The 144,179-nt window shown below is 38.8% G+C and overlaps 4 protein-coding genes and 1 long non-coding RNA gene across 9 annotated transcripts in view; 3 read left to right on the top strand and 2 right to left on the bottom strand.

Moving 5' to 3' along the window:
• The window catches only part of det1 (DET1 partner of COP1 E3 ubiquitin ligase), a 17,191-nt gene extending 3,246 nt beyond the window's left edge, over window positions 1–13,945 (bottom strand). Inside the window, exons 1-7 of one of the 2 annotated variants that reach the window (XM_088418405.1) lie at window positions 13,739–13,945; window positions 7,075–7,413; window positions 3,974–4,240; window positions 3,651–3,863; window positions 2,681–2,904; window positions 791–920; window positions 204–394 (exon numbers count right to left, since the gene is read on the bottom strand). In XM_088418405.1, coding sequence (XP_088274531.1) covers window positions 204–394; window positions 791–920; window positions 2,681–2,904; window positions 3,651–3,863; window positions 3,974–4,240; window positions 7,075–7,323 — 1,274 coding nt within the window. In that variant the 5' untranslated portion in view covers window positions 7,324–7,413; window positions 13,739–13,945. Of the gene's footprint in view, window positions 1–203; window positions 395–790; window positions 921–2,680; window positions 2,905–3,650; window positions 3,864–3,973; window positions 4,241–7,074; window positions 7,414–13,738 lie in introns of those variants that run through there. The other variant, XM_088418406.1, reaches the window with a different exon arrangement.
• A 24,627-nt stretch (window positions 13,946–38,572) lies between these two features.
• Window positions 38,573–41,698, top strand: LOC148421953 (uncharacterized). The gene is made up of 3 exons (XR_015865927.1): window positions 38,573–38,637; window positions 38,816–38,886; window positions 41,328–41,698. It is a non-coding gene; the product is annotated as an uncharacterized LOC148421953 (long non-coding RNA).
• Window positions 41,699–69,713: 28,015 nt separating this feature from the next.
• Window positions 69,714–102,033, bottom strand: ranbp10 (RAN binding protein 10). Its single transcript, XM_088417879.1, has 15 exons — window positions 101,714–102,033; window positions 93,744–93,855; window positions 91,910–91,962; window positions 81,112–81,279; window positions 80,896–80,918; window positions 80,351–80,535; window positions 79,981–80,093; window positions 76,314–76,422; window positions 76,095–76,243; window positions 75,810–76,026; window positions 74,231–74,370; window positions 73,852–74,003; window positions 72,454–72,565; window positions 72,101–72,242; window positions 69,714–71,841 (listed from the first exon to the last, which is right to left on the bottom strand). The coding sequence occupies exons 1-14, from the start codon at window positions 101,910–101,912 to the stop codon at window positions 72,112–72,114; spliced, it is 1,863 nt and encodes a 620-aa protein (XP_088274005.1). The 5' UTR covers window positions 101,913–102,033; the 3' UTR covers window positions 69,714–71,841; window positions 72,101–72,111.
• A 635-nt stretch (window positions 102,034–102,668) lies between these two features.
• On the top strand, window positions 102,669–112,827 carry nutf2 (nuclear transport factor 2). Of its 3 annotated transcripts, XM_088417932.1 has the most exons (7): window positions 102,669–102,757; window positions 103,511–103,626; window positions 103,758–103,835; window positions 109,577–109,686; window positions 109,942–110,013; window positions 110,710–110,808; window positions 112,103–112,827. In XM_088417932.1, the coding sequence occupies exons 4-7, from the start codon at window positions 109,588–109,590 to the stop codon at window positions 112,214–112,216; spliced, it is 384 nt and encodes a 127-aa protein (XP_088274058.1). In that variant the 5' UTR covers window positions 102,669–102,757; window positions 103,511–103,626; window positions 103,758–103,835; window positions 109,577–109,587; the 3' UTR covers window positions 112,217–112,827. The 3 variants fall into 3 exon arrangements, with proteins under 3 accessions (XP_088274058.1, XP_088274057.1, XP_088274059.1); XM_088417931.1 differs by lacking the exons at window positions 102,669–102,757; window positions 103,511–103,626; window positions 103,758–103,835 and adding an exon at window positions 104,441–104,537; XM_088417933.1 differs by lacking the exons at window positions 102,669–102,757; window positions 103,511–103,626; window positions 103,758–103,835 and adding an exon at window positions 104,690–104,840.
• Window positions 112,828–115,687: 2,860 nt separating this feature from the next.
• Window positions 115,688–143,434, top strand: edc4 (enhancer of mRNA decapping 4). Of its 2 annotated transcripts, none has more exons than XM_088417819.1 (30): window positions 115,688–115,881; window positions 117,246–117,402; window positions 117,520–117,631; window positions 120,475–120,574; window positions 121,060–121,246; window positions 121,580–121,727; window positions 121,820–121,924; window positions 123,314–123,426; window positions 123,542–123,625; window positions 123,726–123,821; window positions 124,127–124,226; window positions 125,617–125,797; window positions 125,946–126,012; window positions 126,318–126,406; window positions 126,576–126,742; window positions 127,179–127,249; window positions 127,683–127,797; window positions 127,891–128,186; window positions 129,349–129,573; window positions 132,027–132,125; window positions 132,208–132,351; window positions 132,448–132,484; window positions 134,961–135,108; window positions 135,610–135,762; window positions 137,595–137,710; window positions 137,799–137,964; window positions 139,858–140,044; window positions 140,386–140,605; window positions 140,997–141,160; window positions 142,492–143,434. In XM_088417819.1, the coding sequence occupies exons 1-30, from the start codon at window positions 115,794–115,796 to the stop codon at window positions 142,673–142,675; spliced, it is 4,119 nt and encodes a 1,372-aa protein (XP_088273945.1). In that variant the 5' UTR covers window positions 115,688–115,793; the 3' UTR covers window positions 142,676–143,434. The 2 variants fall into 2 exon arrangements, with proteins under 2 accessions (XP_088273945.1, XP_088273944.1); XM_088417818.1 differs by having other exon boundaries at window positions 126,555–126,742.
• Window positions 143,435–144,179: the final 745 nt, after the last annotated feature.

The raw sequence follows: 144,179 nt of genomic DNA, 5'->3' as shown, positions 1-144,179 counted from the left end.
AGTCAAAGAGCACATTAAAAAAATAAATAAATAAAAATAAAATAAATAAATAAATAAATAAATAAATATAGTAAATAGTAAAGATTCATATATATATATATATATATATATATATATATATATATATATATATATATATATATATGAATCTTTACTATCTTTACGGTAACGTAAGCAATGCGGTCCCCCTTCTTATACAGTACCTTCTTTGGACTTGTCGAGCGTAGTTATTGGAGGAAGCGGAACAAGGGAACTGGACAGCTTGGCTGTGCAGTGTGGCGTTTCTGAACAGGTCACAGAAATTCTCAAACAGCTCCAGGAGCTTATTGGAGGTGTTTTCAAAGACAGCCAGCACCTCCGTCGACACCATGTTGTACACGACAAAGAAAGACGGCTGCCGCAGAAAGAAGAAGTATTATGAGACATTCAAGGAAGAAGAAAATGGGAAATATTTACTGTAAAAAATTATTATTTAAAAATTGTTATTTAGGAACGCCAAGACGTAGCAGTATGCTTATAAATTCTTGTGTATGTTTTGTAAAAGAATGAAATAGTACACAGAAATAGTGTAATTAGATTCTTCTGTTGATATCCTGATTGAATCACAGGACTGAACCAAGTCTACAGAAGAAGCAGTCCTTGGAGATGAAAAAAGAATCCTTTTCATACAGCACAGCCAACAAAAGGCATGAGCCAATAGGAAAAACCCAACAAAGAGTGCAGTGTGTGTGTGTGTGTGTGTGTGTGTGTGTGTGTGTGTGTGTGTGTGTATCTACGCATGTGAGTGTACCTGTGAGGGATCTGTGACCCTGAGCGTAACCACATCTTCACTTGTGTATTTAATAAAGAGATGATGCTCATCCAGCAGCTGCATCTTCCACATCCGCAGTCTCCTCAGCTGATCAAAAAACTGGAAAAATCTGCCAGAAACATTCAAAATGTTATGAAAGAGAACAGCAGAGAAATTGGCGAGAAAAAATATGAAGTATAACCTATCTGTCAAGAATACATTATAAACCACACAGAACACGCAACTTATTTCTCAAATGTAAGATAGTTGAATTACATCACAAATTGTGGTCAATTCTAGGTGGAAAACACAGGAATTTTTTTTCGACATTGACCAATAAATAAGTGGCAGTAAAAATACTTTTAAGTTGGTATTGTTGGTTAAGCAATGCTCAGTGGAACTTCTACTTACAAAATCAATTTGTTTCCGGGAGTAATTCCGTAACGTGAATCTTTCATAAGTACAGCATTATGCAGCATAAGTACATTTTCTCTCGTTACTAGAGACAGCATTTTTCCGGCGAGGCGTTTCTTAATCTGAATTTTTCGTAACAAGAGGCGTTCGTAAGTAGAAGTACCATTGTAAAGTCTATTCTTCTCTTAAAGTATTGGAGTGGTTAGGCTTACTGCTCCGTTATTGCAGTAGACTGAAGAATTTGACATCAAAGCTCAACTGATTTTTTAAGAGCGCTTAAAAATATGCGGTTGAAACAATATAATGTAAAGGAATATCATAGATAAAATAAGAAAAAAAATACAACAAAAATATATTTTTTCACCACACGTTCCCAATAATGACAATGATTCAACTTTTCTCTGCAATTCAGGACTTTTTCGCTTCAGTGATGGCTCTTGTCCCTCTCAATACAGTACCTCTGGTATGCATTCTTCACTGAGGGGATGAGAACCCTTCCATGTTTCAAATGAAAAAAGCAGTAGTGACTTAAGTGTACAAGTGAAGAAATGCAAAAAAAAAAAAAAAAAAAAAAAAGAAAGAAAAGAAGTCGATATTCTCTAACAAGAAATTATGGACCAAAAAAAAAAAAAAAAAAAAAAAGAAAAAAACACAACTACGGACAAAGAAATATATTCTGCAACAGACTGCTTACTCTCAGGGCCAGCTAGCAACTACCAGGATGAGACAAAAGCAATAGCTCTCTGCCATTTCCATATGGACTGGAAGATGACTTGGAAGATAGCATTGTATGAAAAAAAAATCGAATAGAATTTGGTGCACAAAAGTGTTGGAAAAGCTAGACTAGCCATAAAATGATGTGCCCTTATAGCAGTATAGCGGGGGTCCCCAACCTTTTTATCACTGCGGACCTGTTGACGCCTGGGATTTTTATTGTGGACCGGGCTGGCGGGGGTATAAAGTACCCATAAAATATGAGCTCAACATTTAACCTAATGGGAGCCCTCCGCTGTACATCAATTACATTGAAGAAATTAATCATATAACAGAATTACAAATGCTATTCATTTTAAGACAAAATGTTAATTAGATGCAAATGAATAATTAATGAAAAACCTTTGTATATGCTAACATATACCAAAGGAAAATACCAGTCAGACACGGAAATGCTAAAAAGCTAAACACATACAAGGCAGCACTATAAAACATGCTGAACATAAGAACTAACATTACCGAGCATGATAGTCACAAGCTATTGGATCAACAAACTAATTTTGGGCATATTTTCATAAATAACATTATTTTGTAGGAAGTATAACTTGCAAACAGCTTTAAAATGTTTGTTTAAAAATGTATATTTGTATAAAAAAACAAAAACAAATTGATGGTAAAATTTGCTGAATACTGGGACTGATGCCAGAGCCGAAAGGAAACAAATGCAAGTGTGAAGAAGACCAAAATGTTAAGAGTGTATACCTCCTCTTAGCAGTAGCACTGCCATCCTGTTCAGCCCTTCTCCACAGGTAGACCAGCAGCCTGTGCTTCAGAGAGTTGATAGTTTTGTCAGTGTAGAGACGCGGGAAGCCCGGCTGACTCTCAGCCTGAGCTTCTGTGTAAACAGCCGAAAGTGTCAGGAGGTCATCCTCATAACAGAACCGCCCAATAGTCCTGACATCCAGAAATGTTCCTTCTGGAGTCACCTGTGAAGAATAAGCAATGACTACAGGGCTTTTCCAGACTTTCTGATTTCCTAATTGTAGTGCATTAACAGCATTCTGAATTGTCAATAATTTGCAAGACACGGCCTCCTCTACATACCAACGTTTGACTTAACATTCGGAGATATGAACAGAGCTGCCTGTAAGTCAGATTTTGTGTTTAGCCATTTTCTGTGATACCGGCGCCGCCATCATAAACACATCTTGCGCCCAATATGTCTTTTCCCGCTGATAGTGTAATGAAGGGGAGCCCAAAAAAGCTCAGCTCTTTTGCAGTGCTATCGATAGACAAAGAGTAAAATGACCCAGGCAGTATTAACACACTTCCCGTGCTGTAACTAATAGGGAGTGGCCAGAAGTGCGACAAAATACAGTACACTGGGAGAATGCGCTGCCTGACGATCTTCTCCATATTTAAGCAGGAAATGATCTGAGAAGCCAGTCATTGCTTCAAAATAAACTGTATCATATTAGGAATGGTCCGGTATGCTTTTGAACCAGAAAGCATAATACAGTGACTCCGGTCAACTTGATCTTTTCCTCTCATAGCAGCTCTCGATATACTAAACAGCACATTTTATTTATTTTTTTTTCCCGATTGACATTCATTTTTCTGGTCGATTTTTTTTTTTTTTTTTTTTTGCTGATGAACGGTTGTCCGGAACGTGCTCGTTTGTATGTGAAGATGCATCTGTATTGGGTGCGACAAGCCTGAAAAATCAGATCACCTGAAAGACGTGTATGGTCTGCTGCTGGACCGACAGCACAGCCAGGATGTTTCTGTAGAGATAGAGGCCCTGATTGTGGGATAGGATGATCTTATCAAACTTAAAGGACCTGGTGTCACACAGTCTGCCCGTATGGAGGTCGATGATGTGGAGGGAATAGTCCTCTAAAGGGGACCGAGGATTAGGAGTCACAGATTCGTTGTTGCGATAAACCTGTTTCCAAATCACAGCATACTGTATGTCAAATAACAATACACTGTATGAAGAATTCTTTTTTTTCTCCAATTTAAAACTTCAGTCAAATTGTAGTTTTGAAGCTGTACCTCAAAGAAGTACGGTTGTGGCTCCTCGGGGACATACACAGCTGAGCCGACAATGACATAGCGACAGTCATCGGTGAAGAGGCTACACTCGCGGTTGAGGTGCTCTCCATTTGATGCAACATTAGTGACGTGAAGCAAGGAGAAAAAACGTTCAAACAAGCGGCCTCGGATGTTGAGGGAGCGCTGGTCATTGGCTGTCAGAAGAGTCTCCCCCTCCTGGCCCCTCAGTAGGTCCTGGGCAGCTTGACAACCTTGGTATTCATAAATCTGGAAGAGAAATGCAATTGAAATAAGAAAACAACAAACAAAGATGTCTTTGGAAATTGTTGTCGATTGTTGTTGCCTCTGACCAGCTCACCCCTGTTGGTATAAAAATTATATACAAGAATAATCTTGTATACAACGTGACGCAGCGGTGTTGGCGCAGCCACATTTGGCTGCTAGTCTCTCCCATTCAGCGCCTTGATTGTCAAAGTCAATACTGATGGAAAGTCTGCAAATCTGCTAGATTCTTGAAAATTGCGGGACTAACTCAGATTTGGCAGAATCTGACCCAGAAATTGCTGCATCTCGAATGGGAGAGATTAGTGGGCCAGCCCACTGTCAACGCCACCGTGTTACATCTCCGCCCACTACAGGCAAGTTTAATATTTGCGTATGGTGTCTCAACAAATAGTTTCCTCAAGCTATTATAATCGTTCAAGTACTGAAACCAAAAAGGCATTTGGAGGTATTGCAACAATACATGTATTCTTTAATTAAATCCTTGCTTCAGGTTTCACAGACTAACGAACAAAAAGGTTGCCTCTCAAATTTACAAAGTTACTCCTTAAATGAGTTAAGTCAATGATGAGCAAAAATGTTGCCCAAAGAAAAGTGATTTTGACCCTTGGGCTTAAAAAGACAAAATTTAGGTTTTGAGGTAGCTTAGTCAAAGTCCAGACTTAAGTCTCATTGAAATGCTGAAGAAAACCTTTAATAAGCCATTGATGCTTTAAAATCTCCTCCAGTGATTTTGAATTTAAGTAATTTTGCAAGGAAAAGTAGGTTAAAATGTGTTTGATACTGATCAGAAACCAGACGCCCGAACCACCTCAACTGGCTCCTCTTGGCGCGAAGGAGCAATGGCTCGATGCTGAGCCCCTCCCAGATGACCAAGCATCTTACCATATCTCTAAGGGAGAGCCTGAACACCCTGTGGAGGAAACGTTTTTCGGCCACTTGTATCCAGGATCTTATTCTTTTCGTCACGACCCACAGCTCAGGAACATAGGTGAGAGTAGGAACGTAGATAGACCAGTAAATCGAGAGCTGCGCCTTTCGACTCAGCTCTTTCTTTACTACAAAAGACCGGTACTGCATCCACAACACAGCAGACGCTGTTCCGATCCCCCTGTTGATTTACCGGTCCATCCTACCCTCACTCAATAAGACCCCAAGATACTTAAACTGCTCCACTTGGGGCAGGACCTCATCCTCGAACCGGAGAGGGCACTCAACCCTTTTCCGACTGAGGACTATTGTCTCAGATTTGGAGGTGCTGAACTTCATCCCAGCTGCTTCACACTCGGCCGCGAACAACTCCAGTGAGAGTTGGTGGTCATGGCCTGAAGAAGCCAACAGCACAAAATAGCAGAGATGCAATGCCGAGGCCCCCAAACCACAACCCCTCAATGCATCGGCTGCACCTATAAATTCTGTCAATAAAAGTGATAAACAGACTCAGTGTCAAAGGGCAGCTTGGGTAGAGTCCAACCATCTCTGGAATTCGATTGCCAGAAATGCGGACCAAACTCTGACATCGGTCATACTGGGACCAAACAGCCCGTATCAGGGCGTCCAGTACCCCATACACCCGAAGTCCCCCCCACAGAGCTCCCAGAGGGACACGGTCGAATGCCTTCTCCAACTCGATAAACCACATGTAGACTGGTTGGGCAAAACCCCATGCACCCTTGGGTGAGAGTGTAGAGCTCGCCCACTGTAGTGGTTGGCTCCTGAGAAAATCCGAGGTTCAACTTCCTGATGGATCTTCTGCTGCAGCGCCCCCTAATAGACCATACCTGGGTGGTTGAGGAGTATGATCCCTCTGAAGAACACACCCTCCGGGCCCCTTCTTAGAAAGAGGGACCACCACCTCCTTTAGGAACCCGGGCAGATTTCACCACACCTGGGGCTTTGCCACGAAGGAGTTTTTTGACTATTTCCGGATGCTGCCCTGGAGAGGTGTTCTGGGCATGTCCCACAGGAAGGGGGACCCAGGGACAACCCAGGACATGCTGGCAGAACTATGTCTCTTGGCTGGCCTGGGCACACCTGGGGATCTTCCCAGAGGACCTGCACGAAGTGGCTGGGGAGAGGGAAGTCTGGGTTTCCCTGCTGAGGTGGCTGCCCCGCAACCTGACCCTGGATAAGTGGAAGCTAATGGATGGATGGATGCTTGGACTGATCGGAAGCATTTACAGTAAATGTGACGAATGTGCAAAACAAAATAAATCAGGCAAATGTGTCTTTATCCATCCATCTGTTATCTTGACCACTTATCTTCACAAGGGTCGCAGCAATGCTGGACAGTATCCATACTGTCCTCAGGCAACAGGCAGGGTACAACCTGAGCTGGTTTCCAGCTAATAACAGGGAACGCATGGACGAACAATAATTCATACTCACAAGTACACCTACATTTTCACACAATTTGTAAATAGTTTCGTGATTTTTTTTTTAATGGATCTCTTATCAACCATAAGTTTATTGTTTTTTTAAGGCTGACACCGATATTCATCAAAATACCAAAAATTGGATATCGACAACTGGTCTGGACGTTAAATGGTATAGTAATCTCTAATTGCATCCATGCGGTGTAAAAAATAAAGTTATTTTATAGTGTAATCTGGGGGTCACTACACATGTTCCTCAAGTGAACCTATCCATCTTGTTTTTGGTGTAACCCTCCTTTGACACATCTGATTCAAATGATCTGGATCATTACTAGACTTCTGCAGAGCTTCCAGATCACATGATTACCTCAAATACATGCTGAATAGGTGCCTTCGAGGACGGGAGTTGATGACTCCTGTTGTAACCTGTAAATCAAATTTTACCTCGAGAGATGTCTGGTCAGATGAAAATGCAATGAAGCAGCGTCCATCAGGTGAGAACTTCCTCAGGAAGCAAGGAGGCTTTTCCACATTGACCACAGTAAAGTTGGGAAACAGGTTCTGGTGGAAGCAGCGTACTTTGTACCAGTGCGCACCTGGCCGACCTGAGCAAATCCGACGCTTCTCAAGACGATGGACCACATTTTGATTCTGGATCCGTCTGGGCCTGAGGGTGGGCGTGTCTTCATCCATCCCGATGAACCCAAAGCTCTTCTTATTTGGTAGCTGATGTGGACTGCCAGGGACCCTGATCAACTACATCATTGCCCAGCCATCGCATTCCTTAGGAAAAAGTGGAATGGAGAGGAAAAAAAAAGGTGTCATCATCACATACTGTTGCTATTTTAGGCTCTGCTCATTGTACCCACTGCTCAAAACATTGTTTGCGCAACTTAAATAGATACCAGAACACCCTAAGCTTCACTGCGACGGTTAAAGCTCATAAATTGACCTTGGTCCTATTGGAGCATGCCCATGTTTCCACAGTATGTGAACAATGCCCAGATTATGAAGCCTTTCGTGGCTTTAGCCTTGATGCAAATAATAAAGATGTGAATCCTCATGAGAACCTATTAGACTGTATGCCGTGGTGTATGTAGGCGAGGAGATTAATTTGTGAGCCATCCATCCACCCATCCAGTACCTCTTATACTTTCTCGGCTATCAATGTAACCTTAGGCATAGGTCGTAACAACATACTATGTGAATGCACAAGTCAACTCTAACAATTGTGCAATGTTAACTATCCAAATTATGTACAAGCCATGTAAACATGAAAATATCCAGATGGCAATCAAGAAATTATGTTATCCAATGATCCCTCATTTTTTGCGTTTCTGGGGGGACTAAAACATCTGGAACACTTCCCACGGGACATGCTACATTACTCATACTTAAGTAAAGATCCTGACAGATTCGGACATTCGCAATCAATACATCTCAGTCAAAACGTCTGAACACCAATGATGGCTCTATCCCTCAACGACAACGCGGACTAATAGCTACAATGACAAAAACAATATTTTCAAAATATTTACACCGCCATCTTTGTTTAAATAAAAATGTAAATAACAATATTACTGTATTTTAAATGTAAGACATTACACTACTATTGCCCGAGTTGCATTTAATTTTTTTCGTGGGTTACTTACATGAGTAACAGGGCGTGGTGCTTGGTAATCATCCTTTCTTTCTACCATTTCTTTCATTAAAAATAAATCAATGTCTTTCTCAGTGTCGCCCCAATATTAAGCCCACTGTCTGTACGCACACAGCGACATTGCATTATTTAAACCTGCGCCCCAGTTGTGGTTTGCGCGGTTCCTTTGAGACCTGGTTCAATTGGTCCAAGTCAGAGGTAAATTAACGTAAATGTGACTCATAAGACTGATACACAACCAACAGCCAGTGCAAGCAATTCCACAGTTCAGAAAGCACCAAAGAGGAAAAAGAACCTGATCTACATCCAGGTTTGCAACGAAAAAGCACTCCATAACAACATAATTGTCCTACTTTGCTAAAAGATTGAATGAGCCCAAAAACTGTTGGTTTTCCTTCTCTGTGCCATTGTCGTCGAGACAAAACGCGCAAACGCTTTTCCTGTTAATTAGCACTGTAACATGTGCACAAATATGTACAGTGGCCTCCCTGAGAAAGAGAATGATCACCTTGCCACCTTTGTTTCATCCCCTCTCTCAATCCTACGTGTTTTCTTTTCGCTAACTTCACGTTACTATGGCATGGCTTTAAATGTTTTGTCAAATAACTGGTGCTATTTGGCAAAGTGGACAGCTCTTCAGGTGTTGCGCACAAAACTATTCTTGTCTTAATCTCTGACGAACTGAAAGTAATGGACGTAGGCCCATTTTACGTATTGTCCATATTCAACCTGTTGTCTGCTGTTGCTGCACCCATCCAGGAAGTAAACATTTTGCCCAGGGATTTTCTCCTCCGATCCCACGGTGTTTTTGGCAAATTTGGGGAAAAATCACCACTTTCAGTTTAAAAATGCATTGTAACACATTGCATTACTCTCATTTGTACCAAGTATTACTATTTTTTTGTGTGTCAAGCATTACATTACCGTGGTACAGCAAAACATAATGCATTACAGTAATCACATTACTGTTGTAATGCATTACTCCCAACACAGTTAAGCTGCCACTTTTTTTTTTTAACGATAAAAACATGAACATGATATGTAGCCTACAATGTAATATGTTTTATGTCATGCTCGCATGACAGTAAAATTTATTTAATGTACTCATTTATTTACATACCATCAGTGGTGCTCAAAACACTTTAATAATCAGGCACCCAAAGGCACCCAATACTAATACTAATAACTCTTAGGTATACCCGAAGGTGCCTAACTGTCCATGTAACAAAAAAAGCAATGTCTAAATGTAGGAAACACAAGACCCGACTGTCCTTTTGCAATGTGAACTTCATACCCCTGAAATTACTCAAACATTTCTTGAAAGTAGCTCAATACTATTTAATGTAACAACGTACCCCCTAAACATTATTAAGTCTAAAATTACCCTCTAAAGGTCTACCAAATACTAACTAAAGGTACCCCAATCCCAGTCCTAGATGTACTCAATACATAATTTAAATATTTAAATAATTTATGTACATGCGACATAAGATGAAACCAAAATTCCTTCAATTGTTGGCTCATAGCGTCAGAGTATTTGAACGTTTGTCATTTTCTGTAAGGCGTTGGTAAACAACGGAATCTGTGTTACGATACGAAGGACCAAAAATTCCCATCCTAGTATTATCACACCAGTTAAGTAGAATGCATACCTTTATGCATGCATTTTTAAAAGGCTGGTGGTCAATGCTCACTGTTTTGGTTGTCATTGCGGTAACAATAAGCGTTGTGACAACTTTCATTCAGAATTACTCCTTTATTATGCAAACCATATGTTTTTGCTACTTGTTTGCTCGAATTTAATGCATTTTAACACCACAATCAATTCATAGCTGTGCAACATAAACAGATCCACAAACTTGAAGTACCTCCTGGTCACATGACCTACTGAGTCTTGTGAAATAAGTGCAAATTCAAAATGGTCAGAAGCAAGAGGTGCAAAGCATATGCATTATATTCCCATGTGGTTAAGTGATCTATTTCATAATGATTGAACATAAACAAATCTAGCTAATATAGTTATTGTTTGTATTAATTTAAAATGTAGCCACCGAAGCAGCACTCCCAATCTCTTTGTATACAATGACAATAAAGGCATTCTTTTCAATTCTACGATATATATTATCCCGTGTGTAGTCCCATAATGCACTAAAATTATAATTTATGTTCATATAATTGCAGCAATTCTCGGCACACAGATTTCTGCAAAATGCCATTTTCTTGTAAAGAGGGCTCAAAATTGCCTACTAAGAAAGAGGAAAAAAAACCTCAAAGAACATTGAAATAAAATAACTGGTAATGGCTCCATGGGCAATTATCTTTAGCCAAAGAATGTAGCTTTAATGTTTTAAACACATGCATTGAAGACCTGAGTGGAAGGAAGCATGTGAAATTATCCACTTCATTAATCAAAGACATTTTCCTTTTTCCACCTTATAGTTAAATAATGGTTGTAGCAGGAAAAAAAAAAACATTTCTTGCATTGAACAGGGCTTTTGGTCATCTTATCTCAATTTAACTGACTGTAGTGTACTTCTGAATGCTGTGTTATATGGAATGAAAAATCCAGATATAGGTAATATAACTGATAATTAAATTTTCATTAAAATTACATGAAATTGATAGCAATGTTCTATCTTTTCTCCATTTATTTATAAACCCACTTTTGTGCTATAAGTTCAAAACAGTTAAAAAAATAAAAAATAAAGATGGGAGAGAAGGGGGTTCTCAAGTAATATTCAAGTACGCTTATTCCATTTAACCAAAAAAGTGTGACTCAATGCAACTCAACTTTGTCAGTGTCTCGTTCACAATAGCTTGAAAAAAAAAATGCAATCCTTGAAATATTTTTCAACCTGCTTGTTTATTTGCTGCGTTGTTTGTTATTAATTTTCTTGCAATCTTCTCTATACTGGGCCTTATTTTATATTACAATTGTTGCTCAAATCTTGTCTCGTTCTCGCGGACTCAGTCTCGTGAGGCATCTCGTCTCGTGAAATTTGTGTCCCATCCCTATTGATCTTTTTTTAACAAACCAGGTTAACTCAAATGTATGTTCTATGGTTCTGATGTTACTTCTTCTCATTGACCAAAATTGAGACTTTTGTAAGTTATCGTATAAATTGTTGTGTGGGATAAGCGGTTCAGAAAATGGATGAAGGAAAAAATGTTAAAAGTTGGTGGTCATTTGTAAATGAATGGAAAGCTGTTATTTTGTTATATAACTTACATAATACATACATTTGCTTTTCAACAAACAAAACACATTTTTAATATTCGTCCATATACCAAAATACTCCACAGCTGCATACCTTACAGAAGAAATACAAAATGATTTGATAACTTTCAAACCATTTGTGATGTTATTTTGGTTTTTCAGTTGAAGAAAATACCGGTAATTGTAAAATATTGGCGGGTGAAACAAAAACCGAAATAGTAAGAAAACAAAATACGTCAGATACCAAAGCTCACACGAGCTGTATGCATTTTCTTAAAGGAGGAGATCAAAACTCAACCACATGTGAAAACTGAGCCTGATCTCTCTTATGTTTATAATTGCACATTAGTTAATTCTTTGAAATTTTGCTAATTTAAAAAAAACATTATGAAAACTGGATTTTTTTAAATTGCCCCAATATTTTGGATTTTATGGGCGTGAAGTGTTTTCTCAAGCATAAAACAGGGAACAGTGTCTCTTGATTTAAAAAAAATTGCATCATCTAGCTATACCTATACCCACACCTATATCAGAAATTGAATCATTCCAGAATTAGAGTAATACTTAAAACACATTTCTGAAGAAAATTGATTGTCCTGAGAACAAATCTATAAAAAGGAGATTGAGTCCATGAGATGAAAAAACATTTTTGCAAAATTTGTATTTTAAAATAATGCCCTGTACACGTTCTTAAAACGTGTTTAAAATGTGGAGCCAAGTGTAGTCAATTAAACACACATATACTGTATTTGTGTAAGCCTTAAAAAAGGCTTCTAATGTTTGCGAAGGCGAGTGTAACATGGATCCCATTCACGGTGAGGTCGTGAATACAGTTCTGCGGTAGTCCTGCTAAAACAGCACAAAACGATAGGACATCGCATGGTCAAGTCTTCTCTTTATTTTTTTCCACCGCGACTCTGTCATTTCTTGTATGCACGTCAATAGAACGCACCAACTAGTAGCACATTTTCATTCAGAACAGAAACAAATGCTCAAGAAAAAAACACACACACGCACACACACACAAACAATACATACTAAATATGTTACATTTATATGCTGTATATGTGTATGTACATCTACTCACACATGTGTATGTACTGTATATGTACGCAAACATACATGATTTATACATACTCATAACAGTTCCTATATTTGCAAGGATGATGAAAGACCACGAATGAGTGTATTATGCGATCGGAGGGACAAGTGCAGTAATGCGTTTTCTTTTTCGGGTGGTGGCCAAGTGCAGTACCACTTGGAACATGTACAGTATAGAGTCTTTTAGACATAAATTATTTTATTTGTCTGCGTACTTGTTGTGGTCATCGTTGAATTGGGCGCTAAGAGCCTGGGGTAGTGTGATTTAAAATGGACGTGAATGGAAGACGATCGCGACCTTGTCAAGTTTCTTCCCAGGAGCCATTTAACATGGGCGAATTCACAATAAGTACCCGATTCACTTGTGCCCCCGCCAAGACACTCGTTAAGTTCTAAAGGTAGAATTACTTTTGAGCGGACGAAACTACGGCATAGAGTAGCGTAATGGATATCTGCAAGTGCATCTTTATTAAATCCTTCACGTCACGGTTTCAAGTCCCGCTCATGACAGTTGTTTTTATTCTTTTAAAATGTTCACTATGTTTACATTTTCTTGTGGACAATCAGGAGTTGAAAAGGAGCCGCTTTGTTTCGCGTGTTAATTGGAGAACTGGACAGTTAGTGAAAAATTTCGACGTTACTATTGATGAATCAGCTGTATGGAAACAGAAGACATGTCAACAATGGACCCACATCTGGAATCTGGAACCAGTTGAACTGTAACAACGGTAAGCTTTATATTTCGTACTGACTGACAGATACCGCACACTGTGTTTGCAGTCGAGAGGTACTGTAATGCTAATTAGGCAAAGTCTCTCTCTCTCTCTCTCTATATATATATATATATATATATATATATATATATATATATATATATATATATATATATATATATATATATATATATATATTGCTCAGAGACAATATAATAGGCGATGGCAATGCAATATTGGTTCATTTACCAATGAATGACACTGTAGAACACAAGACACAACTCGAATCAACAGGACTTGCGTTATTTAAGCTTTGCCCATACTATGGAATAAGAAGGGCCGAACACAAACGAGAAGCTTCATCTGTCCCTGAACAACAAACAATGCAAGTAAAAACAGCTACAGGCGCTCACTTACCGTGCTGTTGGCATCTTCTGCAGCTCTGCTAAGTTGCTGTCACAAGAGCGCAAAGTTGTGCTAACGAACCAAACACCTTACAGGGTGCCACCGCGAAAATTCGATAAGTACGTTTTGCAAGTTCAATGGTAGTCTCACATGAGAACGCATTCCTGAATACAGGTTTCTGTATCCAAACCGCGAAACACTTTTTGAGAGGAGAACTGTTGTGGCGGAAACAGGAAAAAGGAAGAAGGAGAAGAAGACATCACAAACGAGTTGCATTCGATTTCTTGCGACAGCGCCATAAATTTAGTCTACCAGGTCAAAACCAGTATTGCACCCAGTGTACGTTGAAAAATACTTTGTTGAAATGACCCTTATAATGATAAAATATAAAATTATTTTCAGTTTTTAATTTTACTACTTACAAATTGTTTGTTTAGGATAACCTACCCAAAATATTCTAGTCTAGTTATCATTACTCTATATTACTTGAGGGGTGGCATTCCTCCAGAGGCTGCCATGTCTGTTATAGCTACAGGCAGCCGTAGGAGGAGTGTGCATTGTTGCATTTACCATAATGCCCCCAAAGCACCCACAGGTGTATGCGAAAAAATACACATACTCCCCTTAAGTTAAAGAAAAAAAAAATCTCGCAACTACCAAGGTTTTCTATAGAGAGAAATATACTGCTATTCTCCAAAATCCTTGCCAAGGACAAGGGTCCTGCAAGAGAATAATGAGCCAAAACCAGAGCTGTGGCTCAGAGCAAAATATTGGACTATTTTGAAGTGGCCTTCTTTGAGCCCTGGTTTAAATGGGATTGAACATCTGTAGAAGGAGACAAAAAAAAAAAATGGAGTCTGAAGGTACAATTGAAGCAAGACGCACACATCTCAGTGTAAGTTATAAGAAGTACAGTAATTTTCTCAAAAGGTTGTTGCAAATAATCAGTTTATCACTTTTTTTTGCTTTACTTGATTTGTTATTATTACTACTCTTATTTCTGTTTCTTTTATTATCATTGTTATATCAACAGAAAGGTGCCATAATTTTTTTTTATCTAATCTAATATATATATATATATATATATATATATATATATATATATATATATATATATATATATATATATATATATATATATATATATACTGTATATATATATATATATATATATATATATATATATATATATATATATATATATATATATATATATACTGTATATAGCATTAGTATTAGATTTGTACCACTATAGCCTAAAGGCAAAATTTTGATTATCACTGCATCCAGCTGGTCCGAACTTCCTGCGTGGAGTCTGCATGTTCTCCCCGAGCCCAGGTGGGTTTTCTCCAGGCACTCTGGCTTCCTTCCCCCTTTCCAAAAACATGCATGGCAGGTGTATTGGACACATTAAATGGTCCTTAGATGTGATTGGGTGTGTGAATGGTTGTTGGTCTCTGTGTGCCCTGCGATTAGCTGGCAACCAGTTCAGGGTGTCCGCCGCCTACTGCTTGAAGCCAGCTGGGATAGGCACAAGCAAGCTTGCAACCCTTGTGAGGATAAGTGGCTATAGATAATGTATAGATGGATTGTATCCAGCTTAGTTGGCAGCCCTTTTGCTACTTGCTGTTGCCTTAACTTTCTCTTTCATGGTACCTTTAGATCAGGGGGGGGTTCCTGCATTGTTTTCTGTTTTTTCTCCCCAACACACCGGATTTTAACCATCAGCTCATCGACAAGCTCTGCTGGAGCTGGAAAATAATCCCAATCATTTGAATGAGGTGTGTTTGAGAGAGAAAACTGGAAAATATACAGGACACCCTCGAGGGCCGGAGTTGCCCACACCGGCTTTATCTCATGAACTGTCCCTTTCCCTTTTAAAATATTCACTTCACTTTATAGTTTATTTTGGTTTCATTTTGACTTGAAGGAAAGAATTTTGCGATCATGCCCTTTGTGGTCTCATTCTGAGATGCTGCAGCTTTTTTACATGTACTCTCTGTTATATGCGGCAAGTTCCTATGGATGAAGAATGACATTACCACAAAAAGAAAAATGTGAACATTACATTGGTCTTGAAAGACTGCTAATGGTCCTTTGAGCAATTATCCTTGACCAAAGGGCCTCTTTTAAATGTTGCAATTATCCACGTAATTTTCATTTTCTATAATAGCATGCATATAGTGCTCATGGAGTACAAGTCTGAAAAAAAAAACCCACAAAAATGTGAATGGGGAGAAATTGCGAAATTATCCACTTTGAGGAGTTTCAAGTTACGTATGTCTCTTGCAGAAAATTTGTCGTCTCGTGTCTAAAAATTGCACGAACACGACAAAATGGACGTGCGGTTGGACATTTGCAACAACAATCACGAGGAGAGTGTTTTAAAAGAAAAACTTCTAACCTTTGGCTGCTTATCTATTATTTCCACTTAGTACAGAGGGGCTTCGCCTCAGCTTTTAGCGTCAACTTGTGAAGTAGAGGAGAATTGTAAGGTCCTCCGTGAGTTGTTTTATTTAATCTGCAGGCTGCGTTTTTCACGTCACACTGATTTTCTTGAAATCTTTTTTTTTCTTTTAAGTGATGATTGCTCATCTTAACGTCTCTCAGCAGCAGAAACAACTCCGAAATATTGCGTGTCAAATAAAATTTCATGAATTTCTGGTGGCTGTGTATGTATGCAAAGTTGTTAGTTGAAGTTTGAAAACTGAAAACTGCCAAAATCGCCATTGTTTGTTTCAACTGATTCTTCGAGAAAAGCATTTACATGAGCAAACTGGATGAATAGAATCGAACAAATGTAGTGACTAGAACTGCAATATAAAGGCACTTTATTAAAGGTTATTCAATGCATTGGAGCAAATGGAAGTATTTTGTTTTAACATTTACTGCATCCTTTTTTTTCACCATGTCATATGGTTGCGCCTGGCATTTAACAAAGGCTTTTAAGTTTTCTATAGTGCCTAATTTCAGAGCACAGTGGGGCATTTTAGCAATCAGTTTCCCCCCTGCGCGATTATGGCGATCATAAATGCATTACGGCAGGCCGTTTTGCAGCCATCTTAAAGAGTGCACTGCTGGGCTGTGATGAAGACTGGGAAGGTAGGCTGAGAAAAGGCTGAACCTTTCTGTCTGCTGCGTGCACTGTTAAATTAGCTGCTGCAGTGAAAAATGCCTCAAATGTCACTCATAGTTCCAAAGAAGTGCTTATATTTCTGTGCATTGACGTCATAAAGCAGAAGTTGTACTGCTGTTGACTTACTTTGGTAAACTTTAACAGACAGAGACAGTTATAGGTGATTTCAGCTCTATCGGCTCTGTTATAAGCAAATTGATGTATTTATCGGTTTCAGTCACGTGATTTTGTGAATGATGTTTCTTTCAATCAATGCGTATTTAAAATCCATATTTTTGTTGACCATTTGAGTGCAAGTTGACGTGATTCTACTCACGCTACATACTTTTGGTAAAATCACGAGGTTGAAATGAGATTTGGTTACTTGTTGCAGAGCTGTGTGGCGGAAGGTGTTTAAACCGCATCCTGTTGGTGAACGTGTTTACACTCTGCCCATGACAACGTGTGGCCAATTTGTTAATCAAGGTCACGCTATAGGAATGGACGGTAATACTCTTTCCCTCATCACTGTTTGGCTCTGAGGTCCACCCACATTCAGGGTACCTCAGCTGCCATCCTTCACCACACATGAAAGACCAGTTTTAATGTGTGGCCGTGCGTGTTCAGATTTGATGCGCTAATCAGCTGCTCTGCAACACAGCCGGGTGAGTGGTTGTACTCCCGTTTCCTCCCGCGACCTACTCATTTGCTCCACAGCAGGCACTGGAGGTTGGACACTGCTGCTTTGTTTTGTTTGATACCTGTTGAGTGTTGCCGTGGGAGTGGTGCGCGCCTGGCGTTTGGCCATGCTTCGAAGGCGCGCCAGCCTTCCCCTCTACCGGTCCCGTGGCAAGGACCAGCGCCCACCTGATAACGTTTGGACTGCGGATTCAAGCTTTTAATATATTTGAAGGCCATTTTAGTGTCAGGCCGCTTGGCTTTTAGTCTCTATTAAGTCGTGTCTTTGTTTTTATTCCACAGGACTGGAGCCTCCCGACGGCGGTGCTGGTTGAGGCTTCCTATTTTGTGTTGCGGTGATATTATTTTCCTTTGAAGTTGTGTGTGTGGGTGTGTGTGTGAGTGACTTCACTTTACCGGTTTTGTCCCTGGGAAATGCCCACCCACCCCATCAGTGTGACAGTCCGAGAAGCTCCAGCCCTGTTGACCTAAGTTAACTTGTAATTATTTTAAATAAACTGTTGTTTGAATACTGGATTACGCATCTGTATTTCTGACTTGACGCCACACTAGTCCAACACCATGGCTGGAGAAATCACATGTACGCATTACTGAGTGTTGCATTACTATAATCGTGTACTACATAGGCTATTTTCCGGAGCATGTAAACATGCACCCACATTAGCAATTAAAACACATCACTACACGTGATACGTGAGGTCCATTCATTGAATTTGAAAAAAAAACAAATGAAAATATACTATAAATGAAAAAATATATAAAACGCTTGGACTCTCCAAAACGGCTGTCCCCAAAACATTTTAACACAAAATGCATTTGTCTTTTTTTTTCCTCAAGAAGACTTCAATGACTTGGTTGACATTTTCCTCTCCTTCAGCCAGTGTCGGTTAAAAAAGCAAGTCGATATACAGTGATCCCTCGCTACTTTTTTTTTTTTTAACCTGATCTGCACTCTTTATTCCAGAATCTTCAACAATACCACTCTTGTTTTTTTTTTTTTTTTTTTAAATCTGAATATTTGGATTTGTGGAAGGACTATGATTTAAAGGGACAGTGTGTAAGATTTAGATGTTTTTTTTTTATTAAAAGGTATACATTAAATGGTTGTACATTTCAAAATGTTGTTGTTGTTAATGACCAACAGTAAGTTTGAAATATAATCATAGGTCTAGGTATCATTATCTAGTTACATGAGAGGTGGCCCCTGGAGGCGGCCATGTTTCTTATAGCTAAGGACGATGGTAAATGCAGCACCTGCAGCACCTCCTGCTGGGCGTGATGAAAAACGTTCTAAATCTCACACACTAACCCTTTAATGGTCCACTTCCACATTTCAATTTTCCTTTAAATGAGGCATTGGCGTTATATGCCTATTAACGTTTTTAGGGTGGGAGAAAGCCAATTGGATATGCAACCTCTTCATTGTTTATTACATTGGGCCAATTCACTAAGGTCCAAATAGCATGTGCTTAATTGTGAGTTCACAAACAGATTGTGTGTGTACTGTTGGCAAAATGTGTAAAAAAGGTTTAGCACTAAACTATAGCTAGTGCTAATGTTTTCACCATGCATGGAACTTTTGAGAATGCACTGCAAGCAGCAAGCACAAAGTAAAATAAGTGATGGAATTAGAAATGTAAGTGGAAGACAAAGAAATGTGTTACCGAGTTGCAGAAAGTTATCACTGTGCTAATTTTGGCAAAGAGCGTAACCTTATACAATTCTTTTTTTCATGTATTTATTTATTTCTGTCACAAAGTGCTATTGCAGGATCCAAGAGCAACTTGAACAAGTAACAGGTTTCCGCTATTTATTTATTAAAAACAAAGCAGGACTAAACAAGCACAAAGGTACTAATCAGTTCAATCCAGGAGAGTACAAGTTATCTTCTGACAAAGGCTCCACAAAAGAAACTCAATTTATGTTCTAAACAAGATAAAGGGCTTAATGACAAATGTGACATACGTTCCCCAATGACATTGAATGTCAAGGATAACTGACATAAAATCCTTGATGACACTTGGTGACAAATTGTGACATGGCTTTCCAAACGGAGACATGCACACTTTGTGACAATTTCCATTGATTTAATCTAACTCGTTCCAACTTCATTGTCTTGTTTGGAGTTAAATCTTAAAACCATCCAGATGCTCATAAATTGCACTGTTGATGGACAAAATATCCTAGTACTTTTTGTTTTGGGCGTTTTGAAAGTCTTTGCACAATCAGAAGAGATTGAAATTCCTCTGTGTCTTTTCGTCACGGTCATCCTCAGCGATGCCATTTGCACACGTACGCCGTGTTTTCAAATGAATCTTTTCAGAGAAAGTGACTGAGCAGATCACTTGTAGTGATCTGTTCGTTTCGCCGCTGGGGGCGGAAACTCACGCGCGAATCTTCAACAAACTACGAATGAGACGCCAGCGTTAGTCTAAACCTGTTTGTGACTGACCAGTTCAGTCAGTGAAGTAGCTGCCATGTTGTTGTTTGCCAGTGTGATAGATCCAATTCTTTGCGATCCAGAACTTAACTCAATATATTAGTGTTTTTATTTAGTGGCATCAGATTTGAAAACTTGTTAATAATGCATTTTTCATCACATTCAATTTGTGTCAGTTAAATTTAAGAGTAATTTTTGTTGATTATGCCCTGGGAATTGCACTTTACATGGTGAATAATGTATATTTTACTCAAACTTTAAATGAGGTGCTCCCTTTTGTAACACGGTAGCATTCATATTTCTCTTTGCATACTGTTTTCAGAATTGAAAAAAAAAAACTTTGGGGAATTTTTGTCACACAGGGTCAGTCGTCATCTCACTTAGGCTGGAAGTAAAAGAAGTGAGGTCAGAGACATCAATATTTAGGCACAGCCAGGGAGGCCAAGCTCAAAAGGAGGGCTTCAAAAGAGGGCACGCGAAGTTGTTTCGCTCCACTTTCACGTCCCACAATTCTGACAGAGTTAAATGGCCTTGGCGGGGGACTGAGCGGCTATACACATTACAGCCAAGACCCAACAGCAAGAGTCAAAGAAGGCCTATAATTTCTGCCATTTCAAAGTGTGAGCTGAAAATCAGAGTGATGGCCACTTTTCTATTATTATTTCTTTCGCAAAGTGCTGGCTGAAGAAAACAACCAGCATTTGCAACATGTCCATCAGTCGCTACAAGCATTCAGAAATTGCATTTGTTATGCTGTCATGTACAGTTTGCAACTCTGAAAAGCAAGCACTGAATTGCATGAAGAAGGTAAAATCCCACGTTGCACCTGTCCTCTTTCCATCCTGGAATAGTGTGTGCCTGCTAATCATTGCTTCCATTGTAAACCACTGTAAATACCTTCCAATTTTACACTGTGTTAATACCTGCAAGGCATATTTTTGTAATGAACCCCCCCCCCAAAAAAAAAACACACACACACACACACACACAAACACTAAACCATGTTCATACGTGAGATACACAAAATAGCCACAACACTGCCCCATGTATAATTTAAAGACGCAGGGTGGAATATTAAGAGTTGCCGCTTACTGATGTTACATGAATGTAGCACGTGCACTACGGCTTCACAGAGAGACAGTTCTTTGGAACCATGCGCCAAATTCAATTCCATTGTATTCTTCCCTTTTCCATTTCCTTTTCTTCCTGTTTTTACTCGCTATTGACATACAAACCAGAAACGCGCTCAGCAGCACACAAGACACAAACTGACATCCACATTGTGATGTGAATTTTGTTGGCCAAAGTTTTCCCCTTTCACTTTCTTTAGCTAAAAGGAACATGACTGCACCCATCTGGGTGGCGCTCCCCATGTAATATAGATAGCGATTTCTAGATCTACAAATACATATTAAAAATATGTTGACTGAATAGAACACATTTATTTACACCTTATTGACATTTATAGTGGGTTTTTAAAATGAATAATGGTCTAAATACTGCAGTACATATTGCCACTTTAAAAAGGACATAAAAATAATATGTTTTCTCTGGGCACTCCTCATACATTACAAAAACCTGCAGGGTTGGTATATTGGACACTCCAAATTTCCCTTTCGTGTTATTGTATGTATGGCTGGTTGTTTGTCTCTGTGTGCCCTGTGATTGGCTGGCAACCAATTCAAGGTGTCCCCCGCCTACTGGCCGAAGACGGCTTGGATAGGCACTAGCTAGCCAGCGACTCTAGTGAAGATAAGCTGCTTTTTCAATTAACCACAAGTACATCTATGCGCCCTCAATCATAGACAGAAAAGAAAAATAATGTTCACCATTTGCCCCACCATTTGGGGCAGTTTGACCACACACTACTAAGGTTTCTGACCAAAAGAATAAATGGCCTGTTTCTTTTTTGTTAGTGACGACAATTCAGTCAACTAATCCACCAAGCACATCAAACAGGAGTCAATAACAAAAGTGTGAAGAAGGCAGGGAAAATACTCCTTTGTACTACACGCTAGGGAAATTAGACAAAACTTTTCTTACACAACCAAATGGCACATTATTAAAACGAGAACTAAGCAAGCTTTTGACTATTACAATAGAGAAAGCATCTGCAGGCCATAGATTTTTCAAGTTTTCTTTTGTTTACATGACAATTTCTGGCACAATGCAATACTTTGAATAATATATTTGTTTGTAAGATGAATTGAATTTGATATTTTCATATTCTGTTCTATGATAAGCAAACATACAAGCTTTCATCCCTAATTAAAATGTTTTTGTGAAATTACGATGGCATTACTGAAAGCTGTCTTTAAAAACAACTCTCCATGGTGCAGACGTTTCAGTCATGCTCATGAATAAAGACATTCAATAGAATAGGAAGAGGTTATGCATATTAATACTATAATAGTTCATGTTGATGGATAAACTTGTTTACAGACAGAGAATAAATAATATGAAAGTGAGACGTGATCGTACAAGAGTCTAGCCAATAAAGACTATGACTGAGCTCTTGGGGTAAAAATATATATCCAGTATTTGGACTGTATTCACGACTATTTGGTGGAGAGAGAACGTCAACTTTCAATTATGTATTACCTCTTTTTTTTTCCTGACTTCACCTTCTTTGTTTCTTTGTTTCTTTCTTTCTTTGTTTCTTTCTTTCTTTCCTTTTTTATTCCAGCCCATAGGTTCTGTGTGAGCATTAACTTAGATCACTGGTACTTATTTGATCAGAGCAGCAGGTCAGATAGATGTGGAATTACAAGCACTTTTGCTGTACCTTTGTGTTTGTGCATGGTGATCTGTTCATGTAAGTGGTTATATATGCACCTCTGTATTGTATGTGTGTGCGTTCGCATGGGTGCGCATTCAAACCTGTGCGTGTGTGTGTGCGTGAGTGTGTGTGTGCGTGTGTGTGTGCGTGTGTGTGTGTGTGTGTGTGTGTGTGTGTGTGCAGGTCCAGGACCGCGACGCTGGACAGCTGCTCTCTCTGAGTGAACATAATGAATTACCTAAAAGCCGTTAAGCCAAACATGGCTGCACTGGCCGCTGGTTTACCTAAGACTGATAGGACCATCTGCCCAGGTGACTCTGCTCTCCCCATTGCTCTTTAATGCTACGTAACCAGACTCTTATCTGCTTGGGTGGGGCCCCGTTGCTGATTAAAAACATCAGGACTCCAATAATTACCGGTGTGGTTGTGTGTGTGCATGCATGGGTGTACGTGTGCAGGTGTGCGCCTAAATACTGGTTTTCAGATGGAATAATGTACTCTAACGCAGTTTGACTTGGATTATGCAGTTCCGGAATTGACACCTTTCTGAGATCATCCACCTCAAAGGCAAATGTGTGGAAACCTTCATCCATGTGCACCCTGGGTCAATGGTGATTTTCATCAGCAGCAGGCAGCTGTTGCAGAGACAAAAACAAAATAATTACCAATCAGGTAGCAACTAGCTGATGAACATAATGGAGCATTTAACCGCTAACAAGCCAGGTTTTTACCTCAGGAGATGGTGGGTTGTTAAAAAAAAAAAAAAAAATGTATGCGAAAAATAACGAGGAAGAGAAAAACTGGGAATGCAACAGCATGCATTAATTGGACCTCAGATTAACATTTAAATGATTTGGAATGCACACGGTATGATGTAGAAAATACGTACTGCATATCTCCCGTTGTCATGGAAGTCTCAGATGAACATTAACCAGTGTAATTTTGTAATTTTTTTAGGAGAGGCACCGTGCATTAAATCTGAATACTGCACCTCTTCCCTAGTGAGCTGAAAGGACACGCGGTCCAGAAAACTTGGATGGATGGAAATAATTTGGCAAATGTAGCCTAAAAAAAGCATAGGAAATCAGCTGCTTGAAAAGGAGATCTTGAGGCAAAAACGGTTCTGATCCTGTACAAAGCATATAGACTATTGGTTGTCGGAGATAGGGGCCACCTGCCTCTCCTGCTTGCCAGACAACGAGCGGGGACAGGAGCGGAGGGGTTAAAGGAGGAAGAGAGAGGAGGACAGTGTCCATCGCGAGCAGCTCGTAAAATAATAGCTAAATGTGCTGACTCAGTCAACAGAACTGCCAAAGAAATTATGGTGGTTGACATCATAGATACATACTACTGTATGTACTTGACAAGACAGGGGTGTAGAGCGGCGTGTGTTTGCGGTTACAGATATACAAGAGCTTCCGTTAGCCTGCTCGGAGCTAGAATGCAAAGACACTCGAGACATCGGTGAGGCGGCCTGATTCAACGAATGTTAAAAATTGACAGACCGAGTGCAAGTTTAAACCTGTTCTGGCCGCAGATCACAAACGCTAGTTGTGAGATAGTCGAGCAAGACATCACAAATTACATTTCCACAGCTGGAGATGGGACAGTCGTCACAAAGAAGGTCGAAAACATGTCATCAGCAAACTGTGAAAGCAAGCGCTTCGTAGTGAGATTCAAGATTGCTCATCTCAAAGCTGTAATTGTTCCACACTTCTGACCAACAGACATAAGAGATTTACCATCAAGAGTAAGAAAAATTACAGTTTTGACATATGAAGTGTTTTTAGATTTTAGATCACATACTTAAGGATGAAAAAGAAAAGTCATATAATAGCAACGGTGTATAGGCTACTGTTAGAATGGACATGATCAAACATGTTATTAGCAAATATTCCCCCAATGTAATCATGCTTCAAGAAACATGGCTGACTGATTGTAGATTAAATGTTTCAGCAGGTATTAAACAAAGTTACTTAGCTAATGGAGTTTCTGCCACATTAGATAATGACTTAATGATTGGTAGACACAAATATGGTCTTGATTGGAATAGGACTTTGTGTACAGGTGTTACATCTATAACAGTTCCTTCCATTGATCGTGCGTGTGCACTTGAGGTAAAGTGTGACAATTTCTGTTTCTACTTGCCCTGCAGGTCATCAGTTTGTCAGTTGTTAGTTTCTAAGTCTGACATTATGACAGTCATTGATTCAGTCTCACTTCATCGACTAGTTTTTGAGAGAATGCATCAGAACTAACATCAAGCCACACTACATGCGCTAAAACCTGGCAAATTTACCACTAGACCATTACAACATTCAATTCCAAATATCTTCACCACAGTACAACAGTTAACCATTGTTTTATCTCATAACATGTATTTGAATATAAAACTTTGAATAAAATACAACTTTCTCGTTTACATCATGCTTATATATAGACAAGCTCTTTGCAAGGTTTGCTAGTAGTGCAGTTAGTTGTTGGTTTGAATTTGTGGTGCATATATAAATTGCACAAAAGTATGTGTACTTACATCAAACAAAACACAGCACAAAAACATCATTGGGATAATGTTGGAATAATCGTTAATATAAACGTATGTAATTGTAAATATAGTGATTATACATTTGCTATAAGATATAAATGCTTGCAAAAAGGGAATGCTATGCTGTGAGAACGAGTGCACTGCTTGTAGAGAAAAATTGTTTTGTGATTGTTTCGTCTCAATAAGGAGGAAGGCCGCTCAAGCCAGGCTGCTGGGGCGGTCCTGCAGCTCTGATTTTCAAAATACCTTACCGATAAAATATTTTCCAAAAGGTCTTGTTACGCATGATATCTGATCATACGTGTATTAGTTTTTCACCCACATGCTCACACGTAGAAGGACAAGCACACTGTGTTCCGGCCATAGTCTTTTCCCATGATGCACTTTTGCTCCTTTGAGGGCCGGAACCTTCATGTACTTAGGGACCTCTGTATCAAATCAAGAGAGAGGGTTTGGAGAGGCTGGCAGAGTGCAGTAGAATTGGCCTTGGCCAGTTCCTCTTCGCTCCCCTCATGCATGAGCTGGAAAAAGATTGCCTTTTCTCCTTATTTCTGCACAGTTTCTTACAAATGTCTAACAAATGAACCTGACGGATAGGTAAACCTCAAGTATACAAACTGGCCGTGAAATCAGAGTTTAGACTTGGACTTCATGGTAAAGTCCATATTGTTGAGGATAGTATTTATGAGATTTTGCGGGGTTGATTTTGTACTGTATGGTTGTTATTGACATACACCATTTTACTCAATCTGAAGCTGTGCGTGAGTAAAATATTGAATATAACGAACTATATAACAACTGCGCCACATTTCTTTTTTCCACTTTGGCCAGTTCAGCACCTAATCCTGGAGCACAGCAAATTAAGACTAGGGCGTGAGCCCCAGTATAAGGGGTCTAATTAAGGTGTGCCACTTAGGTGTTTGGTGTTTTAGTGTATGTCACATTAACATGGCTCAACAACAAAAGAGAGTCATCTCAGGAAAGTTCAAGGTTGTTTCAGGAAATTGAAAAGAAAATTAGACAAGCATGTTACAGGGAAACTTGCTAATTACTGTTTCTGTAACTACAGTTGCACATATTTGTGAATGTAAAATCCACAGGACTGTAGCCAGCTTCCTTGCAGGAGAAAACATTATGGAATTGAAGACATTCATAGTAATGGAAACCAAAGAGCCCAAAACAACATAAAAAAATTCAATAGAACATTGAGGTAAAGGTATGTCAATGTCAAATGACACCATCTGTTGTTGTTTGAGTAAAAATTGACTTCATAGGAGACGTCAAGAAGACAAAATATTAAAAAAAAAAAAAAAAAAAGACGAGCAGGAAGGAGAGGACGTCCGGCAATTAAATGGGCGGAGCTATTTGCCGTGTCAGATAGTGATTATGACTTTTAGGGCTTTTCGAACAATTCATTTTCAGCTGTGTTAAAAAGAAATAAAGCATAGAAACTTCAAATCACTTTATTGTTGCAACATCAGTTTCAGCGCTTGTCTCTACGCGCGCGTGAAGGAAATCATATATTAGGTTGTTATCATCCATCCATTTTCTATAGCCGCTTATCCCCACAGGGGTTGCAGGCATGCCGGCGCCTATCTCAGCTGGCTTCGGGCAGTAGGCGGGGGACACCCTGAACTGGTTGCCAGCCAATCGCAGGGCACACAGAGACGAACGACCAATCACGCGCCCAATCACACCTAGGGCCAATTTAGTATGTCCAATTCACCTGCCATGCATGTTTTTGGGGAGAGGGAGGAAGCCGGAGTGCCCAGAGAGAACTCACAGGGGCACGGGGAGAACATGCAAACTCCACACAAGAAGGCCGGAGACAGGTGGATTTGAACCGGGACCTTTGAACTTTGAGGCGGACGTGCTATTCGCTGCGCCACCAAGCTGCCAGGTTGTTATCATTATGTGCTTATTTCTTGTCTAGAATAGCATGCATTGCTATTCATCTATGCAGTCCTAATTCATTCGCCCCACTCCGTAGATGACGCTGTTGATGCAAAAAAGTGTGAACTGGAACCTTGGCCCAGCTATTGGCGGTGTCCGGCTGGCGCATTTTGTCATGGCTTGTGATGTGCAATGCTTTGCTGAATGAGTAAAAAGCAGGCGGGGACGGCTGGGCTTCCGAGGGCTTTGGCGAACATGAGAGTGAGAGCCAAGCCCTCCCTTTACCGGCAAAGAAAAGTCAGTCTTGGTTGGTCTGAGTTACTGTTTTGCTGCTTAGCAGCTGGGGTTATCTTAGTCTTCTTTCATATATTTCTCTGACAGCGTACGCGTACATTGCCTCTGTCATTGCACTTTTCTTGTTTCAGCCCCAACCGGTACATGCGAAGAAATGTGTCTAAAAGTAGCGTAATTTTGTCTTTTTAATAACACGAACCACGTGTTATAATTCAACAGCCATGATCTATGTAACCACTGAAGTCGAGGTAGAACTATACTTGAGTTAATGCAAAATTCATCCAAATTGAAACAAAAAAGGTGGCATCGACTTATAAGCGAGGTCGACGTACTCGGAAAAATACAGTAGTTGATTCTAGAACAGCTCAATTAATGTATAAGGTATTCAATAACCAACTTTGTCACAACATAGCTGTTTAAAATCAGGAAAGGTTGTTGTTATAATTTAAGAGCTACATGTGACTTTAAAAAAATGTAAATAAGAACAAACATAAAGCTTAGTTTGTCACAAAACAGTGTACATATGTATTATCTGTGAATAGCTATAATAATGCTGCCATCTAATAAGGAGTGTGACGTGTTTTGTTTTGTTAAAAAAAATGATAACAATATTTACAACATGTGATTAAATAGAATAGAAGAAGTAGGACTAGATAAGTTTTATGTTTTTTCCTGGCTCCTTTTGAACATGTTAACCTCCCTGAACTGCAATATATAAATTACAATATATATAACAAACTCTTTTGCATGTTTATTCTTTTGAACCCTTTTTTCTCTTTTGTTCCTAAATTTTGAAATGTGTTTATATGTCCAATAAAGTAATCAATCAATCATGGCTCCTCCCTCACTATATTGTTATTTACCTGATTTTCTTCCTGTGTCCATATAGGAAAAGTCTTCCCAGAACAGTGGAAGCTGTTATGATTGCATAGAGGGAGACCAAACCCTATCTTTTTTCATTATCACATCCTGTAGGTGTAATTGCAAGGTGTCACAATATTTTTGTCTGTTACTGTTCTGCTCTCTGCTTTAGGAACAAGCATGTTACAGTTCACAATACTGTGCTTTATCTTTTTTTCTAATGTTTGTCTTTGCTCACAGTTCATTTTTTACTATGGTGAATTCTAATGGACAGTCACACACTGAACAAGCTCACTATTCTACGAATATGAACATTAAAACCTGTTGAAGTACTTACTGATCAACTCAGTGAAATTATACATGAAATGATCATTCATTGGCCAGCATCAAGCATCTATCCCGCTGGGTTGCGAACATTGCTATACATAGCAAATTTGACGTTCTGTCAGTGTTCAGAATTGGACAACACCCTGTTTGTTATACTTTGTTGACGTTGCGAATACTTTGTTTCGCCGTCATGTGCATGTGTTGCAAATATCGTCGTCATCTGTCATAATTAGGTGACAAAGGTCTTTTCTTTGGAAATTTACTCAAACCCATCTGAGGAGCGTTTGTGTTCAGTCTCAGGCAGAACGCATGGCCTCCATGGTTGGCCCAGTTGATGCTGCAAGCGCACGCACCAGTGCCTTTTTTTTGGTGCACTCTGACTTTTTAAACGGTATAGCAGAGAGGGCTTCGGCCGCTGCTAGAACCTTAAATTGCACTTCATTTGCACACCCAGCTTCCTCCATCTTAATGACCTATTCTTAAAGGATGTTGCGCTAATGGCCTGCCAGTGCAAACACGGCCCCAGTTTGACAGCTCCAGTGCAGTAAAATGCTTGCTTTGTGCCAAGAACACTGTGGGAAGAACCATGCCAGTCAGGAAGAGCCTCTTGAACTCAATTCACCCCTTTAAAGCATGCCTACTCAACCTAATGTCAATTTTCTGTTTCCTTTTATATAATTGATTTACCATATTTCTCCATGTATAAGTCATCCTCGAATGTAAGTCAACCTATCCCCCTTTCTTATTTCACTTCATTTTGGGTGAATTTCACAAAAATGCGAGTATACAGTAAGTCTACACCTGACTTCAGTGGTTATACCTGGCTGTCCTGTCCTGGCCTGCCACATATGGTGTGTGCTATTAAACGAGCCTATCCCAGCTGTCTTTGTGCTGAAGGCTATTAGAGTTGATCATGGATGTGATCATGGACCGGATTGCAGGGAAGCAATGCAATGGGGAAGGTGTAATCTCATAACAGGCACTCGTAGAACAAAAATGCAGGATTAACAAAGTCCAAAATCAAACAAAGTAACAACCAAACTTCAGGAATACACTTACTACAAAAGGACTTGGAAATAGGACTTAAATAAACAGGAATGGCAGTGATAGCAACAACAAACAAGTAAACAACAATGACCCAATAAGGACTGAAAAGAAACAGGAAACTAAATACGCTCCAAACTGATGAGACAACAATGAAAAACCTAAACAAGACACAGTTGGTGCATGGAGCCTGTTGGCTGACACTAGGAAACAGTTTGACGAGGACAGGTTGGACACAATCAACCTAAAAGACACTGACAGAAGGGACAAGAAAAACATCAACAACTAAGAATATTACAAACTCAAATCCAGAACATGAAAGACAAAAACCAACACAAAGCCAAGACGTGAAACGAAAAACGCAGACACTAACTCCAAAACATAATAATGGCAGGGTACAACCTGAACAGGAAACAAGCCGACTGCAGGGCAAAGAAGGACTCAAATTCACACCATAGGACAATTTAGAATACCCAGTTATATTGTAAATGTTTTTAGAATATGGAAGGAAACTGAAGCAAACCCAGGCACCCACGGGGAGGACATGCAAACTCTACTTTGGAAGGCTACAGCTGCAAGCGAACCCTGCAATGTGAGGCAGTCATGCTAACCAGGTTGCCAATGTGCTGCCCATTATTACTTATTTTTATAAATATCATTATAACATATAATTATTTTGGCGAGATTAAATTGTCAAAATATGAGCTATGGGTACTGTCTGGAGGCGGAAATGGGATTGTCAGAAAACAACCAACCGTCACCAAAATTCTCATGAACATGCCAACATAGGTCCCCAGGTTAAGGACATAAGCGTTTTCCTCAATCAGCAACATGAATCCGTTGCTAGCCCCTTGGAGTGTAAAGTGACATTATATTCATTCCATCATTTATTTGACATCTATTAATCCAAAATATTGATGTGATTATTAGGACATTGACAGAGATTGCTGTTGGCATTTTATCTGACACTTGTTGGTCATTTTCTAAAACGAGCGCACCAGCTTTGATCTTGCGTTATTGGCGTCTCCAAAACTGCCTTTTGCTATTACGTCAGCGTAAATGAACTAGATGTTGTTTATCAACTCACAGACTCACAGACACTCGTGGGCCAGCTTTCACAAAGAGAAGGTATGACGCATGCGCACCGACAGCACCTCCTCCCAACTGAATCACATCATCATTTCCCACCACAAAATGCATTATCAACAGCGACCAGAGGCGCCGCAGAAAAACAAAGACTAAGCCAAACAAGGCACAAATACGTCATTCAACCGAATCCCTTCTACAACACTCAAATTATTTCACGAGACACCCTACGGTCAGGCCACGGATTCCTGGGAGTCCGCAAACCCCATTTTGAGAACCAATGCTTGAGTGAATCTGGCTGAGTTTCCTGATAATTGGAGTCTCGTACTGTATTTCCGTAGAATGTATTTTGGAATGTGCCCAATTCGCAGGTGCTAAAGACCACATGACCATGGTTCCAAAGTAAAGCGGAGGAAGATGAGTGGAAATCAGTGGAGAAAGACTTGTTGCCAGCTTTTAGCAAAATTTTTTTTTGTTAACCCTTTCTTTATTTTGATTTCTATTTTCCCCATTGATACAGAAAAAAGAATAGGCCAAAGCATCGCATCTCCAAAAATGTGCACCTTTTCACTTCTTTTCTGTTTGTTTTTTTAATCACTGTTATAGCTTTAGCTGTTGTGAAATTCCCATATGAATAAAAGCATATTATTGTCTTGCAAAATGACAGAGATGACATAGTTGGCAAATTGAACATACTGTAGGTGAGGTTCAGCAATGTTCGCAGCTCAATTGAAAAGAGCCTTCAGGCAGATTCCACTCGATGTATTCATTCAACCAGGATTTTAGAGGATTTTTATCCAACTGCTTTGGATGTCTACTTTGCAGCATGGTCAGAAAAAACAATAATCCCACCTGCACATTCCCTTGCTGCTTCACAACAGAGCAGCCATATTAAACTTTGACAATTCAGAAGGTAAAAGTGCGAAACATCATTGCGAAATACGCTGGCAGGCATTAACAAAAGCTCAGTGTGTGAGTAGCTCCTGGGAAACCACTGATTGAAACATTTCATATCTGATTCTATTTCCTATTCAATTAACACTTCTTTGTTTGTCCAAATTTTATCATAAGAGCAGGCTGAACAAATTACATAAAACATTTTCCAATTAGAGGTGCCATTTTTTAGACACTAAACTGATTGCTTTATATATATATATATATGTGTGTGTGTATATATATATATATATATATATATATATATATATATATATATATATATATATATATATATATATATATGTGTGTGTGTGCGTGCGTGCATGTGTGTGTGTGCTGGGTGATAATATTGATATGTTGATATACTGTGTTGTGATACAAAGTGACACAATACGACGTTCAGTTTCCAATATTTCACGTATCGGTTATGAAACGCCTGTCTTTTATAATATCTCTTTTTTTTAAATCAATCCGCTGCAGAGTGGCTTTCGTATCATTTTTGTCATATTATGAATTGTGCTTCACATTTAAATCATTTCAAGCACTTCAAAAACACAACATTAAATGTTATAATACATGGCCCTTCAAGTGAGGCCATGTTCCAAAGCAAAAGAGGGAACAGAGGAGGAGGGAAAACAGCAGAAAAAGAAAACTTTATGATACGAAAATATTTCGGGCTTCCGCTTAGTGTTCAAGTCATCCATAGTAAGCTCCTCTATGCTTTCCCGAGAAGTGCAATAATATCCGAGCAGCCATATGAGCTAACAGTGGAATCCCATGTTATGTATGAATGAAATGGGTACTTTGATATTTTTGTTTTGTTTTATTTAGTTTTGTTCAGTAATTTCCGTAATATGAAGAAAAAAATCCTGTATAGAAGCGACTGTATCTTGAAGTTTCACTTTATTTGATAAATTATAACAATAGATTTCTTCTTGGTTTTTGTCTTATTTTTCCAGACCCGGCTGTGATGTGCTGCAGCATATCTGGGGCTTCTTTGCACAACCTATTCCTGGGATCCTTTCTGATATAGTAGGCCTATATTGATCTTGTGGTCAACGCCTGATCTTGTGCTGTCCCCAATTAGGGCCTCTGTGCTGTCTTTCAGTCCAGCCTTTGCCTGCCACTGAGATGTTTTCTGATCAGCCTCCAATTTGACAGTGGCACATGCCATGCTATGCTGCCTGTGACAGTCCATCTGGCTCCTTCTCGTTATTGAGCTTTTATTTTCTGAAGCATTCTGTGAACAATTCATCCATGGGGGCCTTCATAAAATTTTACATGGTTTAGCTTCCTACCTCGTCGACTTAGTATCACCGTATGTTCCGTTCCGACAACTTCGGTTGCAAAAATGCCGCTTTGTTAACGAAGTCCGCAGGATCAAGGGTTTTTTCCATTCATGCGTTAGTACTCTGGAATGCCCTACCTCTGGAAGTTCGCACAGCCACTTCAGTGGAAATCATTAAATCCTGACTAAAAACACATTTATACACTCAAGCATTTAGTTAACGTGTCTGTCTGACTGCAGCTTCCTTCTTCTCCTTCCTGCCTCCCTCTCCCTGGTTTGGAGAGGGGGCTAGATAGTGAGAGATGTTTTGAACGCCGCCTTCTGGCCCTGCCTTGATCGACCACCACGGGTTATGAGATGGACCACCTCCTCTGCGGTGCTTTTGTTAGGATGGCCCCACTCGGCCAGACGGTGAGGAGGAACCTACCCAATGGCTTTGCCTGCTGTCAAGACATTTTTGCACTTGACACTTCCTGCCTGAGATGGCACAATGTGTTTTTGTTTTTGTTTTTTTTTTGTTTTTTTTAACACTCAGCATTCACTTCAACCTGTTGAGCCAGGAAGGCTCTTCTTCCCTTCTGAAGGTTTTTTATTTTCCTCAATTGGGGTTTTTCCTCCCCCTTCTGGGAGCTTTGTTCAGGGGATGCTACTGTGTATTTATGATGAAAAGAACTCTCTGTGACTTCTTTTCTCCTGTGAAGCCCTTTGAGACTGGTGGTTCAGGGCTACAGTATACAAATTAACTTGATTTGATATCTTATTACTGGCAAGGCGCAAGAATTATTAGCCTGGATCTTATTCTTGCCATTCAGCTGACTGTTCAGGAGCTGCTTTAGGTATTTGGCCGGGCTACCTCCTCATAATAGGGACAGTGTTAGCTTGTTTTTCGCAGTTACTGGGCACCAAAAATACATTGCGAAAAGTGAAATCCGCCCCTGCCCTCATTGGCCTATGTTGCACCGGAAGCCAATCTCATGCCTTGTAGTACACGTGAGCTGATTGATTGTCTAGCCACTCTTGTCCACAGTGTTGACTGTCTCCATCAAGCAGCCTAAAGACGTGCGGAAGGAACAATACAGTGAGGACAAAACAAGGCACTGTTGTAATAAATTGGAATTTTGAGTGTAAACTCTGCTTCCCTGTCATGTTTGGTCAGCTACAGGCTCCGCTGGAGGAGTGCCCATGGAAGGTGCAATTAGAGTCAACTCATCTGTTTGACATGCAAAAACTTTCACAGCATGTCTCGCTGCAAAATATAGCTTTTCTTAGTAAAAAGATGAAGCAGGAAGTAGTGAGGGACCACTGTATTTGGAACTGTGCTGCGCATCTGCTATGCTGCCATAATCTTCCCTCGCTTATATTTTGGTGAGGCGACTCGGAAAGTCGATTTCATGTTCATACTTTGCTTACATCTTGAGAGGAGGTGGGTGATTGTTGTTCTGCTTTTGAAGCCGCTCTTAGTTATGATATGACTGGGTGGGTTCAGCCCTTTGCATGACAGCAGTGAGGACAGTGCATCTCCTTGGAATATGAAATTTGGTATACACGTGTGCAATTGGCTTTCATTTGGCCTCCACAGTTGTCTTCCACAGTCTCATTGAGTTCTTAATGAAGGTTCTCAGAACTGAGTTGAGGTTATAGAGATCGAAGCATTTCAGTATCCAAGTGTGCGGCATGCGTGTGTGTATTTAGAAAGATATATATTTTTGTTTTGTTTTGTGCTTTTTTTTAAAAAAAATGGTAAACACAAAATACGCAATACCCCCCCCCCCCCACACACACACACACACAAATTATTGAATTTTTGATTTTTACATTAATGACCCGAATAGTGTTGTAATTAAATGAGCAAAAACATGTCCAAAACAGTCCAAAACATGGGGTGCCGCTTGAGCTAAAGGAGCAATAGTTAATTGTTGATGCAAGTACTGGCACTGAATCAGATCGTGATTAAAATCAGCAAACATTTGATCTTTTTTTGTTTTTTCTGTACCACAATGATCACTACACGACAACTCCACAATTGCATGGTAGCGACTGTGCTACTAAAACAAGGTGCTCAATTGTGACTGATTTGTGTTGTTTTGTTCTTGGTGTTGTTTTTACATTTTTACAATGCATTGTTACGATTGCCAACTCTGCCGCTAGCCGTTCTTACTGTGGTGAATGACTTGCGAAACAATACAACCAGCAGCTTCTCTATTTGTGTCCGGCAACACTGCAAGCTTTACAGGGCTTCCTACTCATTGTTCTTATTCAGATCACAACCTGCCCCTGTGTGTTGACCAATCAGCTCCCTCTGCCAATTGTTTCCTATCCAGCTGTCTTGTCTCATTAGGTGTGTAGGTATTTAGTCTCCATTTTCCTTTTAGTTCGTGTCGGGTTTTTGTCATACTGTCACTCAGTCGAAGTTTCGCTAGGGCTCTGTAAGTTTTGTTCTTGTTTTCTCCTGAGTCCATTGATCCTGGTTCATTTTTGCAGGAGGCCTTTTCAGAGTTTTTAGTTTTTTACTTTGTATTCTGTCCACTACCTTGTTTTTTGTTTTTTTTTTGGTCCTTTTTCTTTTTAAACTATTGTTTTTTAGAGTTCACCTTGCTTCCAACTTCCTGCATTTGCCTCCACCACCCTCCACGCCTTCACTCACAATGCCCCGACGCGACAATTATGGAGGACAAAAAACAACATTTCAAATGTGCAGTGAGTTTAGGTTATTTCTGATGGGAGTTGGATTCTATCATGTATCCTGAAAAGTCTTTTACTAAAACAGGACATGAAAGAGAATTTAATGTGAATGTTTTGAAAGGTGGTGATAGTTGCCTTTGATTTCAATGTTAACTGGCATGGCACATACACCGCCCGTCTATAATTTTACCACAAGCTTCTCTATGGAATCACAGTTGTTTCAAATTATTAATGTGTTTACGTTGTAAAATACAAGATGTTTAGTGTATGCGAATACTGTATTTGATATTTTGTAACGGGTGACGTTTTAAGTTTTGAATCATTGTAAAACTAGCAGACTCGTCCACTCATCAAACCTTGTGACAGAACTCTGCACATCGCGCAAGTCGAGTTCAACTGCATTGCTCAGCGTGCAGCACTACGAGTTGTTCCAGGCAGAACAGGTAATGACATTGGCAAGCCCATTTTACACCGGAGTGCCCGGAGAAGACCCACATGGGCACGGGATGAAGACCCACATGGGCACAGGAAGAAGATGCGAGATCCAAACAGCAGGGCGGAGCCAGTACTGAGCCGTGACCTCTGAGGTGTGTGGCGTACGTGCTGACCACTTGTCCATTTTTCTCCCTGGTTTTGTCCCTTTTAGACTTACTCAGCTGAGGAGTAGGGTGGCACCCTCTTTTGATGAGCTGCCACTGGTAAACAGAGGCGAGAGCACGGGAGGTTACATAAAGAAATAAGATTTGCCAAAATGATTCCAAACAGGCAATTTGTATCTGTCGTCTGTCACCATCTTCACCTTAAATGAAAAGGTGACAAACTTAATTAATTGGCACCAGATGGCAGGCACTTGCAATAATTAATGGACAGCTGTTCACAGAGGTGATTGGATGGATGGATGCATGGATGGATGATAATTAGATAAATAGATAGATGGATGGATGGATGGATGATGGATGGATGGGTAGGTGGATGAATGGATAGATAGATAGATAGATAGATAGATAGATAGATAGATAGATAGATAGATAGATAGATAGATAGATAGATAGATAGATAGATAGATAGATAGATAGATAGATAGATAGATAGATAGATAGATAGATAGATAGATAGATAGAAGGGCGGATAGACAGACTCATGTGGTATAAAACTGTGTAAATACTATTGGAAAATATGCCACTATACTTCATTGCCAACCTTTAAATTGTACAATACATAACGGCTTTGCTTTATAAATGTACTGAAAACCTATATTGACCATGACCTAGATCTATGTGAAAGGAATACGCGTAACAACATTTTTTTTTTTTTTTTACAAAATAAAACTATAATTCAACCTTCTGTATATATCAAACTATATGCAAGGCATACTCATTTCAAAAGCGGAGTAGCAATCATCAAAATAAACGCCAAACGACACAATAGCATTTCCCCACAATGGTTTCCCAGTTTGCCTAGTACAATGCGGCACAAAGGGCTTTCAAATTGCACATTTCCTTCTGAAAATACACTTCATTTATATTTCAGTCCATCAGAAAGGAGACACACTGGCCGTTTATGCTTTTTGCTAAGTGAGAAGGGTTCATATCAAATGTAAAATGACTTTATGCATTTGTTTACAGCTCAACCCCCTGTTGTAGATTCAGTACATACTGCTTGGGCGGCAACAAGGATGTTGGTTGATTGCGCACACACACATTCATCAAATTGTATAGTTTCTACTCTTTGTGCATGCAGAATCGAAGTACTAAATAGACTGATACAATTTAAATGAAATACACTTCTTGCCACACTTCTGTGCCAATGCACATTTCTTTTTACATTTACAAATGTCATAATAACAATGTCGATAATAACAATAATAATGATCATAATAACAGGAACAACAATCATATTCATGTTCAAACAAGAATAGTTCCTTGAAAAAAAAAAACAGTAAGACCTCTGGTTTCTACGCAAGACTATTATGGCCACACGCAAAATGTCATCATTGGCTCTAGGGGACCTGCACAATACAGGTCTTTTAGCCTTTGCTAAATTAGGACTTAACTGAGAATTTGTGATGATTTCTGTGATTCTTTCACTTGAGAAGCTTTTAGAGACTATTTTTTGATTAACGGCTGTATAAATACATTTGACCTGACTTGATTTGCTTATTTATATGCAAGTGCATTTAAGTAAATAAGATCATCATCAACAAGGGAATATATTATAGGAAATTAATTTGAAAAAAGTAAACATCATATATATATATATATATATATATATATATATATATATATATATATATATATATATATATATATATACATATTCACTGAAATAATTCACTGAAAAAAAACAGTACTTCTTAATTAAAAATGTTTAAGTTGTATCCCCAACCTGAACAATACCAAGAGAAACTCATTTAAAGTAAATAATTGAATAAATAACAAGTGGTAAAGCAGCTGCCATCTGAGATTGATTTAAAAAAAAAAAAAGGGTGAATATACCACACACAATTTTATTCAGAAAATCCTGTTTATACTCGAGGATGTACACAACATATGCAGTCAGTGTAAAGAATATTTTTGACTTCCCCGTTAAAACTAGACCCACCAAAAGAAATCCCTTTTTTTGCTTGCTCTTTGAATGCTTCATCGCCCTTTTTCTTGAGATAATAATGCCAAGATAATTTCTCTGATATTTCAAACCAAGTGGAGTGCGGGTCGATGGTGTGAGGTGGGGGTGAGGGAGGGGGGGGGGGGGCGTTGGTAGTGACGTCAGATCCCGCAAAAGCTGACAGACCTCCCATTGGACCGACGAAAGCTTTTTAAAGGAGCAGGCATGGTTGGCTGATTCGTCTTCTGACGGCTCTCGGTCTCTCTATCGAGGCCCAGCGGGAAAGACTGCAGCGGCTTTTGGACTGTCAATCATCAGGTGAGACTTGAGCTCATTTAACGCGCAAGCGCCTCGGGAAACAAATGCAGAAAAGAGAAAAGTGTAGGTTTTAGCGAATGGGTCTTTTGGGGAACAGAAATCAAAACACCACAATTGAAAGTAGATTTGTAGATGATATACGGTGGTATTGATTGCAGTTGTCTCTTCTTGACTGCAGTTTCTCGTTGTCTGTCTCGATAGACGCGATGAAGACGAGAGGAGGCTGCGCACCAAACAAGATATCAACAGGTATTTGGAGCAACTCGCAGTTGACCGCGCACGGAAAGCACACGCATGCGCGTGACACTTGCGTCGAAATGGTACTTACACACTGTATTGATCTCACTAACGGTGGGCACCTCAATTAGCAATAATGGCAGCAGAGTGATTAGATTGGCGGGAAGCTCGCCTGCAGACCCAGGCTGAGTGGAACCCATGGTGACCCGCATTGGATTAGCAGCAGACTCTTTGGAAAGCCTGAGGTCAAATGACATCCACTCGATATGTTATTATTATTTCCCTCTTTTTGAAATAATAACATTGCGGCTCAAATTTGTTGAAATGGAAAGATGAAAATCAAATAGACTGACAGAATGTGTGCAAAAAGGAACATGCTGCGTGAATATAACTGTGGAGAATCTCGCATAAGGGTGTCACGATTGTGATTCAACCCTGCTAGAAACACTGAAACGAATGTCTATTTTAGTCCTGAATGCAGTGATGAAATTACAGCTTTTATAAAAGTCAGAAGCGGCAGGCTATGTTTACCCAGTCGGCAGGATGAGTGTGTGAATTGACATTTCAGCACCACTGAGGGGGACAGCTCCTCACATCTGGCCAGATGTCTCACAGCAACAAGGGCGAACGTAAACAAGATCTAATATCACGCTTATACTGCCAAACCAACTCATTCATGCATGCGTTCGCTTCACATGCCGTAGTCGATTGAAAGACGTGAAGTGATTGCAAGCTAGAAATGACAGCTTGAGATGTGTGAAGATGTACCATGCAGATTTTATATTTTGTCACAAACCCAAATCAGTGGGAGTAAATAGCAACTGGGGACGTGTCAGTGACTGCCTGTCACCTCCTGGAAGGGTCAGAGGTGTTGAAATGAAAAGTTGAGCTGTGACACTTGTTCCTATTTCCATATTAATAACACCCAACCCTCCTCAATATGTGCATGGGAACAATTATGCAGCTCAAAGCACGACACCCAGAACACATATACTGCATATACGGCATACGGTAGATACGCACACATGCATGCACCAAATGGTGTGGCGCAGCACCTACAACGTGCAACCCCGAGAGACATTATGTGCTAACAGGTGTTCAAACAGGCCGGGCAGTGCGTTCCCCCAATTATTGCAATTAGATGCTGCCTGGATACAGTTCCATAATGTACAACTGCCGTGGTGGAAAGAAATAGTTGGGAAGACGAAAAAAAAAAACGGGAGAAATCGGAAAACGACAGCAAAAGCCTTCAATTTTCCACAAGCGACATGAAGGTAAAATTTGACGTCAGTTCAAAATTTTACGCTTAAGTCCACTTTCTTTCTTGCCTCAAGCCATTATCATATTTTTATGGGAGTGACTTGATACTACATTTTTTAAAGAAATTTAATTATGAGACAATTTTTCAGAAAACTGTTTTTCAACCCTCGCCATCCAAGAGCAATTGGTGCATTTGAGTTCAATTGTTCTGAACTGTTCTGATGTATGGCCTACAGATTAGAAAGGGCGCAGCCTGTAAAGACAGCGCACTGGAGGGAGCAAATGTGAACGCTAGAATGAAAAAGTGATTGACGCCGCAGGTGATGGTTATTACAGATTAATCTGCAGATTATTTTCATGATTAATTGATTGCTTGGTGAGGCGTCAGGAAAAAGCACACGCATCACAACCGAGCTCAAATGAACTTGGTTTACGGTGACGCGATTTTAATTTTGCTTCAATGACACGCACATGAAGCTCTTTTTTTCCACATTTTAAGAATCCTGATTTGACAGTTGAAAGCCATAGTAGTTGCTGCCAAATGACTGGAATCTTGTTAGCATTTTAAGAATAGAAATCTTCTTTGTGGCGAGTCAGTCGATTGGCGGTAGAAGAGCTATGACCAGTGTCACTCAATGTCTCAGCCAGTGTAGCACACGCACATACATATCTTATTCAGTCGTGATGAGGGAACATGTTGATTTGAGGAATGATTGAGCTGTCACACTTACGAAAGAGCAGAGGGCAATCACAGCGGCCGTCTTATCAGGGACAGAGAAGCAGAACAAAAAGATAACAGGGTGCCATAAAGTGTGACAGCAAAGAGTGACACGTTAGCACCCTCACTTGTGTTTGTGTGTGCTTACACGTGAAGTGAGCATGTGAGATTTGTGCCACTGCGAGGCCGAGATGTTTGTGGCAGCTGTCGGCCTTGTTTGAACAACAATCACAATCAGCGGCGGGAGAAGAAGCCGAGCGTGCGGTAGTGACAGTGCTGTGGGGGTTGCTGCAAACCGACCGACCGACACACACACACACACACACACACACACACACACACACACACACACGCACACACACACGCACCGCACCTTCTGTCGCCCTCACTCCTATTCATTCTGTGCCTCGTCTTCATCTTCTTCCTCTTTAACTTTCCGTTTCCCGCCTCCCTCTGCATCCTGTTGCTCCCTCAGCTACTCCTCATGTGCCGTTTGCTGAAGGCCTATCAGAGCTTGGCAGGAACAGGATGGAAGCGCATCTTCTTCAACTTCTCACCAAACTCATTATAGAATCAAACATTTCAAAAAACCTTTATGTAAGCCTGTAAAAACAAGGCGTTGTTGTGTGGTTGTTTCTTTCAGATCAAATTTCTCTTGCATGCTCTGATTGGAAATTTTTCATTCAAACGTTAATTAACCTGTAGGATAAAATAAACATGCACTTTGCTAAACATGTTTTTTTCTATCTAGGCCTTCCATGTGTCTTTATCTAAATCAGAGGAGCTTGTGGATTAAAATAAATAAATAAGCAATTTGCTGTACATGCTTGTCAAGGAAGAAGTTCTGACTATTCGGGCTGGAGCAGTGAAAAGAATAAAGTATATTTGATATATATATATATATATATATATATATATATATATATATATATATATATATATATATATATATATATATATATATATATATATATATATATATATATATATATATATATATATATATATATATATATATATATATATATATATATATATATATATATATATATATATAATGTGCACACACACACACACACACACATAGTAATTCCGTAACTCCCCCTCCCCTGTGATAAGTGAAAAGTAGCGTCGGAGATGTGTTTGTTTGTGTGTGTGTGTTTCATGAGGAAGACATGACACATCCCGGTGCGATCATTGACCATTCGACCAGAAACAACTCCCGGTTGCGAGTAGATTTCACCTCCTGCCCTCTTTGGTGGATGGTCATGCCGGGAGTCAATTAAGTTGTCTTGTAGAGGTGCCTTCTCTTTCATAAAACTCTCACACACTCTGCTTGGTAGACGCAAAGAAAGAGCTGGAAAGAGCAGCACTTCAGCGGAGCATTGTAAATCTCTTACCTGGATGTCTTTAGTAATAAATCAGAATTTCAAGTATAAACTCTGATTGCTATCATGTTATCAATCTAATTAAACTCTAATTAGACTTCACCCTATTCCTTAAACCTAACCCGCCACTAATATAACCACAGCTCTCCATCAGACTACAGCCAAAGGAATGTTACAGTACAGTTACTGTACAAGGTTTAATAATTTAAGATTTAGGTAAATATGTGTACTGCAGTAGTTGGACGTCTGAGGAGTGCCCATGGCAAGTGCATTTAAAGGTAATTTGTCTGTCGGGCAAGCAGCGAACCTTCACAGCACATCTCTCCGCAATATAGCTTTTTTTTTTTTTTTAATGAAAAAAACTCTGTGATGACTGAGGGCACGATAGGGGAGGCACAAAGTAGCAAGGGATCACTATATGAGTGTATATATATATATATATATATATATATATATATATATATATATATATATATATATATATATATATATATATATATATATATATATATATATATATATATATATATATATATACACACACACACACACACACACACACACACACACACACACACACACACACACACACACACACATACATACATACATACATACACACATACATACTGTACATGTGATGTGTTTTCACAAAACTGGTCTTATATAACCATTAGTTTTGAGGTATTAACTAGTATATGAATTTTAGACTGAGATTTGGGAATTTCTATGCGTAACTCATTCAATGGTCGGGCAGTCGTTTCACGTTTTTTTAACCATTCAGACATTCAATCCCAGTTACTGATTTTTCACATTTTCTTACCTTTTTTTTTTTTTTTTAAGAGTCCAGATATCAATCACATGTAATTATATGAATGTCTGGACCCCTAAAATCAGATCATCAAAATCATCATATAAATCAATCATCAATCATCAAATAAGATGAGTAGACAATGCACACCATTGAAAAATGAATTTTCCAAAATTTTCAATGTTTTTTGTTTCTCAAAACTAAGGATTTCAACCTGGCAAGTTTCAAATTTATCAAGGCTCAAAATGGGAGGGTTTGCATCGCTCTTTGCGACATCTATTTTGGACTTTTTGCCTGATCTTGACACATGAGCTCGCTCAACCTAAAATCTGTTTCTCGTCCAAGGGGCCAAACGGTTTTTGAACAAGCTGTGACAAGCACATGCTCGTCAAACGACAGGATCTCTCTATCATTGTCTCGCCTGCCCGCTTAGCTCGGTCGCTCTCGCCTGCACTTATGGGACTTGCCGTGGTGACGGCGGCGGCTTCCGGCTGTGTGTGCAGGCCGAGGACCAGTTCCTCCGCATCTGGTGAGTCTTGACCTCGCTCGGCAGGGTTTGAGAAACCGCGCTCGTTGAAAGGTCCGCTGACAATGACGCGGCGGGCTCTGTTGCAAGACTGCAGGTGAGGATCGCCACCATCCACTTAACGGGGATGCTCCAATGGCAGGCCTTGTGTGCCACGCAGTCCGTGTGGTGTAGTGGAGATTTTGGAACTAAAAGCTAAATATTATATATATATGTATATATATATATATATATATATATATATATATATATATATATATATATATATATATATATATATATATATATAGTGCATATAAGTGCAGTAAATGCAGGCGAGTACAGTATATTAGGAGGTGAGAGAAGCAAAGGTTTTTGTCATTCAAACATGTGGGAAAACATTGTCATCTAAAGTCTTTTAAAGTTGAACTGAAATCTGAAATCTCGGGAGCGCTTCCGTGTAAAACCAACTTCAGTGCCCTCATCGCGTCCCACTCTCTCAGTTGAGGCTGCTGCTAAGGCGTGGACGTGAATTCTATAACAGGTGGAGAATCTGAGTAGATTCAAACAATCTAAATTTTTCCAAGCTTTTTAAAAAAAAAATGTCAACGGGCTCCTCATAAATCTCTCCCCGGCAATAGTTATGGTATTTAGGTCACTGTCGTCCTTTTCAGCCAAATGATAAAGGTGTTTGTACCGGCGTACTTTCATAAGAAATAGTTCATCCACCATATTTTCCGTGCGGAAGAAACTACGTAACGTAAGCGTTACGTAAAATATGAACGTTAGAGCACAAATACGAAGGAGCTACTACCAAGAGGAAGAAAATGCACCTCGATGTATTGTACTGAGAAACACTTCCTTCTCATTGAAGGTACCCAGCATTGCTGAGAGGTCAATGTTTGCACTTCATTTCAGAGTCTCGGTTTCATGAACTAAAACGCATACTGTACACCTGATTCAAGTAAGAAGCAAGTAATAAGTAATAAGCAAGTAATAAGCAAGCTTTGCAAAAGTCTGATAACAAAAGTCTGATAACAATCATAGTTACTTGAATCGGGTGTACCGGATGAGGGTTACATGGGCCCATGCGGGCTCAAGGAGAACATGCAAGCGCTACACAGGAAGGCCAGAGCCAGTTGTATTTGAACTCGGGTCCCTTAACTGTTAGGCCTATGTGCTAACCACTGAGTCGCCCTCCCAAAAGGCATTATCCACTCTATTAAGGTGAGCAAAACCTTGCTTTTATGACAGAGGGCATGTTTTCAAATGTGTTTTATGCAACCCTTTCTGCAAATGGTTTTGGAAAGAATGACTTTGAGCTTGAAGGTAATTAAACACCATGCCTCCCAATGGGCATGATTGCATGTCATAGTCTCCTGCCAGGGGACCACATTACACCAAAGTGTAGCAGACATGTTGATGAATTCTTGCCAGGCATTGTAGTGTGGGTTTCGTGCTGTTTGTCGTATCCTTGTATACCTTTATGAGGATGACTAAGTGATAGAAGGCAAGGCTGTAAGGTTTAGATTTGGCTTTTGGTTTAGAATGATGGAGGTTTCATTTTATTTTCTTGGGCAAGGGTTTTTTTTTTTTATGGGGGGGCGGGGTTAGATGGAAGGATTAGAAAAGGAGCGGAGGACTCTGCCATGATAGCCGAAGAACAGGCGCGAATGAGGCACGAGAAAAATCCGCAAGCCAAATAAGATGGACCACGCACAAGGACAAAAGACCAAGCAACATACCTTCCTCAAAGGGTCAAATTTTCACTCACACCGATCCCCAAATATACTGTACTCATTGCATATCACAATTGCACACAAACCCACCTCTCTATCTCCATCATCCAATTCGCGGATGACACCGCCTTGTTAGGTCTCATCTCAGGAAGATAGATCCTGGCGGTCCAAATTTCCTACGACCGCTCCTGGACCATCGACATCACAGCGGTGGTAAAGAAAGCTTAGCAGCGGCTCCCATTTCGTGAGAGCCCTCAGGAAAAAACACCTTGAGGACGACATTGCCATTGCTCACAACCAGAGCAAAGTGAGGAACATTGTCAGACACAAATCAAAAATATTTTTTGACATTTCCCCAAGGTACTGGCCTCCAGCTTCTCATGACCCTCTTTTTTGCCAAGCCTTCATCTTTTGTCTTATCACTTTATTCTTCCTTTTCCTTCACATTGGTTCCCTTTCCCTCAACTGCTTGGAGGGCAACCAAGTGTTTGATGTGACTTTAATGAAAGTAGATGGGAATCATCCGTGGAGGTTGTAGAGACTACACGAGAAAAAAGGAAGTGAAGAAGAAGGGGGTGCAAGCATCCAAAGAATTGCAAGGAATCACATGCATTTAACCATAAAAAGTAAAGCATATAATTGAAATGATCCCTTACGTTGAAGAAAATTAGCTTACAGTCCTTCTTGCATTCATGTGCTGTTTAGTGTAGATCTTCTGTGTTCTTGTTTTAACCTTTTTATTTTTAAATGGGGGTTTATCATAATTGTCACATATGATTCAATCCACAATACAATCACGAAGTGTAATTTTGTTTAAATACTTGCCCACACTATATCTTCTATTCAGGGGTAGGCATTTCATCAGCACTGACAGACTGTCCGTCAGTCCGTCGATGACGACATAGGCCGACGGACTGAGGAATGACGGGAATGCTAAGAAAAAATGGTGAATTAAAAATGTCAAAATTGCAGTTTTAATCCATCATCGTAATGGTCTGGATAGACATTACAGCATATGTTTGTCAGCCTGCCACGCTCCTTTTTGTTTACTGAAATATAATTCAACTGACTTAGATGTTTTCTCCCATATTTCTGCATTTTTATAGTACAAACTGCAATCAGCCTGCAGTCAATGTGACAATAGTCACTTTACAGCACTATCAAGCAGTGGGGAAATATGTTCAGTGTGTGAGTAGATAAACTCTGTCGGTTCAATTCAGTACTTGTCATTCATAGCTATAACATCACAGACTTTACCAACAAATCTACTTCTAGTATCTCCCTTTCTTAGTCCTGGTTTCAGATTTCTTGTTGATCAGAGCATTTTGGGACTACAGAATAAATTTGCATTCTCAGATTGGCTTTTGGCCAGGAAATGCAAGATAGATGCTTTTTTTCGTATTTATTTTGACATCAAAAACACATTTTCACTGTTTTTCTTTTTAGTCTTCAACCTCAGAAATACTTTGTTTTACTTGTAGTGTATGTGCCGGATGAAATCTAAACAAAATTTGATATATGTTAAAGAAACCATTTTCTACAGTTGTAGGGCAGGCAGTTATAAATGAGAACCACCATCCAACACTTGAGTGTCATGTAAAGCATGATAATGCCATGATTGCTAATTGCACTCTCGTAGCTTGCATTGCTCAGATGTGAGCTAAAAAACAGATGGAAAACATGATGGGGTATTATCTCGAGTTAAATCCCTTAGCAGGCTTTGTTTTCGTGTTACACTTATATCACTCTGTTATATTTCAATTGCAGATTAACTGTAGATTGTAGAACTACATGCATGGTGTTAACGTTAAGTTTAAATACTAAACCAGAAAAACAAAAATAGTGTGAGTGCAGACAGAAGTAGAGCAGCGCCTGACGAATGACAGACTAGAAAAAAAGTCAAATATCGCTCTCTAGTGGTGCCGAAAAGTTGGTAAAAAAATACAGCGAGGGACCAACGAACTGACAATTAAAATTTTGTCAGGCAAAAAAAAATGATGGACGGACGATGACAGAAAGGGGGTGAGGCTCTGACGAATGTCGGACCCACAAAAAAATGTAAGTTGCCCACCTCTATTCAGATACTTGATACCACTTGCAAACCGATACGTAATTTCCACTAAGAATAGTCTTTAGGGTGCTTGCGCTTAGTAAGTTCTTTTTATCGGAAGTCATATTCCTTGATAGTGTTGGGCAGACAACACGTTAGAAACACAAAAGTACACGTGAAGATTTGTCCACGATGAAAGTGTCCTATGTGCAATTACTTCCATGTATAAATACAAAAAGAGCAAAGCACTGAATCAAATGTAATGTTTACCTTGATTAGCTATAGACAAAAGTGTCATTTCTTGAGACAACTTTGCATCTATTAATGAGTAACCACAGCTCTAATTTTGCCACTCTCAGGTCAAAGCAGACTTCCATTCCGGCTTCCTTGTCCACCTGCTCGCTGTGAGTAACTCTCAGCATGTTTGCCATCTGGTGCCTCCATCCCCTCCACACGTCGTTGCGTTGGTTTCTCCAACCACATTGCCGTTTGCCTGTGTGAATGCCTTTTCTTTTCTATGAATGTGAGACCTTTTTTTGCTATTTCATCAATGTGTGAGTGCGCGCCTGCAGGTGTGAAGTATGTCTGCACCGTTCACTTGCATTTATTTTGTGATCCCGGATTGTGTGTACATGCGTGCATTGGTCTGTGTATAGTCTGGATGTCAGTGTGTGTTTGATATTCCAAAGCCTGTCAATAGCACCCTATGCATCCGTCCCACATTGTGGTCGGCATGGTTACCGGGGTCACTTATCACAGAGGGTTGCAGCAGATCAAACAGGTGTTCGTCCCCATGATGTCTTTCCTCGACAACCGTTGCTAGGAAACTTTGTTGCAAATATAACGGAGGTGCTTGTCAATACCTGAAAAGTAGCAGGCGTGCGAAAAATATTGTCTTCGCGACCCGACGTTCTGACTTGCTTTTTGACAATGCTACTTTTCTTGGTATGACTTGCTTATGTTTTACGAGTAAAAAAAAATCCTCATCAGATGCCAGGATGCTAGTTATCCATTTGGAAGTAACAAAAAAAAATGTATGCGAGATTATGTTTTTTTTTTTTTTCCATGATTTAGCTAACTTTTAGATTCAAAATTTTAAGTAAATTTCAACATATCCCCCAATCAAGCATCTCTAAGAGATGACAGTAACAATAATGTCAAGAAAAACATCAGCTCCAAATCAGACATTTGCTCTGAATCGTAAAATGACACTCAGTCGCTCTGTTGATGAGATATCTGGAAACACGCAATGCACAAAATCTCTCAAGGAAGTTGTTAATAGGCCCGGATGACAAAAAGTGAGGTGAAACCTGTCAAGCACATGAAAACAAAACTGATTTCTCGTCTGATTTCCCCTTGCAGTATTTACAAGAAAATGAGTATTGACAGAAGGCCCCTCATCGTGTTCAGTCAGCTGTTCAGTGTACAAGTAGCCTCGTGAATCCATATTGACAAGGGCCTGTTGCTGTGTTATCGAGCGCAACCCTGAGCCATCCCCGAAGGAGTCTGTGAGAATGTTCTGTCATTCTTTCCCGGTGCTGTTATTTTTCCTCTCTCTCGCTTCCTCTTCCTCTCTGTCTTCCTTTCACCATCTCCAGATGTCTCAGCTGCAGTCCTCAATGTAGCACCTTTCTTTTTTTCTCACTATCACTCCCCCCATTTCTCGCACGACTCGCTAATTCCACCACCCTCGTCTATCTTGCTTTACAAAGAAAAGCCTCCTTGCTTCCTTTTCCTCCCCTTCTGGCATCTCCTGTCATTTTCTCTCCCGCTTCGTAGCCTCGTTCCTAACACGGTCTCTCGGCAGCTGTATCCGCCGCCCCGTCTCACCTTTGTTCGCCTGAAGAAACCCAGGGCCATTCTGCACACTACCCACTGCGTCCACAATGTTTGTCTCCGCTCACCTTGCTTCCCTCCTCCCCTCGCGGCAAGCACTAACCTCACGCTGCCGTGCACACGATGCTCCTCTAGCGAGAGGTGGAAGGTCCACTTGTTTTCTTTCTTTTTTCCTCCTGATGATTGGCCAAGCTGAGCAGAGATCACACAGCTTTTCTTTCACCTTTTGAATAGACACGTCCAAGGGTTAACGACGGAATTGTACTTTCAACATTTCAGCCGTCAAAAATGACGGCCATTGGAAACTAGTGCACAAAACGCACTTTTAAAAATAATACAATCGATGGGAAATTCAAAGCCCAGGAGCCTCGCTTCACTGCGTTTTAATTGCAAAACATCAGAGCGGGAGACTCTTCTGTCTGACATATTTTAAGAGAAAAATCAAGCAGAAATAAATACAGTATGCCATAATGGGCAACCGCAGCATGCGGTGGGAGTGTCCAATAATTGTGTATCGTACGTGATTCCTTTTCGGCTGCAGCAGCCAATCACATTGTCCACTTCCTGGTTTGTTGACTCCAGTACCACTCTGAGTGTGCTACTGCTAACATGTTCTTAAATTCTACTTTCACGGCACCTTTTATTTGATATAGCTTGAGGTAGGATGCGAGCAGTCTATTGAGCTAAAATGTGGACCGGCAAGGCGAACCAATCAAACTTGCTCCCCGCCTGAACAAACAAAGTCAGCTGTCTGGGAAGTTTTAGGCTTTAGAAAAAGAGCAGGTGAGGTTGCGAGTAAGTTTGGAGCCTGTTGTGTGGGAGCGAGAGAGAGAGATTGCAAGAGAGGGAGCGAGCCCACAAGCCAGACTGCAAGCGTCTTTATAATTTCAATATCGTGATACCGCGATACCATGATATTTTTGCTCAAGGTTATCATAGCATCAGATTCTGATACCTTCCCATGCCGACTACCGAATGTATAAAAAAATGAGAACATCTCTCATCAAATGCACAACAGTACAACTTAACTTTCAGTAAATAATAAAACGGTAACATAATAAATCATCCCTCAGTAGTATTCAAAGTAGTGCTCAATAAGTCAGACCTGACAGTGCTCTTGACAGCTTGTCCTTTAATTGAGGTGAAGTTTAAGCTGTAATTGATCCTTGCATCCAATCATACCATCTGAAAAAAATGGTTCATATTAGGGTACATTTCATCTTCGTCGTCTGGTAAAAATAATGCTCTTCACAGTTTGCCTTTACGTTAACGTTTCGCAATGTCCCACTAACACTCCCTACTTACATCATTCTGAGAATGTAACTTTTCACAGTCATAGATAACTAGCGTGCCTTGTAACACATCTCAGAGATTTTTTGTCAGCATTTTCTAACATTTGTGTTAACAACTTGCGATGCTAAAATATACCAATAATATTAGCTTGCTAGTCAGTCTTAAAAGGTTAGCTAGCACAAATAGGTAACGTTGTTATCTCGCGCCAATGTCCTGAAAATGAGTTGTAGGGTTTTTAGAGAGAGAAAACCGCTAGTGTTAATCTGTGATTTTTTTTTTAAATCTTATTTTATCTGCCTTTGGCTATACAGGCTAGCTAGCAGTATTAATTCAATTTCAACTTGGCGTGTTGAAATAGTACATTTATGACTTTTTACATGATTCTTCAAGCGATATTATGCCTGATATATTATCTGCTGCAAGTGGGGGTCAGGTGGGGGTGGGGAGTAAGAAAAAATAAAATTCATGGTAGTGTCCATCAGTCGCTGTTTATGTAATATATTGCAAGTTGTTGTTGTTTTTTTTTTTTTGGTTGAATTAAGTAGGAATGCAGGAGAAAACTACTTCTTGGATTATTTTTATAAAAATATGAAATAGCCACGTGTGTAGTGCATTTATTAACGCTGTAGATAACTTTCAAGACCAAGCTAATTGACCAGATTTTTATGAAACTCAATAAACTATTCTAGTAATTTTTAATTGCAAACAGTTTTGCAAGTTACGAATCAGACCCCATAAACTATTAAACTGAATTAATAGTGCAAGGTGTAGCCCTGCCTCGAGCCTGGAGTCTCCTGGCATAATCTTTACTTACACGTACAGAACCCATAAGGGACAACCTACAAGGAAAATCTAGATCAATGAAAGTTGATGTTCCGAAGTAATGACATGCCTGCGAAATTGTTGTTAATTACCGCAAGTGTTTTATGTACACAAATCTTTTTGGGTTTGATTTGTTTGTTTGTATTTTGACTGCCTCGGTCTGATTAAAATCTGAGCCAGAGTGGACTCCACTAACAACAAATATAATGCCAGGGCTAAGATAAGGCTGATTTTAAAGAGCTGTGACAATATGTGAAATAGTAGACGATAACACACAATCTTAATTATTGGGCCAACACGTGTTCAGCATCCCTAATAATACAGGCGGTGGAGTTTGACCACAAACTAACTGGCAGACACTATTGTAAAGAGTTTACAATGGAATTTGCTATAGCAAGAGATGGTTAATTAATCATTCCACTGGGGGTGTTTTCTTTGTACTTAATTATAAAGGTAATTTATTTGCCAACCAATTTGAAACACAGTTTTAGTCATAGCGATATCTAATCATATTTATAGTTTTTCTTTATGTCCTTGTTGAGAATGACCTGGAGCACAAGAAAATATTTAATTGCAGAACTTGTTATTTTAACATTGAATTGTTTACATGAATAATTCCAGAATCGATTTCAACCTAGATTAACTGTAGAATCGCAAATATTAATGTCGGCTGGTGGCCGGAGGAAAGAGAAATGTGCTCTGTCGCCGAGTGAATAATAAAAATGTGTCAGATTGGACGAGGAAGGCAGACACTCTTCAGAGAATTCCATTTTCTAATTCTCTGACAGACGCAGAGGGGGGGCAGAACACATGTACCTCTCCCTCACACGCACCAATTACCACAATGAGCAAATGAAAGGCTGTTTCCCATCAGGCTGCCTTAGGGGGTCGAGAAAGACGAGTGTAGCCACACAAGAAGAGATCTACATAATTGTCCTGCTCTTGACATACACACACATACGTTACCAACAATTTGCGTTCGCTGTCACCCTTGTTGATCATCTCTCATCTCTCTGAGCTGTTGCTTCTCTTGCAGCAGCCCAACACCATCATATATATATATATATATATATATATATATATATATATATATATATATATATATATATATATATATATATATATATATATATATATATATATATATATATTTTTTTTTTTTTTTTTTTTTTTGCCTAGGATTGTGAACTTTCTGCTTTGCCCTTGAACGCTCACACGTAAATAAATGTTCACAATTGTCAGGCCAAGTCAAGCTTGAGTTCACTTTATATCTAAAATAAAAAAATGCGCATCTGCTATTTTTGAGCTGTAATTGCCATTTTCTTCCATGGAGTGATTCATTAGTGTAATGAAAACGCTTAATTTCAATGTGCAATTGAGCTTCCGTTTCGCAATGTGCATGCGCTATTATATCTCAATTCAAAATTCTTGTCAGATGGACATTTCCTTCCCTTCAATGAAGTCAACTGTCATGGAGAGAAGCGCAATATCATGGCATCTTTTAAGATCACTCCACCTTCTAAACATTGAAAATGATAGAGCAGATGTCACAATAACGCTGTAAAAGAAGACTCTTAGCTGAAAAGATATACAGTATAATAAAATTCCAAGTGTTCAGTTGTATATTACAAGAGAATTGTAAAGCTATTGTTTTTATGCCATTTTTTTTTCCTGTGGCCCTAAGACTTCTTAATACTGCACCACACATATATATGATACCCGTAATTGTGTTCAAATACATTTTTAAATGTGTATTTACCAGAGTCTAATCTAATAATCTTTAGTTTGTTTCTTCTCCAGCTCATTATCTTAAGTTGAATCGGCGATCCATTAGGAGGAACATGTATTCTTCGGAGCTCTTCTTTTAATGTAACTGTATACGTGTGAGGTGCGGAGCCTTCGTGGCTTCATGTTCTCAGTGCGGCGCAGCCTCGCTGCAGGCTAATTGAAGTCAACCACAGGGCGCTGCTAATGATCAGCCTGCAGCGACCCTTCACGGTCTGTCATCTTTCTGTACGCTGCGCCGTGTGTTATTTAGAGAGCACCTGAATCTCGGGCAAATATGAGCGAGACAAAAAGCAATGTGTGATGAAGGGGAAGGGTGAGAAAAAGAAAAAAAAAGACAAGGGTGAGTAGAGGGAGTGGATGGCAGAAAGGATGAGGGGGCGATGATGTTACACTAATGACCCAGGTGATGAAGTGACCGGCACGCTGTGCAGGAAGTAGTTTGGTCCGTCTCTGCTCACTTCCGCTCAGTGGCCATTATCCCTCCCACTGCTCCTAATTCCCCACTGGAGAATGCATCGGAGCAGGAGGTTGCAGGGCCGGAACTATGGATGAGGTGAGAGGTGAAGGGGGGGGGGGTCCTCAGGGGGAGAGCAGGGTGTGAAAATTGAAGGGGGAGGAGGGACAAATGAGAGAAAAGAGAGAAATTGTGGAAGTAGTTAGAAAAATGAATCGCTATGGATAAAATGCGCTACTGTTTGTCATTGCCAGGTCATTGGAGTAAATCTCTATGGGAATTGAATTCAAAAGCCTTCAAAGAGAGATGGTCTTGTGTCGGTGTTCCCCCTAGGGAACATATGGTGTACAAGTCAAAGATTTGGAAGCACTCTTTTTTTATTTAAAAAACTCAATTGTAGCTTACTATTTAAGTCGGCAACCTTATGAAGAAATATTGATGGAGTATTAGATACTGGGTTTCCTGTTAGCTTCATGATGTGAATGAGTTAGTAGTTAATAGTTAGTAGCTGGACGTTCTTGCCCTCTTTATGTTTTTGAGATCATTTGAGCTGGAAGGTTTCCAAACCTTTGACTGGTACTGTTCAACTGTCTGAATATACGATCAAGAATGTTTCAAAAGACAACATTTTAAGACTAAGCACTTGGTGATGTCATTGGATGTTCATGTCTTATTAGCAGTAGCGTTTATGTCGTTTGTCGCACTGAACCCTCAATGCAAATGTCCTTCGTTTTTCATGGGCTATCATTTTCATTGTGAAGGCTCCATAAAGGCTGCTGTAATAGAAACCGTTGAATGGCTGAAGAAGCACTGATCCATTTTCGGTTGCAGACGCTTACTTTTGTTTAAACAGCCACGCAAGTGTAGTGTGCTCCGTCCTCGTTTCTCTGGGCTGCTTTTGCCACGTCTGACCTTGTGGCATTTCTGTTTACGAGTCGGTAAGCCAGTGGTCAGACCCTCTTGATAAACGCATCTACCCCCAGTCACATGATGTTCTCTTTGAATGCCACAATCAATCTTGAACTCATAATAGGAAAACATATTTGGAGGGTCGGTTTCCATGTCTTCTATTAGGTTTGGTAAACTGACTTTTAAGAGAGTAGTACACACAACAAAAACATGGAAAGGATTATAAGAACTTTGTATTCCCTTTCCCTCATGTTTTAAGTTTACAATATTGTTACTCCCTTTTAACATAAAGGAGCTTTCAGATGGTTGATTGCATGGTTGCATAGACAGACAGACAGACACAGAGATGGATGGATGGATGGATGGATCGATGGATGGATGGATGGATGGATGGATGGATGGATGGATGGATGGATGGATGGATAGATAGATAGATAGATAGATAGATAGATAGATAGATAGATAGATAGATAGATAGATAGATAGATAGATAGATAGATAGATAGATAGATAGATAGATAGATAGATAGATAGATAGATAGATAGATAGATAGATAGATAGATAACTACCACAGCAAATTGCACTCATTCTTAACATCCCATTTTCCCGTATATGAGCTATTAGAATTCCTGATCATGGACAAATAGCTAATGAGATGATTTGCATGACACATATAAGGAGTGACTCACAATGAATAAGATGGACGGTGATGAAGGAGCCCACCCCCCGTCCCCTCGTGCTCTCTGTGTAAGAATTACATTTCACTAACCAGCCTTGACAAGCTAATTGAACATTAGTCTAATATGGAACATTACCTGAAGAGAAATGGAAGCCCAGTGTCCTTGAACACTCAGTCTGCTTCAATTGTGAATACCATCCTGCCTTCTCCGAGTTATTTGGCTCTTTGGAATGAAAGGGCCTTTCTCCAAAAGTGAAGAGCATAATTTTACCTACTCTAATGACACACAACTATTCAGCAGGCAGCCAATAATTATTTGACCCATGCTGGAAAAATAATAGACAGAAACTCCCGCGTTTCAAGCTTTTCTTCGTACTCATTTCAGAGTACATGCGGTGACGCGAGTCCTCCCCGGCAAACTGAAAGTCGGTTAGTTACTCGAACCAAAGTGTGGTTTTTTTCTTTCTTTTTTTTTTTTTTCTTTAATGTGCAAATTAGAAACACCTGGATGCGGAGCTCAATTTCAACGTGTCATTTTGTGAGCGTATGCATGGCTCTAACCCGAAAGCATGTTCAACCCGTACGTCAGCGGCTCATAATAATGAATACTGAGAAGGGCACACCTCAGCGGGCAGAAGGAAAGAGGGAACAAGAGGAGCGTTTAAGTAGCCCACACGGCGACAAGAAAAAAAGTCCAAAGGGGCGAGCATCGGTCTAATGAACTACAGCGTGCCGCGTGCTGTCACTCTCATCCTCGCCGCCGCGGCGTGGACAACGTGAGCGCATTGTCGACCCGGCATTGTGCGAGCTAACTCAGGCACCCAGCACCCTGTAGAGCATCAATGGCTGCAGTAACTTAAACTCGGTGCCAGCGCAAGCTGTCACTCCGAGTATTGTTGGCTCTGACAGCACCTCTGATGAGGGCATTGTACAGAGACAGACTCCGAACACGACATGGCGCAATGCGTAGGCTGCTTGTGTTTACCACTGTGATCAAAATTTTGATGTAAAGCTGTGGGTGCCACAAGAATATTTTACACTTTCTGACGACTGTCTCGCAACGTGGGTGAATAGTCTTATCATTTCCGCTCGGAATGCTATTTCTGATAAACATGTTTATTTAGAATCTTTGAATTACCGTATGTGATTTTGCCTTTTGATCGCTCATTCTTTCTCCGTTGCCTTGGTCACAAAACCAACAGCTATGTTTGGGAGCAAATCTTCTTGTGTTCTTTTCAAAGGGGAAATCAAGTCAAAAATATTTTATCAAATATTTTCATTGCGTTCCCACTAGTCTAAACACCACATTCTTTTTAATACTGCGTTTGTGGATAATGAATTAAGCAGCAAAATCCACCAGCTTTTCCTCCTTCTCTGGAGGCAGTAGTTTTGCCACTTGCTGTCGATTGAAAATGACATCACAGTTGCTCAGGCCTTAGGTAGCAACCGGATGAATTATGAATTCATATACCGCCAATACAATGATAATTACAATACCAAGTTAATAATAGTGGAGGAGCAACCAACATATTATTATCAAATGTTCAGATTCCCTCCTGAGGTAGCATTTATGGAATATAAATAAGTCCTGTTTTCTGAGTTTGGTCATGTGACATTTGCAAGCTAAGCCGTGATGGAAAAACAGGTGCATTTTGATGCTTAATTCATATTTTGCAAATATAATATGAATCAAATTCCTATTTTTAGATTAGTAGTGCTGCATAAAACATGTTTATGTAAGATTTTTTGTTGTTCGATTTCCGCCTCAGAAGAACTCACCACTCTAGACATTACTAGCCATTGCAAAATGTTCTTTGGGTAGTGTAATTAACATAAAAAGTACCTGTACCTCTACATTAGAGCTTTTTACACTTTGGGATTGTGTTTGTCAAGCACTGAGCGTTAAATTATAAGAATCATAGGCACCGTGTAAATGAAATACTAAGTACATATTTAAAAAATATGAATAATGTGTTCCTTACGCGACCGATTAAAAACAAAAGGGGTCTGTTGTTTGTGCGAACCGGGGCGAAAGAAAGCGCTCAAATTTCCGACTGCGCCGATCCTACTCAAAGATATGAACTTTTCCTATGACAGTAGTGACACGGGTATGTCTTTTTATTTTATGAGCAGCAGAACTCAGGTTTGGACCAGGCCGCGTTGTGCCTCCTGGACAAGCATGTAAAAGGCGCTGAAGAGCCGAGGAGCCCGGGAGCAGAGAAACGATATTGAAGTAGGGATTGTGGTCCTGAAGAGATATGCGTGTGATTGTGCGAGCATGTGCATGTTCTTTTCAGGCCCTAAGAGCTCTTATCACGGAGCATTAAAACATGGAGCACAACACTCCCGGACCTTGGCGGCCATTTCATCTACTTCCAAATGTCACAATTTTATCGTCCTCTGTTGCAGATTCTGTATGTGCGCGGCCTGAGTTAGGCACAATTTTATCAAATAAAATAGTTTTTAGCATTGCTTCGCTCAACTTCAGTGAAGTAGTATTTATTTTGTACCGCTCTAAAGCGAGCGAAAACCCACAAGCATTTCAGCAATGGAGGCCAGGAACAAGCTCCTTTTTAAGAAGGAGGAGCCTTGAACGGAACATCAGCGTGGGGTGGCATGTCTCAGATTTACAAATTGTATGAGGAGTGTCGATTGGCAAACACTGGCTGTGACAAGAATGCAAAAGAAGTCACACACATCACACATTACAAACATGATTTAAAAAGCCCACTGCTCCAATTCATTTAAGGGAAATAAGTGTTTTTTCTCCCCCGCGAAACGTAATAAGGTAGTTGGGCCAATGTGTGATGTGAGGCAGTTTCCCCGCTATTAAAGATGAATAGAAATAGAAAACCAGCAGAGGGGTCAGCCAGCCAGGCAGAAGCTCACGCTATTAACAGGAAATAGGAAGGAGCTGACATGTTCATCCATAACTAGCCATTACCATTCATTTACAGGAGATTTGGCATTCACAACACAGCCTCAACTGCAAAATTGTTGTGATGTTTCTCTTGATTGACAAACAACGTGAAAGCGATTATCTCACTGCGCCGTTCACATCATTTGCACTTTTGTTTTCACGTTGACTCGCTTTTCCTCAGTTCTTCAAATGTCTTCATTCGTTCATTTGTCTATACTTTGTGAAGACTGTTTTTCATGTCCGAGTTTCTTTCTCATGTATCTTCCTGTATTATACATTCTTTTGCTTCCTCTCTGCCACTGCATTTTTCCTCTTTTCTTTTCCTTTCCTTTCACTTTTCTGATCTTTACCTTCCCCTTTTGACTCCTGCTGGTCAATTTTCTTAGACATTTTTACCTTCCCCATCCCTTCATTTCCCTTTCCGCCGCTCTGGTGTGTCCTTTCTATTCCTTCCTCTCCTTTATCTTCTTTATCCTGCAGAGATCCAGCTTTATTGCGCGACCTTTAGATACCAATTCTTGAAGATTAAACTTGTGTGTTTTAGTCTATTATTAAAACAGATGTGCTTCGTCTACTGTGTGTTTGTGTGTAGGTACTACTCTTCACGCTCATCTTGTAGGATTTGGATTGGATTCAAGGTAAGATTCGGCTTAGCAATAAATAGAAAACATCGACGCACATGCACCTGTTCATATACAATGTGTGGGGGATTAGAAACGGAGTGCAAGATAAATCATTTTCAAACTTTGCGAACCATCAACGTGAGCAATAGCCAGTACAAAAAAAACAAAACAAAACACACACTTTCAGTAGAGGAAGCAAAAATCCTCATGCAACCGTGGATGTCATTTTAAATGGAAGTCAGCACTCACCTGAGATCATTTAAAGCAGGCAATTGAACAGGCATGCGCAGACTTTACTCCACTGAAACTGCATCTACCCAGGTTCTATTAGCAGTTGTTTAATGATTATTTTCTCTCCTAACAGCTTCATCATCTTTGATCTAAGCGTTGTGTTCTTTTATCAGCGTATACACAGGTGAGTGACCATATACAGTAGGTACAATGTGTTCATTCCACTTAAAAGACATATTTTTTTATCGTTACAGTATTGAACGAATAATACATTTCTTTCTCTTTATTTATTACCATTTTTTTTTTTCTGAATTCTAATCAGTATATCACATCATGAACCAAAAACGAGTGTGTCGTGTTTACCTTTGCTCGGGGAGAAATTGATCTGAAAGACTGACCATAATCATGAAACTCTATGATCAAGTGTGGCACACTTTGGAAGACTAGTGATTTTGTTGTTGTTCCTTTGTTTTCTTGACAACAAGTCACAGTCTTCCTCAGTGAGCCTCATTTATCCATCTGTCCAAATATGGATCAAAAGGAAGCGGCAACGTACAAAATGGCTGGACTTTGAATCATTTCGAATCCCATGCGCGTTGTGATGCCGCTGCTTGCAAGTGAAAATGATGCAATGAAAATTATTAGTACATTTCTCCTCATTTTATGTTGTGATGTTTGTATTTCGATCGTTATTAATTGAAATAAATGACTGGCCTAGTCTAGCAACATTTGGTGTAGTGGTTTATTTGCATGGCAGTGTGGGGGGAGGTGCAAATGTGACTCTGAAGGTCCTAATTTCGTGGTCGGGCGCAAGTCTGGCAATCAGCGAGGCGCAGACCTGGTCGGGGTGGGACCAGACCAAGATTTAACAATTTGGTAGACTGGCGCAGCTTGGCGCAGTTAGACGGAGGCGGTGCGCAACCCCTGCGTCAAAAATCAGCCTGCAATCAGAGCCGCCCTTTCCAATCCCTTTAAATGTGTTGCACCTGCCGCGCACGGACTGTCCAGATGGTGGAAAACGGAAAACGTTGAATCCCGCAAAGTATACGGAACTACAAGCAGACCTCCGTGGTCAGAGGATGTCTAATTGGTTTGAGAGGAAGTCACAGCCGTTGTGACTGAGTCCTCCCGCGGCACACTGAGAAGAACCCGAGAGAACATTAAATAGCAGCAGGCAACTTTCAGGGAGACCACGCTACCTTCCGCCATAATTTTTGCCGAGAAGTGTTTCAAGATAAGATCAAATTTATTGTCCCCAGGGGGAAATTTGTCTTGGGCAAAAGTGCTTTGACCACAACAGTGTTAAAACAGACATAGCAGCATGGTACAATCAATGCAGAGAAACCTATGATAAAAATCTGTCTTGTATTTCAAATCAAAATAAATACCAAAGTTAAACAGAAGAAAAAAATGTTTTTGGTTATTTTGTTTTTTTAACTTGAGTCTACTAAGGCTCTATCCTTTTGACTGTTGTTCAGTAAAAAAAAAAAAAAGGATCAAAGCAGGAGAAATGATGGTTAATAAACTGTTCTACTACTTTTTAAATTATTATAAAAAAATGAAAATGAGATATGAGGAATTTTTATGTATATAATTTGTTCTATTATTTATTTTCTACAATGACAGTTCTTAATTTATATTTATCAACATAATGAAAATAAGATGTAAAGCATATGCTTGTTTTGGTTATCCATGGATGGATATCCAAAGCAAGCATATTCTTTACATATTCTTTAAAGAAATAAGACAATAAATGTTTTTTTAGTATATGTTCTTTTTTAAGAGAACATATTTTTATAATCATTTCAAAAGTTATTTAGAAAAATAGTGCCGCAGGTGTTGCCAATAAAATATGATGTTAATTGCGGTCGAAACAGTTTGTCTGTGTTTTTTCCCCCAATTTGGTTGAAGGTACAAGGGGGCGTTTGCGTCTTTGTGGGATGGAATGTCGAGAACTTGTTCTCAACGAAAATAACGGAGATCTTCACTCGCAGAAGAACACCAGGATGGTCTCCATTACGAAAGACGTTCGGTTGGCCCTTGTTGATGGAGCGGACGGCGACATCCTCACACCAATTGAGCAGCTGAAATAAATATTGATTAAAGGAATTCCGTAAAACCATTAGAAGTATATAAGAATATTTTGATATGTTTTATCATATTTTAATGTGGTAAATAGAGAATGCTAATTGACAGTTACAATGAGGTAGTAGTAGTATATTAGTAGTATATAGTATAGTAGTATAGTGGTAGTAAATTGCTCGTATATGCAGTATACTCAGACAAGCATACATATACATACTTATATACATATACTACAACATATTAGCATTGAGGCCTCGTCTTTTCGTAAAAAGAGCATTTCTCAACGTGAGGGCAAACTCAATAAAAATCAGCCTGTCAATACGTGTATGCAGACCCTTCATTGTCTTAAAAAGCAAGAAACTCATTAGCTGTGTATAACAGTGACTTACTGACTGTTCTGCATCATTTTGATTTTATATTTCTCACCAAGATTGCCCCATTCATCTCGAAGCACACGAGAGGGAAGAGTCTCCTTGGTAATAGATAGCACCATGGCATGTTGTGTCTTTAAAGTGTATCGTAACATATTGCAGCAAAGGTGTATTGAGATACGTATTGCTATATTTTGGCGCAATGTTTGTAAAAAATAAAAACTCTATGGCATATATTTTAACACACACACGCGTGTGTATATATATATATTACATATAACACATATATCAAAAGCTGCTAAATACACAATATTTGCACTACATGATATTTTGCACATCTTCCTTGTATAATATAAACGTAATACGCTCAGAATGTAAGTCAATTCATTTATTTAAAAGTTCATTATTACTGCCCTTATTGCTGTATTTTTTTGTTTTTGTTTCACTGCCTACCTTATAATTTGCTAGATTATAAAATGTAGTCGGATCGGACAAGTACACAGAATAAGACATTCTTTGTGTGGTTTTACCATGCATAAGACCATAAAACTCTTGAATCTTGACTATGTTAATATGCGGATTGATTTAAAGAAAACTATGAAATAGTACGAAAATAAGACTTTTCAAAACCGATACATGAAACCGAACATCGTATTGCAATAGGTGTGTTGCGTCAATTCGTATCGCATTATATCCATATTATCGCCCAGCCGTTGTGATAAAGATTTGTGCCACCCCGTATTATCTCTAGATGGCATGCACAGGTTTAGCAACAATCCATTTTATGTGGGTTACAGATGGCTATCTAGTTTTCTGAACTGATATTGGTCTTTGAAAACAAAACTGATTCCGATCGATGAATCATTTTTGTAGAACCCAGCAGTATAAAACATAGCTGTATCGTGACTTTTTTGTGTATATGTTTTCTACTGTACTTGAAATAAAGTGTCACGCAGCATTCTGTTCGCGTGAGCTGATTAATGTTCAAACATATCATCCAATCGTACATTGTGCAGACTCCAACTGCGGCAATCAATTCAATCAGCAGCGCTTATGAGCCCATTACAATCTAGCTGAGAGCAGGCGGGGGCTGCATCCTTCAACTGGCCTTCTAAGTAATTATTATTCTACCAGGCCGAAAGGAAGAAACATAGCCGCGCAGCTAGATGGAGGGTAAAACGAGTGAAGTTCGAAGACGTGTCCCTAATGAATTGCATGTGACTATGAGCATGCATTTATGTGACAGGGCAAAGAAAAGTGGGTGTTATGTATTTTACAACCCAATCTCCCCCCCCCCCCCCCCCCCCCCCCCCGTGAGAATGAAGTGCCTGTCGTCATGGTGATTTCTGTGTCCCATAGCAACCACGCTAAATGTTCATCCCAATTCTGAAGGCCGGAGGTCTCTTGGTGCTCTGAGCGTGTCGACAGCCTTAAAGGGTATAATACACGTTGGAAAGTCTGAAGAAGCCCGCTGCGCTCGCCTTGAGAATAATTACAGGCTGGGCTCTTTGACTGCACAATAAAAGGAGTTCAACAACACTCGGTGAAATTTCAAGCCTGAGTCTGAGCCACTAACCTTTGGCCAGCCAGCAGAGATTTCGGAGAGACTTGAATAGAATTTAACTGCTGCCGTGTGTGGGAGTGAAACAGCAAACTGTCCTCAGGCCCGAGGATGCATTTACCTGTAAATTGTGTGTTTTTGTCAGCCTTGTGCTTTCAATTTATGGGCTATTTCACTCGCTCAGACAGCGGGTTAAGCTTTCAAAGCCTTCTAATATACTGTACCGTGCCGTGAGCATGATGTTAACGGTTGCACCGTTTTCATGTAGTTAATTTTAAAAATTTGTATCAATAAGTGACTTCAACACAAGAGTCCACGACGAGAACCCGGAAACAAATCTGTACCTAGAAAAGTAGCTAGCAATTTAACCCCTCCATTCATGCCGCAACTAAAATGTCATAATAATGTTGCCGGTAGCATATTTCTGATTCTGCTTATTTAGCCACAGTGGTACAGTGCTTGTACCCTTGTTGAAAATTTTGTGATCACTGACAATCAAACTTCGGGGTTGATGAGTGTGCATGTGCAATTTTCACAAATGCACCGTTTAAAGACCCTGTTTTAAGATGGTACCGTTTCCTCTGTAAAAGCACGTCATGAAATAGCTGACAATCAATACACAATTTTTCATTACACTTTTATGTCATTTACAACTTTGGGCAGAAAAAATAATCAGTGTTATCATACCCAATAGCACTTCATTACATATGTAATACATGAGTGTGTGGGTGACACACTCATAATTCGAACAGTCATTCATCTGTATTCACGCTCTTTTCATTGAAATTGCCAGAGGTATTTGAGTTAAGGTCTAATACACAAATTTTTTTCTAATACTCCCCCCCCCCCGTCATATGAACACCAGAAGTTCAAAGGAGTCGGTGACACGGTTTAAACCCTGGGCGTCTGAGAATTTTTCACTAATCTGGCGTTATGTTGGGCTGACTTTAAAAGGGTCATATCATTATCAGATATAAATAAATTATGACGTCAACCACTCAAAATGTTCAACACTATCCATACGTGTGTACTGTATTCCAAGGCTGTTTTGGTTGAAGAATTTTCATTTTGTGAGAAAAAAAACCCCAAAACAACAATAATAGTGCAATGCTGCAGAATTCACAGACAGCAATATGCAAATATAATGTTATGCGTCGCATGAAATAAAAAGCTTTCCTGCAACATTTAGTTCTTGGCTCAATGCCTTTTGTCAACTACTAGCCCCACCATGCACCCCCATTGCATATGTTTGCGGAAACAAAACAAAAAAAAAGAAAAAAAGAATTTAAGCCAAACATAAATGCCCATTTTATTTAGTAACCGATTCAATTTGACAAGTGTATATGTTACTATACAGAAGTTTAGAAAATAAAAGTTGCAAATTGCACGCCTCCTTATCACAAACCAGGCCAATTTCCCCAAGGTTTCTGCCAGTTATTTAGCCAAAAACAGCAACTTCATCACCTCGTTAGCAAGGCGTGTTCTGATATATTTCAAAATGATTACATTTTGAAGAATATATGAAACGTTTAAATTGATTGCTTTATTGAAGAGTCATGAACACTTTCACAAGTTATTATAAAATAAAATGAACAAAAATATAGATTTTTGATTAATAACCCAATGTTCTGCCCTTTCTAGATATTACAGTGGCTTCTATTTAAGTAGACAGACAGCGAACAGCAAGTTGAGTATAACTCTTCTTTAATTTAAGTGTGTCAGTAGTACAGCTCTCAGTCATTTTTATTGTAAAACTGTAAAGAAAAGAAAATAGACCAAACATAACTCAGGTAAGTCTCGTATGCAAAAACTATACAGCTTACTAAATGTACACAAATTGCGTGGATTAAATCAATCATATAATTGAATTACAAATGTTATTCCTTTCAATAAAAAAAAAAAACGTTAATTCAAAGCAAACGAGTCTGATTATCAATGCAAAACATTTGCAGACAGTCCTTCCCCACCACAAAATGCACTATCAACAGCGGCCAGAGAGGGCGCTAAAAACAAATTACCGGTAAACCAAACAAGGCACACATCTGTAAATGTTAAAAGATAAACTAAATCAGTTCCCAAACACCCAAATTATTTCACGGACCCCTGGGGGTCCACGGACTCCACTTTGAGAGTCACTGTTGTATTGTATTGTATCGTTTTGTATTGTATTGTATTGTATTGTATTGTATTGTATTGTATTGTATTGTATTGTATTGTATTTAGAGCTACCGTTTAAGATGGTGACATGGATGGGTGTAGCAGCTCTTAGTTCTCCAATACAATACACTACAATACATTTATCTCCTGCAGGCAATTAAGACGCATTACATGTTAAAAAAAAAAAAAAGAGTAACATGTTATATAAGATAAAAAGGGCTATCTGCGTAATATTAGCAGAGCAAAGTTGCTTGGGGACAAAAAGTACTGTAGGTACACTTGTACAGTAACAATAAAGGCATTCTATTCTGTTTGATTCCATTGTATTCTGTTGAGTTCTTCACACATTGTATGGCAAGAAAGGCCAACACTTTTACTCAAACTGTATTTTGTTGACCGTGTTGGAATCACACATTACACACCGTTTACATATTATTGCGTTTCTCATCATGTAATGTAACATAGTCAATGAAACGACATACAGTGCACCATAAGGGCATTTAATTGTGGTATTTGCTCTTAGCATTACATACAGTATATCCTCATACACGGGGGCAAAGCACAGTGCTTACTTTAGATGTGCTTTGGGTCGCATAGGACACAACGTAGCCGGTCATTTAGAAGCCGCTTCAGTGCACTTATTGAAGAAAGGTCATGTCTGCCTCTTCCTCAGACACTGGTGTCGCCCATTGATTTTGCCGGCTGATGCACACATCCTGCCAAACGTCATTAAGCACTTAACTAAACTTAACTGCAATATACCAGTACTGTCCCACCCATCAAAAAAACGGTTATTTGTGAGCCAGAAAAGAAAAAAAAAATTCCGAACCTGGGTGAAATTCAAAAGTTGAAAAGTGAAAGGTGAGAAGATGTCTTTTTCAAGGTGTTGAAAAGATGTCTTTGAACATGAATGTGTCATAAGTCCCGTCCTCCAGTGCTTCTGAATTATTGTTTGCAAAGCCCTCCTTCGGAAAGTGAAATAATGTTGCGAAATAATGTTGCGCCCCCTCACTTGTCACAGTGACTATAAATTAGACCTTTACCTAAAATAAATGTCTAAGCATACCTAATATTGTATCGTTTTAACATTAGTACAATATAAAATACAACATTTATACAAAAACAATAAAAACACACTTTTTACACCTTTTTACAGGGTGTTTTTACAGGTTAGTCTAAAATAGGGAAAATAATAAGAAAATGTGTCAATTCTTATTCAAACACAATTTTTTTCAAATGAACATTTGGTGCTGAAAAAATTAAATGAATAAATAATAATACATGTAAATTGATCTGGAACATCAACTCAGGAGCAGCATTTTCTTCAACATTTTATTCTGAAGAAAAAGGTATATAACATTGTGCTGATTGTTTTCTGTCAGAAGAATTGTAAAAATAGTGATTATACATTTGCAATAATAAATATAACGGTTTGCAATGAAGAAATGCCTTGGAATGATAAATATAACTCCTTGCAATGAAGAAATGATTTGCTATATAATAAATATAACTGCTTGAGAATAGATGCACTGCTTGAAATGAAACAAAGTGTGCTGTTGCTGAAGGTTGCTGTCTCGAGCTTCGCTGTGTGAAGGACGGCCAGCATGATCAAGCTTGGCCGCAGTCAGTGTCATTTTGCTTGTTATCTACAAAATATCTTGCCATATCATCACATCATATACACACACATAGAAAGACAAGTGTACAGGGTTCCAGCCATGTCGTTTCAGGGTGGGAACCTTTATGTAAATTAGGGACTTCTAAAATCAAATAAAAAGATTGGGTTCGGAGAGGCTGCTTCAGAGTGCAGCAGACTTGACCTTGTGCAGTCCTTCTTCGTTCTCCTCATGCACGAGAAAGAAAAAATGCCCTCTCTCCTTTTTTGTGAGTAATTTCTCACAAACGTCCAACCTGGCGAACCTGACGTTTCCGAAATCACACGAGTCATAAGTCATAAACATCTTTTTTAATGTGATTTCGAAAAAAAATACATTTTTGACCAATTTAAGTATTCTATAATTCCAACAGACTTATAGAAAGAGCGTGCCACTGGTGCCATGGATGTGCAATTACACTTCACATGGTAAATGCAAGCTCACTCCAGGGGTCATACGTACCCACCCTGCAATGCATCACAGCCCCGCCCCTATTTGTGAAGCACTGCCGTGTCCAAGCCTAAGTGACGTGTTCAAATTTGTTCAAAGACTTTCCAGCTGCCAACGGCAATTGCAGGGAGTTGTAGACTGGCTTATACATTCCTCAATTTATAAACTCAAAACAATTCTTAATTCTGGAATTACTACATTTCATTCTTGTGTTATTCCTGGTATAAATTAGAAACATATTCTTCTCTAATTTAATACATTTTAAAACTAAATCTGGACTTCATTGGATGAGCTAAACACAACTTAATTTTCAACTATTTTTACACAACATTTGGACAGTAAAATCCCAAAAAATCTAACAACTATTTTTGGGCAAAATTTTAACCATGTCCAACAGACTGAATACACCCCAGTTTTAAGCCAAATTGTGTAGAATTAGGAAATGATATTAGTTGGCATTATGTGAATGTAGCACACGCACTCTGGAGTGTCAGAATTGCATCGAAGAATGTGTTGCTAATTTGGCTAATTGAAGCCCTTTTAGAGTATCAGGCCACAAACTGAAAGGAAATCAACTTTATCAGCCTGCTTCCAAAACAATCGGTATTTGGACTTGTTCCCCGGAAGACGAGGAGTTCTAAGGTTACGACATTCTTTCCTCCCCACCTTATCAGGTGGCCTTAAGATTGGTGGTTGGACTGGACTGGTCGCTCATGGGCACTATTATACACACAAATTCACAGACTTCAAAACACACACTCACATTTCAACATCACCACTGGTCCTAATCTCCACCCATGTGACATGACTATGCTGCGTCATGGCCAACAACTATCCCCACCCCCCTACCCCCCATCCTCAATTTTGTGCTCGATATGCTGTTGTGTCTTTTTTCTGTGCGGGGATTTTTTTTTTTTTCAGGACTTAAGTCATGGCTGAAGACTCACTTTTTTTTTTTGTTTACCTCCCCTATTTCTTCATGTAACAAGTTTCATGCTCTTAGTGGAACGCTGCCCCATGGCGAATACCGTCCATCCTTGCCATTGTCTTCCCCAGTCAATCGTATTTAATGTTTCTTGGATGATTAGAGCTCGTTATGTCAAAATTGTGTCGCCTTGTACTGCGGGTAAAGACAATACGTAAAGCCCACCTACCTACAGCACCTAAATGTGAAGCCTATTGGACGGGCCAAGCACAAACCAGTTTTCAACAACTATTTGCGGACAAAATCAAGTCAAAGGCAGGTTTCGATCGCAGGTATTGCAACAGAACAGCATAAAAATTAAAGCACACCCTCAAAAAAAACAAAAGAAAAAAACAAGAATGACAAAGTGAAAAACAAAAACATTGAACATCCTGAAGTAGCCTTTTACTTTATATGAGCTCTGATCCAAATCCTTTTGAACAGCCGCCTGGTGAAAACACAAGTCAAACATCAGACAGCCGTTCAGTTTGCACATCTCGTTGAATCTTACTATGGGTTGTTTGCAGTAACTTCCAAAACGTTGTACAACAAATATTTGGTAAAGGGAACAATCATTGGTTTTGTCCAGACCTGTTTCATGTGTTTGATAAAATAAATCTGTTGAAATACCATTGAAATGCATGATTTGATTTTCATAAATCCTCATTCAGTAAACAAAAAATGTATATATTTTTTCAAATTCGTAACATAAAAATCTACCGTGAGGTTATTTTCTAACCAAGGGGGGCACTAACAGCTCTATCTCTTTTGTTGTTACGTGAATGCAGCACGCGCGGGAAACGAGCCAAATTTTCTAACTTAATTCTCACTTGTTGGTGACACCGGGAAAACCTCGAGAAAAACATGGGGATCGGAACTCGTCTCTCCTCAGCAGTCCGAACCTCCACTCGTGCAAGGCCCTGCTAAGTTGGTTCGCTTGACCTCTTCCGGGATGACTTGGACGGCTGGTCGCCAGCCAATTGGAGTAAACGACGACAAACGTGTAGCAATATTTATTATTATATATTGTAGCAATATAGTGGTTGATTTCCATGATCTTTTTCTCTATGAGAATACAGGACGAGAATAATGTAACATTTTAATAAATCCAGCAATGCCCTCTAGTGCCCAACACTGCAAGGCGTAACGTAGGCTTTTATTTTTTGATGCGCTGCCTTGTGAGGGTTTAGCCCGTGTTGGAAATGATTTGCTTCATGTGTTAGGGTGTTTTCTTATGGAGGCTTCGCCAGATAATTTGTGCACCTGGAAGTAAATCTTTGCCTCTGACGATTTTTTTTTTATGCCGTTCCCCTGATGAACACCTCGAATACGCAGCTTTACACAACTATGAACACGTAAACAGGGCAGTAGACCGAGCCAATGAACTGGACAAATTGGGAGTATTCAGGCATAGATCGAAATACAACATCATTAATAATAACAATAATGATTAAAATAAATAAATAACTAAATAAACTCACGAGTTGCCACTTTGTATTTAACGTAATGTATAACCATATGTTTGGTAATTGTCTTTTGACTTCATTCACACAATAAATATACACAATATCAGTCATATACTCATGGATGTATTTTAATAAAAATAATTCTGTTAAAACAGAATACAATATTTCTTTAACACATTTCCAATACATATTTTTTCCACTTATGTTTTTTCTTTAACTTTTTTTTAATAGATTTTAAAAGTCATGCTTAGTAGACAATAATTCTTTAAACTTAAAAAAAAGAAAGTAAATAAAAAGAAATCCATTATTATTGTGCTAAAACGTAAAAGAAATTAAAATCACAATAGGAATCAGTTGTGCACTGCTTGTCTGAAAAGGATCAAGTCATTCTCTGTGAGGCCTTGGGACCTTTTCCAACAAATCTCTTGCTTCCTTCCTATGAGTCACTGATAAGACCAGTGGTCATGCCTATGCAGGTGTCAAGGGAGGCTTGGGTTCAAACATCAGCAACAGCTAAGAGCGGCTTCCCTTGGGGATGGAACAGGAGGTTCTGTCTGTGTAACAGTCATCCTTTAAAGCTAAAGAGCTTGTGATCACATTATTTGTATTATTTGACCACTATTAGTTGAACAAGAACATTTTTAATCTTGGGGAAAAACTTTTGATCACACACTGTAATGTTCTTGAAAAGAACCCCCCTATATATGGAGTTGTAAAAAAAAAAAAAAAGTTTACCACTTTTGAGATTAAAAGTGATGTTCTAAATGTTTTTATTCTTCTGGATCAGGTATTTGATCATGCGCGTTTAACTCATTCAATGCCAGGGACGTGTTTTCACATATTAAATCAATTCTTAAGCACATTCATTTCCCTATACTTATGTATTAGGTTAATGCTTGAATGTTTGGGATTGAATGTCTGGGCTCTTAAAAAAATAAAATAAAAAGTAAAAATGTGAAACTACATCCCTGGCATTGAATGAGTTAAGTTTGGGACAAGGGACTATTAAGAGCACTAACTGTGGAGTGCAGTGGATTGAAGAATCTATATTTAAGCTATCATATAGAATCTATTTCTGTTGAAGCGTCAACTGAATTGGTTTTGTCAAGTGTGACTAAATGTGTGAAAATGATCTCAACGTTGCTCAAGCGGTAACACATCATTCATATTCCAGTTGAATGCAAAATATGCACCCATGCCTGAAAAATATGACATCAATTGTTAACCTAGTAACTACACAATTTTTGGCTGATGCTAATTGGCAAAAGCAACTTTTTTTAAACATTAATATTGGTGTGAATTCCAACAATTTTATGCCACTAATTGACCACATAAATGGATTAAAAAAAACCTCACTGTACTTGGGACTGTACTTGTTTTGATTATGGACATTTCTGATTATTAGCACATCCTGAATTGCGTCAGTGACAAAGTAGCATTAAATCAATTTATGCTTATGCTGTAAATACTTTTTCCAGACTCTTGTGATTAGTTTGGATAGGAGAGGGTGAAAAACAGGGCATAACAATTACCAATTAGTTTCAATTAACATTAGCCCTTAGACAACTGTTGCTTGCAAAAAGAGACTGCTACAATATAATTCAACACTTCGGTCAGGGGTTTTGCCTCTTTTTTTCTCCCACTCTGTGACTAATCTACCTCAGCTGGGTCTTTTGTAAACAACATTGAAATGCTTTTATTTTGCTCTCCTGGCAAAGTAACTGTTGTGCTTTGCATTGCATTGTATATTTTTCCAAGTGTGTATTTCAGGGGCATTGGTGTAATCCAGATTATGCAATAATCACCGACTACTGTAAGTGTCACCATGATAACCAGTTGCAGGGTAGTGAGGCACAAGTTATGGATGATGTTCAAAATTGAAATCCATAGCATAAATTATTGTAGGGAGTCAAAATCCACCAATGAAAAGCAAAAGAGAAGAATGACTGTTGGAGATGAGCACTACAATCATACAAAAAAGTATAGATAAACAAATATAATTAATTCATATTTAAATAGTGTCACACGTTTATTTGATAATACTAAATTAAAAAAAAAAAAAAAAAAAAAAGCTTTCTTTTCTACTCTTCTCTGCTTTTTCTGTCTGGGCCACTGGCTCCGCCGCTGAAAGTCAGCCAAACAAACCAATGACACACATGCTTTCTTCTCTGTAGCCATGACAACCACCTGATGGACATACCTTCTTTCTCTCAGTGCAACTTAAAATAAACCTGTAGACATACAGACAATAGGTTAAGTACAAATTCGTATTATACGTATTATCTCTATTTTTTAAATGACACACTCTCTCAGCATGACGTTGTATCTGACGGCAACAACCATTCAGCATTTACAAAATTACTGTATTGGATATATGAATATATGATGTGGGTCACAACTAAGTATATGTATCGGTATAAATGTTTTTTTTAATATACATATTTGTTCACGAAAAAGCCATATTCATTTATCAGTCTAGTACATACTCACCCACACAAGGGCTAGAGCAAAAAGTTGTCTACTCTGGCGAAAGAGCAAGAACCAGATCTGACCCGGGCCATAAGCTGCACACACTCTGTTGCCTGGCCCAGTGCTAACACCAAAGGAGGCTGCTTAGGCAGATTTTGGGACTCTGGACATGAGACACAAATCAGAAAGAATAGAATTTTCGAACTGCATCAAAAATGAGTGTACAATTGATGTTTGCTGCATATTATCCAAAATGCTTGATACTTAAGCTTGGATATATTGGCCACTACTTGACTCTTATCTACTAAAGTATCTCATTTAAAAGTACTAATGACATTTGCACAATGCATGCAAATGTGAAAATTATTTTCTACCCAGTATGGCGCTGTTGAGTGCGGAGCAGAGCGATTCTCTCTGTGTGGGGTCTAACTGCTGGCCCACGGGGCAATTCCATGGATCAGAGTACGCTAACAGGCTGAATGCATCCTGCTCACACAGACACATACAAAACAACACATTTCACCTTTTCAAATGTAAAACACTCACAGTCTGTATTACGTGTGTGTGTGTGTGTGTGTTTGTATGAATGAGGGGACAGCTATATTGGCTGATATAACTTTCATCATTATAGTACTTTGGAGATTTGTAGGCAGCAGAAACAACAGAATGTAAATGTATGTATTTGGGTGATTCAGATATTACTGTACAATGTCACTTTAATTTACAGTACTATTTCTGAAAATCATGTGTGAAGTACCATTTAAAGATTGGACAAAGATTCCCCACTTTACTATTTTTACAAGGACATCATTTGTCCCCAAAACAACAACAATGTATTAACAGGGATCTAGTCTTAAAAATCAACTCAGGCATCCTATTTCTCAAATGGTATGGTTTGCTCCACTAATAATTTTTAATTTATAAAAGATATATAATCTATTAAAAGTTATTTGCTAATCAAAATGGGCATACAATATTTAAGACAGTCTATCATAATAGCAGTATAAAAAACATCAATGATGTTATTTATCATGAATGCCCTTGAAAATATGACAAAAAATGGTCAACTGTGAGAGGCCTTGATGAATGAGTTACACCTGTTACTTCTTGAGTGGGAAAAGCTGTGGATGGTAAGATGAGACTGATCCACTTCTAGACTGGTTGGGCTTACTATCTTCCACAGTTTTGAATGTGATGCAGTTAAAAGCTCAGGTGCGCCTCAATTTTATGCACAAAAGAAAAAAAAAAAAGCTATGAGCTCAAGTCAAGCAGTGCAATATATTAGAGATGTATTAAGGGTGTGAAAAACACACACACACACACACACACAACAAACACATCCTTCCTGGGAGCAAAATACAGTGGTACCTGGAGATGGGAGTGTGCCCAACTTACACGCTCTTTGAATTATTCGATTCCCTTTTGGCCCATATCTTTACTTTGTATCGTGAACTAAGATTTGAGGTACAAGCAAGCTTCAGATAAATCACCATTTAAGTGAAGGGGAAGAAATGGAGCAATTAAGTTACTTAACAGACCACATTTCCAAGTTTAATTCAAATCCTGGTTATTATTCTCTTGAACTTGACATATTATTGTGTATGTATTTGAAATCCATCCCATTTTTAGAATGTACAAAATGCTTTCACTGGGATTCAGTGCCTAAAGGACAAATCTATTCAGTCATAATATTAAGCAGATTCAGCAAGGAGTCGAGTAAGGGTCTGCAGGTGGGAGAGGGTGAGTGTAAGTGTGGGTGCTCATGCATATACCTGCAACATCTTCTTGTGTGTTGTGTTCTTGCCATACTCGCGGCACAGCTTTTCGTTCAGTGCTTGAAGTTCCCGTCCAAATTGTATCATCCTCTCTGTGGCTGCCTCGTTCCCTCCACAAAGTTGCCTGCCATTCCTAATGGGTTCCTCTCCTGGCAACAGACAAACAGGGACATATTGGCTTTGAGTTTGCATGAAAAGCAGAAGTTAAGTTATTTGGAGAAAATAACAAATGACAACAACAGCAGCCTCCCCCCAAAAAAACAAAACAACAAAGTACATGAAGCTAAATTACACAAAAAAAAGAAAATAACAGGGAAAAAGAATGAAAGTATCTGGGTGATGATTCATATAACGCTCAATGTCTGTGTGTGCATACCTGTGACACCATTACCGATGCTGTTGTCATCTGGCTGAAGTATCTCTTCATGTTTATATGTGCCATTCATGATACGAGCGGACGAGCCCTCAACAACTCCATTGGTATAGTGTTCCGCTTCAATCTCCATCTCACTGTCACTAAGCACAAATAAACACAAAGATAGGTGGGTGGGTCATCGCCTCAAAGTACTGACACTTTTACTTTGCAAAGAAAAGCTTCAAGAAAGGTAGTATGTAACACCGACTGAAATAAGAGGTGGCAATTTATTACGACTCAAGACACAAATACCACAGGAAGATAACACTATGTCGATGAATGAATTGGAACATATGGCCAAGGTGTGGAGTGGACTTTTGGCAACATTTTGTTTATTGAATGTGTAGGGACATTCAGTACTTGAAGTTTGTTTGGGCTGGACATGTCAGTTATGCCCGGTATTCACTTAGTTGGCTCTTTTTTTAGGGAAGGCAGGAGGCTCCAATTTTGTGAGACACTAAATATAGGATTTTCATTAGTTGACCGTTATATTCATCAATGAAAAGACAAACATTTGAAATATGTCCATTTGTGTGAAATAGATATTCCAACATTATATTGTAATGACATTATATGACTAGCATCTGTATTCTAGGAGAGTACAGTACGTACCAAAACTTTAAAGTATGGAGGAACATTTATGGGCTTGAAGGATCTGTGCCCACGATCAAGTTCAGCAATCAGTACTTTGAACTTGGGTCGCAGACTCAGACGCTGCATTCGAGGACTGTGGGAAGTCGGACTCATACTTGTCCCAGTTCTACCCTCAAAGTGTTTGAGCCGATCGTAAACAACAAAGATGGCTGAGTTGTAAATTGTTCTTTTTGTGAAGACGGGATCGTCTTTTTTCCCCAAGCCTTGCAACTCGGCCCTTCCAGTTCAAAGGGAGCTTCGAGTGTACAATCAAAGGTTAAAAAAGAAAAAAAGATGGCTTTCCACCTTCCTCCAATGCAGCATAGGAAAAGCATAAACACCGGAGAAGCAATTGATGAATGGAGGAGGCTCAGTTAATTAAGAGAAGTAGAAATATATACATCAGCTGCACCAGTGAAGAATAGCAACCAAGACACATACATTTCATCAAGGTTGCAGCTACATGTCGGGACTAAAGATGTGGAAATTCATTAATGCATCTTAAAAAAAAATTAAAAATCTCTTAAAATTAAGTGGATTGTGGCTGTCTCAATTTTCTTGAAGGAATTTCATTATTTTGCTTCATCCAAATAAAAACTGCTGTGATTGTTCAAACAAAATCATTCCAACTGTCAGTTTAAAATGAATTTAATCACAGTTTAAATTGGAGTTTTGATGTAACAGAACAAACTTGGTTCAAGAGGAAACAAAAACAACAACAGGAATTTAAAGAGAGCTTTGTGCTAATGTGTCTTAATTTAATGCTAATTTCAAATATTAGCGCAACCAAATTAAAAGTAAAATTTCTTTATTCTGATTCATTTAATTTGGTTTTAAAGTTAAACCTTGTTGGTGCAATCCCACCTAAGATCTATTTGACACCAGATTTAACCGGCACTCCTAATACCTGGTTTCTTGGTTACTGTTGTTGCTGTGTGGCTGGCTCTTGGTGGAGTCAGAAGAATTAGACTCTGAGTAGTTGATGGATGAAGGTGAGGAGGAGGTGGATGAGGAGGCTGAGGAGGAGGTGCTGGGGTATTTTATGTTGCTGCTAACACCGCTGCTGTGGCTCTTGGATTTTTTGGAGGGAGTCACCCCATTACTGCATGTTGGGCTGTCCACACCTAGCAGAAGGAGAAAAATGTATTGATGGCTTTGGAAATTCTGAAAAAGGTCTGAAAAACAACCGCACCTCCAGTGTGCATGTGAGAATTTCCAGCCCCTTGGCGAGGGCTAAGGCTGGGCGAACCGGGGTAACTTCCCTGGGATTTGGGGGAGCGGATGGTCAAGCAGCGAACCTCGCTGTCTGTACCGTTCACCATTTCCACAAATTGACGACACCTTGAAAACATAATAATTGGCATTAGTGAATATTTACAATAAATCCCAAGCCTAAAACAGACCAACTTACTTTAACATAAATAGAAGGTTTGGATTGTGTTCTAAAAGGCCGGGGTAAAGTTGCTGAGTTGCTTCAATGGCTTCACCCACACGCCCTTCCAGCACCAGCTTCTGTATTCCTGTTAAATGAGAAAAATGGATGTAATTTACCTTATGAAACTCCTATTCAGCCACAAGTTGGGAGTCTTACAGATAACAGATTGAGTGGTCTCGTAAAGAATTAACAGTAAAAGGGGTTCGAGTGCTCTACAAATCTTAGGCGACCAAAGGCATCAACCTGGGTATAAAAAAAAGGAAAGACTTGCCTGGGGAACCAAGCATATTGAGGGATTCAATAAAGACCCACCCCTAACCACACATGCACAAAATCACTTGCCTGTTTTGACAAATAAAATACTGATGGGGGCAGCGGGCAAGATTGTGCTCAAGGAGGTGCCAAATGGACCAATTTAAAAAATGATCACTTACACAATATTTCTAGCATATCAAAAAGTCCAAGGCTGCTCATGTGGTCCTTTGGGTCTACCTGTTGCCTATAGACAACACATTGGTGACACCCACACTAAACTATACATTTTAAGACACCTGTCATGTTCTTTTAAAACAAATGCAAGAATAAAAAAAAATAACATACACATTTTGTTTATGCCAGGGGCATAAAGCTCCCGACAACTTAGCTCCTAGGATCATTGGGACACGCAAACCCCTCCAACACGATAAGGTGACAGCCCAGCAAAGCGGTGACCGCAAATTAGTGAGAAAAATGCTGGGTAGGGAGAGCTGGTGTGGGTTTAGTTTTAGCCTTGCTCTAAGCCCTCCGTGTTTCTCCTGTATGTATTCTCAACGCCTGACCAATTCCAGTCGACCAGGTAGACTGCAAAGTGTCAGGTGTTCTCCTTAGTTCAGAGATGCAGTAAAGACCGCTGATTAAAAAGCTGTAATTTTGCAGACCAGTGTCTAAAGCACAGGTGTCGAACTCCAGTCCTCGAGGGCCGATATCCTACATGTTTTCAAACCTTTTCCCTCAAAAACACCTGATTCAAATGATTGGGATCATTTTGAAGCTCCTGCAGAGCTTGCTAATGAGCTAATCATTTGAATCAGGTGTGTTGGGGAAAGAAAACCGGAAAACATGCAGGATGCCGGCCCTCGAGGCCTGGAGTTCGACACCAGACTCTAGACTCTAAAGACTCTAAAGGCTCCTGACAGTATATGATGTAAAAACCATGATGTTCTGCATGAATAGATCAGAAAAGAGCAGGAATATCACTGCTAACTTGTCAGATCAAATGATTTGATTTTCCCCTGCCAAGCCAGTCTGATTCTTATTCCGGGGAGGGGTGAGGAAAAAAGCTTCCCATTGGAACTCTGCAATGTATGAAAGCATGCGTTTGAACTCAGATGAGCAAACAACGCATAAATAAACAAATACATATGTTAAAGTGTCGAGTTGACAATGAGGAGAACTCAAAAGACATCCACCAGTTTCAAGCGATCTCTCTTTCGAGAGTGGAAAGGAAGGTGTTTTTCAGCATCGTCTCACGAAGACTGACAGAGTTTCTCCTCATGTGCAAATACATTGATCCATCAGTCCAGAAGGGAGGGATCACTGGGGCAGCCGGCTGCTTGGAGCACACTGGGGTTGTCACACAGCTAATCAGAGAGGCCCATGAGAACAGAGACGACCTAGCTGTCTTGTTGTTGGACCTGGCCAACGCCTATGGGTCCATATTACATAAACTGGTTGAGCTTGCATTATACCTCCATCATGTTCCTAGTGAGATCAAGGAACCTATAGTGGATTACTACAAACATTTCAGTATGAGGGTCACTTCTGGGTCAGAAACATTCGACTGGCATCACATTTATAAGGGAATAATAACAGGCTGCACGATCTCTGTTATCCCCTTCGCTCTAGCCATGAATATGGTGGTCAAGTCAGCTGAGGTAGAATGAGGAGGGCCCTGACCAAGTCAGGTGTACGACAGCCACCCATAAGTGCCGACATGGATGAGCTGACCATCAAAACCGCATTGGTCTCATGGTGCAGGTGGGTCCTCCAAGGGCTTGAGAGACTCATGACCTGGGCATGAGTTTCAAGTCCTCCAAGTTGAGATCTATGGTGTTGAAGAAGGGGCAAGTCATCGTCAGGTTCCAGTTTTCCATCTCAAGAATTGGCATTCCAACTATCACAGAGCAACAAGTCACGAGTCTGGGGAAACTCTTTGACTCCAGCCTGAAAGACTCGGCTGCTATCTGGAAGTCCAGCACAGAACTTGGAACTGGGCTCACCAAGAATGACACGTCTGGCCTGCCTTGTAGATTTAAATCCTGGATCTACCAGCACTCTATCCTGCCCCAAGCCTGTGGCCCCTACTAATCTATGCAGTCAAAATGACGGCAGTTTAGTCCTTGGAGAGGAAGATCAGTGGCTATCTTCAGAAGTGGCTGGGGCATTCCACGCAGCTTCACCAACTTCCCTTCAGTGGCCTGAGAGTTTATGGTGGTACGCACCAGAGAAGCCCTGCAATATAGGGACTTTAGGGACGGCAAGGTAGCGCTAGCTGGCATTGAGGTGAGGACAGTGAGAAAGTGGATGGCTGGGGAATAAGTGGAGGTGGCAGAGTCACGCCTGAGATAAAAGGCTCTGGTTGGCACTGTGGTGACAGGCAGAGCAGGCCTGTGATACCTCCCAAAGATCCTGATAAGCCAGACCAGCGGCAGAGAAAGACACCACCTGATCCAGGGACAGGTCTGAGCAGGCGTTGAGGAAGTGCGAGTAAGCAGCGCAGTGGGACTGTGGCAGCAGGGAGCATGGACAAGGTGGGAGGGCGCACAACAGCGCAGGATCACTTGGTCAAACATCCTCCAGGCAGATTTCCATCGGGTCCATTTCCTGGTGCAAGCAGTCTATGACGCCCTGCCAAGCCCTGCGAATCTCCATGTCTGGGGAAATGGTGAGACGCCCTCCTGTCTTCTTTGCTCTGGAAGTGGATCATTGGAACATCTGCTCATTTGCTGCCCAAAGGCCCAGGCAAATGACCACTATTGTTGGCGCCATGACCAGGTCCTTAAGGCTATCACAGTGATCTTAGCCTCAGCCATCAACGCTAGCAAACACCATCTCACCAACACCAACGAAGGCAGTCCCCTTCATTAAAGCTGGAGAGAAACCTCGTGCATGCCAGTGTGTAATAACAGGCCTCCTCCAAACGGCAGCTGTAGATCGACCTGGGAAAGCAGCTGAGAGTCCCCCGACCCATCGCAACAACATCTCTCCATCCATATAAAGAGGAGGGCCATTATTGTTGCCGCTACAATTATGATTAGTTTGTTTTATTTTATTATTTTGTTATAATTTTGTTTTGCTATTTCTTTGGGGGATATGTTTGCAAAATGATGATTAAAGCATCGATTTCTACCAATTTTTTTTTTTTTTTACTGCTTATGTGTGTCTGCTTATTTTGTCCAATGCACAAACGTTTGTACTGCTAGTGCTTTTTATTGAAAAATGATAAAATCCAATTAAGTTCAAATAATTAAAAAAAAAAAAAAAAAACTAATCTCTGTGGTGGGTTGTTGCTGAACACAATATAAGCAACACTTAAAGCACTGAAATGTCGTTATTGCCAGTTAAGTCAAACAGATAAATATGCATGTGTGGTTAGCCCACTTACTCTGTCTGTTTTTTATCGATGTCTGGTCTTCTTGTATCATGGTCTCTGTGGCTCTGGCAAAAGCAGTGGCAGTAGCATAGTATCCATGGTGGACTAGGTAGCTGGACACCATACTGGAGTCAAAGTAAACAAGCAAACACTTGGCTTAACATAGAACAATGGCTAAATTAACAATAATTAAAAACACCAAATGAGAACTGTTTGTCAACTCATACACAGGTAATGTTGGAGATCACTTTAGGTCCACAGCATTAGCAGTGATACAACAAATAAAAAACTCTAAATACTCTAATTGTTGAAGTTAAAAATTGTTTTTTAAAAACAAACTATGTTGTAATTCAGAGAAAGAATGAAACAGAATTAAACTTACTTTTGAAGGACAGCTTGCCAATCACCCAGCCTCTCTCCTATTGGGAAGCGAGCGATCATCCCATGGATTTTTGCTCTCCATTCACTCATGTAGTCCTCAATGTCAAAGACAAACGGCTGCTGTCCAAAGTTTGCGTCGACAATCTCACCCGGCGTTTGAAGCCCCACAGTAGGGTATAGGTTAGGCTGGGTCAATTGGGGAGTAGAAACATTCATAATCGCATTATAGCAACATTATTAAAGGGTCATCTCACTCAAACTACTTGTGAGTTCAGTAACAGCAAACCTTTCTAGTTAGTCCCCCAAGGAAACAATCAGCTAAAAATGTGATGCAGTTTATGAGATATGATCAGAATGTAACGAAGAATTTCTATTGTCAAAATTGGAAGTGGATCAACGAATCACATACTGCCTGTCCTCTTATTAGACAAAATGGCCTCTGAAAACACATGATTAGTGATAGAAAATTAACCTTACTGACAGTCAGACAGGCAGATCAACTGACTGACAGATAGACAAACGGATAGCTAGATAGATAGTACTTACAGGGAGGTCTGTAAATGCCACACCTGTAAAGTAAAAGAAATTGTTTTGGTAAGACAAGAGCATTGCAGGCAGTTGTTATAATTGATAATTTCAGGATAGGGGCATGCACATAAAACATTACTACTGTTGTAGTTATTGCAGTTATGATTATTACAACGCTCATGATTATAATAAATAGTATGTATTCATTTAATACAAGCGTTCATTTTCACTGACCTAAACTGATGCCATTTTTGGTGTAAAAGCAAGTGTTGTTGATAAGGTTAACGCAGCAGCCAATCACGTCACCCGTTGTGAAAGTTGGACCGTATGGTTGCCCGGTCCCAGAAGAGCAGAAGGAGTGGCCATCATCTCCATGGTAACCATATGAGTGCTTGTCCCATCCTGAAATAGGGCAAGGATTAGGATTATCTTTTACTTTACACTTCCAACACTTGAGGGAAATAAAAAAGGTTTTCAGTTATGAGTGCGTGACATAACGTGTTCCCTCATTTATCGCGGGGTTAAGATACCAAAAACACACACAATAACAGAAATCCGGAGTCCACTGAAATGATTATTTTAGCTTTTTACTTTTTTTTTTGTTTTTTCTGGTCTGACTTAGAATGGGGAAAACATGTAAAGGAAAACAGCACGTACATAGATATAGTTCTAAATGAAAATCCATGTATTATAACGTTTTTGTAATAATTAATATTGCTATTTTTTGACTGGTCATATTTAAAATGTAGAAAAATTGAAACCAAAATCACAATCTAAACATGCAATATAAAAAGTTAAGGTCATAAAGAAAAGTCAGAGAATGATTGAAGCAGCAATAACTGAACAGCGATGTAACAATGGAACACTGTATCATAAGTTTCAACTGAATCAGTGAATCATGTTAAATGGACCAGAAATAGTTACTTAGTTACTCAATGTCAGAGCAATTTTCCAGCAACTGGATGCACTTTTGTTTTAATGGTGCAGTGAAACTGATGGCCAGCTGGGGGCTCTCTCTCGAGTGAATAAACTGGTGAGTCACAGTCAGCAGTTATAGAAGCAGAAAGAAAATGGGGGGGGGGGGGGGGGGGGGGTAGCTAAACTGGTTTAGCAACCAACAAACCTAGTTCAAATGATCAGGATTCTGCGAAACAAGCTGAGCTAATCAATTGAATCAGGATTTTTTCTTGAAGGGAAACATTCATAACAGAATGGATTGTGGCTATCCCTGGCCTTTGGGGTATGTAAACCTATGAGCAAAATTGTACTGTAGGTAGAAAACACCTACCAGAGCTTTCATAGCAAAACCTCTCTCCAAGAGAGCTAGGGATGTTAGTTTGCTACAGCTTATTTACATTTTTCATCTTCATTTGACCAAAATATACAGCAACAAGATTATGAAAAGTGACATATCAAAAAGATGATGAAGGTTAGTCAATCGATGAATATCAGAGACCCTTTCCTGGTGAATCTAACAAACTACTGAACATAAAAAAAGACTAAAATGCTCACACTCACACATGCTTTAAGCACATTAACATATTAAAACACACTTATATCTATTCATGTATTCGTTAGTGCCTGCTCTTACTCTCAAATACCACCACTTTCAGGAAGGAAAATACTCTCACATTGGCAGAGTTATGGAAATAAAAGAGACAGTGCTTGTTTCAAGTTGCTTGTCACTCCCAATTGAAGTTTACTTTTAAAAGCCAACATTCAACTAAACCAAACATAATCGTTGACAAAGGACAGCCTTGGTAGAGTTCAACCCTTACTGGAAGCGAATGATAGACTGATGGCAACGCAGACCGAATTCTGACATCAGCGGTATAGGGATCAAACAGCCCGTATCACGGGGTTTGGTAAACCGTACTCTGTGTTTTTTTTATGAAAGAAGGGGTACATACCAAATACTACGTCCTGGTAATCATGTGACTAACCCATGAAAAAAAATATTTGCACCCCTGACAATACAACATTTTGATTGCTTTTAAGGTATTCTATAGTTTAATGTCCATCTGAATTTGGAACCCCCATCCAAATATTTTTGAAGCATTTTGCTGAAAATTAGCAAATAATATTAGTCAAAACAGTCATTCTGTTATTTAAATCAGCATTAAAATAAATAACAAACACAAGGTAAAAAGTTCCACTGGCAGCAACATATGTCCACACATATATACCCATTCTGTTCATCAACATGATACAAATATGAGTTTGTCCCATTTGCCAATAAAATGTTCTTCCAGAACTGTACTTATTCATTGCTTGTCAATCTTCTCCATTTTAGTTAAAAAGATATTTCTTGGCAAACTCTAACCTGGGCTTCCCATTTTTGAGAATCACCAATAGTTTACACCTTGTGGCACAACATCTATATTTGCTCTGCTGACGTTGTCTCTTTATTATTGAGGTGGACAGTAGCCAGAAGTAGACACATCCTGGAGAGAATTTGTGATCTGGCCACCTTGCACTTCCCTAATGACAGCTTTTTTGGACTTCATATTGAGTGACGACCTGACCAGATCCAAATGAATCCAAGTACAACCCATTTCAAATGAATACTATGCTCCATCTTTTCTAGCTGCTCCTGGTAAGTGCAATTAGCAAGGAAATGATACACCAGGCCAAGGAACATCTGATTAATCAACTGTCCAATTGCATGTGGTGCATTAAAGGGTGAATAAAATGGGTTGTAATTCTTACATCCTTCATCTGATTTGGATGTAAATATCTTCAAACTAAATTTCAGCGATTGCACTTACAGCAAATACTTGTTTTACTTCAAAACTAGTTTGCTGTGGCTTATTATCAAGGCTCCTGCTGAGCTTGCTGATGAGCTGGTCATTTGAGGGCGTCATGTGTAATGGGAAAGGAAACCTGGAAAACATGCAGTGTACTGGCCCTTGAGGACTGGGTTTGGAAACATCTAAAGTGGAGCTTAGTGCTGCTCGGCACAATGCAGCACATTGTAGTACTACACTTATGGAGGGGGCAAAAAAACAACAACTACAAAAAAAGAACTTGCCTGTAATTATCAGACCAGCTTTAAAACAAGAATTTCATGATATTGCAGGGGCATGAAACATGGCGGCATTTACTGTATCATTTCAATAAATGGTTTTAGTGGTACCCTCTACTTGTTATTTTGTATAATTTGAATACTTGTGTATTTTGTGTTTGTGTGGTCTCTGTATGGTGAGGTATTAGATTAATCTGCTGACAGGGATATTGCCTCTAAACCCAGGCTCACTGCTCCAACATGCTAATGAAATGGGCAGGCCTCCACAGCAGGATCAGACATAGAGGTCAGCAGCACTGTAGAGAACATTGCACTATTGAGGGACACACACCCAAATGTAAAGATGCATAAGTTCCCTTCCTTTGCATGGGTACATATGCATGTAAGCATGTAGTCTACAAATAGATCCAGAGAGGACAATGAGGGAAATTCTTACTCCAATAGTCAATGCGTCCACAACAGACAGATTCACAAATATTCACTACCAAATGAACAGTATAAATTCAGACTTAAAGCAATCAGCACTAATCTGATGAGCAGGGCTACTGTCCATCAAACTCCTAGCAACCAAACATATTTTTATGACTAATGTTTGGACAAAATTCGAAAACACATCCATCAATGCATCTCGGATCCATCCAGTTCCGCCCTATGACACATTGCAATAATGAAGAATGATATCTGCTTGTGAGGGCATCTAAAGTCAGATGAAATGTCTGCTCTTTTGTCCACTGCATTCGACAAACTAACAAAATATAATTTGACGGGTCAATAAGGAGATGGAAATGGCTACAGACATATATAGAACCTCTGCAATATGGTTGGTTAGAAGAGAGAAGAGTTCTGATTGGATGAGGGAGACAATAGGCTTCAGTTATGTTTCAACTACTATGTGCTGTAACCATGACTCTTTATCTATTGCTCAGGGCCATTCTGTGACAGTGCGTACATGCATGAATGTGTGTAAATACTGTAATGCAGGTGAAAGCAAAACAAGAAAACTAACATTCTTTAAAGAGCAGTTTTGTTGATCAATGACGTCATTTGAGAAGAATCTTCAGGAGCATTTTGCAGGTTTAATACCAGAGACCTGAAGCATTTTATTAAGTAGTAAAAATGACAATGGAATAAATGATCAAATATGAAGTAGTAAAAATGACAATGGAATAAATGATCAAATAGTTTCCATTTTTCGATCATCATTAATGAACTACTTTAATTTCATGAATGCACAATGTGTATAGCAATAAAGAAATGATCAAATAGTTTCCATTTTTCGATCATCATTAATCAACAACTTTTATTTCATGAATGCCCATTGTGTATAGCAGCAAATTGTCAACTGGGATGGGCACTAGCATGTCTACGACCCTTGTGAGGTAAAGAAAATTGATGTATTTTCTTGTCAGAAAACAGTTTCGGCATGGAAATTTGGAGAAAAAAAATCTGTTTAAATTTAGTACTGTATTTCTGAATGGATGGACATTTTTTTTTTTTTTTTTAGTGCCAGAGAGCTTCATAGAAGTGGGACAGCATTGCTGAGGTTGGAGACCAGGCTGCGTCTGTGTTTTTGATTTCGCCACATAGCAGGAACAAGATCAACAATTTAGAAGACCGCTTTATGCATTTTACCAGAAATAAAATGTTTATTTTTCCTTTTATTTTTACTGTTGTGTTCCTGAGCTAATAGTACCGTTTCAAAGTTTGCTCTTTTCACGAAAACTTAGACAGTGTTTGAAGCAGCCAACATTAACTTTGTGAAAGAAGCTGCTACTTTCGTACCAACATACACAATAAACATCTAAGCATTTATTAAGCAGAGAACATGCTGATGAGGTCCTCTTTAACTTCTTTTATCCAAGTGGCCAGGTACGGTCAATATGTCGATAGGTTTTACTTCATTTATATCTCGTGAGCCTAACAGAACCTGGGGCGGCCCGGTGGTTGGCATGCATGCCTGCCTCATAGTTCAAACTCCACTAGTTTAACTCCACCTTGCTCCAGCCTTCCTATAGATCAGGGGTGGCCAATTCCAGCCCTCAAAGAGTTCAACTCCACCTTGTTCCGGCCTGACTATAGATCAGGGGTGGGCAATTCCGGCCCTCATGTTTTCCAGTTTTCTCTCCCCAATACGCCTGATTTAACCTATTAGCCCATCAACGAGTTCTGAGGGCGCTTGAAAATAATCCTAAAATACATCAAAATATTAATCATTGTCCATCTATTCTTTTTGTCAACAAAACTTGATGACTTACGAAAATTAATAACAACTTTGTCCGCCGTTTTGTTTTGATCTTGTGGAAAAAACAACATCAATCGAGAAAAAAAGAACACATCTTCATTTACAAAAATACTGGTATTGGTGAGACGAATTGTGAGGGAATGATCAAGTAGATGGATTTTGATCGTTGTCATGACCATGCTTTTGGGATGAACTTCAAAACAAAATCACCCTAATGCAGTTCGTTTCATACGTTACTTGATTTATTACGTTTATTTTAAAGTGTTTTTTGACTTCTTTTATAACCCATGTGTCACCAGACAGATGTTACCAGGGTACATGCTAAGTACTGATCAGCAGTGCTTGGGTAATAATTTCACCAATAAAAACAAATTCACTTCAGAGTGCACATGCCATATACTTCTTAGTACAGTAATTCATTGCAACTGTATTCTCTTCACGTGGATAATTAATATGGTAATTTATCATACATATTACGTGAGCGCATGAGGGGATCGGCTGGAGACAAAATCAATGCAAGAAGTCGGTAAGTTTAGCGACAGCAACGTGTTAAAAATATTATTCTGAATTGACAAAGTGTCACTCCAAAATGGATATCAGAAAGTTATTCGCCCGCAGCAGCGAGGAATGGAGTCAATGACGTCCTAGCTAGCTCGGCATCACAAGTCTGTCTTAAGTTCATGCTAAGTTAGCTAACGTTATTCCTTGTGTCAAGACAATCGTATTCATTTGTTGTCCTTGCTGTGGGGGGAATTTGCCGTGAGTTTCAACAGTATGAAACGATGATCATTTTGACAACACTGCATTAAGCGTTGTCTTAGTTGACAGATAGAGCATCCGTATCAGGGGTGTCTATATGCAGTGGGGTGTCAAACTGTTATGGGCCGCAAATGGGTTTAATCCGGACCGCGAGATGATTTTGTGAAGTATAAAAATGAGCTGAATTTTTTAATAAATAAAAAACTTGAAAAGCTTTTATGATTAATAGTAGTGGTAATATTTTATGGTTCTCCTCCGTAATTCACAGTGATAACAAGGAAAGTGAAATCAATCGGTTCATCGTTCATCGATTTCTAAGGCTGGTGACAACAATGAACTTATCCTCAGAAGCAGAGATGACTCTTGGTCTTCCTTTTCTGGGTCAGTCATGATGTTTACCGGTTTTGTTGTTGCGCTTAATGGTTCTTACACCACCACTTGGGGCGAATCATTTTTCTTTACTTAAATGATTTGTTCTTTCCTCAATATGAATTGCAAAAATTGTACAAGAAAACTGTCTATTGTGTATCTACCTGCATTCTGAACAACACAAGTTATGGTCCCAACTCTATTGATAAAGCTAGAAATTCCATTGGTAAAGCACACTTGTGAAGGGAAAACAATTTCCAGTGACCACCTCTTGAAAATCATCGAAAGCCAAGAGTGTGCAATGAAGTAAAAATAAAACAGTGTGGCTACTTTAAAGAAACTAGAATATCAATGTTTTATTTTTTTGTCACTTTTTTATTGCATAACTATAAACAGTTTAGATGCCTTCAGTGAGAATCTACAATGTTAAAGGTTATAAAAGTAAAGACAAACACACCTAAGGATATATACTGTACAACAGTGTCGGTGCGTGACTTTCACACGTACGCCTTCTGTAATGACTCTTGAATAAATTGCCCTCATGTGTTCGCATTACTGGGCTACACAGGCTAATTTCCGGAGCTTTTAAACGTCAATAAACATGCACCAGCCATTAAAACTTCTCATTATACGTGATGCTGTCAAAAAAAAAAAAAAAAAAAAAAATCCTAATAATGTAAGATAAATATCCACGAAATTTTATGAAGTCCAACTTAGAAATCACAGTTTAATACAAGAACATAATGTTATTTCTTTAATTAAATATGAATGAAATGAAATAACACAAACATATTAAAAAAGAAACAATAAATAAAGAAAAGGCTTGCACTCACCAAAACAAAAAGTGGTCACAATCGGATCAGTCTTTTCAGTATCTCACGATTTTTCTTGAGCTCTTCATGCTCAAGCTTTCTTTTCGCACTGAGATATACAGTGTATCCACTCAGGTATTCCCGAAAGTTTTTAAAAGCACCGTAGCGCATTGAGGAGCTCTGTTTACCTTCAAACTGAGATGTACAATACTGTATATCCACTCGGGTGTCCCAAGATGTTTTTAAAAGTACTATAGTGCATGTGTCCAGCCGTACGTTGGCGTGTCGTTGCTGCCTTGGTTAAACAATTGAAGTTTGCAAATCCAGTGTAGCACCAAAAACCGAACTATTTGCCACAGAAATATGGCCAAGTTGGGACAGGTTAGCTCATAGCTACGTTACGCCTCTAAAGCAATCAGGCAAAGCCAACAACGCGTAGCTTGCTTGTTGAGCAGTGCACCGCCTTCTTGCAGTGAGCATCCACTCACGTTCAATGTGAGGCCTCTAGATGGCGATCTAATGACTCGATTGGCTATTACAGCTGTCCATTAAGTTATACGGGCCGACTGCGCTGAAGCCCACAACTGTTGAAGCGAATGCCTTAGCGCAGGCATGTCGAACATACCACCCAGACCCGGCCCGTTGGACGGTTTTATCCAGCCCGGCATACATTTCTGAGTATTACTTGAGTATACACTTGAGTTTTAGTGTGGTGAGTTGGTTCAGGTGTAAAACTGCCTTCATACAACTGTGAAAATAAACTATTTGTAATCACATTCGCCAAAGACAAAATTCTTTTTTTTTTTTTCTAATTCCATTGTTTGTGAATAAATGTGTTGTGCTTAAAACAGATCCCTTGTCATCCGTGATTATAATATGTAAGGTGGGCTACAAATGTAGGCTGAATGATCAAACATAGTACTGAAGAATGAAGCTAAATATTTGGAGTTGACGTTCTTTTACTGATCCGGCACACCTGAGAACAGAAGGTCTGGATCCGGCCCCAGTACCAAAATGAGTTTGACATGCCTGCCCTAGTGCTGCAGGGAGCAGGCAGATTACATATAGCCTGGCAACACAAGTTAGCTGAAGCTGAATTCTAATTGGCTAAAACTTCCAACTTAAAACTGTAACACTTGAAGGTGCGTAACCAAATGGCTATAATATGACATGAAAAGAACAGAATATGGAGAGTAATTTTATAAATTAAAAAAAAAAAAAAAAAAAAAAAAAAAAATATATATATATATATATATATATATATATATATATATATATATATATATATATATAGTAAAAATGAATTTAAAATGAAATTAACTTTCATTATAGTTATAATTATTATAGTTTATTATAGTTATGATTAAGCCAGCATAGAAGGCCTTGCTGGCAATGATGGCCCACTTCTGCTGTACAGAGTGCATACAGCAAATATTCACAGAGCTTCACTTTTGCTACAGCCACATTTTAAACTGTAATAATCTCTAACCTGAAAATTCTACACACAATCATTTTGACAATGTGAATTGAAAAAATGTTTTTACATTTTCTGAATTCATTAAAAATAGAAAACTAAGAAATCACATTTACAGAAGTACTTACAGGTTTTGCTTAGTACTCCTTTGGCAGCAATTACATCCTCAAGTATTTCTTTAATATGATGCCACAAGCTTAGCACACCTATTTTTAGGCAGTTCTACCCATTCTTCTTTGCAGTAATTCTTAAGCTACATCAGGTTGGATGCGAGACCTCTGTGCAAAGCCATTTTTAGGTCTCTCCAGAGATGCTCATTCAGTTCAAGTCTGAACTGGGCTGGGGCACTCCAGGACATTCACAGAGAGATTCTGAAGCCAATTCTTTGAGATGATAGTTGGGTGCTTCAGGGCATTGTCCTGATGAAAAGTGAAACTTTGTCCCAGTCTGAAGTCAAGAGCGCTCTGGAGCTGGGGACACTGGAGCTCTGACAGAGTGCCCATGAGGTCCTTGGTTACCTTGCTTACAATGGCCCTTCACCCTAATTCGCTCAGTTAGACGGCCAACTGTAGGTCTTGGTGGTTCCAAATGTCTTCTATCTACGAATAATGGAGGCCACTGTGCTCATTGGAAACTGAAAAAAACTGAAGATTTTCTGTATACATCCTTCAATTACCACCAAGACAATCCTGTCTCGTGGGATCTCAGGCAATTCCTTTGACTTCATGCTCTGTGTTTGTGCTCTGAGATGCACAGTCTACTGAATGGCCTTACATAGACAGGTGTGTGCCTTTCCAAATGATGTCTAATCAACTGCATTGACCACAGGTGGACTCCAATTAAGATGTAGGAACATCTCAAGGGCAGTCAGTAAAAAAAAAAAAAGATGCACCTGAGTTCAATTTTGAGCTTCATGGCAAAGGCTCTGAATAGATACTGTGTGTAAATGTGATTTCTTAGTTTTCTATATAATAAACTAAACAAATCATTAATATGTTTAAACACATTTTTTTTCCAAAGTCAAAATGGGGTATTGTGTGTAAAATTTGGAGGGAAGAGATTAATACCTTTTGGAATGAGGCTGTAAGATGGCCCAATGTGGAAAAGTCGAAATGCTGTGAATACTTTCTTTATTGCAATATATATATAAAACGTAATTGTTTAGGCCAAACGGATGAAGTAACTCTATCCCTACTTTTGGCTCACACTGTAAAATGGAAAAAAAAAAAAAACATTAACTATTTCAAGTTTTTCAGTGACATAAGAGTGTGATTATGCGACAACAAATTATCAATCCAATCTATAATTTCTTTGATAATCCTTTAGAGACCTTAACTGTTTTTTTAAACTGATTTATTAACTATCAGAAAGAAAAAGATTACCGTAATGAAGTTTTTAAATTATTGTTAGTTGCAGCCTGACAATGACAGACACTAACTTTTGTTAAAGCCATTGTAGCCCCATTACATAAAAACAAACCAAAAATATTACAGTATTTATCTGTAAGATGTAGCTGTTATAATAGTTGCTTCCATGTTATTATTTTCATCTTTAAACATTGTGTTTATTTCACTTTTAAATCCATATCCCTTTTTAAGTAACAGTGAGCCGTCGATGACAGACTTTGATACTGTCGGTGTATGGATTCTGCATGGACCAACCGGGAAAAAAATCTGAGATGGGCCATTTTACTGGAACTGTTGCTATGGAGATTTCAAAATGGAGTGAATGGGTCAAAAGGCCCAGAGGAGAATCCACTTCATTGAAGGTGTCTTTCTGTGGCGCTTCATGTTACAATATGCTCATTGTATAGCATCACATTTTGTGTTTAAAGTTGTCTGGTCGACATTCATTGCAGCCAGGTAATCTTAGAACAGAGATTCCTCAACTTCTGTGATTCATTATCAAGAGTTCTACTTTTTCTTCACCTGCAGTTAGGGTTTCGGAGTTCTTCTATTCCATGTTTTTAGGAAAGGGGATCTTGCAAACATTTTTCAATGATGGACTTGTAAAGCCCTTTTAGACTCATTTATGGATTGAAGGCTACACAAATATATTTGACTAAAATGGCATTTGTTGGATAAAACATACAAGGGAGTGAGTATACAGAGGGAGGGAAATATGTAATTGGCAAAAGCAGTAGAAGCTGTTTATGTGCAAAGACACGCACAACAACATAAATCGTTGTACTTCCTCCACCTACAACCTTCTAAATTGAGCATCCTTTAAAAATACAATATTCAGAACAAGAATAATTGGTAAAACTGAAAAAAAAGGATCAAATGCAAAAATTAACTTTTAAATTAACCAATCAATCCTGGTCTTGTAATGCAATGAGTCATGTTACTCACCAGGCAGTCTATTCATGTTGACCCCTTGTGCAGACAAGCCGATTCCCATGTAGCTGTCAGCAGAAAAAAAGATGTTAACGATCAATACTTAGTATTCATTTATTTTCTTCATACATTATGTAATACTCATGTAATCATCAGACCAACAGCTTCTTTCGGATTGGGATTTGGGATTTGCCAGGTAAACATCCCTATGTATGCCATTGATGACTACATATTTATAATTTATTGTGTAGAAATGGTTAATTTTCTGGTAGGTCAGTCCACCCATCCACTGTGAAACTACATTTTTTTCAAACATTGATATATGTGCAAGCCCATGTGTTAATGGTACAAGCCAAACGAAATGATTGACAAATGCAATTGAGTGGCTTGTTGATAAAATGTTGCCTCCTCAAAATAAAATACAAAGTTGTGACAGTTGTTGGGGGCACATCAGTAACATGCGATGATGAAAGTTTCCGAAGTAAACCAGGCGCAAGGCCGCTGCTCCAGGATGCCGCCTGATTATTGGACACAAGTTTCCAGTAGCATTTTCCCAAGCTCGGTGCAGAGGAGGAAACCGGGTTTTAGGACTCAATTGATGCGTTCTGACAAGTGGAATGTTTCTGATGCAAGGCTGGTACAAGGTCGGTGCCAGGGGATGGTGCCTGATTTTTGGACACCAGGTATGCGTGCCTTGTCCCGGTTATCCATTGACTTTAGAAAACCGGATTTTCAAACTCAACTGATGAACACCTGAAGCTCTAATGCCAGTTACAGTAAATCAAATAACTCACTCACTTTTTTTTCAACTTTCTTCATGATAAACATTGCAACTTGTATCACTTAGGACACAAACAAAACTATTTAATTAAAGGGAGTATGTGTAATTTTTTCCAGGCGCCCATGGGTGCTTTAGGGGCATTTACGGTAAATGCAGCACTGGTTGTCCGTCGCTATAACAGACATGGAACCTCCGGAGGAGTTCCACCCCCAATGTAATATAACTTAATGATAACTGGAACTACGCTTATAATTAAAACATACTGTTGGTCATTAAGAACACATTTATTTAAGGTTTTGCAATGTATAATTGTTTAACCTATTCATTTGTAATAACATCAGTCTAAATCTTACATATTGTAAATTTAAGGTGCTGCCATATTTGTTATATACTGTACCAGCTATACGTGACAATAAGCATTCCATTCTTTGTGTGTGAGCCTGTAGCCCACCCACCCTTTTTTCAATACATTTTTGACCAAGGAGACGCGTCTGTTCACTGCCTCTGGCTTGAAGCATGATTGTGCTGCAATGACAATGACGCACGTCTTTTCCACTGTATATATGTATGGGTGCGATGTGTGCCGCGGCTGCTTCCTTGATCCCTCTCTATTGTGCTCCATCATACTGAACATGCTTCCAAGTGTAAATGATGCCTCCTCGGTGAACTGCTTTTTAGCGTCGGTTTGTTGGTGACGCGGTCTTGTTCCCTTCGGAAAGCTTTGACATGTTATATACTCTTGGGGTACCTCTGATTTGGTTGCTGAAATTAGTTTATTTTGAATGGACATTTCAACAGTATTTATTCCACGTCTGTCAGCGCAAACCCAAATAACTACTAAACTACCGACAATACAAGTTCCATCTTTTAAAAACAAACAGTTTGCTTAAATTAGCTGTTGTCCTATCCTTCTTTTGGGTGCGAGTGTGAAGTAAACAGAAGCTAATGGGCCAAATGCGCCATGGCACACGGGGAAGGAAGCTATTGATTGATTTTTTTAAACGTTAGTAACAAAAAAATAAATAAATGAAAATCAAGAAAGTCGATGTATTGCCCAGGCCTACTTACCCATCTCGACCTTTACTGACAATTTTGACTTCAAAATAGTAGATCCCACAGGCTGCTGGTATTGGATGCGTAGCTCGCACAGATGCAGCATCCTTGTGATTTTTTCCATGCCCTGGAAATGAAAAACAATTCAGTACGTAAAAAAATGCATGATTTCACTGTAGAATTTTGCTAGAAAGTATGAAGAGTTTAGGAAGATGAACTTTATTCTGTTTTATTATAGTTTTAACATTGTTGCCAAAGTGTTGGTGCATCTTATACATGTTACCATAGAAAATACTCGAATTTGACCCCAAAATTAGGTGCCTCTAGTGATTGTGCTGCAATGACAATTACAAACCAGTCTGAATTACGGTACATTTATTTCAAATTCCATTCCTTCATTATATAATAAGACATTATTTCAAACTGATATTGCAGAAAATGCACAAACATACCACAGTGGACACCCGGTTTACGATGTCACTGCTTTACACGTTTTTCACCTTACGACGTGGACCACCATGTTTTTTGTCCCCTCTTTATGCCACATTTTTCACCTTACAACATCAAAACATGGCGGTCAGTGTGGGTGCGTGTGCTCATACGTCACTACGTGTCACCGTTTACGTCAGTACAATGGTAGTCTGCTATTGGTCGGCGTCTTGACTCCCTAAGATACTGCTCTGCTATTGGTCGGCGTCACAGAGTCCCTAAGATGCTGGTCTGCTATTAGTCGGCGTCACAGTTTCAAAACGGCGGTATGTTAAAGATTTGTTTTCGTGTGAGTGCTTAAATTAAGCATTTTCGTGCTTAATTTAAACTTTAATTGGTTAGCCGTGGGTCCCAAGATTGCTACTGATGTCAATGAGAGAAGTAAGAAGATAATTAGTACGCACGAAGCTGGAAATAATTAGGAAATATAAAGAAGGCTAGGATAGGCTACCATCACTAGGGAATAAGGCTTTAACAAGCTCGTTACCTCACTCAAAGGTAAATAAGTCCTTTATATTTTTTTTTATTTATGATGTTGATTGTATATATGTAAAGTATATTATATATAAGTAGCACTTACTATACTATTTTGTTACCAATTTTTAATATGCATGTACCAATTTGATGCTTTTACCTGGGGTTTTATACGCATTAGCTAATTACCGTAGGTTTCTATCACCTGCCATACGTCAATTTCACCTCACAAACCAACCCCGCAATCGATTTATTTCGTATAGCGTGGGTTCACTGTACAGTCGGCCCCCGGTTTACGAACACCCTCTTTTACGAACATTTCGACTTACGAGCGTGGACCGCAGAGTTTTTTGTCCCCCACTTACGCACAAACCTTCCGTCTTATGAACAATATGACATGCTGGCCATTGTGTTCGAACATTTATTTTCGCTTTGCTACGTCAACTAATTTGGAAGTTGATGCTTATCACGGCATCGTCGAACGCTATTGCTCTTACAATGTCACAGTCACTGTCTCAGTCACGGTGTCAGTCACGGAGATGCTATTGGCCGGCGTCACGTCAATCACAGAAATGCCGATATGCTATTGGCCGAATGCCTTTATCTAGCTTGATGGCACAGCTGGTCGGGACGGAAGGAAGGAGAGAAAATCAGTCAAAAACGGAAGGAAGAAATGTTGTGAAGACTTTGCAAACTTTATCTGTTAGACATGGCTTCTAAAATCGCAAGTGGCGGTAAAGGAAGAAGTAAGAGGATGATGACAATAGAAACCAAGCAGGAGATAATAAAAAATACGAAGGAGGCACACGCATAGTTAACCTTGCTCGTGAGTATGGACGTAACCACTCGGCAATCTTCTAAGGGCAAGACTTTCCTTGCCGGGGGATGGACTTCGCTCGACAACAAAATGAAGAGGCTTCTTCTATTATGGATTAAAGAGAAGGAAATCGCCGGTGATATGTTTTAGTTTGAGAAAAGTTCTTGTTTAAGAAAAGAAATCAATAAATTCTGCGGGTTGGTCTCTGCTCACCTCCGTCTCCACTCGGCTCAAGTTACGTCGCCCCAGAGGAAAATGTCATTTATCCTTTGTGTATCCATGTTAATTTAATTAACTGCAAAGTAGATTATGGCAATAATTGTATATATGTGTGTATATTTGTGATGGTTATAACTATGATTTCACCACGCTTTGCCAGTCAATGTGTACGTACAATTGACTTCCCTTTGCTACATCAATGAAATCATCTGCTCACGCACAACACGGTACCACTGATATGCTATTGCTCTTACAATGTCATAGTCACTGTTTCAGTCATGGTGTCAGTCACGGAAATGCCGATATGCTATTGGTCGAACGCCTTCATCTAGCTTGATGGCACAGCTGGTCGGGATGGAAGGAAGGAGAGAAAATCAGTCAAAAACGGAAGGAAGGAATGCTAAGACTTTGCAAACTTTATCTGTTAGACATGGCTTCTAAAATTGCAAGTGGCGGTAAAGGAAGAAGTAAGAGGATGAGGACAATAGAAACCAGGCAGGAGATAATAAAAAAAAAAATACGAAGGAGGCGCACGCATGGTTAACCTTGCTCGTGAGTATGGCCGTAACCGCTCGGCAATCTTCTAAGGGCAAGACTTTCCTTGCCGGGGGACGGACCTCGATCGACAACAAAATTGAGAGGCTTCTTCTATTATGGATTAAAGAGAAGGAAATCGCCGGTGATAAGTTCGAGTTTGAGAAAAGTTTCCGCTTAAGAAAATAAATAAATAAATTCTGCGGGTTGGTCTCTGCTCCCCTCCGCCTCCACCCAGCTCAAGTCACGTCGCCCCAAAGGTAAATGTCATTTTTCCTTTGTATATATTATTTTATTTAACTGTACAGTAGATTATGTTACTCATTTTTAATCTATGTATAAAGTTGTGATGTTTTTACCTAAAGTTTTTGCGTGCGTTGCACGCATTCACTAATTAACATAGGTTTGGATTGTCTGTCATACTAGCAGTTCAAGTTACGAGCGTAGCCGCTGAACGGATTAAGTTCGTAACACAGGGGCCCACTGTATTTATAAATATTTCTTTTGAGAACAGGTCTAACACGATATGTGGATTATTTTTTAGGACAAATATTTATTAATAATTAAGTTGATGATGTATTTTTGTGAAGAGATCTCTACAGTACTGTAATCCCAAAACGGGACACTTTATGTTGACTATTTTTCTAGTGAGAAGATGATTTATATGGAAACGAAGTTGGAAATAATCAAGAAATACAAAGAAGGCTAAGATAGCCTAGCCCATAACAAGCCTGTAACATAAAGGTAAATAAAACCTTTCTGTATTTTTTTATTTGTGATGTTTTCTGATTGTATACATGTATATTATATATACGTAGCACTTACTATACTATTTCAGTACCAATTTTTAATATGTATGTACAATTTTGATGTTTTTACCTGGGGTTCTACATGCATTAGCTAATTAACATAGGTCTAGATTGCCCGCCATAGGGCAAATTTGCGTTACGATGCCAACTGTAGAACGGATTAATCTGGTAAACCGGGAGCCCAATGTAAAAATTTGATTAAGTTACTATTCCATCCATTCAATTTTTTAACTGCCTATTCTTGCAGTCTTTGGGTAGTAGAAAGGTATACCCGGAACTGGTTGCCCCGCCAATCACAGGGCACACATAGACAACCAAACATTCACACCCCCAAACTACACCTTAAATGTATTTAGGAGTGTTCAATATACTGTATTTCTCCATGTACAAGTCGACTTTGTGCATGAGTTGACACCCCTTTTTTACTTAAATTTGTGTGAATTTTACAAAGACACGAGTCTAAGTCTACCCCTGAGTTGTTACACATACTGTATCACGGCTGTCCAATTAAAACACATGATGTGTGTTATTAAAATGACAACATTAGGGTACTTTCAGATGCATTTCTTCATCGTTTAAGAATAGCATACTATTATGGTTATGGGGAGAGGGGATGGGGCGGAAAAAGAGACAAGTGCGAGGCAATGTACGCGCGTGTGTAGACGCAAATTCTTAAACTAATGTTGCAATAATAAAATGGTTTGATGTCATCATCACTATCTGACATGCCAAATAGCTCGTAGCTTTAAATCCCAGATGTTCTCTCCTTCCATCATTTGTGAAAACATCCTTGTTATGTTTCCACGGGTCTTCTTTGGACCAAACCAATTTTTTTGAAGAGATACTTTGCTGACGCCTTCTTTACCCCAGTGACGACTGTGGTAAAATCAGAGCATAAATCAGTTGCTAATCACTGTGTTTCTTCCCCCAACTGATGACATCCACAATGCCATCGCATTTTTGTCCACAACAAACAAGTTAGGCAGCGTTTTCCTTTTCACAATGGGTCAAAGTCTGCCGGAAGAATGATCCAAGCAGCCTCATTGAAAACAAAGAGACGATAAGGAGGCACTTGACAAAAGTGCATTTGAAAGTGTAAAGGCGCTAAAATGAATGGAAACTATACCAAATTAGAGGTACAGTGGGCCGCCGGTTTACAAGATTTTTTATGTTCCGCGGTTGGGATCATAACCCGAATTCGCCGTGTGGCGGGCAGTCCATACTTATGTTCAATAAGATGTGTAAAACATCAAAATTGAATATACTGTACATATTAAAAATAGGTATCAAAATCGTATAGTAGGTGCTACTTATGTATAATATACATGTATACAATTGAATAACATCATAAATATAAAATATAGACAGGATTTATTTACCTTTGAGTGAGTGATGAGCTTGTTATGGCCATATTGCCTAGTGAGGGTAGCCTAGGCTAGGCTAGCTTAGCCTTCTTCGTATTTCTTGATTATCCCCAGCTTCGTTTCCGTAAAAATCATCTTCTTCTCTCTTTAACATCACTAGCGATCTTGGGACCTATGGCTAATCCATTCAGGTTTGAATTAAGCAGTAAAATACACAATAAATACATTATTTTAAGCACTCAAGAAGAGATCCAGTCTTTACCATAGGGCCATTTTGACCGTGACGCCGACCAATAGCAGACCAGCATTGTAGTGACGTAAACGGTGGTGACACGTGTATAGACCTCTGAGCGCTGACACATCCGACATGGCGGTCATGCACACACACTGATCGCCATGTTGGATGTCATAAGCTGAAAGAAATGGCGTAAAGAGGGGACAAAAAAAAACGTCTCGGCCCATGTCTTAAGGTCAAAAAACGCAAGGCAGGGACATCATAAACCGGGGGTCCACTGCACATATAACCATTTAAGCCTTGTAAATGACATGATATTACTTATTTCGCATACGAATTAATAATATTCAAACATGCATATGTGTTGAAAATTAGTCTGGTTTGGAGTCATACGGGTATAAGTCCACCCCTCCTCGACTTGTACACGGAGAAAAACGGTATTCACCATGCATGTTTTGGGGAATATGGGAGGAAACCATAGTGCCAAAGAAAATTTGGCAGGCACAGGGAGAAAATGTAATTTTGGCGTATGCTGCTCAAGCACTTTTAAACTAAAATGGGCCAATCACGACCAGCACACCACAACTCAGAGAAGAATGAGTTAAATTACTCATTCCTTGTCCATCCCCAGGTAGTAAAATTCATCCGGCTCTTGGGCCATATCCATGCATTTCTTCTGGTCAAATATACAAGGGTATACAGCAGGGGTGGGCAACTCCGGCCCCCGAGGGCCGGTGGCCTGCATGTTTTCCAGTTTTCTCTCCCTAACACACCTGATTTAAACCATTAGATCATCAACAAGCTCTGCTGGAGCTTGAATATAATCCTAATCATTTGAATCAGGTGTGTTTGAGAGAGAAAACGGGAAATCATGCAGGACACCGGCCGCCGAGGCCTGGAATTGCCTACCCCTGGTATACAGTATACAAGTCTGGCCCAAACATATAATGCCTTTTCGATAAAACAATATAGGGCCTAACATGGCCCAGTGTGTTTATAATTATTGAAAAAAAAAGGTTGCGGTTCATTTGTGAGCCAAATACTGTCTTGTTATAAGGATTATATTTTGGCCCAGTTGTGGCCTATACACTAACCATAATGATTGTGGCTGAAATGACAAAATGTGTAGAAAAATCCAATGCTACACAAATTGCAATGTGGTTGTGATAAATGTGAAATTGTGTATTGTGGGAATTGTGTGTTTACATTTATAGAGTGAAATGTACTATGTGTGGATAGATGACATGCCGCTGCACCATATGCTATTACATTCCTGAGACTTTCTGGGTTCAGAGCCTTCACAAAAAGAAATAATAATAATAATGGAAATTGTTGTTTCCATTTTAATTTGGACTTGATCCTAAAACCTTAGCTGTAGACAAAATGCATGTTTCTGTGGTACCTGTGCTCGATTAGCTTTGTGTGCAAGAAGAGTTCAAAGGTCATCGTTATTTACCTTATAGACAAGTCCGGACACAGATGTCTGCCTTGACCAGAGAAAATTGTGACTTTGGTCAAAATAGCATTCAAACCACAAGGGTCAGAGAGTAAGTGGCTGGAGCAACTAGCAAGGAACCATACACTGTATGAATGGCCTATTTACTATCCCAAAAACATGTGGGCAATAAATTAACTGAAGAACTTGTCATACACGTTTAAATACAAATATCTGTACCATGATGTGGCATGTTTTAGGTTAACTTCTAAACTAAAAGGAGAGTATTGGCAACATGCTCATATAAAACTATGCATACTTGAACTAATAATTATAGTGTGAGAGATTAAATTGGACCATGCTTCTGTTATATTATATCTGCATCCCCTCGTAGATTTTAACAAAATAGCTGCTATACAGGGGAAAAAAGCAATTTTCCAGGTAACTTGTGAAACTGAGTAATATATTGTGCAAAAGTTTGCTTTAGTCATGGATATGAAAACCCAATTCAATGTCTAAATGAGTTGAACGTGAGCCCCTTTTGACAGTTTGGTCTGGTGGATAACAGAAAACAGGCCTTACTCTGAGTATGGCTTGAGTGAGATGACACATTGTTATATGGAGAATAAAAGCTAACATTCTTGACATCAGGATGGCCGATTGATTGTATTGCAGGTAAGAAGATACTTTATGGATCCTGCAAATGTCGACTATTAGATCGAGAACAATATCGGTGGTTTTGGCCTTATGTTTGCGCAGAGGCCTTCAGCAGCTGTTAAAAACGAGCTGGTTGCCTGTTCAGAGGCATCAGACTGTTGTGCTCAAGATAATTTCAGATTCAATTGAATTGGGCCGTTTGTCTCAGGAGAGCCAACGTTAAGCTATTTTGCATCTTGTTGTTGTTTTAGAACGAGAACCCTATCAAGTACTGTATGAGATCTACTATTTCGGATATTAGTTCGCGATAAAAACCAAAACAAACAAAAAAGAAAGCAATTGGAGCGTCCATCCCACTGCTGTCATGTTAAAGGTTAAAACGTATGTTTCGTATTCATCTTGTGGCCTGTTTATCCTGTCATCCTAGCTCTCCACTAGCATTCTAATCACATGTCAAAATTAGGTTCGGAAACGTTTGTTAGCCATTAGGCTAACGACCGTACTTGCATAAGTGACAGATAGCTGTTAGCTAACTCCTAAATGCCAGCAGAGGCTCCAATTTGCATCACAAATGATCTCTTTGACCCAGAAATACAAACTCTAGAGTGCGGCAGATACAATGCCTTGTCAATGCAAAAAAAAAAAAAAAAACGCCATTAGTGACAAATACGGACAGGGGGGCCTTGCTGGTGAAGGGTGAATTTGAGTATTGTTATTGGATGAGTTGTCGAGTTGAGTGAGTTCAATATTTTGGGCATTTTTTTTTCTGCTGGTCTGGCAAACAAAGCATGGCTAAGGGCAGAAAGACAGCTATTACTGCATTCACCACTCACATCGTCAACATGATTGTAGAGTGAAAGACAGATAACCGCCGTAACAAACAGGAGCTAACACACTCTTTAACAGTATGACTAACATTACTTGTCACACAGCGTTAAGCCAAATCTCTAACCTTTGTAATGGACCCTCAGGTTGTTCTGTGACAGCCCAATGTAGCTGTATTTATCCTTGGGACTCCATGATCGGGGTAAAGGGGTCTCTTCCTCGTTCACGGCCGGGTAAAGCCGCTTGAGTCGCTCATTCAGCTCATGTTCGTGGTAATTAAAAACAGGATCCCCCAACGACAGGCTCCCCGTACCAAGCTCTGCCATTTTGGGCTTTTGCCTGGTGTCTTAATGTTCGTTTCTTTTCTACGTAATCCCCGTGTCACTTCACTGGAACTGTACGCTGAAAGTGAGAGGGACTGTGAGGTGAAAATAGCAGCGGTCTGACGTCCCCGGATAAGCAGCAGAATGTAGTCACTGTAGGCTGGAACAGTACCCTGTGGGTATTGTAGTTTTCAGTTGGGCTCTTTTATGCTAACGTTTCCAGAACAAAACTACACTGCTTTGCCACCGCACCCCTGAGGGGTCCTTCAATAATGATGGTGCCTAAAAATGGTAGTTTTTAGAAATAAATGAGCAAACTAAGATCTGAACATACTTTTATATAGGTTCTCCGCTACAAGTTCACCTTTTATATTAAATATATTAATTAGGTGAAGTGTTAGAGTGTTACTAATGTTTAAATGTTTACATTGGCGTGATAATGTATACAAATAGAGAAAACAAGAGACAAATATGGCGTGTAATTCCATACTAAGCGTGTTTCAAAGTGTTTGGGTCGCAAGTGACCGGGTGACTTTTTTTTGTTTCTTTGTTTAATTTGATTGTGACATGACACAAATTTTACAATATTCATTATAACTGTATAGATTTACTGCAGGTGCCTTTTACTGTTGTGCAATCCAATTCCTTTGCGTTCTGTTGTAAAAAAAAAAAAAGTAAGTTTGCGACTTTTGTGTGTACTTTCGTCTTTGGAATTTTGATCAGGCAAGCTGAGGACTACTATATGTGGGTCTTTCTGTTGTTTTTCGTTGCGTAGTAACCCTTCTGACAATTCGGTGATTTGTGCGGAACAATCCCGACCCCCGGGAATGAGCAAGAACAACATAAACGTATGTAGAGACGTTATTGCAAAATACATAAATATAAAATAACATCTGAAACGCCAAGACAAGTGACTGGAATGTGGATTAAAAGTGATTTTGCCTGTGTGTTTTAAGTATATAAAACATTATTTATTTGTTTGTTTATTTGTTTGTTTGTTTGTTTGCCCTTCGGACCATTATAGCGCACAGCTATGAGATCAAAGCCTTTGCAAGAAAGGGAGATGGGGATTAAAAATATATCGGAGTATGTAGCAGGCAAGAAGCAACAAAATGTGTGTTACAGTAATATCCAGCTAATCATTGAGTTGTCCATGTTGAAAATAACGGCTACATTATATGTTGTAATAATGGTTTCAATTAATGTTGTATGTAATACGCCATATACTAGTTTGTTGGAAGGGACCTAATTACATATATGCAGGCAACATACATAAAGACGAAGGTTTTGATTGAGCTTGGAAGCTACAGCTAAGAATTGCATGCTATAAATCACAGTAAACCAAACTATCAAGAGCTAAGACTGCAGAAACTATAATTTATATTTATTGTACAGCTCAAAGAATGGATACACCAAGGCTACCTGTTATAAATTATTATATTGCCTCCTCACTTGTATGACTGATGAATACTCTGCCTGCTGCAGTAATGGGTTGTCTAAATTGTTGTATGTGTTGATGCAGAATGATAAGGAATACAGTGCATACACTGTTGAAGAGGGACTAATAGGCCCCATGGAGGGTTGCTCTATATATGTTACAGGGAAGATCAGACAAAAGCCCTGGAACAACCCAATTGAATAAAGGCTGGGAAGGGGGAAAGTGTCACAATGTAGCTGAGATGCCCTGGAAATGAGAAAGAATCAGACCAGAATGCAGGTATCACTTGTAGTATGTGTACCATAGAATTCTGCCTGATAGCAGTATTGTATATGCTGAATATTCAATGGAGCCACTTTACGCATGAATGGATTAAGGTAATCTTTTTAAAATTGTTTTGTGGTGTCCAGTTGGAGAAATTGCAGGGTGACTACAGTCAACTGCCCCTGTGGAACCTCAGCTTGAGACTTGTTTACAACATTGTGCAGGTACAATATTTCTAACCAAAGCTACTTGAACAACTGTAGGATGTCAATAGCTTTGCTAAAATGCCATTTACACACCTATATGTGTATATATTCTCACACTTTTAAATATTTTTAGGTGGATGAGATTGTCATGACAAACCAAGAGACAATCAACCATGATGTCTCTTTAGATGGGTCACTGAATGAAGGCTATTCCTGTAATCAGATTACAGTTGGCTATTATATGTACACATCTAAAACATGCATTCCAGGAGTGCCGAGCATCTGATGTAAGGACCCATTTTCAGCCCTTGGGTATGATCTTCTATGATCTGCTGTTTACTGTTTTCCCCCTGCTGTTTACTTTTTGGCTATGAAGGCAAACTGGTGGGGCCAAAATCAGGGGATGAACGTGAATATGTGACACCCCCCCCCCCCACACCCTGCTAAGGTGTTAAAAAAATAGACAAAGGAGGTTCAAAAAACCAGATTATGTATTTTTGTTGACGTTTTACACAAAATTAACCTGAGGTTCATAATATCAGATCGTGTGTGTATTTTTGTTGGCGTTTCACAGACAAGTGGCCTGGCACAGTGTCGCCGTTGTTCATTTTCAATACTACAATGCCCACAATACACCGGGCTAAGTGACGGAACAGTCGGTAAATACCGCGTACGTAAACGTCGTACTGTGTCATTTTGTACCCGGCCCGGGTTTAGGAGGTAAGGATCGTTAATTATGCAAATTAAACATTATTTTTTTAAACAAGTACATTAAATATGTTTTTAAAAAAGAAGCTGGATTTTGGTCCCGCAGCGAATAGATTTGCGATAGTTTTCTGGTCGAGTTGGGCACGCCTATGTCGGTTAGCTTGCTAGGCTGGAAGGCTGTGAGTCCCCTAGCCCAGTGAAGACAGCAACACTTGGGACATTGTATTTTTAGTAACCGGCGAAAGGGTCAGTAAGCTACTCATTTAGATAGCGCATGAGGACACCGTGTTACCTGACGCCCAAGGGGTGTGGAAGGTATAAAACGCGCTATGTTCTGTTTAAGCTAAAGTAGCGCGTGCCACAGTTTGCTAGGCGGACATTCAGCTAAATCAAATTCGAGGAAGCTATAGCTAACGTAGGCATGTCTGCCATAAATGTTAAAAATAACCTGGCCATCTTTTGCCCTTACTGATTAAGTGAAGTTAGACGATTTATTACGACTTTGTTGTATTGAGCTTTGTGTTAAACTATCACGTCCGCTTGTGCAAACCCATCAAAATACCGAATACGCTTGTCGAAAGCGGCAAAGTGGAAGTGTCAAACAAGTAGACACTAGATGTCCCGCGTGCTAATGGAATGAAACGCCCTGCGGTGTCACGATTACTTGCGGATCAAATTTATAGTACGTACTTCAGCGTTGAAGTCTTTTAACCGCTCTGAAAAAATGTTGAATGCCATAGCTGAAATCTTAATTGACTGTGGCAGTCAGGTTCTACTTGTTTCCTGAATAAAGTACTATAATCTAGGCCAGGTCACGCCATTAAGACCAGGCGCGGCACTACATTGGAGATAGGGGTGCTAAAGCCACCTCCACCCGCCAGCATTTTATTTTGTTGATGTATTTTTTTTTTTCATTCATTCATTTAAACTGATTTTAAATTGTGGTGTATTTTTAATTCATTCGTTTAAATTTAAAGGGACAATATGTAAGAGGAGGTGCTGCATTTACCATTGCCTGTAGTTATAACAGACATGGCAGCCAGGAGTGCCACCCCCCCATGTAATGTAATTTAATGGTAACTAGACTTTAGATCATTAAGAAGACATTTATTTGCAAGTTTTTTAAATTTATTATCACTTAATTTATTCCCTTTTAATGAAAAACGGTCTAAATCTTACTCATTACTTTTTTTCAAACATTAAGGTCACAAATAGCCACATTGATCCAAGATAATCCAAGCTGCCGTGTTTGTACTGCATCTATAAATCAAGAAGAGGTGATATGGGTCTTAACTTGCATTTGAGGTTAAAGGAATACTGTACTTCATTTGGCCATTTTCATCAGTAAAATGTTAATATTTTTTGTATATCATTAATTTGATGACATTATCATGGCCAAGTAGCATCATGAAAATGGTTACTGTATGTGAGGTAGACATCACCAACCATTATGTTGCAATAGACTTGACACATACTTTTTTTTTTATTAGCATAACCAGCCCATGTTCTTAATTAGATCCATAGCAATAGAGTGGTATGCTATGGATTTAATTAAGAACATGGGTGGGTTGTGCTGAAAAAGAGACATAAACTAATAACTAAAACATATTTCTTCGAAAATCTCTCGTAACCTTCTGTGATTATGTCATTTCCAGGGTTGTCTAGTCAACAGTCCATTACACCAGTGGTTCTCAACCTTTTTTCAGTGATGTAACCACTTTGAAATATCAAGTACCCCTTAACCAGTGCAAAGCATTTTTGGGTTTAAAAAAAAAACAAAAAACGTGAAAACATGCCACCAGTGTCTGATTAAACTTCAGACCCTTCATTTTTTCATTCAAACTTCATTTTTTTTGTTACATAAAAAATAGTCATGGCCTCTTTTGGATCATAGAAGAAATCTGTCATCAAAACGAAATAACTTAAATATTAATATTTTTCCACAAAAAATAATCAATACAAGGGTTCAGACCTGTTCTAAAAAAAAAATAATAATTTACGTAATTATTAATAAATATTTGTCCTCAAAAAATAAAGTGTCAGACCTGTCCTCAAAAATAAATAATTCTAAATAAATATCTGTCCACAGAAAAATTGTCAACATAAACCGTCCTGTTTTGGGATTACAGTACGGTAGAGATTTCTTCACAAAAATATATAATTAACTTAATTATTAATATTTATCCTAAAAAATAATCCACATATAGTGTTAGACCTGTTCTCAAGAGAAATATTTATAAATACAGTGAACCCCCTCTATACGAAATAAATCTATTGCGGGGTTGGGATCATATGGGGGGGACGATAGAGACCTATGGAAATTAGCTAATGTGTATAAAACACAAAGTAAAAACATCAAAATTGTATATACATATTAAAAACTGGTAACCAAATTGTGTAGTAAATGATACTTATATTTAATATGTGTGTATACAATTAACATCATAAATAAAACATAGTGGATTTATTTACCTTTGATTGACGTGACCTTACCTTGTTATGGCCATATTCCCTAGTGAGGGTAGCCTATCCTAGCCTTCTTTATATTTCTTGATTATTTCCAGCTTCGTGCATACTAATTATCTTACTTCTCTCATTAACATCACTAGCAATCTTGGGGCCCATGGCTAACCAATTAAAGTTTACATTAAGCACTAAAATTTACTACACAAAACTGTTTTTCTTTATTAATATATTCTTTATTAATTTTATTATATTATTTTTTTCTTTATTAATATATTCTTTATATTATTTATTTATTATTCAAATTATTACCATGCACAAATCAGAGCAATGCTCCCAAAAGGGCAATAAAATGATTATTTTCTATTATATCATACCTGTTTTCTAGGTTTGTGTATGAGGAATTTGAAAGCTGTGATTGGTTGTTGAACCCTGAGCACATGCGATGTCATTATCTATTGACGGCAATTACCAATGGTAATACTTGATTTATTAGCATGTTTTTAAAGCGAAGCGATGAAAATCTAAATTAAGCATGCACGTCTCTATGTCTTCATTTTCTGAGGATATTTGTTTACTGATGCGGCTTGTACTGCTTGTCTGGGCCGCGAATCATTCTCGTGAAGGAGATTATTTATGTTGTCACTTTATCGTTGACGGAGAATTTACTTCTGAATTCCTTGGACTACGTAATTTACCTGGGTCCCGAACGAACTTCGCAAACCATAACTGATGGACTTATGAAACCTTTCAAGGACGCGGGCTGGCTGTGTGTACATAGACAGTGCGCTGTTAATGAGAAGAACATTAAGGGTCACATCCCAACTTTGGTGTTCGATGTAAGGGCTACCTGGACAGAAGAGCATGAGAAAACCCATTTTAGTGAAAATGAAAGCAATCTGTTTATTTGCGTATAGCTAAAGCTACGGACGAGAGGTCAGGCATTCCACAAAGCTTTGTGCGAAATGTACACCACTCGGTATGAACAGTGACGATCGCCGCCTATGGCATGGGGTAGTACTACATCAAACGCATTCGCAGAAGGTGATTTTTCTGAGCCGATTTGCCTAAGTATAAGGCTGGATGCACATCCATGCTGCACACACTCTTAAGAGAATAACCTTTATTAATGAAGACTTAGCACGGGCGGGAATCATAATAACCAATTAGCTATGTTTACAGAGGTATGCAAAGTGTTATACAGTTATTGCTTTACATTGTATTTGACATGAGAAAATTAATTGCAGTGGCTCTTTCCAGTGCTTTACATGCAAAACCAACATTTAGTTTCTTGTCTGGCGACATGCACAATCAAGTTTCAATCTTTTTGTGTCTTGGTTTTCAGTTTTCGTTTTTTTTTTTTTTTTGGCCTTCCACAGAGTAACTTTTGGATGTTTGGAGCTTGCTCAATGGTGTTCTGAGCAAATATAGAATTCATCTGTTTTTTTATCTTCATCCATTTTTCATTAATTCATCTTTTTCTATAGCTGTTTATCCGGGTCTATAGTGGTTTATCAGAGTCACAGGCTTGCATGTGCCTATCCCAGTTGACTTCGGGCAGTAGGCGGGGGACACCCTAAACTGGTTGCCAGCCAATTGCAGGGCACCCCCGACGAACAATCATTCACTCACCCAATCATACCTCTGCCATGCACATTTTTTGAAGTGTGGGAGTAAGCTGGCGTGCCCAAAGAGAACCCATGCGGGCTCATGGTGAATGGTGAATGAACCAATGAATGGTCAAATCAAAATGCTATTGTAAAGATACTTTGCGGCAAAATCAGAATAGAAAAGCTTAATAGAAATCTGATCCGCCCAGTAACCAGGGTAAAAAAAAAAAATATATATATATATATATATATATATATTAATTTATTTATTTATTAATTTTTTGTTGTTGTGACTGTCATAACTGGTAATGGTCCCATATATTCATGATGACATATGTCAAGCTTTTTAAGTTTAGGAATTTCAAATTTAAATATCTCATTACTCGACAATTTTGTTCACATCTATGACTGTGTACCAAGCTTAGTAAAGTCAAGGCACTGACTTTGCACAAATTAGTAATAATGCCTCAAGGAATTACCAATTAGAAGCTTTTTAAACCGGAAGCTGACGGCATGAGCCTAACCTCCATTCATGCCTTTTTTATCCAGTCAGTCGTGCACCAGCCACCAAGCCACCGTTAAATGTTGAATCCAGATAACGTCAATAATTCAATATTATTGCAATATTTACTTAAAGAAATTACATTTTTCATTAATGGATTTTTTTTCAAGTGGTTATATAACCAGCTCGCTGTATTTACTAATTCACCTTACTGTTTCCCTATTAGATGGTCATGTGTATATGCATGTGCAGATTGCATCTGACTGGTCAAAGTCAAAAGCGTAAGAGACAATATGAAACGTATTGCACATCTTACATATTGCATATGCATTTCCCAATATTTTGTGATATACTGTGCAGCTCTAGAAGAGTGTTCAATTTGGCACAAGTTGAACGGATATCATTGTAAAGGCCCTGGTTATCCCACGGTTCCTCTTTGTGATTCTTATTTTTCTTCTTTCTGTTGTCCTTTGTAGCGATATTCAGGATGCAGGACTCGCCTTTGTGGGAGCAGATAGGCACTAGCTTTGTGCGGCACTATTACCAGTTATTTCAAAGTGACAGAGCAAAACTGGCTGATCTGTATGTGAGTACAAGTTTGGCTTCATTTAGAATATTAATATTTGAATAATGCTGTTTTTATTTTTAATTGAATCGTTGAACATTTTTCAAAAATATGCAAGAGACTCACACCTCATAAAAAGTAGTGCTGAAATGAAATCAAAAGTTGAATGTAATCTTGCTTGTTTGAATTGTACAGTGATTTTAATTAGGGGCTGAAAACTACACAAATGTAAATGATCTGATTAATAAACCTTCAATTAATCTGTCTTCCACGCAGATTGCGGAGTCATTACTAACATGGGAAGGGGAAAAAATCTGCGGAAAGGATGCAATTACCAAGAAGCTCCTTGTAAGTTTACTCGCTTGATATGTATACATTGGTGATGTTTCTGACACGACTACTGACTCTATGCTTGGTCACAGTGAACTAAGATGTAGAAATATGCTGCAATATTGCTAATGTAATTAATAGTCTCTGTAATTTTTACATTTTTTTGCCTGTGTCGCTACAAGATACTAAAAGTTTCCTGAAATTGGATCTTGCAAAATTATTAAAATTAATTCATTATTAATGAATAGGATTGATTTCATATTTTTATTTTTTTAGTGGAAAAAAAAAACTTTAGCCCATTTTTTTAGCAGGCTTTATGACTATCCTTGCATCCTCACACTTACATAGCACCAAATACAAAGATGAAGCACAAAGCGAATGCTATCATGTATGCAATCATGTTTTATTAACATGACACAGCTCAAACTCTGGAAATCTATGGAAGGGAGGGATGGGTGGTCTGTTATATTATCTTTGAGTTATACTTATCAACTTAAACCTTCTTAAACCTCCCAGCTACAAACATGACCACACTTATTCGTTTCTCTTTTCATTTGTCTTCATTATACATAAACACCACCATAAGGCTTGCATTCATCCTATAAAGCTGCAAAACTTGCAACATCGATTAGGCTCTCAAAGCAAATGTATCTTGCTTTAATGTTAATACCAACGCTGTTGTATTAACCTTCCCTGTTTTGTATTTTGAGACAGAATCTGGGCATCAAAAAGATTGGACATACTATTACAGCACATGACCATCAGCCAACCACAGACAGCTGCATCCTTAGTATGGTTGTAGGACAGCTAAAAGTAAGTATAGCTGCAAGTGTACAATTGTAAGTGTACCTGTGTTGAATGTTTTTTTTTTTTTTTCTTTAAGGATGCAGCTCACAATTATTTTTATATTCAACTAATGTGCCATTATTTTTTTAATCAAGCTTATTTAAAAAAAAAACTTTCCATATCTTGATTTAAAAAAAATAAATAAATAAAATTTGCTATGCAAAACATAGCAAAGCTCTTGCAGTAATAAAGTATGTATATATATATTTTTTTAAGATCAGTTGAAGTGAAGTTAGAATAGGCCATGGCGCGAAACACAAAAATGCATGCAATATAATACTGTATTTGCTTAAAAACGTTTTTGTCATATTGTTTGACTACTGTCTTTGTCCTTTATCTCAGGCTTATGAGCAACATAACCTCAACCCTGTCTCTCTGTGAATTTAGTGACAATCACATTCTATTTAAATCTTCCATATAAGACATTAGATTTTTTAAACCAGGTTACTAGGAAATATGGATTGATGAGCACTGATTACAGATGGTTATCTACCTGGCTGATGCAGCGTTACTTTTAGTTATTTTGTATTCATGCAATTCACAGTAACTTAGTGAGCGACTCATGTAATAATTGCGTGACAATGAATTGAAATTGTGCTATAATTGAAATGATCAATTTTTCTCTGTTTTTGCAGCCCTGGTTATCAAAAAATAAATTGACTGAACTTGTTTGTTGGAAATGTCTTTGTTTTTGCTTTATTTTATAACACCATTTACCAGCAGTTAGCAGACATAGCAGGTCCAGAAAGTAAAAAGCCTGCCGCAGTTTGGCTTTAGCCACAGGTGCTTCTACTCAAGTGGAAGCTTAACAAGCTTTTTGTCTGGAAGCTGAGTAGAAGCACCTGTGGCTATAGCCAAACTATGGCAGGGTTTTTACTTTCTTGACCTGGATTCCCCATCTCTGCGTGCATACCATTTGTTTACATACTCTTAAAGCAGGGTTGCCAAATTCTGGTCCTTGAGAGCACCTACCCTGCCTGTTTTTTTTATTTTTTTTTATGTTACCTTCTAACGAAACACCTCATTCAAATTATCGGCTCAATCCGCAAGCTTTCCAAAAGCCTGAAAATGACCCTGATCATTTTGATGATGTGTGTGGAAGAAGGTTGCATGGGAAAACAGGCTGGATAGGTGATCTTGACTGAAGCCCCCCCTGCCGTACGTAATCTTTTGAGCACAACTGTATATTTACGAGTGACAGCATTTTTGGTGCTACTGATGTGCCGATGACTGCCTCAACAGCTGCTATTTGTGTTTACAGGCTGACAACGATCAAATCATGGGCTTTCATCAGATTTTCCTCCTGAAGGAAATAAATAGTGCTTGGGTGTGCACCAACGAAATGTTCAGGCTGGCGATTCACAACTTTGCCTAAACAATTCTACTCTGGTGGGCATGCACAAGCCATAGTGGTGGAGGGGAAGGAAGAGTTGGCCATGGAGAGAGGGAGGAAGCTCATGCTTAGCTCCTGCAGTCTGCTTTTGTTTGTTTGACAAGCATGTGAACACCGAATTCAATTTGTCAATCAATCAAATTACTATGAGCCCTATCCATCCCAGACAGTAAAGACACAAACTTTTTTTTATTATTATTATTATTTACTCGTGGCATCAGCTAACCTATCAGACACCAACCACAAGACATCCACTTGGCTCCACACCCCTAAAATGACGATGCATTTCTGTTTGACTTTTCTATCTAGTTTTAGAGCAAGCTCAGCTCACTGTAGTTCAGCATCTTGTCAGGTTTAGATGCCACTAGAGTCACTCTAGCTTTCTTTAGTAAGTGTGATTAAGTTTTTACAATTCCTTTATACAGTGTTCCATGCCAGGTTTTCATTGTCATGCCGCCAAAGACTCACTTAAGGAAATGTTTGAGTTTGCTGTGTATTCTACATTATCGCCTCCTTATTACACAGAAATGTTCGGCAACTTAAATTAACGAAAGCCAAACTTCACAATAAAATACAGACTTTTTTCATACTAATATTGATTTGAACTCTGTGCTCGTCACTCTTAAACCTTAACTAGAGATTTTTTGAATGCAAGCAATATGTGGAATGCAGATTATATGTATACATTCAGAAAGTAAGTAGTATTGATACTTTCTCCGAGGAGTGACTAAAACACTTCCTACACATTTGTAGTCTTCAAAAGTGCACGTGGATCATCCCGTCTGAGTTTTCTACAGCACCACTATCAAACTTGTAAGTAATCTACCAATATTAATGGTTGAACAAACATGCTTTTTTTTTTTTTTTTTTTGCCTTTTCTTTTACTTGAAAAGTAATTTGGAATTATGAGGTTTTGGCCTAATGCTGCAATATCTGGGGACGAAGGATGAAATGGCACATCACCATGAAAACCTCATCCAAAGGATGAAGGGTGTCTTAGTTGGGGACTGCTTTAGCTAAGGGCTTGGACATACTGCTGTTGTCGAGGGAACACATTATTTCAGAGTTTATCAAGACATTGTGCATGAGAATGGGAAACCATCTGCTCGTTGAAACAACAAAAGGAGCCACAGGACAGAAATACCATAATTACACAATTGCACATGTGTAAGTTTGAGATGAGATTATTGCTGCCAAACAAGGTTAAACGATAAACAGAAGTTCACATGCTTATTTTCACTTGACACTTTATACTGTATGTGTTAAAACAATATTTTGCACTGCTAGTTTTAAAACCCAAAATAAAGTTTGTATATTGATATGAAGATAAATACCAGATCACATTGTATAAGAAATCTAGTAGGCGCTGTGACACGTGCTGGACAATTAATTTTGAGTAGATTAATCAAATACAAAAAAAAAGACAGCACCTGCAAGAGTACTGTAACTATTAATAAATATTAAATGAAAATAGAATTATCACTTTATCAGTGATTCAGGATTTATTTGGGGTAGTTTTGTAATTGGCTATGAACATGTTTTTTTTTTTTTTTAACAAAAGCCCAGTTTAAAAAAATGTTTATAGCCATTTTTTATAGGTGCAGAGTTTATTGGGGCTGACTGAACCTCACGGAAAACCAAAAGACAAAAACATTTTTAAAACTACGGGCTAAGATAAACAACAGCAGATACAGTAGATTTGGTCTCTCAACTTAAAGGGCCGTCATAATCACCACCACCTGTGTCATCTGTCAATATTTAGAACTGTTACACTGCCACATACATTGGAGTTTTGAAGTGCAAACACAGTCTTACAGTAAGTGGCAAGCAGATAGACTGACAACCAAAAGTGAAAGGCTGAGTGCTGGAAAGTTAAAATTCAACAGTTAATATGAAGAGAAAGTGTATTTAGTGTGAGCATTACTTTATCTTCGTTGAAAATAGCCAACACGGCTAGGGAGGTCAATGTTTATGCGGCGTTTCAGATTCATGCTTTCATGAACAGAAATGCATACTGCACACAATCTTCCTTAGCATATTCATTACACAGACCAAAGTAAAAAGCAACGTTTTGAATTAAGTTTTAAGAAATTAATCTGTTATTCTGCTTTTTGAATAGATATGAATGAATAAATTTTATGAGCAAAACATTCTGGGATGATCCTTCCATTCAAGTTACCAATGGGCACAGCGCAAAGTGACACTGATTGACTTAGCCAGGAAATGCAAAATGGAAGTTTTTTTTTACATTTTTAATGTACAATTTAAAAAAAAAAAAAAGGCATTGTCTAGTCCAGTGGTTCTTAACCTGGGTTCGATCGAACCCTAGGGGTTCGGTGGAGCCTCCGCCGCAGAGGTCCACCATTCATTTCGTGCACCAGCAAAAAAAAAAAAAAAAAAAAATCATTTTATTTTTTTACTAAAGAAGGTTTTGGTGATATGAAACTGGTGGGGTTCGGTGCCTCCAATAAGGTTAAGAAACACTGGACAAGTCATTCAGGCTCAGCAAACCCTTGTTTTTTTTTACTCGGAAGTGTATATGACAGATGACATCAAAAAAGTGTGTGTGTTTTTCATGCAACTGTCACTTAAAATGTTTTTTTTTTTTTTCAATCTGTTAAAATGGATGGCTGGATGGATGGGCTGCTTAGGTTAAAAGTTATATTTTTAACACAACAAAGTTCCCTGGCGTTAACAACGCTTATTTTGGATTAATGATGAAGGGATTAATTCATTTTGATTTCAAATGTCATTTACTTAAAACTACATACATAAAGACTTTACATAAAGACTGTAAAGTTAGTTTTTTTCTCTTAAAACCACACTGTATAGAGTACAATAAATGGCTATGTAGTGCACTGACATTAACCCCCCTGCCCCAAGTATGTACAATAAAAGTAAGACATTTGAGTAGCTCAATACACAAACAGTAATACTTTTTAAAAAAGAAAAAAAAAACTTTTTACAAACGTACGTAACTAGTAATATGAATTATGTTATATTTTGGCAGTAATTTGCCCAACACTGGCTTGTGTGTGCGTGCGTATGGATTGGATGGATGGCTGGAATAGAAGAGAAGAAAGCACGCTCCATTTGTGTGTACTGTATGGAATAAATATGAACAATAAACAAAATATAGGTCTCTCTCTCTCTCTCTCTCTCTCTCTCTCTCTCTCTCTCTCTCTCTCTCTCTCTCTCTCTCTCTCTCTATATATATATATATATATATATATATATATATATATATATATATATATATATATATATATATATATATATATATATATATATATATATATATAAACAATGGCCGATGTTCGCTGACAAAGAATTTGTGGCCTAGTTTTTTTTTTTTTGTTTTGTTTTGTTTTTTGTTTGATTTGTACCGTGGGTAGGAACAGATGGCTATGCAAGGACTAGTCGGAACGTAAATCGGACACACCGGAAGTTTGGACGGTTGCTCTGGGTGAACGACGTGAATATTGACAGCGTCACTACAAACCAAAATCATTCCTCACCCCCTGGTTAAACCCCGTCAGTCCCCCCCATTCCCTCAGCCATGGCGTTCAGCGCTAATATGGATGTTCAGGGTGCGACACAGCATCTACGGGACATCCTGAAGCTCGACCGTCCTGCTAACAGTACTGGTGAGTTTGACCGTAAATTGGAAGTGGAGGCCGCAGAAGCTAATGAAACGCTAGCTAAACGGATTGATCCCGTGTTTAACGGGTGGCACGGTGGCTTAGTTGAACATAATTACCACTTCATTGTTCAAGTTAACAATACTGCAGATTGCCACGATTGGTCGCGACGGTCCGTTTGTCTTACGGACATATTGGTTTAATGTCAAGCCTTTACATTTTCTTCGCAATGCTCTGCTAACTACGCCGTTATCGTCTGTGTCTCTTGCAATAGCGAAGTCGGAAGTTTGCGTCCATCCTATTTTTCTGGAATAATTTTCTTCACTAAGAAACTCGGATGGAGAAATGATCACCGCGTGTTTTGACTAAACGCATTTCTGATGTATTTTTCTTTGTAGTTTATTTGTTTGTAGCGCGAATTAAACAATCGATCTCGAAGTTGTACTTGCTACTACACTCGCGCTGAAATTTAAACTGGGACGTGTTTTAAAACGGTCACTTAACCTCTCATCAATTTGCAAGATTAGATTACTTACATGGTGGCGCTAACGTAAGTCATAAAAACCCCACAACATTATTGTAAGGGTAGGCAACTCCAGTTTCTGTAGAGCAATATCCCGACACACCTGATTCAAACGATCAGCAAGCGCCGTGGAAGCCTGATTATGATTCTAATCAATTGAATCAGGCGTGTTGAAAAAGAGAGATCTCGAAAATGGGCTCTGTAGGAACTCGAGTTGCCTACCCCTAGAATAACGATTTGTATTTTTACGTTGGCACTACCATGTAATTATTTCCTTCTTGCAAATTTATTATAGGTTAAATTTCTGTATTAAACCACCCGTAAAACTCCGGTTTCTCGAGACCTATAGCCTACCAGTCTTCGATGTCTTCCTCTTTCCACACACCTGATCCGTGTTCAGGTTTCCACAGAATTTGCTAACAGCTGATCATGTGAATCAGGGAGAGGGAGGCATCAAAAACTGGTCGGCAACAGCTCTCTAGGTACCCCTAGCCCTGTTCCCCTAGGCATAACATCAGCTTTCCCAACCATGCCACTGCATGAATCATTCATTAAAGTGCATAAAATTAGTAACAGGGGTTATACTTGCTTTAGAAATTGACTTCTTGTCAGCTGGAGAATAATTATACAAAGCACGATTAGAAGTAAGCCTGTTTGTGTTTATGGTCATTTTGCACGCTCCTCACACTGACATGTTTTGGGACAAATCCATTCACGAACCGCATATTTCTAAATAAGTTGGAGTAATTGTAATTTTGTGCCATGTAGGTATATATTGACAGTTTTTTTTTTATTATTACATTCAGTCATAATGAAACCGCCTGAAGAAATACATTTCTTTCCTTAGATCCAGAATCAGGTGATGTTAAAAGACGGTTGTCCTTTAATGGAGAACTGAACGGGCTTTTGGGAGCTGCAGGTCTTCTCGGAGGTGGTGATTTGACATCCGACTCAACCAGACCTATCTCTACAGTTAACAGCATTGCTTCGGATATGCAGATAATGTTTGTTGTATTCCAATTATTCTCTTTTGGCAATTGAACAATTTGTATTCTTGCATTTTTTTCTTGTCTTGAGTTCCTGGTAAAATAATTGTGTTTTAATAACTTTACCATTTTCAGTCACCTTTCTGGTGATGATCAGTCAACCTGTATCCCCATTATCTCGGACAATGTGGAGATCGTGGCCAGTCAGCAATCAAGCATCAATAGCAAGGCTCGAGGAAGCAACATGGTAAGACTCATTTCTTTCCCTCTCTTGTTATTCTTTGTTAATGAGTGGTAGAACACAATGGATTAAATGATTCACTTTACCTTGTACAAAGCTGACACTGAGATTTTTTTTTTTTTTTTTTGCACAAACAGATGCCACAATATTATTTATTTTTACAACAGTACTTAATAATTTAGCTGAACAACTCAAAATTACATTCTAGCGCCTCAGGTATATCTATCCTGAGAAGATAAATTTAGAAGGCATGTCTTAGAAGACAAACCAATAAACAAAACTTAAAAAAATAAAGTTAATATAACACTATACAGATAACAAAATCAAAACAAAGAAAAGAAACACAATGAAGACAGTAAGTTAACACAAACCAATAAACAAAACTAAAACATTCGGTTAATATGCAAATAACAAAATCAAAACGAAGAAAAGAAAACAAACGTGACTTCTCTTTCTAGGTCAAGTGCCTCTGAATTTTGGCCGTTCCAATGGTTTGCCACTGGCCACGAGGTAATACAAAATAATGGCCATGACACAATGAAGACCGTAAGTTAACACAAACGAATAAACAAAACTAAAAAAATTCAGTTAATAATATGCGAATAACAAAATCAAAACAAAGAAAAGAAAACAAACGTGACTTTCTGGGTCAAGTGCCTCTGAATTTTGGCTATTCCAATGGTTTGCCGCTGGCCATGAGGTTATACAAAATAATGGCCCAGCCATGGCATAGTTGCATATATATTTTGCAGCAATATCAAACTCAGCTGCGATATTTTGTCAGTTTCCAAAATTTCCAAAACACGGAACGCGAAAAATCGTTTAGCTATGCTCATTTGGTGGGCTTTTGGTCGTTAACTGCCGGCATTTGGCTTGTTCACATATTCACGTGAGGGATGGGGTTGTACAGTAGACGTTTACAACTTTCAACTTCTTATGGGATGTGTCTCTTTCCGTGTCACAGTGCTCCATACACGTCTTTTGCATCGCCCAACGCACTTTCGCACCATGTTGTGCAAACTACATTAACCCCATCTCAAACCGTGCCCTTTTTTTGCCTGAGAACAAGATATGACAAGATTTTTGCGTAATTTTCAAAATTAAAAAATAATCGCTAATGTAAACGTTCCAATTTCAAAATGATATATTTTTGAGCAGGCTGCAATAAACTGTCTTTAAGTTTTTCCATATGTTGCTGCAATAACAATTGATGCAGCTGAGTTGAATATGAACAAAATAAAATACAGTGGCCCCCCGGTTTAAAAGATTAATCCGTTCTGCGGTTGGGATTGTAACTCGAATTCGCCATATGGCGGGCAATCCAAACCTATGTTAATTAGCTAATGCGTGTAAAACCCCAGGTAAAAACATAAAAATTGTAAATACATATTAATAATTGGTATCAAAATAGTATAGTAAATGCTAATATAGTATATAATATACATGCATACGATTAAATAACATCATCAATTATAAATATACAAAGGAAATATTTACCTTTGATTGACACTTGTTATGTCCATATTCCCTAGTAAGCTTAGGCTAGGCTATCTTAGCTTTCTTTGTATTACTTGATTATGTCCAGCTTTATTTCCATATAAATCATCTTCTTCCTTCGACTTATAATTCTTACTTCTTTTTAACATCACTAGCAATCTTGGGACTCATGGATAACCAATTCAAGTTTGAATTAAGCACTGAAATGCATAATAAAGACCGCGAAGTAGCGAGGGATCACTGTACATATTATAGTATAGTAAGTGCTATGTATATATGATATACACGTATACAATTAAAAAACATAAATAAAAAATATAGATAGGATTTATTTACCTTTATGTGACAAGCTTGTTATGACCATTTTCCCTAGTGAGGGTAGCCTAGCCTAGGCTAGGGTAGCTTAGCCTTCTTTGTATTTCTTGATTATCTCCAGCTTCGTTTGCATATAAATCATCTTCTTACTTCTCTCTTTAACATCACTAGCAATTTTGGGACCCACGGCTCACCCATTCAAGTTTGAATTAAGCAGTAAAATGCACTATAAATATGGTTATGTAACCACCACGATAGAACAAAGCTTTACCGTTCCGTCTTTTGAAACGAGTGACGCTGACCAATAGCAGACCAGTATCTTAGGGAGTCGTGACGCAGACCAGCATCTGATTGACGCGTTCCAGAGCAGGCAGTTTGACAGGACCAGAAAATAAGAGCAATTACCTAAAAACGCCTGAAGATGGCGAAAAAACAACACAAATGCAGCCAACACCCAGGGTCGTAAGAGTTGTTTTTGTCGTAAAGCGGGAAAAATACTGAATAGCTGAAAAAAACTTAAGGCAGGGATGTCGCAGACCAGGGCTCCACTGTACTTGAAATCGGCGCTGCATTATTGTGAATTACACGGGTTGCACTAATCCTCCATTGTTTCTGCTTTTTGTCTCGCCATCCAGTAAGTGGGCGATTAGCTGTTGCTTCTCTGTTAACTTGTTAGCCACAAGTTGCGCTTCATTCATGTGCTTTTTTCACACTTGTCAAATGGTAATTGAAAATGTTCGACCCAGTATCAAACGCACTGGTTTTATCTGCTTGCTGAGGACATGAACAGTAAATCTTGCACCACATTTAAATGTGCTTTAAGCCATGGCAAATTTTGGAGGCATTGTCATAAAAGTAAATAGGGTATGCAAATGCACACAGTGAAGCCCGCAACGTTACGCATCAGTGATTTTTGTCGTGCATGCATGGGGGGTGCTGCTAACAAGATTGAAAAACACTGCATTATTGATTTTGTTTTACAAATATAGTCTTGTCACTCATAATTCGTTTCCAATGTTGTATTACATTTCTTGTAGGTTAAGATTCAGCCTGTTGCCAAATTCGACTGGGAGCATAAGTATCATTATGGCAGACTGATTGCTGTGTCAAATTCCTTCATGGCATATGCAATTAGAGGTAAGAATCAGGGTTTTGTGACAGACATGATCATGTTGTCTTTGTTCTCTCTTGGGCCGCCACAGTGATGCACTGATGAACTCCACTGTGCGTAGCCCAGTCTCAGCCACTACTTTTTCAGTGATTTATGGTTGCCCAATTGTGGGATGTTCCAAATATAGTCAATCAAAATGCACAGTGTTCACACTGATGAAAACTGGATTTCTGGGTTTTTAGTAACCCAAGAAACAGCTGTCTGCCACCACGTGTTAAAAATACAGTATATAATGTTTAGATGTGAGTGGCCAACCGTTCCTTTTTCATCATGGTCAGGTCCTAGTCAGGTACAGAAGCATTGCCCAGTACGTAGCAGCCTTTCACTTAGGCACTCGAAAGTATTCATACTGTAACTTCTAGATTTCTACGAACGTAATCAATATTCAGTTATATGTAATTTTGTTTTCCGGCGTCCATTTTTTATTCTTTTCTTTTACATATTCCATTAGGAGCCAACAACCAGGCAATGATACGCGTCTTGAGCGTGGACACTGCAGAGCGTTCACTTCTGAAAGGCTTCACCGGTGCGGTCACAGATCTGGCTTTCGCCCACCTTGACTCACCTCTGTTGGGTTGTGTGGATGAAGCTGGCAACTTGCTGGTTTGGGAGCTCACATGCACCAGCAGTATAATACTGTATCCTGACTAGAAGTCATGCTTAAAAAAAACTCCCAACTCTTTTCCTTATATATTTTTTATGTTTGACTTTTGTAAAAAGTAACCAACAATATATGCAACAAACGTATTCTCAAATACGACTCTTAAAAAAAAAAAAATCAACTTGTGTACAGAATCTCATGAATGATATAAGAAGCACTCAATTTTTTAGTACTGACAACGTTTATGCACCTTTGCCTTTTGAGCTTTAATTTTACCTGCATACTGTAGCTGGGCTATCCTGCAAACATGCACATACGATCCAAATCAATGTTCTGCTTGCTCATGCTTTCCTTAATTCATTACCCAAAGAGAACAGATAGTTGTTCATATCCGAAGGCCACTTGACACTCCACTGAACTCTCATCGGCGTCTCATCTGGTGCCCATTCATTCCAGATGAAAATGAGGACAACCAAGATGACAATAGCCAGACTTTGGCTCTTCTGCATGAAGATAGGGTATCTGTTTCTTGTAAAAACATTATCTGACCTAAAACAAATACCATATTTTAGACCATATCTCATCTGTATTTTTTTTCCCCAATTTCTAGGCTGAAGTGTGGGATCTTGAAATCCTGAGGGCAAACTATACTAGTTGGCCTGTCGACGCCACAGATTTGAAAGAGGGCCTAATCACAGTGAAAGGATATAACCAGGTAGTACTTGATATACTATATAAAAAAATAAAGCTTTTAAAGCAAAGTTTAAACTACAGTTGTTCTATATCACTTCGAATCAGTACAAGTACTAGTACTCAACTCAAATAGTCACCAATACTGCCATATACCAATATCGTTTTTCGCAATTAATGTGGACCGGATTCCTCCCTCAAAGTAAAACCAGTGAACTAGCTTTTCAAAAAAAAAAAAAAAAAAACTATTATTTTTTTTTTAAATGTGAAATGTCTTCATGCTATACATATTATTTAAAATATTACTTCAGTACACGTTTACGTCAATCTTAAATGATTAAACCTTATACACTGCACAGTAAGTGAGCAGTTAGCCTTTTCTTTTGAAGTCTTGCGCACCTGCGGTCGTATTAGCAGCAGCTGGGATGTTGAATTAAAGTCTAATCTGTACATGATCAAACATGATTAAAATGGAGATTTTACACTTGAAATACCATTTTATTTGAAAAGAAATCTAGGTAAGACATTTCCAACAGCTTTGTGAACGTTTGCTCCATTGTGTCTCAGCCTCGACAAAGTGTGTGCGTACGTGTGCCAAATGCCTTGACAACAGCGGCGTTTGCCCTGCATGCGTTTCATGACTGACACGGCACGTCCTTGTGGGTGTAAAACCAAGCGTTGGGGCGGGAGTAGATTATAACCCCACAGGGACGTGCTTTGTAAATCATTAAACGCAGCCCAGCACACATTTTTGCCAACAGGCAGGAGGGAAAGGAGCAAAGACGACGTTCCCCAGACCTTTGGAAATATCTTAACTCGATTTCTTTTAAAATAAAATGGTATTTCGAGTGTAACAAATCTGACTTAAATTCAATGTCCAGGCCGGTGCTAATATGACCGCAGCTGCGTGAGACTTCAAAGGGAAGGTGGAAACAGTTCACTTACTGTACAGTGGATAAGGTTCATCAATCATGTAAGCTTTAAATAAATATGTGTACTGCAGTAGTTCCACGTCCGAGGAGGGCCCGTGGCATGTGCAAAAAATTAGGAAAGACAGAGGGATCACTGCGTGTATGTATGTAGTGTGTGTGTGTGTGTGTGTGTGTGTATCTATCTATCTGTCTGTCTGTCTAATGTGTATATATATATATATATATATATATATATATATATTTATATATATATATACATACACATTAGACATATATATATATATATATATCTGTCTAATGTGTAATATATATATATATATATATATATATATATATATATATATATATATATATGTGTATATATATATATATATATATATATATATGTGTATATATATTATATGTATACTATATGTATATGTGGCACCTTTACAAATTTGTTTGTTGGTAACACACAATAAAATAATTTTCTCTCATACCAGCGTGTCAGTGAAGGTGCCCTATCTCCAGATGGAACAGTATTGGCCACAGCCAGTCATGATGGATACATCAAGTTCTGGCAGATATATATAGAAGGGGGACAGGACAAGCCAAGGTATGCAGGAATAATGAACTCATTATTTTGAAAGTTAATGTACTCTCTAGTATTTAAAGATGGTACTTTAAATACTAGAGTCGCAGAACTTTCTCATTTCCGTTCTCTAAATTAGATGTCTACATGAATTGCGTCCTCATGATGGACGTCCCCTTTCCTGTCTTCTCTTTTGTGACAACCACAAAAAGCAGGACCCTGAGTGAGTAGACACAAGCCCTAGTTGCTGTAAACTAATTATCTGCAAATCTTGACTTATTGCAGTTTCATTCATGATATCACTATTCTATTTTTATAAATAGGGTTCCATTCTGGAGGTTTCTTATAACTGGAGCAGATCAAAACCAAGAATTAAAGATGTGGTGTACTGTGTCCTGGACTTGTTTGCAGACCATCAGGTTATTATTTTGTTTAAGTCTTTCAATTCCTCTCTATTTGTTATCTTTGGGATTATCGTACCAATCATTGTGTGAAATCGTTTATAGTTTCAAAGATACCTTAGTGAATACGCTCTATTGGGCCGCTACTTTTTAAAGAAAACCACTTGATATTATTACTACAACACTTCCTATAAATCTGCTCTTAGATACTCTGCGCAAAATAATCACTAAAATTTTTCGCAAAATGTCTCTCCTTTTATTGTATGCACACTCAGCTTGTTTTTGAAGAGTTCAATGATTTAAAGGTTACTGCTGTTTTGTAGATTCTCCCCAGATCCATTGAACCAAACAGTTCTGCCGAGTCTTAAGGCGAGTTTGGACCTGTCTGCTGAGTATCTAATCCTTTCCGACGTACAAAGGAAGGTCAGTGCAATATTGTCTTCTGTTATATTTAAAACAATATATGAATAATTTTGTTAATTTCAGTTTATAGAAAATACCTTCCACTGCTTGTATATCTTTCCAAAGGTTATTCTTCCAATTCAGGTGTTAGATTTGGCTTGTGCTATATGATTGAAATTTGTATCATGATGTAAGCGTGGAAGAGAAGTCGATTATCTGTAATTGTTGGATTTGTCTAATTTATTATTTTGTTACTTTATTACTGCTCAAAATAAGTAACCATACAAAGAAAAAAGGCTAAACTTACTGTATGTTATCTTTCAATAAAAGGGCAACTATGAAAAAGTCAACTAAAGCCAACACACTAAAATGTTCTTATTTAAATATTTGCTTAGTAGTGCTGGGACATATGACTGAGCAATACTACAGCTCATATTAGTTTATTGATTTGATTAAAAAAAAAAAAAATGATGACAGATAGACAAAAATAACTGAAGAAGAAAACCATTAAAAACTTGTGGGAGTAAATCTTGTGGGAGTACCTTGTTTTTGTACAGTCTAGTTTATTCATTTACTTCATTCCTTTATACACCGTGAATTGTTGCAAAGTGCAATATTAATATTATCTAATCATGTAATTATAAAGCTATTCACCAAACATAAATTGTAACCAAGATAACGTGCAAGCAATTGGCATAGTACACTAGTCATGATACTTTTCATGACAAGTTTGAGACATGACAAACTGTTACAAACTCTATTCTACTTAACTTGGCACATTGTATTAAATATGAAGAAAAAATAAATACAATGACGTGCTAACTGTGTTTAATCTCTATTTAATTGAATGTACTACAGACCAAACAGCACAACAGAAGATATTTAATGTTCAAACTGATCAACTTTCTTCTTTTAGTAAATAATAATTAAACATTAATTGTATGCTTGAACAATCTTCATTCTCCCTATAATTTAAAATCAACTGCTGTTTTCCTCTTTATCAGACAGTGAGAGACATAAAAAAACAAATAAAATAAAAATAAAAACTTTAAAATCTTAAAATTTCTAAGAGGTTAGCAATTTTAAGATTTGAATGTTTATTTTAGAATTAATTTCTTTTTCAGTCTCTCATTGTCTGATAAAGAGGAAACCAACAAATTAATTTTATGGCTATAACACAATCTCAAAAAGCTTGCATGGTTGCCATTGTGTTATCTCACCTTTCCTCTTAACATTAATTACATGTTTAAAAAACAGAGGACACTCATTATTGAAGCTTTCTAGATACAATTCCACATACTTGCATTCAACTTTACAAATTTAGCCTTTATCATTCACACTCAATTTTTTTTAGAAATGGCACGCTCATGTATAATGTGTCATGTATGCCTTTACTATGGCTTATTTTTAGGTTCTTTATGTGATGGAGCTGAAACAAGATCTGGTAAAAGGCAAGGCTTCCTTCACTGCTGTCTCAGAGTTTCTACTGACCCACCCTGTGCTTAGCTTTGGAGTACAAGATGTTGCCCAAAGCCGTTTACGACACACTGAAGTTCTTCCTGCAGAGGAGGAGAGTGAGAGCACAACAACAGGTCGGTTCATGAAGGCTTAAATGGTACGGGGACTAGAGCAAAATTAACATCGCTTTTTGATCTCTAGGAATTTTATAATCAGTCATTTACTCACAAGATAGTGGTCATAGTTAATTACATTATCTCATGTGTATGTCATTTCTTTCAGAGGGCACTCAAGGACCAGCAGAGTCCAAATCTGGCATCCAGATTAAACTCTACTGTGTTCACACAAAGTGAGTTCATGTACACACTCATCAATGTTAGTATTTTCTGAAACAAGGTACCTGTTAAAGGTATGAAAGCTACTTATTCAACAATGTTGAGTGTTTGTAAAAGTGTTAGTTCATTCCCAAGTATTAATATGCGGTCACGGGAAATATACTGCCTCTCTGACCCCTTCAACTTGGTGTTTCTGGCAGTGTCTCGGTCTTTCCATGATTTTTGGGCTCCACCTACCTTATTTTCATCCTCAATTAAATACCTTTTGAAAAGTTACTTTCATTAGTATTTATTGATATGTATATATGTATTTTTAAAGGAGCCTGCAAGATGTTCAGATCTGGTTCCAGCCAAATACAGGATCCAACTCCACTAGCCTGCCCCAATCTGATCTTCCGGATGGTTTTGGTTGGTCATGTTTTGTTTTTGTGTCTTACTAGTACATCAGCTCTCACGAAGTGGATACTGCACAAGAAACATAATATAATCAAACATTTGAACAAAGACTTCAGTTTTTTGTATTTTTATTCCATTGATTATTTCATGTATCTAACAGGGTTTTCGGCCCATCTGGCAGACCAGGGTTCTGACAAGGACTCGGGGAGTGGCTCCCAGACTGACCTGAGGAGCATTTCATCGCTTCCTACACCTATTTCCTGTGACTTCCTGTCAAACACATCCAATGGCAATGGGCGAATGCCAAAATTGATGACTCCTGATGCCTTCATGACACCAAGCACTTCGGTATAAAGACTTTAAATTCATCTTTGATTTGTTAGGATTTTGCCCTGTTAGACTTTCCTGTTTTTATTTTGAGATACTTTGATCAGAGTTTTATTCTGTTGAGTCCTATTCTAATCATTCATGAGATACCGAAAACTGCGATCACAAAAATTTGCTGTAAATGTTTTTATTTATTTATAGTGAGTGCTGTTGAACTATATGGACAAAAAAAGAGTCACCTTAATTCAGACAAAAAAAAAAAAATCATTTTGTTTAATCATATCCTTAACTACCAGAACTGTAACAAATAATTAACAATAATATGCATATTCATATTTTTTGTGATAATGACCAATAATTACTGACTCTAAAATGCCATAAATTTACCAGTCAGACATTGCATCAGTTTGGACAAGCATTTTATTTTTGTTAACCCTTTCGTCGGTATGCTCTTCAGGTGCCTGCTTCTCCTGGAAGTAGTGCCAGCAGTCTGACTAATGTGACAGCAATCAACGACTCGACCAGGAGGTAGGTTTTTCCTCCATAATGGTAATGAATACTGATTTTTTTTTTTTTGGCTATTTACAGTCTATTTACAGTATTTACAGTCTATTTACAGTATTTACAATTTTTAAACATGACTATTTTTAAGCTAAAACTTCCTTTTGAGAAGCGTTAAACATATTTACTGTATTTCAGCATAAACAGTTGACCTATCCTAGTACCATAATACCCATATCTTATCTTTAATTTTGAATAGGACTGAATGTTTATTTGCATTTGCAATACAATCACAATTGATTGCATTAGCAATATAATCTTGATTTTACTGCGTGATTTCCTAATCGAAGTGTTTGACTTATAAATATGATTGTACCACGCTTTGTGTCTCATCTGTCATGTGAGCATCTACAGTAATCTGTGTGTACTTATGCACTATAAATGCTCTTGGTTTTGACAGACCTTCCGAGGACAGTCAGAGTCCCAACCGAGCAGATAACATTTTGTCACTTTCGCCATCCAATAACAGTCCAAGACCTGCTCCAGCTGTCCTGCCAGGACTGGAGACCATCCAGGTCGGACCTGACACTGCCTCTGTTATCTATGCTTTAATCAAAGACTTGATCTAATATTGCCAGTATTCTGTCTCTCTCGCAATCTCTTTCCAGGCATTGGCGTCCCCAAGCGCTCCAAATGTGCTTGACAGTCCTCAGGTTGTTGATTCTCCAATCATGCCACCCCTTGCCTCTCCGACGAGGGCTCGCTCCCCTGATGTCATCTCCTCAGCCTCCACAGTTATGTCCCAGGACATTCCAGAGATTGCATCCCAGACCCTGCAGCTTCAGCGTGGTCTTGTGTCCACCTTGGACACTTTACCTCTGTCAGCTTTTCAAACTGATAGTATGGCCTCAGCTGCTTCTGCCCTTCACTTGCTCACTTCACCACGCTCAGCCAATAGCAGCAGGTACCACAATGAACCAGTGAACATGTATGCAGTTCTTGTCCAGAATTAAATTCATGCACTATAATTTAAAGAACATAACTCATATATTCATTGGAAATTAATTGTCACAATTTACGTTTGATCTTGATTGACACAGCAGTGTTGAACTCAAAACTCCATATACAGTGGAACATTTGGTTGTAAACAATGCAGTTTCCAAACAATTTGACCTCGCCACACAAACTTTGTAGAAACCTTTATGTACAATTTTTTAAATACGATCAGTATAGGAAAGTACGCTGACAGTATTGTATGTCATTGTTAGTAAGGTTTGTCTCTATCAGACTGACAAAAGAGAAAGCTCACTCGTGACAATGTGAGCGATTCATTCAAAAGAAGATAAAATATAGCCAAGAGGCTCTACACTTACAACACTTAACTTTTGCAGTGTTGCTATTATGTCAAGTCAAGTATCTATCAAATCTGGAAGCACACTTTTCACGGATGTTCAACATGACCATGTTTGCCGATATACGCTTGCTTCAGTTTGCTTTGCATTATTTTCAAATGATGTAAAGATTGATGGTGATTCAAGATGGAATATTTGCCAAATATTTTTCCATAACAAAAACTGTCTGCAGCATTTACCAACTGGAACAACACGTTATTTATTTTACTCTTTAGGTTAGTTAGTTAGAATTTATGAGTTAAGTTAGAGTAGCTTTGCTACTTTTTCAGCTTTTTTTTTGGTCGGTCTACACAAAGTCGGTACACACTTAGTTCTACATCGTTTTTAACCACAGTTATAAAAAAAATTATTTGGGGGCAGGAATGGATAAATTCCAGTTGTATGCATTTCATCATCAGAAGACTTAGCAGATTTGAAAAAGACCTTTGGAAAACCATCGTCTCACACTCATGTTTAAAAGCAAGTAATAATAGTCTTTTTAGCAATAGCCTTGTTTCTGACTGAGATTTTACATACAAAGACTGTATCTTGCAGGGTTGTGACATACTTGACTAAATTTTTTTCTTTAGGAAAGTTTTTCCCACGATGCCATTTTCCCATTATGCTCTTGGTAGGAACCTGCATAATAGTCAAGTAGGAGCAACTAAACGAGCTAAGAGCTACAACTTGCATTTATGTTTCTTACACTTAACTGAAATGTGCCTTTTTTCACAGCCTATTACCCCTTGAGCTTGGATGTGTAGATGGGCCTGTTGGAGGGTCCCTAGAGTTGGAGCCCAGACTTAGCCAAACACCATCTCTCCTGGAGAATGCTTTATCACAGGATAACCCTGGATTAGCAGGAGCGTCTACAGAGAACACCATTAGCCACACCTCTTGGCCAGCTGCTCCTGACATAACCAGGGAAACCAGGAATCGAGAAAACAGTCTTGGAGAATGGTAATAACCTCTTAGATACATCTATCCATTCACCTCTCCATTCTCTGTAGGCATGGGCTGATATTAAATCTTGATGGTATGATAACATCACAAAACACAAAATATTGCTGCATTGCAATCATAGCTCTAAAATATCCTTTTTGGGGGGGTGTTTAGATTAATAAAACTTTTTTTCCCCCAATTAACAACAATACATTTTATTCACGAACAAACTATAGAATACAGTGTTCCCTCATTTCTCGCGCTTAATGGGGGAAAACCCCTTGTGAAAAGAAGTCTGCAAAGTAAACCCCCTTTCCACACCCTATGAATTTTCATGCATGTGTATGTTGGTAACAGAATTTTTAAAATGTGAAGTATTTACACTTCACATATTTGCAAAAAAAAGATTACTGCAGCATACATTTTTACTTATTTCTTTAATTATAAAATCTTTATACAATAACTGTAGTTATTGCTTCTCATATCCGTCCCTTGGCCGTAGTCGAGGAACAAAGAGCGCCAAAGTTGCCCTCAGAATAACAGCACTTGGATATCGACCTAGAGTGGAGCCCTTAGCTGACAAAACATGACAACAGGGAAGCGGAGTTTACACTCTAATTTTCAATTTACTCTAACAGAACTCTTTGTAACATCTTCCCAACGATGTCTCGTCTCACTGCACTCCTCCTGCCACGCATTTCTTTTTCACTCGTGTGTGTGAGGTTCAGTCAGAGACTGCTGCTGGAGGAACTGTACTCTTAACAGCTTGAACAAAACTAGCGAGACAATTAATCAGCACACGGGCATTCCTACACAAGACTCTATTGGTTCCCGGTCCAACATCGACCAATGAGGGCAGGAGTTGTAATTCACTCATTGGCTGATGTTACACTGGGAGCCAATCACATGTCTTGCAAGAAATCATCACAGTGCATTTTCTGCAATATAGCTGTATTTTTTTTTGTATGAAAAATAAATGTGAAACACTGAGGGCACAAAATGACAAAGAAATACTGTATTTGATAGTCTTTTACAATGGACCCATTGGCTCTCATGTTCTCCTGGGAGCTAACAATAGCTTCAGGCACAATGCTGTATTTTTTTTTTTTTTTTGAAGGGGGTTCCTTTTTCTAACTAAAAACAATGCACATTATCAACAGAGTGAAACAATACAATACACCCAATTAAGTATGCTGCAATGACCACAGTGTCTAAATCTAATCCACTCCAGTTCTAAAGAGCCCATTCTTTTGAACTTTTCAAATACGTTTATTTGAAGCAACGAAACAAGAACAACATTTGGGTGTTCTTTGCATTTATGTGTTTAGCGTATTTTGATTTGGAACAGTTTGGGTTTTGACCTTGCATTTCAAGAGATCACAGGGATAAGAGTCAACTAGAGCACCATTTGAGAAACAGCTCTCGTCTTCCTCTCTGCTTGCTGTGTGTAACTGCTCAAAGTACATCTGGCTGAGAAAAAAAATGCAGCGGGCCTCTCATTAACTTTAAAGGGGCAGCTTATTTAAACACCTCTGCAGGCAATCAATCACAATGTGCCCTGTTTAAAAGTCCCATCAAAAAATAAGAGTGTATTACTGGTAGGAAATTCTAGTGCTTATTGAAACCTTTGCTTTTTACAAAACACACTAAACCATTAAAAAAGTAATCGGCCCTTGCCTATTTTTATGTACTACTTAACATGGATCATGGATATGCTGGAGCCTGTCTCAATTGACTAAGTGAGAGGTGGGCTATGCGCTGGAGTTATTGCCTTCCAAATGCTGGGGTTAATTTGCCAAACAATCTTTCACAATCACTCTTATAATAGCTGTGTGTACATGGATCCATTTACCTGTATTCTGATTAGAATGACACCAAATGAACAAAGAAAATCCTCTTTAAAACACCTCATTCACAATTCAAGGCCAAATGTGACTAGAATTACATTCGGATTCACAGGAATGGTATATTCCTTTTGCCAATCCGTATAAGCATTTAAACAGTTCAGTTGGAATGCGCACTCTGCATGCTCTGCCTGTATGTCCAAGGTGTTGTGACACTGAAAATGCCAGAAACCTCCTGGAGCTTATTTGTTATGTGAGAACTTATTTTAAACGACTTTTAATTTGCTTTTGTCAACAACAAAAAAATGCTATGAACATAGATCTTTAATCAGAATATCAAAAACCCTGCTAATTTAGATTCTTGTTTTAAACTACTTGTTTTTGTAATTTGGAAGAAAACCAGGAATACACAAAGATACACAAAGTATCTGTATAGGTTTCTATGGAGTGAGACTTGCTATTCAAGACTTGTGATAAGCTGCATTGGTATTTTATTAGCAGGAGTGTAGCAATAATTTTGTGTATGGCATCAACACCGTGACTAATATGTTGGTTATTACTTAATAAATTTGTCTAGTGGTTGTTCATTTGAATTACTAATTTGGATTTACATCTCTTCTGTCACAGCTCAAGGGATGATTTAAACGACAGGCTCAGTTCACCCTATGCATGTCGGTCCTATTGCCTCTCACAGAATGACAGTCAGGATCCTGGTATTGAGCAGAGGTAACAGGCATGCCTTTGTTAATTCAGTTACACAGGACCTTTTTTTCTTTTCTTTTTTCACTGTCTCATTCTTTGTTTTCAGTGATCCTGAGAATGATGCTGCTGGTTCAGCATCATCTTCTGCAAATTGTGGCACACGTTCCTCAAACAGAATGCCAGTTAAAGACTGGAAGACCTCACCCAGAGGCTCGCCAAAGCTTAAGAGAATTGCCAAAAAAGATGAGAGGTGTGTTGATGTTTCATGTCAATGTGGAACTTGAAAAATTGGGACCAAATTAACAACCTTCATGAATCTATGCTTTCTTTTTTTCCCTTTTTTTAGTGAATCACCTCAGTTAAGACAACTGGACTCATGTCAGGTAAAGTAGTCTCAAGAAGCAGAGGTGTTCAAGGTCAATTGCCGAGATTACATGTTACATTGTATTTCGATTATATTGAAAACCGAATGCCCAAACCATATCAAAATACTCCATAGAAACACCTCAGTCGAAATAAGCAAAAATGATTTCTTTCAAATTTAATGGTATTGGAATATATTACTTTAACCAGTCTGATCAGAAGTCACGTATACGGTTCAATTGTAATAGCGAGGCTGCTTCACCTCTGTGCACACTGTCTAATGTCTGCCTAACTTAAATGTGCTGTGATGTTGTTTACATACTTTAAAATGATAGCTTTCAATCAGAACTGGTCTGACTTTTGAGAGCTCCTTTTTAACTATATTAAGCCTTTGCCTTTATAAAGATGTAAAAACAATAGCAACTGAGCCAAGTAGACAACTAACCTCCATGATCCATACTTGATCAAATCATGTGATGTTTGTTTGTGGTGCGTTTCCATTACAGCTTCCAGAATGGCCTCGCTTTTTGCTTGCCCTGGCCTTTGTTGCTTTTCCATTATAACTGATAGCGCTGATTCGAGGTAGTATCAACTGACCTGTACAAGCCTCAATTGCACACTTTCTGTTTTGCCATAAAATGTAATTAGTGGCGACTTTCTGCCATTGGTTTTACAGGGATTGAAAATATGAATTGTAGTTGCTTAATGTGTTGACTGTGAGTTATAGGTCATTGGTTGCATGGCTGTTTTTGCACATACTAAAAATACATTTTTGGGTTTACGGTAGCGAAAGACTCCCAACTTCTGGCAACCAACACAAGCATGTGCACTACACATTTATTGTGTTTTTCAACAATGCTAAACAATATTTACAATGACATGCCTGTAAATGCCAAGGGAGCAGTCAATGGAGGGACTTAGGCTCACTTGGCTGCCTCTCATTGCTGCCACAGGTGCAACCTCGCTGCAACCTCGTTGCTTACTCGCAATGTTGCTACTCGTTTTCAAAAGCCAAAACTTCACAGACAGTCAATTTCGTCTGTTCGGAGGGGGGAAAGTTTGTTTGGGTCGCCTTGTTACCCACATTCCAGCACGATATAATGTCCGCGTTCTACCTCAAGCGATATCACATAAAATGCTCATGCTTGAAGTAGTATATGCTATGTTACTCACGTTACCTGCAGCAGTTAGCTACAGTAGCAAATGTATAGGTATATTGAGGCCAACATTGTGATTGATTGCTGTAGCAGAGGACTCACGTGAGATACCCAATGATAGCTGCACACTGCAGTAAATGTGGTTAGGTATTTTTGTAAAACAATACTGTACATACTGTTTTTTACCCTTCCTGCTGTGAGTGTTTTGCACCCGAAATTGGCATGTGTAGTTGAGTTCTTGGCCTCTTCACACGATTGGGCAAACAGTGATGTCAGAACCCTCCTCAATGTGTGTACTTGAACGTGATTGCAAGAGATTCCACCTGGCTCTGCAAAAATGTAACGGAAAGCAACCACATTGGGCAAAATCTTTTATGGTAGAACCTGTACAATATATAAAAAGTCTTTCTTGATCTGCATGTCACATATCGGAAAAACATTAAATGTCTTGGCACATGCAATGGTCAAATCTGAATACTGTATTTTTCGGGTTATAAATTGCAGTTTTTTTCATAGTTTGGCCGACGGTGTGATTCATACTCTGGTGTGACTTATGTGTGAAATTATTAACACATTATTATATCATTTCACATGTTATTTTCACTTTAAACCGCAAGAGGGCGCTCTAGGCCTGTATTGATAATTTCAACATTGCCGGTAATTTATAAAAACAACTGAGAAGGGCTGAACAAAAATGGCACGAAAAGAAAATCATATTCTGCAGATTACAAGCTGCAAATAGTTAAATATGCAGCCAAAAACGGTAATGGAGCAGCAGAAAGAAAGATTGGAAGTCGCGAGAAACTTGTAAGGGACTGGCAAAAAGCGGAGGTTAATCAGTGTAACCTCAGTCAATTAACGTTAGTACACCATACATTTATTCAGCCAGTTGTTCTCTATTTTATTTCTATTTTAAATTGCGTTTCAAGATGACGTGTATGTTTTTGGTGTTGGATTTTATCCAAAAAATTTATCCCCAAAATGCGACTTAGACTCCAGTGTGACTTAATATGTTTTTTCCTTCTTAATTATGCATTTTTTGGCTGGTGCTATTTATAATCCGGAGCGACGTATCATCCAAAAAATACGGTAAATCATGTCAAATGTAAACGGTTTACCCATGTGACCTAAAATCTTTAATTGGAATAATTTAAACCTGAATGGCATAATAGTATGAATGTGAACTTGGGTAGTGTGTTTATGTGTACACTGGCTTATCAATTTAACAAAGCCAGTAAAAAAAACGTTCTTGAACCTTGGCATCCCTTGTTATTCATAACAATTTTGATTTTGTTTGAAAATTGTGTCCATCTCATTACTTTTTTCATGCTCTCCGCAGGTGAATACAGATGTGCAGCAAGAATTATTGACGTTTCTCCGGGGCCAACAGAGAGAGTTAACTGAATTACGCGGACAAATTGAAGCAATGCAGAGCTCCATAATGGCCCAAGTAGAACGTGCACTGACCAACCATCAGGAGCAAGAACGTATCCTTCAGATTTAGTGAGATTGCAGTGTGTTTACTACGTCTTGTAATATTTCTAAAAAGCAATCCCCAATCCCACCCAGTCACTGGATCGACACTGTTTTTGCAATGTGTTGTAATGCCTTGTGTGTTGATGATAAATCACTATTAACATTCACATTTTTTAATGAAAGAATACTCAAATAAAGTTGGCCCGTTGTAGATAAGTCATTGCATTTGTTTGCTTGCACTGTTAACACGTGCATTCCAAAATAATAGCAACGCATACTTTACATTTTATTTTGACTTCATAACAGCGACAGAGAAGATAGGCTGGATGTGAATTACTTGCCTTACAATGCACAAATGTGCTCTAAGTTTGTTTGTTCGAGAGGTCAGTGGGTCAAGAATAAAACATTATTTATTGAACGACACAAAAATCTACGTGCGTCACTGCTAACCTCGTTCCAGTGGCACCCAGCAGCACCACCTTCTTGTGAACTTTAACTTTCAATGACCTCAGAGTGCAGACTAGAGCGGATCTTGGTAGAGACTCGGAATCAGCAGCACCATCAGGAGCAACTCAGCCAGCAGCTGAGCCACACCCTTTGCAATTCCCTAACCAACAGGATGGACAAAGTGGTTCGAGAGGAGATGAAAAAAACTGTTCCACCAAGTAAAGAAACACAAACAACGATTAGACACAAATTTTTGAAATGTAATAATGTAGAAATTTACGCTTATCAAATTACAGGGAAAAAACTATCAGAGGTGGCAAATCCAGGTCCAGAACATAAAAATCCTGCCAGTTTTTAATTTATTTATTTTTAATTTTTATCTATTTATTTACAATTTCTGGACGTAGTCTTGTAATACCCATTACACAATTCTCTTCATAACATCAAATCATACACAGTACATTAGGAAAGTATTCAAAATTTCTGTGTTTTGTCATCTTACAACCCCATTCAAAATACCCTATTTAAAAAAAAAAGTTGTTTTTTTTTTTACATTTTTTGAATTTATTAAAAATATGAAACTTAGAAATCACATTTACATATTGTAAGTGTTCACACCCTTTGTCATGATGCTTAAAATTGAGCTCAATCCTTTTTCCGCTGATCATTCTTGAGATGTTTCTACAGCAGTTTATTGGACATGATTTGGAAAGGCACACAGCAGATTATATAAGGTCCCACAGTTGACCATGCATGTCAGAGCACTAACACCAAGCATGAAGTCAAAGTAATTGTCTAAATAAGTCTAAATAACTGCAAGATGGGATTGTCTCAAGGCACAAATCTGGGTCAAGAGAAAAAAAAATGTCTGCCGCTTTAAAGGTCCCAATTAGAATAGAAGCCTTGATATGTTAATAGAAGACAATTGGAACCACCAAAATTCTTTTTATAGCTGGCCGGCTGTTTACACCAAGCCGGGGATGTCCAAACTCGGTTCTCGAGAATACATCCTGCATGTATTCTGTGGTTCTTTCCTCAACACACCTGATTCAAATGATCAGCTCATCAGCAAGCTCTGCCGAAGCCTGATATGGTCCTGATCATTTAAATCGGATGTGGAGGGAAAAGAAACTTGGAAAACATGTAGGATACTAGCTATCGAGTATAGAGTTTGGGCACCCTTGCACAAAGCAGAGGAGGAGAAGGACCTTAGTAAGGGAGGTGTCGAAGAACCAAATGGACACTCTGTTAGACCTTCATCGTTCCTCTGTGGAGCGAGGGGATCTGTCAAGAAGGACAATCATCTTTGCTGCAATCCACTTATCGGGCCTGTATGGTCGAGCGTTCAGACAATAGCCACTTCTTAGTAAAAGCAACATGGCACCCCTCTGGAATTTGACGGACTCTCAAACCACAAAAAACAAAATTCTTTGCACTGATGAGACACAGATCACACCCTTTGGTGTGAATGCTAGGCGTTAGGGTTATGGTTTGAGGAGACCAGGCACTGCTCATTACCAGGCCAGTACCATCCCTACAATAAAGCATAGTGGTGGGAGCATGATGCTATGGGGATGCTTTTCAGCAGTAGGAGCAGGCAGACTAGTCAGTATAGAGGGAAAAATGACTGCACCAAAATACAGTGATAGCCTCGATGAAAACCTGCCAATAAGTGCTCTTGACTTCAGACTGGGGTGAAGGTTAATGGTTTAGCCTGATCAATAAAGTATTATGCAAAAGCTGTGAATATATATGTAAATGTGATTTCTAAGTTTTCTATTTAAAAAAAAATACAAAAATGTCAAAAACCTTATCACATAATTGTGTACTGTGTTGTGTATAAAATTTTGAAGTGAGGGATTAATACCGTTTTGAATGAGATTGTAACATGACAAATGTTGAAAAAGTGAACTGCTGTGAACACTTAACAGATATATCACCGTACTGGTATGGAAACCTTTGGACTAAACCATACATGAACTTTAGTCACCTCTGCATAATAAGATTCGTAAACGTTAATGTGTATTTTTTTTTTTTTGTTAATATCAAGCCATTTCAAAAAGTCTGGAGCCAGTGACATCTCAGCTGAGCAACACTATTTCTTCTAAACTGACCTCTGTAGAGGTCACACTGAAGGACAACGTCAACAAAGTTGTCAAATCCAAGGTAGGTGTATATGAGCTAATACCTGTATTGCCATGTTCAACCTTCTCTGTTTAAAATAGATCTTGCTCACATCTGGTTTTGTTGCTAGAACACAACAGATGCAATAGGTAGAGCTGCTGCCGAAGCATTGCAAGGTCCCATTCAGGCTGCCTACAAAGATGCATTCCAGAGCATTGTACTGCCAGTTTTTGAGAGGGGCTGCCAGTCCATGTTTCAGCAAATTAATGAGAGTTTCAAGCAAGGAACACAAGAATGTAAGTCTGTGATTGTCTGGAAATCTCAATGTACAATGAGCATTTGACGATTTTGCTGAACTGCATACACACAGTTCATTTTCAGTTAATGGAAAAAAATGGCTTGGAATGAATAGCCCTGCTGAACGACCAAATATGATTTTTTTGTTCAGTGTTTTTTCTTGGTTTTAAAAAAAAAAAAAAAACTACAAAAAAACGTATTAACGCAAGACCACCAAAGATGTCACATTTGTATTGAAGTATACTTATCGTGTATAGGCATGGGGCGATTTCAGATTCTGAAGGTATGATGACTATATAAAATATGGTGTTACATTATTGGCATTACAGCTCTAAAACATCAATAAAAAAATGCTAGTCATTTTTTCCACATTAAAAAGATGTATTAACCCGCTTGCTTTGCTTCCACAATTTATTTTTATCTTCGCTCTCTCTCGCTCTCTAAGACATACATGACTTTTAAAGTCATGGTATATCCCCAATCCGGTTATCGGCACATGCCAAGGAGTATATATTGTTGTGCAGCTTGGTTTTGGGGGACCACTGCTTTAGTTAGCCAAAGGAAGGACACCATCATCCATGCATGACTAGTCAAACCAAGAATAATCAAACCGTTGCGTTGAGTGTAAATCGTTTACAAGTAGTCATGCCTAGAGAGTGGCATACTCCAACGCTATGTTAGCATTGGAGCAAAGCTAACCAAGCATAATGGAGCCAGCTTGCACAATGTAAAACTAATCGCAGCTCTTGTCAGACCACAGTTCAAAAATGCTTAATGTTTGACCCTGATATCTGAGAAAATTCTTTAGAAAAAGCTAAGTGGCATGTTTCTAAAGTATTTTAAACTGCAGTCTTTAGATTATGTCCACTGCCCAATAGTTCTAAAGTTTAGCCTTTTCACACCTGCAACTTCCTTAACAGTTTAGCAAAGTTGCTTTACGGTGCGTAGTGGGTAAAATACAGATGCTGAATATAATTGTGTTGTTTTATAATCTAATAGCAAACACTCAACAGAATTGATGGTTTACAATCTAGTACGTGAACTACACTATAATTTTGTATGTGCTACTTTAACATCATTATTCTGAACCAAGGACTTATTTTGTTGACATGGTTGACATAGTAGACTCACACAAAGCCCAGAACGGTTCATGTAACGGTGCTTTGCTTATGCGTGAGCACCCCAGCATTTTGAAGCTTGGTGGTCCACAAGCAAGGGGACTTTGATATTGCTGGAAACTATTTAATGCCTGTTGTACCTAATCTAGATTTTTGGTCAGGTGAACAGGTTTAAGGCAAAGTTATTGACAAAAACCACTGCAGCGGTGTTGTGCTCAAGAAAATAAATAAAACAAGTCATGTGTGTCCCATCAAAAGAGCATGAAACCGAATTTTACACTATTTTCTAAAAACACCCCTAATGAAAATATTACACACGTTTCTTTTGTTTTATAAATAAGTTTGAAAACATATCACACCTGTAGACATAGCCAGACTTGAGATAAGAACTTTTGAAACGTATTCAGCCCATGAGAACCAGATTTTCAAGCAGTGAGGGCATCAAAACAAGTGTGTTGCAGTGAAGCACTACAAAAGCATAAAGGTGGAGAAAAGCTGCATTCAAATTTTCTAAGAACATTTAGGGTTTTTTTCCCTCTAGTATTAATGTGGTGTGTCTGATGGTCTCCCAAGTCTTGCCTCTGCTGTACCTACAAGAATCAATTTATGAGACATTAGAGATCGACTAAATACTATTGCAACGACCAATCTGGAATAATCTCTGTCTGCTAGGCAATGCTTAGATCATTCAGGCATTGTGGTTCATCAACTACTCTTGTCTTGCTTGGTTGTTTATATGAGGATGAGATTGAAGTTGATGATCTTTCTCTGCAGACATACAGCAGCTCGAAGCCCATGCAAAATGCAGAAAGCAGAGAGAGCAGGAAACACGAGACCCCATGATGGACCAGCTGCAAAATATGATGGACGGCTTCCGAAGCTCCACCGATCAACTGGCCAATAACATCACAGCTAACATCCGGGCTGAGATCCAACATCAGATCCAGATGATGGTGGGAAAGTAAGTGTTCCAGTCATTCATCATCAGTCAATGTGAGCCGTTTTGATTGGCGAGCTGACGTACTACAACCTAAAAATCAAATAACTCCCATTTTCATCAAGTTCATGTTTTTAACTATGTTGAACTTGAAATTGTGCTGCCCATGCAAACATAGTCATTTTGTGGACATTATTTACACATTTTCCCCGTCGTTTATTTCAGTCATGTCACAGAATGAATACTCAGCCACCTGGCAATGGGACTGTTTTTTATGTAAAGCTAGTATCAGACATCCACCTACTGAACTTGAGTATACGCTGTGGAGTGGGATCCCACACCTCAAATGATCTCTACTTATTCAGTTTGCAGGAGTCCATTCTTAGTCATGTACAGCGTATTGTCAAAGGGGAGGTGAGCCTGGCAATGAAGGAGCAGCAGGCAGTAGTCACCTCCAGCATTATGCAGGCGATGAGGTCTGCAGCGGGGACCCCCGTCCCAACAGCACATCTGGACTACCAGACCCAACAAGCCAACATCCTGCAGCTCCTTCAGCAGGGACAACTCAACCAGGCTTTCCAACAAGTAATCCAGCATATTCAAATTGACTTGATTTCGCATGACTTGTTAGTACCGACCCCCATTCGCACATACCAAAACAAGAAACGGTATTGCCTTTATACCCATCCCTACTCATTCTCATGAAGAGAAACACCGCTCGGCCAGTTTGCGGGCTACCATTAAATAACACGAAAAAGAAGGAAAAAAAGGAGGAAGATCAGAATTTAGATGATCAGATGACATCATGTGACCAATTTATGCAATAAAATTATGCAATAATATGTCATTCTTAGGTGTTTACGTAACCTTTTTGGGAATCTATTTATTGCATGGATAGAACCGGGGTTGAGGGCATCAAAGATTTGTGAAATTGTTTTCATCTGAATGGTATGGCCTTCTCTTACTCACTGTCCAGGCCCTGTCAGCAACGGATCTGAACTTGGTATTGTACGTGTGCGACACCATTGACTCTCAACAAGTGTTTGGACAACAGCCGTGCCCCCTCAGCCAGCCTGTGCTGCTCTCGCTCATACAACAGCTTTCATCCAACCTCAACACTCGCTCTGAGCTCAAAATCAGGTAGGGCATACAAACTGTCAATGGCGATGTTAAGTCAAAAATCTCAAGAGAGAGAGCAAATTGGACTCCTCCAGTTTAAAAAGGAAACAAAGGCAAAACTAAAATGGCTTTAAGACAAATGAGCAGGACGAAGTAGATTTTTTTTCTGTTTTTAAATTGTAAGTTAATTAGAATTGATTTTTTTTTTATATATAAATTCACCTCTGGTATTGTTAAATGTTTGTGGTTGGAATGAGAACACAAGAATCCTAGGAGGGATACGTCTTAGACAAGTTTAGGGTCAACTACACAGCGATACTGCAGAATCTCAAATGACGTCATCATCTCTGTCCCCAAGTGTGGTGTTAAACTGCTGAACCTTGCGGGTTTTTGTGCTTTGCACCACGGCTGTTTTGAGGTATGGGGATTTAAATAACAAATATTTTATCCTTTTGATTGGCCTGATCAGTGTTACACTTGCACTGTCTTTTCTATGCTCGTCTTACAAAAGCTGTCCAAATGTACTATGCCCTCCCGATTGTAATGTCTCTTCAGAGAGTGTCTACCTAACCATTATGTCCCCATCGTCCCTGAATGTATGCCTCATATCTTCCTTCTGCTGTTCCTGCAGTCAAACGATTCCCTTAACAAAGCATTGTCTCTTTACAACCTGATGTAGAGTTGAGTCACCTTTCTGGTTCGCAGCTGGGCTACAGCTCCATAGAGATGGAGGGTGTGGTTCATTATCAACTTTTATTAGCTTAGAGTTGAGTAGCATCACAGCTTTGTGTCATGTTGAGCTTACCAACGAGAGCAGTGCTGAAAGTCTCCAGAGAAATCGCAGTTATATTTAGTTCACAATTGGGACAGCCGTGTCCTGCTGTCATTTAGAAGTTAGAATGCTTTCTGTCCTTATTTTAAACTTCCAAATCCCATCATTCTGATTGGAGGCCAGCAAGCACAATAGCTAGAGAAGGTGTAAGGTGTACCCTTTGAGAAGAATCATCTCGTAAGCTGTCAAGACCATAATGGTAGGCTCACTCCACTGAATGTCAGGTTGTGAAAGGTGAGGAGGGTGCAGCTGTAAATGGCGATACCTTCTGATTGCAGGGTTTGTTTGGGTTTTTTTTTTTGTTTTGTTTTCCTGTAAACTCATTAACCCAAGTTAGCTGGTAGCCAGGAAAGCCACCCAGGACAGCTATACAGTGAAGCTTAAGCTTAGAGATAACCAATGAAAGTGCGTAGTCTGAAATATCTTGGATTTACCTGTTAATGTGATTTTGGTCCAACGTGTATCTTTTTATCAGTGACTGTCATTCTAATACACGCTTTCCTGTGAATCCCATATGCAGCTACTTGGAGGATGCTTTGATGAATCTGGACCACGGTGATCCTCGAACAAGAGATCACATGGCCTCCGTGCTGACCCAGGTCAGACCGAAGCTCTATGCATTCATGCAGCAGGACCCCCAAAGCCCGCTTACCAAGAAAGCAAGACGTCTCATGATGATGCTCCAAGGACTCGTCAACCATTAGTTTATGTCAAAACTCAATCTGAAGGAAAAGGCTTTTGAACAAATTATGTTGTCATTTTGTTTGTATGTCTCCACGAAATGTAGAGCTCTCCATCCTTTTGTAATACATGCAAGGAATGCAGGATACAAGGACTTTAAACACACGTTTAAAGAGTAACTACCGTAGAGAATGTTTCAAGACCATCTTTCGTAATCTGAAATGTCTGTAGCTTTATTGCTGACGGCCGTCCAGAGAAACCGCTAAGAGGTCTGACTTTTCAGACCCGTTTCTCATCTGTGTTGTTCTATTTTTGACTATAAAAATTTAGTCTTTGTTCGACCGTGTATACTTGTTTAAAAATATGAAGCCTGTGGGGAAAAAAAAAAAAAACATGACAAACTTTTGACATTTGTTACTGACGTTTTATCAGAATGTTTGAAAACTGGATGTGCATTTACTTCTCTTGGGCTCTAGGTGGCAGCACCTGATTGAAGTGCAATTTCGAATTGCTGCCCTTAGAGTCTACTTTTGGCACAACAAACTGTAAGTTTATGTTACTCTTGGACTTTTTTTGCGTGTAGCTCATTTGCAAACACCAGTTGGCTGGGTGGACTCTGTTTTACTGACAGTAGAAGTCCTGTTATGTTGAAATTTCTGTTGAAAATTCAAATTGGAAGTTCTCTAACAAGTGCCTTACTGCATTTTATCTTGTTTTACATGGACGTTTAATCCTGTTTAGGCCTTTTGGGAAGTTCTAGTAATAAAGCATTACCCCCTTAAGTCTTTCTCAAAGCGTGTCATAAATGTCATTCAAGCACAAATTTACAAGCATTTATTTCATTATCATGTAACTCAAACAGCACATGAGAGTGAAATTTCTACATTTACAATCAATGTTACCACTTATTCGGATACTTGGAAAAGTGAAGTACTATTTTCACTACTTTCATACTGATCTCTTCAGCATCTCAAGAGAATATACGTAATTTGACTTTGGCTTCACCCTGAGTGGGAACACAACGGAAGCTTATGCTGGTTTGCTGTTTAGATCTTCTACAATTTATTTTACCTTAAACGTTTGGAATCTGAAAAGAAGGAAAAGTACTTCAATTGATACACTGTTTTGTGTTAAGCTGGTTCAACTTTTCTTGAAAGAGCTGGCTGACTGGTTCTTTGAAGTTGGGAATACAAAGTGGAGTGTTTCACACAAAAACAATGCTCAGAGAAGTCCAAAAGGTGAATTTTGATCCAGTATATACATAAGGGTACATTCAGCACAACACTGCATGGTGTTACAGGGGCAGAGCTTCTGCGTGGCCATAGCCACCCTTGCACCGACGGAGAACGTTGATACCTTAGAATTTCTGCACTTTTTACAAGGATATGCAGTAGATGTATGAAAAAACTCAGCACTCTGCCACAAGTTTTTTTTTTTTTTTAAATAACTGCACATTAAAAAGAACAACACAATGATCAGAATACAATCTGTAAACTTGCCTTCACTAAAGAATATTCTCTTTTTATA

Source organism: Hippichthys cyanospilos, chromosome 6, assembly GCF_059441005.1.
Source record: "Hippichthys cyanospilos isolate Australia breed blue-spotted pipefish chromosome 6, RoL_Hcya_1.0, whole genome shotgun sequence".
In the NCBI taxonomy this organism is placed as follows: domain Eukaryota; kingdom Metazoa; phylum Chordata; class Actinopteri; order Syngnathiformes; family Syngnathidae; genus Hippichthys; species Hippichthys cyanospilos.
Note: the sequence above shows the minus strand (reverse complement) of the source record. Positions and strands in the feature narration are given on the sequence as shown.

Excerpts from the sequence above, each read along its gene's own strand:
- ranbp10 (XM_088417879.1), bottom strand. The coding sequence starts at position 101,912 with ATGGCAGAGCTTGGTACGGGGAGCCTGTCGTTGGGGGATCCTGTTTTT. Across the intron at positions 81,280-91,909 it reads CAACATGAATAGACTGCCTG|GATGGGACAAGCACTCATAT; the intron begins GTGAGTAACATG and ends GCCCTATTTCAG. Across the intron at positions 74,004-74,230 it reads CATCGGTAATGGTGTCACAG|GAGAGGAACCCATTAGGAAT; the intron begins GTATGCACACAC and ends GTCTGTTGCCAG.
- nutf2 (XM_088417932.1), top strand. The coding sequence starts at position 109,588 with ATGCAGGACTCGCCTTTGTGGGAGCAGATAGGCACTAGCTTTGTGCGG. Across the intron at positions 110,014-110,709 it reads CAATTACCAAGAAGCTCCTT|AATCTGGGCATCAAAAAGAT; the intron begins GTAAGTTTACTC and ends ATTTTGAGACAG. Across the intron at positions 110,809-112,102 it reads TGGTTGTAGGACAGCTAAAA|GCTGACAACGATCAAATCAT; the intron begins GTAAGTATAGCT and ends TTGTGTTTACAG.
- edc4 (XM_088417818.1), top strand. The coding sequence starts at position 115,794 with ATGGCGTTCAGCGCTAATATGGATGTTCAGGGTGCGACACAGCATCTA. Across the intron at positions 126,743-127,178 it reads TCATGACACCAAGCACTTCG|GTGCCTGCTTCTCCTGGAAG; the intron begins GTATAAAGACTT and ends TATGCTCTTCAG. Across the intron at positions 132,352-132,447 it reads ATTGCCAAAAAAGATGAGAG|TGAATCACCTCAGTTAAGAC; the intron begins GTGTGTTGATGT and ends CCCTTTTTTTAG.